Source organism: Gordionus sp. m RMFG-2023, chromosome 3 (assembly GCF_954871325.1).
Source record: "Gordionus sp. m RMFG-2023 chromosome 3, tfGorSpeb1-WG-v2, whole genome shotgun sequence".
Taxonomy (NCBI): Eukaryota; Metazoa; Nematomorpha; class Gordioida; order Chordodea; family Parachordodidae; genus Gordionus; species Gordionus sp. m RMFG-2023.
The window spans coordinates 45,919,944-46,064,122 of NC_088777.1; the positions used below are offsets into that span (position 1 = coordinate 45,919,944).

A 144,179-nucleotide genomic window follows, 5' to 3' on the forward strand; every position below is an offset into this window, starting at 1 on the left:
TGTTTGCCATTAATACAAGGTCATCTGCATATAATAGCTACTAGGAAAGTCCTTCACGCATTTCTCTAGCCATCATCCATTACTAAAAATAATAATGAGCACAGCATATATCCTTGTAATGAACTCAGCATGGATCTTTGATGAAGTTCTACCTTCACTTCAAAGCTTACACTATCCTTCATCCGTCTGTACCGCAGTTTGTGCTCCCACATACATTTCTATCACTACCATAACAATATAAGGTTATCTGCATAAAGTAGCTCCCATGGAAGTCCTTCACGCATAACCACCACATCCATTAATAAGATAAATAAAAATGGGCTCAGCATGGATCCTTGATGAAGTCCTACCTTCAATTCAAAGCTTTCATTATCTCCATCAGATGCTTTCTCCAAATAAACAAACGCATAATATAGTTCTTTTTATTTGCAAGATATCTGTAATTGTCTCACCGCAAAAATTGTATCTGTTGTTCCTTTCCCCGATGTAAAACCAAACTGAATTTCAACAATTATAATTTGTTCCCTTATCCGGTTCTCTAACACCCTCTCAAATACTTTCATTGCATATGAGTTTAATAGCTCTGTATGACCCTCAATTTAAAAGATAACCTTTCCCCTTGTATACTGGAATAATTATACACCAATTTTCGGGAATAATTCCTTCTGTCACAATTTGATTAGCTAAATTCATTAACCATTCAATCCCTAAATCATCAGAACCTTTAAATATCTCAGTTACCTCCTCGTTAAACCCGCTGCCTTTCCTCTTTTCACTGCTCTCTTAATTTCGACCTTCCCAAATTTACACCTGGACCTTCTACCTTTGCACAACTAACATCATTATCATATTTACCTCAGGATAACCACCATGTTTCCTTATGTTTAGGCGGCCCAGTTGTCCATCCACATACCTCCTCAGCTGTCCTCACACATGCTTTCTTCATGTCCCCCCACTTGTCATTTACCCCAGATGTTTGTGCCACCTCACTCTCTCAACGCCAATAGCATTTTGAATTGACGCTCCTCCTTCAAATTTCAAACTTTCAGCCTTGGTACAAACTTTCTTGTAGTGATCCTGACACCTTTAAAAGTGAGATCTTCTATAAGTAGTCGATGATGGTCAATACACTCCTCTCCTGGTATCACTCTCACATTTTTCTGTGCTTCTATCACATCTTCTTACTATCAATACACTCCTCTCCTGGTATCACTTTCACATTTTTTACTATGTTTCTATCACATCTCTTTACTAACAAATAATCCATTGCACATTTCGCACTACCCGACTTGTAAGTCACCAGGTTCTCCGATTTTTTCTTTAACATTATATTACAAACAATCATATCCATAGCATCACTAAAATCCTCTTCCCTTCCGGATTTCTCCTGCCGTAACTGAATCCTCCATGTACTCCTTCATAACCCTCAGTACTCGTTCCCACATGTCCATTCAGATCACCAGTCAGGATAATTTACTCTTCATTTGCCAGTTCTCGATTCACACACAATACTATCCCAAATAAGTGGCATATATATTGCATAGCTTTCTACCAAAAATTATCTTGATAATCATTATCTGGTTTCTAGTTCTTAATTCGATTACTTTGTCCACCCAGTTCTCTTCAAACAAAACCCCAACTTCAGCCTTACCTTCATTATTTGTTTGCTGGAAAAATTTGTACTTTTCATTCTGTCAATCGTTCTTGCGCCATTACACCAAAAATTATCTTGATAATCATTATCTGGTTTCTAGTTCTTAATTCGATTACTTTGTCCACCCAGTTCTCTTCAAACAAAACCCCAACTTCAGCCTTACCTTCATTATTTGTTTGCTGGAAAAATTTGTACTTTTCATTCCTGTCAATCGTTCTTGCGCCATTACCATTCCATCTGGTCTCTTGTATGCAACATCTATGTCTTCTACGCAATACGCACTCTTCCCCTCATGCTCCCAACATTCCATGTCGTAACCTTACTCTATTCCCCGTTAACTGGTTTTCTTCAATTATTAGATCGTTTATGGACGTCATGTTTCATTTAAACGAATCGTGTTTCGGCAAGTTTCCCTCATCCTTCTTTTTGTCGTAGGCGGATGAGGAGACTCACGGGGTATTTTGAACTGTACCGGGCCCATGCTTTGTTAATCATTAGGAAATTTTGTAGCAAGATTTTTATAATCGGATGCCCTTCTTGACAATAACCCCTTTTAGGTGGTTTTTACGCCCCATTGAGGAGACGGTTATCTAATTCTAGACTAAGACCACAGGGAACCTTTTAAATCTTCATTAGCCGCACTTCCCCACCACGATTAGGCTGAAGGTAGGATTTTTGGAGTTAATGCGATTAGCTTAAACGCAAAAATTTTGCGCTTGGCGTACTAACATTTAGGTAGCCATAGCTATCAGCAAAGTCAGTAGTGCAATAAAGCCCCGTTTAAACCAATAAATTTTGAGCTTGAAGTACCACATTTGGAGTAGCATACCTATCTGCAAAGCCAGTAATGCAAACCTCTAACTAGAAAAACCGCCTTCATGGCCACGGTCTCCTCTATGCCACGTAAGTAATATTATTTTTAAGTTATCAATTTAAATAAGTAAATATTTAAAATTAACAAATTATAATTTTATACCAATCGTTATCTCTTCCCTTGGACATATGTCAAGGAACTTTAAAATTTAAAAAAAATATAGGCGACAAAATAAGAACCCTTACATCAGAACCTAAAAGAATATTATTTTTTAAAACAAAATCTACAAATCACTATTTTAAAATATAATTATTCATGTTTTTTGGGAACTTGTAGTCCCACCTCCGTTTTTATAGAATAAGGTTTTATTTTATTTTATATTTGATATGTTAATTTTCTTATAATTTTATTTGATAGATTTTAATAAAGAAGTTCAAATGATTTTAAAAAAAAATTCATGAATGACTCAAAAATTTTTTATTTACATCCCATATAAAAAAAAAATCTTATCAGCTATATTTTATTTTAAACATTTGTATTTGTAATTTATTATCTACAAATATTAACCTTGAACAATAAAAAAATCGAAAATAATATATGAAACTATTTGCTTATTTTACAATGTCGATTTTTTTATTATTATCACAATTCATATTTATATAACATTCTACAACACATATATAACATTATGACATTAATAATTTCATACTTTGAATTAATACTTATCATTGCATTTGAGATCATTTTATGATTATCCAAAATTTGAAAATGAGATTTACCGCGTTATCAATATCGAAAATAAATCTTTAAATTAACTTAACATTATGATTTTAACATAAATAATATATTATTAAATATCATTTATAATTTTTTTAAATCAATCAATTCCAATTTCAAGTCTATATTTTCGGACAGGATAAAATCATAATTTTGTATTTTTTCCAATAACCTAGATGGAATCTTGTCACCATATGGTTCCCTTATTTATTTTATAAATGTAAAAATAAATATCATAGAGTGTGTTATTTAAATTAAATTATCATACTATACCTTGGTGGGTATTTTGTAAAATTTTGATGTATACTTTTCTCGTTCAATAATTTGTTGTTCATAAATAAATATTCACTTTGAAGACATTTTTCTCTATGGAGAGCTTCTTTCAGGGCTATTTTGGCGTTCAAAATAATTTTGCACTTTGCCTAAAATAAATAAATAATATTTATGAAAATAAAAATGAATAGTAAATTTTAAAACAGGTATATATATATATATATGTATATATCAGATACCTGCAGAGGTACTGCTTGCTTAGCCTGGCCCGAATTTTTTTTAATAAAAATTTTCGGCCCGGTCTGGGTTTTATATTTTCAGGCCCGCACAGATTTTTTCAAAATATATTTATTTTTAATTTTTATAGCTAATAATAGCGATTTAAAATATTTGGTTGTAAAATATACGGCTCGCCGAGTATTTTAAAAAAAATGTCCGGTTCGGGTATTTTATTAGACCCGTGTATTCAAAAGTTAAAATACGGCCTGTGCCGTGTACTCGGGTCGTCCGTGCCTGCAGGTCTCTAATACATATATATAGAAATATTATTCTATCATGTGGATTACCTTTAACGCTCGTTGCAACTCTTTGACAATCGATTCGTAATGCAATATCAAATCTTTGACCTTGTACGAATTATTCACATCATAATAAGGTTTATTAATCGCATCATGAGATGTTTCAGATTCGTATTTGATTCTTATATCATTCGTGGCAGGCGATTCATTGATAGTCACGTGGTAGTCTCCGTAACAATCGTCACTTTCGATGATGTCTATAGATAGGTTCCCCTTTTCTTGATCGTCGTGAGAAGGAGTCAAGTTTAATTTAGTTAGATCTTTAGACAATCTAAAATTTTGTATTTCCTGAGACAAACTCTCCACGTCTAAAACGTAATCGCAACATCGACGGTTAAGCCGATCATTCGTATCCTTTAGTAACTAATTTTATTTATTCATAATTATATATTCTGATAGTGTTTAAAAGATAAATAAATAAACCTCTCCAAAAATGAATCATACAATATTTTTTGAACTTTGTTATAAATTACTGGCACTTTTGTTAGAACCGGTTCCTGGAAATTTAAAAATGGGTTCAGATTTCTATTAATCAGAGATTCATCGATACAACCATTTTAGCCGATATAAAAACCGATATAAAAACCAAACATTATTTTTTCTTTTTTAAGTTCGACTAATTTGAGTTCGATCGATTAGATATGTCCGTAAATGTCCTTAATATAAAATATTAGGCCTACTCAAAAACGAATATGAGTCGAATATTTGATTATTCGTATTTGATTCTTTTGAATCAATCGAATAATTTGCTGTTTGTATTCGTATGAATAATAAAATATCTTAGATTAAGCTATAATTAAAAATAGATTATTCGATTCGTTTTTGAAGAGGCCTAAAATTTACCAGTGACCAGCAGGCCCGACCTTAAGTCCGGCCTGAATACACAGGCGGGCCGTATTTTAATTACTTTAAATATACCCGGGTCTAAAAATATAAAACACGGGCCGAAAAATTTTTTTAAAAAAAATCCGGGCCAGATAGTTGACGCAAACTATATACCTGCTGCTATATAAATTTTCCTCGAACTTTATCGAGTAATTTATTTGATATATTTATATAAAGTAATAATAAAGGAATATAGAAATGGAGGAAATATAAAAAATTAATTCATATTTGGTTTGGTTGGAATAATAGAATTTATTCCAAATAAATAACATTATTGAAATGGTTTATGTATTAATTATAGTTAAAGTAAAAAATTACCTAGATTAAATTAGCGAAACCCCGGTTAAATTTGATTTTGGGAAAACATTTCATGTTTCCAGTTAATAAAAGCCAATTGACCATATATTTCAGTCAAATATTAATTTTAAATATTATTATAATAAATCTTTGAATTCTTTCAATTCCGTTATAAATAACTTAATAAAAATTCTAGCAAATATTTACTTCAAAAAATTAGGTTTAAATAATAATAGGTTTGAGTAAAAACTTGCACTCCTAGTGTTATATTCAAATATATAAGGTATTATTACCTCTATTTTCTCAAGTAACTGGTTAATTGTATCCGAATCGCATGTTTGTACATGTGCGTCCTTTAAACTCGCTAAAACGCTATTAATTTGTGTCGATTTTGCCATTGGTAAATTACTCCTCGTAACATTTTCGGCCATTTTGGATTGATTAAAGTCAGGCGTATTCGTAGATCGAACGCGAGAATGAATATTTTCGCGATGATCGTCACCAAACGTCTGTGAATATTGATCAGATTTCTCGATAATTTTTTGATCCAATGAAGGGTTACATTTTTCGCTCAAAGTTTTGGCTAATTGATTCATATGATTTCTCATTTGATATATTATTTTTTTCAACAATGCGTTATCGTTGGGCAAGGTTTTAGTTGTTATGTTTGGTTGATCTATTCTCAATTCTTCGGTCTTAAATAAAATATTTTTTATATTTAAAATTATAAGGTTCTATGTTGAAATTGGATAAGGATTTTCTATCCTTATGAAGGTTAAAGACAGTATACCGAACCTGGAATTCCCCTCTACAACTTAACATTTTACAAAGTTTAATTTAATGTTTTTTTAAATATGTCAGTTAAGCCTATCTAATTTGGGCTATTGCTAATTTGTGCGACTCTTTAATTTGATTAAAATTTTGAGTCTCAATCAAGTTCCTACTAACTACTATTATAAAATGTTTTGATATATTGGACAACTGTCTACTTTAAAAAGTGGGCAGATTTTAATTTTTTTTTCTTATGCGTAAGTAAACCTCTATAAAGTAGGCATTTGTTAATTTTTTGTGTCATTCATTCATTTTGCATTATAAAATTTTATCATCTTTTAAAAAACTATTCATATCAACTAACAAAATTAATAAAGAAAACAAATATAACGAGCTATCGTTAATTTTAAAAATTTAGGTAATTAAAAATTTTAAATCATCATACCTAAAGAGAATGTGCTAAAAGTAGAGTTTGAAAACGAACCGCCAGACCGGAATGTACCGTTACGATTTTCTGCACCGTAACCATAACCGAACCGTTATAAAGAAAATATAAAAAAAGCGAACCGAACCGTTATAATTATCTTGAACCGGTTTTAAAAAATAATTAATTTTTAATTATTAACTTAAATTTGAAATCATAATTTTCCTTGGGGGTATTTTTTAAATTGGTGATTTTTTTTTCAAATTAAATATTTTTATATTATCAACATTATATATCAATTAATACCAAGTTTATTGGTTTTTTTCTTTAAATATTTAATTTATTAGAGATTAGGCAAATTATCTATTAATTAGATAAGATATCTTAAAATACACATAATTATTTTTGGCTAAATTAACAGGTTTTTATATAAGTTATTAATAAGCTTTTATAATAATACTTGCTAATAATTTAGGAAAAAATTATGTAATTCTTCTATTAATAACTAACATCTAATAGAAATCAAGTTTTACATTCATTTTTATATTATATGATTTATTTTTTTATCTCATAAAAACTTGTATCATAGAATTTAAATGAATAAATAAGGTCAGCAATATTTTAATGATATATAGTTTAACATCAAAATGTAATTTCTATTTTTAACTCAATGTAAGTCTATTTTATATAAAACCCATTAATAAATACAAGTATAAAAATAATTTAATGCAATGTTAGTTAACTTAATTAAACTAAAGATTTATAGTAAGATTTTAAACAGATTTAGAAGACTATTCATTACAAATGCCATTCTTTAATCATATTTTTTATTATGCACATATGGATAATGGTAAATGCTAACTATATTTTAATAAAAAAATAGTTTATAATTTCTTAAATGTATAACAGAATTCTGAATTTAAAAAAACTATATGATTATAAATAAAAAATTATACTGATCATTAAAATAAAATATTGCTGACCATTTTATTTATTGTCATTTAAATTCTATAATCCAAGTTATTTTAAAAAAATAAAAAAGAAGGTAAAATTGTTTCTATTAAGCTTTTTTATTTATTCTATTTATTATATAATAAAAGATTTTGATCTATTCATCATCATACAGCTTATTAGTATCTATATCTATTAAATGATTCGGGAAAAGTCAAATCCTGTGCGATCCTATTTTAAATTAGATATTATAAAAAATCAATCTATTTGCAAAATAGAAGATTATGGTAAAGTATTAACTGGGGACCATGCTGCAAATCTCGAACGACATATAGAAAGATTTCACAATAGGGAATTCAAATTATTAAGAAAAAAGAAAGAATATTTGACTATTAATAAACCTCAAATAACGAAAACTGCAAACCAGTATAATACAATCCAAAATGCTTTTAAGTCCAACACTACTACAATACAAATTAATATAAATAAAGAAACTTTAATCGGCTCCTGTACCGAGTTAATAACAGTTAATGGAAGACCAATAAAATCAATTGGCGACATAGCATTTCGGAATATTATAGATCCAATATTTATAGGATTAGGTGGAAATTTTACTATCAATTCGAAAATATACGCAATAATATTAAAAAAATGGCTTTTGATTTTTCGCAAAATATAAAAAAGGAAGTATACCAAAAACTTATTTCGATAAAATTAGATATAGCAACTAGATATGATAGGTCCATATTGGGGATCAATATTCAATTTATAAATAACGGAAAAATATAATTAAGGACTCTATGCATGAAAAAGAACGACACACATCAGAATATCTTAAATAAATTATTCTAGATGTTCTAAAAGAATATGAAATAAGAATTGAGCAGATTTACACAATAACCACAGATAATGCAGCAAATATGATTAAATTAATTAAGCTTTTAATACTACACGATGAAGAAGATGATAGCTTTAACCATTATTTAAATAATGATGATATAGATAATGATGATTTACATAATAATGATATAATTGATGATGAAAATAACGAACTTTTTAATATTGAAAATATTAATCTTTCACCAAATGCCAGATCCATATTAATGGGTATTAGATGTGCTTCACATGAATTTCAATTTGCAATTAATGTGCATTAAAAATTCAAATGAAATTCTCATTATAAATAAAGCTAGAAACATATGTAAAAAAATAAGAAATCAGATAATAACAGCTATTCTATCCAAATTAAATTTGAAAAAACCATTAATTGGTTGCAGAAGATGGAACTTTATCTATTTAATGTTGGAGAGATTACTAGAGTTAAAAAGCTTTTGCCAAGAAATATCGGTCCAAAGCGATCGCGAAAAATATTTATCAGAGAAGGAATGGAAAATAATTAGTGATATATTAAAAGCTTTATATCCTGCTTATATTTTGACAAAATGTATTCAAAGTGAACAATTAACAATGGGCGATTTTTATGCCGCATGGATCAAAAGTCTCATGTAAACGAATAAAGTCGACACTCCATTTGCCAGACTTTTAGTTTCTACGATAAAAGCACGAGAAATAAATTTCAAAAATGACGTTTTTTGCTCAGCTATTTATCTCGACCCAACATATAATGTTTTTTTAACATTTGAAGAAAGAGAGATCGCCAGAAAACATCTTTGTAAAACTTGGAACTTGATACAAAGTCTAAATAATCAGAATATTGAAATTCTAAATACTATGCCTACGTGTTCGCATTCGAAAGATAATTTATCTTATGATTTTGAAGATTTATTAAAGTTGCATGAAAGTTTTAATAAGAATAATTCTCAGGGCATAGAAAATTATAATAAATGTATAGAAATAGAATATATAATTCGGTCATTTGATAATATAGAGAGATTAGAAAAAGATACTAATCTTTTGAATTATTGGGAAAATATAATGAATAGTATGCCAGAACTTTATAAGTTAGCTGTAACTATGCTAGCAGTTCCAGCTACGCAGGTATCCGTAGAAAGAGCATTTTCTAGCCTTAAGTTTATACTCTCTGCGCATAGAACTAAATTAAATCTTGAAATATTAGAAAATATTTTAGTTATCCGTTCTAATTCTCTTTTGAGAAGATTAAATTTCTTTATTTATATTAATTTGTATTGTAGTAGTGTTGGACTTAATTTGGATTGTATTATACTGGTTTGCAGTTTTCGTTATTTGAGGTTTTTTAATAGTCAAATTTTCTTTCTTTTTTTTTAATAATTTGAATTCCCTATTGTGGAATCTTTCTATATGTCGCTCGAGATTTGCAGCATGGTCCCTAGTTAATACTTTACCACAATCTTCTATTTTGCAAATAGATTGATTTTTTATAATATCTAATTTAAAATAGGATCGCACAGGATTTGACTTTTCCCGAACCATTTAATAAATAGATATAGATACTAATAAGCTGTATGATGATGAATAGATGGTCAAAATCTTTTATTATATAATAAATAGAATAAATAAAAAAGCTTAATAGAAACAATTTAACCTTCTTTTTTATTTTTTTGAAATAACTTGGATTATAGAATTTAAATAACAATAAATAAAATGGTCAGCAATATTTTATTTTAATGATCAATACAATTTTTTATTTATAATCATATAGTTTTTTTAAATTCAGAATTCTGATATACATTTAAGTAATTAAAAAATTAATTTTTATTAAAATATAGTTAGCATTTACCATTATCCATATATACATAATAGAAAATATGATTAAAGAATGGCATTTGTAATGAATAGTCTTCTAAATATGTTTAAAATCTTACTATAAATCTTTAGTTTAATTAAGTTAACTAACATTGCATTAAATTATTTTTATACTTGTATTTATTTATAGGTTTTATATTAAATAGACGTTAAAAATTGAAATTACATTTTGATGTTAAACTAATAAAAATACTATAGTTTAACTTAAATTACCCATTCTGTCATATTCTATTAACATCTAATAGAAATAAAGTACTGACCAATTTTAATAAAATATTGTTTTGTAATTTCTTATTAATTAATATATTCAAAAAAAGTTTATCTTAATTTATATAGAATATGTCAGAGTGGGTAATTTAAGTTAAACTATACTATTTATATTTAGTTTAACATCAAAATTTTATTCCTATCACTGTAGGTTTATTAATATAAAACACATAAATAAATAAAATAAAAATAATTTAGTTAACTTATTTAAACTGAAGATTTATATTAAGATTTTTTATTATTTAAATATACAGATAGAAAAATATTCATTACAAAAGCCATTCTTTAATAATATTTTTTTTATTTTGCATATATGGATAATGGTAAATGCTAACTAACATTATTTTAATAATAAATAATTTATGACCTAAATGAATATCAGAATTCTGAATTTAAAAAACAATGATTATAAATAAAAAATTATTATATCATTAAAATATTGCTGACCATTTTATTTAGTGTCATTTAAATTCTATGATACAAGTTTTTGTGAGATAAAAAAATAAACCATATAATATAAAACTGAATGTAAAACTTGATTTCTATTAGATGTTAGTTATTAATAGTAGAATTATATAATTTTTTCCTAAATTATTAGCAAGTATTATTATAAAAGCCTATTAATAACTTATATATAAACCTTAATTTAGCCAAGAATAATTATGTATGATTTTAAGATATCTTATCAAATTAATAGATAATTTGCCTAATCTCTAATAAATTAAATATTTAAAGAAAAAAAACAATAAACTTGGTATTAATTGATATATAATGTAGATAATATAACCATATTTAATTTGAAAAAAAATCACCAATTTAAAAAATGCCCCCAAGGAAAATTATGATTTCAAATTTAGGTTAATAATTTATAATTAGTTATTTTTTAAAACCGTTTTGAACCGGTTTAAAATATTTATAACGATTCGGTTCGCTCTTTTTATATTTTCTTTATAAAGGTTCGGTTATGGTTACGGTTCAGAAAACCATAACGGTTCATTCTAATTTAGCGGTTCGGTTCAATTCGAAACCCTGTTTACATATATATAATTATAACTTTATTATCGTCGCTTTCGCTTAAACTTTTAGCTTATTGTAAAATCTTCGCTATAAGAAAATAAGTAAAAAGTTTTCAGGCTTTTAAAGTGATCTCCTGGTGGAGATTCTTTAAATTGAAATTTCAGATTTTTAAAAAAAAAATAACGATCAAAATACTTTACATTTAAAATTGCGGATAAAAAATTATCCGAATTATCGAATACAGTATTCAAAAATTTGGCAGATTTAAGGCTCTTCGATACAGGTTCGTCATCTTGGTCGTGCGACGTTAAAGATAAATTATTCGAAGATGATAGAACATATGGTTTTTCTGCCCGTAAAAACTTTCCGAGCGATTTTTCCTTTATATACCGTTTGTTAGTGGTAAAAGAATTCCGCTTTTTAAATGTTGGAGTTGTACCTTTCCCCTCGGCAATTTTATTGAGTTGTCTTTCTGGTCGAATGGTCGCTGATTTTGGGGGATTCGATTCTGTAGTTGGCATTGCACTAAATTAGTCAGATAATATGTTTTTTATAAGGGCAAATCGTAAAAATTAACTTTTGTAAAAAATAAATAAATATTTTAAAAATGGGTTATGAGTGGGAAATCTAAGTAACCTTTTAAAATGTTCCTTGGTAAAATGGTTAGAATTCTTTTGTTTTCGGTATCTGGCAATGATGGCGTTGAGTCTGATAATAGTAGATTCACGAGCCGCCAATTTATTCTTAAGGCCCACGCTTTCGTTGAACAGCTTTGTTTGATGTGAGCGAGTTCTGAGTAATTTGGATTGAGCCTGACACACTGATTTATCTAACAATTCGACGCGTTTTTGAAGCTTTTATCGAAACACATTTTATCAATATATAAATAAAAGGTTTTAAAAAAAAAATAATGTTGTAAACGAACGCGTTCAATCAAAAAAATGACTAATGACCTCACTTTTAATTCTGACCCTTTTTTTTACGTTCATTCAATTTTAGAAGATCTTCTTATTTTTAATTATTTAAAATAAAAAATAATAATTTTTTCGACTCAGACTCAAACATCGGGTCGTTTTTTGCAACTTCATCCTAAAATTGTGGTCGTTTTATTCGACCCGACCCAATATGAGTCGTTTTTTAAGACCAGTTGCTTTTTCCCACCTTGCCCATATCTAGATCATTTTTTTTCGACCAAAAGCCGATTAAGGTTGACTCCAATAAATATATAAATATAATAATAACATTTAGTAGATATTAATATTATGGGCGGGAAAGTTGCTTAATACTTCTTTTAAAATGATAATGCTCTGACTCACTACATAATCTTAACTTTTTTTAAATTTTTTTTGACACAAATTAGTAAAAATATAAATTGTAAACATGTTAAATTAAAATTTCAGTTAAGATGTACCATAGAAAAGTGACAATTGTCATAATCGTTATTTTTAAATTTTTTTCAAAGCAAATAATTAAAATTTCAGTGAATGTACCATAGAAAAGTGACAATTGTCATAATCGTTATTTTTAAACTTTTTTGAATTTTTTCAAAGCAAATAAGTAAAAATATAAATTTGTAAATGTTAAATTAAAATTTAAGTGAAGATGACTCATAGAAAAGTGATAATTGTAATAATAAATTTATTTGAAGCTAGGTATAAGTGTATATTGCAAACATTTAAGATCAAAATTTCAGGGAAGATGACCCATAGAAAAGTGACAATTGTAATAATCATTAATATTATACTTTTTTGAATGTATTTGAAGCAAGTAGGTAAAAATTTATACTGTAAACTTGTTACTTAAAATTATCAGTGATGAAGAACCAAGGAAAAGTGATAATAGCCTCTAAAATCTTTGATACATTTATTAAATATACTTTATATTTAACAATATATATACATATAAAAATCTTGTGTTCATAATATTGGTATTCCATGAATTTAAACACAAACATTTTCTAAGCGTTTCTGACATGCGATTTCTATTTTTCGTAATGGTGTCTACCTCTCTAGAGAAGACACGCTCGCTGTTGTGTATGAAAATGCTTAGCCATTATGGAAGGTAGGGAAAACGCACTGAATTACATCTCCACCAATTCAACACTTTCATCGAGGCTCAGACGACTGGATCAGCTAGGTATTCCGCGATCTCGTCAACCATCGGAACTAACGATGCTTTCCTAAAAATATATAATGAATTTTTTTTTAAAATTATATATATCTACTATATGGGAACATTAAAATAGTTGTAATATAATGAAAAAATATATATACTTTCTCAGACTATTTAAAATAAGTGACGATATCAAAATCAATTTTAAATTATCAATCTTCTCTGGTATTTTAGCCGCCTGATTATAACTGTATTTACGGCATAAGACGATTAACTTTTCATAGTAAGATACTTTATTAATCGATAACGGTATATAAGTTTTCTTGATAGGTGGAAATAAAAAACTACATAAATATTCGAAATTGTCCATAATATTTTTGGCATTAAGCCAACATAAGTTGTGCTACCTCAATAATTACACTATTAATGTTTATTTCAATATTTGATACCAAGAATGCTTGCAATTGTATCAAGATATAATCGATATTAACCTCTTGTTGATGAATTGACACTAATTTCACATGTAATTTTATAAAATGGGTATAAAAATTCTTCAATATCTTTTAACAATTTGACTCTTCGGTATTAACATAAAAATTGTCATTAATACACCGTTTGCCCAATTTTATAATGGCTTTTATATTTTATAGAATCAAACATTAAAAAAAAATATATATTATATGCTGTTTACTATTGATTTTGGTGAGCATAAGATATTTTGAATTCCATCTCATGGGCACATCTAGCGGAATTTTACAATTTCTGATATTGACAAAACCCTGCATCAAAGAAGGTCTTTTATGGACTTTTTTCACCAACAACTCAACCTTTTTCAATTCTATTGAGATAGTTGATAGTCCTACTTGTACGATTAGATTTATAATATGAGCCAGACATCGTATTATATTAAAATTTGCTTTATAGGTTACACGAATTAGCGGAATAATTTTGTCCCCGCCGAAACAATATTTGATCCATTATCATGGGTAATGGAGGATATTTTATCAAATATTTTATACTCCACCAGTTATTAATTCTTTAAAATTCTCACCCGTGTGATGGTGGGCAAATTCCGCAATTGATAATAAGGAGTTGGCTAAATCCCAGTTATCGTTGATATAATGGACCGTTATGGCGCAATAACTAATTAAATTGTTGCTGGTCCATATGTCCGTAGTTGTTGCCTTCTTGTTATTATAATTATCGAAGGCATTCATAATATTAGTTTTTGCCTAGTTAAATATGGTATTTAAATATTTCACAGCTGTTTGTCGGCACCATATTTTAGAGCTTTTATTTAAAAAAGTAAAGATGTCTTTAAAATCTTTACTGTCAAATGTTCGAAGTGAAATATTTTCGTTGATAACATATTTCAGTATTAATTTATTTAGGTGAAAATTATCCTCCGTTGCAAGTTTTCGTGTGCTAATCCATATGTACTGCTATCTTAGGTAACCGATTTAAAAATTAAAAATTTAAATTTATAATAGTTAGTGAATAATGCTACCGAGATACTAAATTTTAAAATAATCGAAAGGGAGTCGGGTTAAGAATCAAATTTCTTTTGGTTGATTTAATAATATATATAATATATTTTAGCCAATTTGCGCAAACATCTTGTAGCCAAACATTGAAGCAGTTAATGATTCACCACCTTTGCCAGATTCCATTATAGGGGCATGAAAACTTTCAACGGGGGATATTTTTCATCTAAATAAATTAATACTAAAATATGTCATCAACGAAAATATTTCCTTTAGAACATATGATAGTAAAGATTTTAAAGACATCTTTACCTTTTTAAATAAAAGTTCTAAAGTATGGTGCAGACAAACTGCTGTCAAATATTTAAACACCATATATATCGAGGCAAAAACTAATATTATGAATGCCTTCGATAATTATAAATACAAGATGGCCATAACTACGGTCGTATGGAGCAGTAACAATTTGATTAGTTATTGTGCCATAACGGTCCATTATATCAACGATAATTGGGATTTAGCCAACTCCTTATTATCAATGAGGAATTTGCCCACCCTCACACGGGTGAGGATGTTAAAGATTTAATAATAACAATACTGGCCGAGTATAAATTAATTGATAAAATATCCTCCATTACCCATGATAATGGATCAAATATTGTTTCCGCGGGGAAACAAATTATTCCTCTAATTCGTGAGACCTATAACACGAATTTTAACACAATACGATGTCTTGCTCATATTATCAATCTTATCGTACAAGAAGAACTTTCAACGATTTTAACAGAATTGGAAAAAGTTGAGTTGTTGGTCAAAAAAATGCATAAAAATCCATCTTTGATGCAAGATTTTGTTAATATTTGTAATTGTAAAATTTCGCTAGATGTGTCAACTAGATGGAATTCAAAATATCTCATGCTTAACAAAATCAATAAGGTATTAATAGCATATAATATTTAATTTTTTTAAATGTTTGATTCTATAGAATATAGATGCCATTATCAAATTGGGCAAACGATGTATGAATGATAATTTCCACATTAATACTGAAGTGGTCAAGTTGTTTAAAGATATTGAAGATTTTTTGCACATTTTTTATAAAATTACATATTGTGAAATCAGTGCAAATTCATCAACAATAGGCTTGTATCTATTATATTTAGATACAATGCAAACATTGTTGAATAGTGTCATTGCTGAAGCTGCAAGACTTATGTTGATTAAATGCCAAAAATATATTAACATTATGGATAATTTTGAATTATGCAGTTTTTTAGATCCTCGGATCAAGAAAACTTTTACACCCTTATATGGATGAATAAACGAAAAGTTAATCGTTTTATAAGGTACCGTTACAATCTGGTCCCCGAAAAATCAGAGAAAGATATGTAGTTTAGAATTGAAGTCGACAACTATTTTAAATAGTCTGAGAAGGTGTATGTATATTTTTCATTACAATAATTTTAAATGTTCTCATTGAGTTGATATATTTCATTTTAAAAAAATTTTTATTATATATTTTTAGGAAGGCATTCCTAGTTCCGATGGTTGACGAGATCGCGGATTACCTAGCTGATCCAGTCGCCTCAGCCTCGATTATACTGTTGGATTGGTGGCGAAGTAATTCCATGCGTTTTTCCTACCATTCCATAATGGCTAAGGATGTTTTATCGCAAAAGAGCACATCTGTTTCGAGCGAGCGTGTCTTCTCGAGAGGGGTGGACACCTATGAAAAAAAGAAATCGCATGGCGTCAGAAACGCTTAAACAATGTTTATGTTTAAATTCATGGAATAAGAATATTATGAATAATAATTTTGGACATAATTTTTGGGTTATTCCATGTCAAATGAGCAAAAAAATCAAGATTTTCGGCCGACCCCTTTCAATTCCGATAAAAAGTTGTAGACTGGTTATATATGTTCCCATTAGATTATAAACAAAATTTTAGAGCATTAGCAACTATATTAGCGGAGATAATCGGGGTTAAAGGTCCAAAAAACGTCTTTTTTTGCTTTTTACTGATGTCAAATAATTAGTTTTTAATTTAAAACTAAATATGATCAAATATTGAATCTAATATCAATAGCTAAGTTAATAATTGAGAATTATGGCTAAAACATCAAAATTAATTTTTGATAAAATATGGGTCATCTTATGGTCAGTTGAAAACTTGAAATTAATATTTAGAAATGTATATGATCTCCGATTTTTAATTTTTTTAAGAAATATTATCCGTTTACTATTTTTTTAATAATTTCTTCAACAATTAGCATGGCTGGATATTTATTTAAAAAATATTGCGATTTTTATACTTTAAAAAAATAGATGGCGCTATATATAATAGTTATAATATGTTAAAATTCATTTTTCTTATTGATTAAAAATATTTTAATGTATAATATATCATAAAATTCTATTATATAACTTTGTAAACCTTATTCCCCTGAGATATTCGGAGGATATAAAATTTTAATAATTTTTTTAATATTTCAATGTAAATTAAAAATAATTAAAAAATCCGACTAGCACACTAACAAAAAAGCAGGATTAAAGGTGTGCAGGAAAATTATTAAGGGAAAAATCGAAAATCACATTAATTACCAGGCCTACCCCCAACCCTCCACCCCCCAGACTAAGTCATACCCATCAAGATCAAGAATGTTATGAAATTGTCATTATCTTAAATTATTAAAATAACCAGAGATAAAGAAAATTTCGAAGATTTTGAAAAAAATTTTAAGCAATAAAAATAAACAAAATTATAGTTCTGATGAAATAAGCCGACTCATGCCTGGAATAAAAGATTGTGATCTGTTAAAGGCGAGAAAGAATCAGTCCAAAGACTTATATTAAATAAGCTTAAATAAATATTCAAGATGTTTAAGGAAGAATACCCAAATATATCAATTGGATTCTCTAAATTTGCCGAACTTAGACCAAAAAACTGTATTTTAGTTGGAGCTAGTGGCACACACACTGTTTGTGTTTGCGCCATTCATCAGAATGTGAAATTAATGACAAATGTAGAAAAATTTAAAAGATGGGGAATTTTTAACAATTCTAGATTATTCTGAGAATTATTCCTTCATTTTACAAGATGAAGTTCAGGGATTTCATTGGAACAACGTGCAGGCCACTATACATCCATTTGTAGCATATAAATCTGGAGAAGAATTAAAAAATATAAATTTTGTTATTTTATCCAAATTTAATTCTAAACCAGAAAAAATAATATATTTTTCAGATGAAGCCGCGTCTCAATACAAGAATCGCAAAATTTTTTTGAACATATGCCTTCATAAATACGATTTTAATATTCCTGCCGAATGGCATTTCTTTGCCACTGCTCACGGCAAAAATGCAAGTGACGGTATCGGAGGAACTATCAAAAGATTAGTTGCCAGAGCTAGTCTTCAAAGGCCAAATAAAAATCAAATCCTAACCTCATTAGAATTATATAATTATGCTAAAGAAAATATTAATGGAATTCAATTTGAATATGTATCCAATCAAGAATATATCGAAGAGGAATTAGCCCTTCGTAAAAGATTTAATGCACTGCTTATACATGGGACCCAAAAAAATCACGGGGTTATTCCCATTGATCAAAATAGACTAAAAACCAAAATATATTCCAATTCCAAAAAATATAATATAAAACAAGTTTAGTTTTTAAATGAGAAAATTAATTTTTAAAATATTAATGGATATATAACAGGTGTATATGGTGATAAATGGTGGTTAGGATATATAATCGATAAAAATGATATAAATGAAGAAGTAAAAATCCGATTTTTACAGCCTTGTGGACCTTCAGCCTCATTTAAATTTCCTCTGAAAGATGATATTTTTGTGTTGCCTAAATCTCATATTCTCTCGCTGGTCAATCCTTCTACTCCCACCAGTCAAACATATATATTATCTCCTGAAGAAATCTCACAAGCTAGCCGGGCTTTGTATTCCTTTAGATGAAGTAAGATTTAATTAATTTATAACTATCTTAATTAGGCTAAATTTGTGAAGATTTTAAAAATTTATGATCTGAATTACAAATAAATATATATAATGGACATTGTAATCGATTTAGTATGATATATATATACATTAAAATATTTTTAATCAATAAAAAAAATGAATTTTAACATATTAAAACTATTATATATAGCGCCATCTATTTTTTTAAAAGTATAAAAATCGCAATATTTTTTAAAATAAATATCCAGCCATGCTAATTGTTGAAGAAATTATTAAAAAAATAGTAAACGGATAATATTTCTTAAAAAAATTAAAAATCGGAGATTATATACATTTCGAAATATTAATTTCAAGTTTTCAACTGACCATAAGATGACCCATATTTTATCAAAAATTAATTTTGATGTTTTCGCCATAATCATCAATTATTAACTTAGCTATTGATATTATATTCAATATTTGATCATATTTAGTTTAAAATTAAAAACTAGTTATTTAACATCAGTAAAAAGCAAAAAAAGACGTTTTTTAGACCTTTAACCCCGAATATCTCCGCTAATATAGTTGCCAATCCGCTAAAATTTTGTTTATAATCTAATGGGAACATATATAACCAGCCTACGATTTTTCATCGAAATCGAAAGGGGTCGGCCGAAAAGTGATTGATTTGACATGGAATGACCTTTTTATATGATATATATATACTGTTAAATATAAATTTTTATAAATTAATAAGTATCATATATAATTTAAATAAAAATATTTAAAATATAAATGTATCCAAGATTTTTAGAGGCTATTATCACTTTTCCATGGTTCTCCATCACTGCAATATTTATTTAACATATTTGCAGTATATTTTTTTACCTATTTCCTTCAAATAAATTCAAAAAAGTTTTATAATTATTATGATTATTGTCACTTTTCTATGGGTCATCTTCACTGAAATTTTAATTTAAACATGTTTACAATATATATTTTTACCTATTTGCTTTGAAAAAATTTAAAAAAGTTCAAAAATAACTTTTGACAATTGTCGCTTTTCCATGGTACAACTTCACTGAAATATTTATAATATATATTTTTTACCTATTTGCTTTGAAAAAATTCAAAAAAGTTCAAAAATAGATTATGACAATTGTCACTTTTCCTTGATACATCTTTACTGAAATTTTAATTAAACATGTTTACAATTTATATTTTTACTAATTTGTGTCAAAAAAGTTTTAAAAAAACGATGACAAATTCCCACTCCATTAATAAGATTATAAAGTGAGTCAGAGCATTGGAATTAAAAGAAGCTTTAATTAACCTTCTCGCCCATAATATTAATGTTATTATTATATTCATATATTTATTGGAGTCAACCCTAGTCGGCTTTTAGTCAAAAAAAATGATCTAGATATTGGATCAGTTGAAAAAAAGCAACCCAAACCTTAGGTCGTCTTTTAAAAAAACGACTCATATTTTGGGTCGGGTCGAATAAAACGACCACAACTTTGGAATGAAGTCGTAAAAACCACCCGATGTTTGAATCTGAGTCGAAAAAAGACCTAAACATCGAGTTGGAGTCGAATAAACGATCCAAACTTTGAGTCGGAGTAAAATAACGATCCATATTTTGGGTCTAGGTCATTTTTCGGCTTGGTCTCGGGTCGGAATCGAAAAAACGACCCAAAATTTAGGTCAGCTCTGTTCGAGCCAACTCGGCTAAGCCGATTAACAACAATGGTTGAACAATAACGCGTTCAATTTCTTTGGAAATGTTTACAATATTAAAATTAACTGATTAAAAGTGTGATGATATTATATCCAGAAAATCTATAAAAATTTTAGAGTGCAGTAAAAACAACTAGAACTAAAATAAATAACAATACTGATACTGAATTTTATTTAATTCTTAAAAATGACCCTATTTATCTATGTATAAAACCATATATAAAAACCTTATAATTTTCACTCATAATTTTTCCTTCCTTAAATTTCTCGTTCCCGATTAATACGGTTTCTTGTTCCTTCACCAAGTTTTGCAAATCCATCAGCTTGTCGTCATGTTGCAGGTTAAGATTTTTGATATGCTCTTTAATTATCTTATATAATAAATATATTTTTAATTATCAACCATTTGTAAATTTGTTTTCTTTTACATCAAATAAGGCATGCCAGATTTTTAACCATTTGTATTTAGGTCGAAATTTAAGTATATATTTCAAAATATAACATTCGTTGAATTTTTTTGTTACTCCAGAAAATGATATGGATCCATAAAATCTAATATATCAATCGGCTAAGTCGAATTAGAAATTTAACCCTCAGACCTGCATGGCACCGCATTTAAAAATAAAATCATAACGTGTGGAGTCAAACAATTTGCATTGGGGTGCAAGAACTCCCTATGAGATTAATTGAAAAAAAAGAAGAAATCCTTATGTCATTCTAAATATTCCGTTTTAAAAGATAAGTATATTTATTTGTTACATTTTTTTTATATAATATAATATTAAATTTATATATAATTAAAAAACTAGGAAGGGATTTATAGTGCATTCCCCCTTGTTATTCTAATCTGGGTAACTAGGTTTCAGAACGTGGTGGAGACCATCGCAGTAAATAAATGACTTAAATGAATAGGCTTTAAAAAATAATACTCAGGCCGGGCCAAAAATATTATTTTTTAAAATCCGGAGTCTTGAAAATATAGTTTCCTTAAATTTAAGCAGTAAAATTTTAGCTTAAAAAATTAAATGATTTGTAAATAACATTGCGATGCAAGATTAGAGATCGCCCGCTATTGTTTTAAAATAAGCACGCCCATGGTTTATATAAAAGTTCACCCACCACCACCATTATTAAATAAAAAAATTAATATTTAAAAAATAGTAACCAGTCCAGCTTAATCCTAACCCCTTCCCCTCAAAAATCCAATATTATAAAATTCATGGTTCAGATTATTGACCCAGATCACCCATTTCTAAAAATTATGATTAGTCGATTTGGCTATATATTTAATATAGTACTTTAATATATTTTTACTCATAACTTATAAAAAATGCAATATCATTAAATAAAAAATTAATATTTTAAAAATATTAACCAGTCCAGCTCAATCTCCCCCCCCCTCCCCCACAAAAATCCAAAATTAGAAAATCTACCGTTTATACTATTGTTTGAAAATATTTCTAACCTGCCCGCTTAAAGTACATTTTTTTCTAACCCGCCCGTGTAGTTCTTTAGTGCAAATATCGTATTATTCAATATTTTTAAAGTTTATTTATAAGCTTTTAATTTATAATACCAAGATCTATAAAATAAAATTTCCTTACTACTTCTCCAATTTTTTAGGTTCTCTAAAAAAAATGGATAGGATCTTTGAAAATAATTATCGGATCAAATCGGACCTAAAAAATAGGTTTGAAGGCTCTCTAATATAGGGGTTTAATTTTTTTAGTATATATTTAATTTTATATGAAGTAATCAACAAAAGAAAACTATTTTTGAAATTAAATATAAACAAAACCTGAGTATTTAAATGAAAATCATTAAAAACGCCATCTACCGGAAATATATATAATTTTTTTTATTGATAATTAACCACCACGATCTATCGTGTCAACTAGGTGACCGTAAATTGTTGGCTCAGAATTATTTATCCAGTGTAAACATTTAGTAATGTTTTTTATTTAGTCTTAGGTTATTTGATCAATTTGGCAATTTAATATAAAGTTTCTTTATTAATATTTGGTTTTTTATCCCCCATTGTTATCGTAATGGGTAGTATTACACGGAATTATGACATTGCGATATTTTCGCATAGCCTCAAAAAATTCGATCCGTCGTTCGCGACACCAATTTTTTAATTGTAAAAGAAAAATGATAAGAAAATTTTTGTAGAATTGATCGGAGAGGGATAAATTTAGGAATATCGCCGCTGATGGCGATGTCCTTTTAATAATTTGCTATTATATTCATTTTTTTCTTCTTTTTATGCTTGTAAAAATAAATTAAAACATTAAAAAATCCATGAATATTAAACTAATAATCTTTACAATTTCTTTTTACAATCCGCTCTTTGGGAATTAATACATCTGTTAAAATAAATTATTTTAATATAAAAAATTGGAAACAGTAAGGTAACATAAAAAGAAAACAATTTGGCAATCCACAGATTATTTGTAATTCAATCATTTAAATGCATGACTGTATATATAACTCATAAATATGATACGGTTTCATCACCAATATCAGATACCATTAAATTTTAATTATAATTATGAAATTATTCTTCAATTAAAATTTAAACATTAACATTTAAATTTACTTCAAGTTCCTGACGAGATTCCATAGAGATTTTGGTTTTAATAGTCAATTCTTCTTTCAGAATTTCATTTTCATGTTTTATACCCAATAATCTTTCATAATCCCCACGTAATTTGGCCATTTCTTTAGCCACTCTTAATTCCTGGCTATTATATTATAGGAAATATATAAAATAAAATAGTTTTAATATAAAACTAATCACTAACTTTCTATGAAGAGATATCAATTCTTCCTTTTCTTTAGCAAAGTTCTCCAAATTCCTCATAACCTCGAGTTTCAACTCGGACGTTGTGTTGTTAAGTCTGCTAATTCTGTTTTCTAATTCTATTCTTTGGTTTGCGCCCTTTTAATTACAAAATATATATTATTTAATTATACCTGGAATAATGAGTTTTTTTAAAAAAAGAATTGAATTACCAAAAAACTTCCATTATGATTTTCTACGGGATTGTTTACGTGACTAGAAGGATCTGATACGGCACTATTATTGGCATCTATAGTTTCTTTACTGTGATTATAGGGGTTGTTCTGCGATTGAGGCTATATCAATATTTAAAATAATAATTAAATTGGGCCAGATTTAATTGATCAGGTGTCACCTTAAGAAGGATTGATATATCGACATTAACTAATCATTAATATTTTGGGTAATTGCTTAAAATCTGGAAAATTCGGCTATCCATAGGCATGTGCCGTATAAAATTTGTTAAACATTGGGATTCGAGTTAATATATATCTCTATATTCAAAATGGAGCTATATTTTTCAAAAAAAAAGGAAAGCTGATTGATCGAATAAAATTTGGCCAAAACCAAGAACCTCCACTATAAATCAAATAAAATGTAAAATAATGTAATATAATATTTATGATCTCGTCATTTATAACACATTACATCGCCCAATTTTAGATGGTTAATGTTTATTTACTATACGTATAAAAAAAATTAATAGAAAATTTTAAAAATAAAAAGAATTCAGAACTTAAAATAATATCAATGCGATATAACTGGTTAAAAATGAGTTAAATACCCATCTCTCTCCTTGATCCTGCATTCTTAGTTTTTCCCATATACTATTTATGGTTTAAAAGAAAATAACATGCTTTTGGAGATTTTTTAAAATATAATTACAAATTAAAGATGAAGAAAAATCTTAATCCTAATAAATTCTAGGCCTAATCATTTTTTTAGATATTGGGTCCAATGGGGCTCAAATCCAATGAAATACTTTTAGGCAAGTCGCGGGGTTTTCAGATCTCTAAAAGAAAGAGATACAAATCAATCAATCAAATTATTAATATAATACTTTATTTATAAGTAGATCGGAATTTTCGGAATTAATTATATCGTTAATATTCAAGAGCTTACGCAATCTAGCTAGCTCTTCGTCTTTTGTCTTGTTCATTTGGGTATAATAGAAAACGTTGTCCTAAAAAAACATTTAAATAATAAATAAAAATTTTGAATGAATAATGCTATATTACCTGTAAAAGAGTATTATTTTTTTTCAAATCTTCGATCGTTTCATTTCCTACCACATTCGGCAATGATTCGTTGATATAACTCTTTGTATAAAAAGATCATTTAATAATATTTTTTTGGCAACGGTTGGAAACCAATTATAAAAACTAAAAAAATGTTAGTTAATTACTTTTTGAATGTGCTTGCTCAAGGCGTCCCTAAAATGACACAAAACTTCGATTTGTTTTTTGAGTCCAGTTTCTCCTACAAGCAAGGCCGTATTAATTATGCTAGGATGTTTCAATTTTCGCAAAATTTCGTCCAAGTTCAGTTTAGTAGTAAAATCGGGATTTCGAGCACAGTATCCGCTTAGTTCCAACGTCTTTTGAAGCAATTTCAAGTCACTCATATGGATGCGGAGACGAGAATTCTCCGTTTTTACCCTGGTAAGATCATCTATTGTGTGTATATCATATTATCTACTAAGACTAATAAAATGGGTAAAAAAAGATAGAACAGATTATTATCATCATTTTCATAAGTCTGAAGTGGGCTAGGTTTAGTTTTAACTAATATCAGTTGTGTGAAAAAAATAGTAAAAAAGAAAGCTAGCTAAAATTAGAAAATAAAATCATTTACCTCCTTCACCATCTGTTCGCATTTCAGCACGCAATGTGTCAATTTCCTTACGCGCTAACTTAAGCTTTGTTCGCCAGTAATTGCATCGCAAACGGTCGCTACTGATTTTGGGACCTGCGGTTTTATCGTTCACGGTTGCATATAATAAAAAATAAGTGGTGTTAAAAATTATAAATATTAATAAAAAATAACACGCTTACTAAATTATTAATAAAGAAAATGGCTGTGAAGAATGGTTATCATTATTTATGTTTATATTAATTTAAAACAGAATTTGAAATGCTCTTCAAATTAATATTATCTCTGAATATATTTGTAAATGTTTCAAAGAGCCATTTTTGATATTTTTTTGTAAGTAAATCCTTTGTGATTTTTATGTATTTAAAACTATCATTACGTAATATTATATATATATATACCACGATTAATCTATTAAGCAAGAAAAAAATAGGTTTCAAAACCTTCATCGCATTCCCTCCGTAACGGTGAGAAAACGGTCATACTCATTTGTCCCTCAACCAAACGTTCCCACAAACCGGATATCAATGATGTTACACGGAGTTCCACATTCTTAGAGATGTCATCTTTATCTTCCATCAAGGCCCGCAACTCGTCGCATCGCAATTTAGAGGCCTCTAGCCGTGCCACGAGATGCGCCACTTTCCCCCCAGCTTCAAAGTCGCCTTGTTCAAGTCTACCCTCTTATCGGGTAAAATATAAATTACATAATTATCATATATAAAATAAAAAAGGGTGAAAACTTTTTTCTTCTCTAATTCTTCAAAATTTATTGTTGATCTAAAGCAGACCTGCAGGTAAGAATAATTTTAAAAAATCCGGGCCCGTTTAAAAAAACCGGGTTAGGCAAAAAATTCGAACTGACCTTAAAAATTAGAAGTAAAAAAAATTAAATTTGTATGCGCTTTTTGGATGTAAAGTGATTGTTCCATGAAATGAACGGGATATATTAATAAACAAATTTTCTTTAGTAGGAATATATGTGATTGATAGAGGTTTTAGCAAATTTTAAAAATTTCAATCATTTCTAACAGTTTGTAATGCTCTTCAAAATAAAAATTCTAAAGATATTTTTTTTGCTGACTTACCCAGCTGAGATCGAACAGATTTGAACAATCTTTCCCAACGATCTTTAGATTGCTTGACTAGAGCCAGTTCTTTCTTCAATTCCACCGCGTAGCCATTAGTATCAAAAAAACCCGTTTTGTGATAACTTTAAAAAATTAACGTTTGATATAAAGATGGAGACATTTTAAATAAAATGATAAAAATCCATCCATCTCCATTTAATATAAATGTGAAATAACTCAATAAATTTTGCGTATGGTTAAATTATCTAAATTTTGTTTGGGAAATTTCGCTGGCAATTTCGTATCCAGAATAACTAATGGCTATAATCAAGACTTCGAAAGGAATTCCCAAAGTGTCGATAACAAATACACTTTCTTACAGCCACTACATTAAGTATAGTATATTAGTTAATAGCTGTTGCAATATGGGCCTTTTAAGCTGAGGAATAATTTTATTCCCAAATGATTTGCTATAGAGAACAAGATATTATAAAAAACATCATCATTCATTTGTAGTTTCAAAATTACAAAATTTACAGGTTGTATAAATAATTTTCCGGGCTTATTTTAAAGGTATTTAAAAATTTTTTTTTAATTTCGTTAGATTATTCCTTCCTTTCCGAAAGGTAATTTATAATTTCCCGTAAGACTCCGTTATTTGTACCCCACTTACTTTTCAAAAATGGCGTTCACGATAGCAAGTGGTATGGAATTTTGTAGGCATTCCATCAGAAATTTGTTCAAACGACTAGCCTTTTCGATATTTATTCGTATTTCATCATCGAATCCATTATGCTGTAAGATATTTTTATTTTTTGTAAAAAATAAATTATTTTAAAATTTTATCGCTAGGATTATTATTAAACCATAAACTATTTTTATCATAAGTAAAACTCTGAATTAACATTTCTCTATTTAATGTTTTCCGGCTTTCAACCGTTTAAAAATCATGGTTGCATAAATTTTGCATAATTAAAAATATTCCTTAGTAGTTTTAATGTTTTTCTACACTTTGACGTTTTATTTGTGTTCACTTGAGAAATAATGTTAAATCGGAGCTTTACTATGTATAAAATATAATAGTTTAATTATTCCTATTTTAGGTAGAAATTGGGTTTGGGTCAGTTGTTAAATAGTGCAATTTATTAAAAACGGCTAACCCAATATTTTAGCCAAAAAAATATTACGCAAGCATAGAGATTTTTTTGCTCATAGATGGCAGAAAGGAAGACATCTATTAAAGAAATCTCGAGGCTCACTAATTTAAAATATTGGCTCCAAGAGATTTAACTAGATTATATGGTGCACACTAAAGCTGGGCGCGACGGACAAGTTGCGCAAAATATTTTTTTATAGGCCGGGCCATTATTTCGCAAATTTTTTTTTAAAGCTAAGAATAGGACTAATTCATGTCTTTTTCCTTCATAAAAAAATTATTAAGAGCTAGGCCAGATCAGATAACTAGTAAAAAAAAAACTATTTCGGCCGAGCCGGGCATAAACATTTACGGGCAGTACCGAATTTTTAAATTTTCAACGGTCTCCTCTCTCTAACTTTACATTCAATCTCACATATTAATTTTATAAACCATAAAAGCAATTATATTAGACTTTTTAACTCGATAAGCTCGACGTTTGTTTAATTTTCAAATTGGGCTCATGTAATGTATCGTCGAGCGACTAACTGCCTGCATCAGATAAAAATGCAAAAATGGGTGTAAAAAAAATATTTTACCTTAAATATTGCATCGATGGCCAGAATCTCGAGGAATTCGTTTTTCTTTTCAACTATTTCCAAAGTCGCAAAATCCTTTTGGGCAAAGCTTTCACCGTCACCTTGAAACTTGGCGTCATTAGAAGAAACGTCTTTGGTGAAGGTGCCGATCAAATTATATAGTTTTAATAAGGTGCGCTTCAGGTCTGAGATTTCGGTGGAAGCAAACTATTTATTTTTTTGGTGGTTGAAATATTCCGTAATATAGAAAATAAATTTAGAATATCTTACATCAAGGTGAATGCTAGATAAAATTTCAATGGAGTCTTTTAATCTCTGTAAACATTCGGTCAACTGAGGTGGAGTGATATTGATTTTTTCTTTGCCTTCTAAATTCGGTAATCTTGCATCTTCGTTGGTTGTAAATATAGTGATAAACTTTTCCAGCTCTGGACATATAATTTCCAAGCCAGATTTACTATCACCCGCTTCTAAAGAATTTATAAAAACCTTTATTAAAATGGCTAACTTCATATTATAAGCTGTATAAACTCTCGTCAGTGGCGAAATAAGGGGAGGGAGGAATCAACACCCTATCAAAATTATGGATCCCCATCTTAAATTTTTATTAGAATTGGCTCCAGGAAATTTTAAAAATGGGTTCGTTCTGGCTCTTATATTACTTAAAAAAAAGGATTTATGTTCTAGTCCCAAGCTCTTATTATAATAAATAAATATTAATTAAAGTTATTCACAAACTTTTTGCATTGATACAGAAAGGGTATACTATATTTTGTAATTGGTTTATTCTGGAGCCCTGTACGAAACCCCTATAAATCTGATAACACCAAGCTCAGATAGGTCGGACAGGTCTTCACTATTCACTCGATCTCAATCCGGCTGTGTCTTGATTTCAAACTGTAGGGTCAATTTAGATTAGGACAAAATTATATTGGACTCAAGCTGGATATTTTAAATTATTTTGTTTCCCTAAAAGCTTTCATGTATATTCTTTTTAGGAAAGAATAAAAACACATTATTTTTCTTTATTTTCTTCTAAGTACTCTTATAAATTTTAGCGTATTCACTGAAATAATCATAATTTTTCTTCAACAATTAATTTTTTTAAATGATTTTTTCATGTATGGGGTCAAATTATTTCTAAAATATGAGTTTGAATCAGATCTTCAAAGAAAAAATAAAAACTAGGATTGATTGGACAAAAAAAAATTAAATATTAACATTTTCATATCACAAATATTTGAATTGTATTTGTAAATATTCAAACTATTTTTTAACAAAAAAAATTAAATTAAAGATTAGGCAGACTAATATCAATAATAAAATATTTTTATTTCTAGTGCAGTCATAGTCATACAGGGTCACCCAATCAGCCTAGTAACTTCATTAATTGACCCTATCAAAAAAACTAATGTAGGTTTATTTGATTTTACAGAATGAATGTCAAGTGAATTTGATTGTTAATTTTTTAATTACTTATAATATATATATATATAAACATCAATTCTTCATATAATTTAAAAAATACATAAAAGTTCATGATGAAATTGCCATTCATATGATGGATATCACCCTAATCTTCTCTTATTTTATCTAGCACATTGGTCATAGACATGCCTAAAGTAATGATCCAAATTGAAAGATTTTGAAACCCCATGTGAAGATTGTGAAGTTAATCAAAAAACTTTGGAGATTTTAAAAAATTATATAAATTTTCAAAAGAAACTTGGGTCCATCCAAAGGAAAAATTTGATTTTTAATTTTTTTTATTCATTATTGAAATTTAAGAAATCAAGTTTGGAAGGATATATAATGTATAAATTCAATAATCATTTTTTAGAATTTTTTGGACTTAGGACATTCACCCTTGATATAATTAAATTGCTTTTTATTCTAAGTATATAAAAACTATTGATTGATTAATAATGTTTTAGTAGGGCTTAAACCAAAAAACCCAAAATATTTCAAAAACATTAAACAAAAAAACTGAATTCAAAATAAATGTTTTTGAGTGATTTAAAAATAATTTATGTTTAATGTTCTGATTTATACATTGTAATAGTGTCAATTTTAACTAAAAATCTAATAAAAAAATTTAGACTAAGCTTTAATTGTTGAGCTCAATATTAAATATTATTTAGAAATAAAAATAACTTAAACTTAGCCAACCCTGAATCATTACTTTATCATACAATTGAAATAATATTAATCTTATAAAAATCTTAATTATATTTACTAGTTTATAAAATTAATAACCTGAGTATTTTTTAAAATTAATTATGCAACTATGATATTTTAAGAATATCTACATATGTTTTATTATACCATTTGAAAATTCTTTTATAGATTTGTAAATTTGTTTTAAAGCCTTTAACAATATATTATTTGGATTAGTTTTTATATCTAATATATTTCCAGATGTGATAGTATTATTATCTATGGATATGATATCTTTAGTTCTTGCAGTTTCACCAATTAAATTAGGCCTTATATTGTTGTGGTAATATATAATTGAAGGAGTGGCAAGTATCGGAAACCTTTATTTAATATTTAAAATTAGCATATAAATATTATAACTCTATAGGAGATATTATTTGGCAGTCAGAATTAATATTAGTAGAGTTATATGATAAACTTGAAGCATCTTCAATTTTTTGAAATTCATTTGAACCATTAACAAATGATGTCAGGTCATTTTCCAATGGCTAAAAAAATAATTTGTCAAAAAATTCAGAAATTAATTATTAAATATACATTTGAGTTATGAGTTGATTTCGATGAGCTATAGGAAGAACAATTCTCACTTTTCTCATTCATGAAAATTTAAAAATGGATTGATTTGATAAATTTTTAACATCTGGCAAATGCTAAACCATTACCTGTCTCATATGAAAATATAATTTATTTATTATCATATCTTGTACTATAAAAGATCCTAGAAATTCGTACAATGTAATAGCAAAGGATATAATTAAAATAATTTATATAGGGTTAGAAATTAACTTGGAAGTGAATCATGAATGGGAAATACGATGTTTCAAGTATTCTATACCTAAGATAAAAATTTGGTGTCTAGATGATTTAGAAACGGTAAAAACTGTATATATTTTAAGACAGCGTATCCATTGTCGTCATCATTATTTATAATAATAGACTTAATGAAAAAATTGTCTATATAAATATGTATATATTAGTGATGCAACGTTAATTTATTAAAAAACAAAATTAATTATGGATCGGCCCCATATTTTACCCGGTCATTTCGATAGGGTCGCCTTATTCTTATTTCATATTTTTATCAGAATTTTGGTAATCTCCAGGTAATGTTGTTAAACGGCTCGTTTTGAGCCGATTTTTAAAAACGGCTAACTCAATATTTTCGTTAGAAAAATATTGACTAAGCCTCGAAATTTCGATACTATATGTTTAGACCTTTGCTCCTTCTATGAGCAAAATATTCAGGCTTGTATAATGTATTTCTGGATAAAAAACTGAGTTAGCCATTTTTAAAAATCGGCTCAAAACGAGCCGTTTAACAACACTATCTCCAGGACTCACTTTATCACTTCCCTAATGTTTTATATTATTCATATGGAAACTTACAGCCTTAAATTTTAAAAGTGTATCATTCATTTATTTTGCTTGTATTTATATAAATATGGTTTAAGTATGCTATGAATGATTATAATATACTATTATATATAATCATTGGATAAATCATTATTTAATAATTCTAATCTTATTTAATTTTATTTTTAATTTTTGTTTTTGGGATAATGTTTTATACGTAATTATAGCTATACGAAATTAAAATGAAGAATTTTGATTGATAGCGCCAGAAATGCAATATTTAGTCATAGGGTCAGTTATGAGTCTCTTATCAATCAAATCAGAATATTTTTAAAATAATATTTGAATGTTTTGTATGAATTTATAACGATAATAGGCGTAGCCAGAGGGGGGAGCAAGGAAAAATCCCCCCCCCCCTTCATAAATTTATCATTTTTTGTGAATATCATTTTAAGCTAATAAAAAATATCCTCCTTAGTCCTTTCTCCACTCCCTGACTCCCAAAAATGTATGCATATATCTTAAACAATAATTTGAAAGAAAGAATGTAAAAGTTGATATTTTTTTTATAAAACTATTCTTAATAATTTATACATTTTTGGCAAAAAACATTTATATATAAAAAAAGTGAACCAAAAATGTTTTTTAGGAAATGGAATATAAGCCAAAGCTTCTTAAGACTAATGTGAAATGTATTATAATACAAAATTACTAAATAATATAATATATCAAATATAGTTTTTTATAAAGTGAGTAATTTAAATTTATTTATTTTATAAAAGTAAAATATAATAATAAAAGTAAAATATAATAATAAAACTATTGATAAAATTAAATCATAAATTAAATCATCATAATTAAATATAAACAAAACTAAAGGACAATAACAGTGCAATATTATATGTCTTAGATTTACAGTATATCTAATTTTATCAATTGTCATATGACAATCAAATAATTTTACCAATATAGCGAGAAAACTATAAAATATTGATAAGTAAGGACATCAGAAAATATCTTTTAATGACATTGTAACTTGAATAGTATGAAGATTAATTTTTAATATTTTATTATTTATAATAATTAGATGACGTTAAATAGTTGAATGCAAATTGTTGCTATATATATTATCAAGAGCATTGATTAGTAAATGTCAAATATCTCTGTAAAAGTGGAATTTTACCTAGTATTTTGTAACTATATACCATACTTTTATATTAAAGTATATACAAATGATTTATAATATTTTATATCTAATAAAAATATATTACGTATTTGTTCTAGGCTTATTATCTTTATTAAAAATAACCTCCTATATAATGTAAAAATATTTTATGTCTATATATAGACTAAGGTAACCCAGCCGAAGGCCGGGCAAATGCGGGTCGAAGGCCCGCCCAAATGGGATCCTAGGGCTTTGCCCCCAGGAATTTTTTAATTCCCCCCCCCTCTTAGGAAAATCCTGGCTACGCCTATGATAACGATATAAAACAAAAATTAACATTTTCCAATGCATATTAATAGCAATGTGTATCCATCATACAATTATTAAGCGGTTGGATTTGAGTTATCGATCAGATCATATATTTTTAAAAATGAAGATTTTTCATGAGATAACGACAGCAATCAGTATTTAGTCATAGAGTCGGTTATCAGTCAAGTCACAATATTTTTTAAATATTTTTTGAGATAATACTTTATGCAAATATAAATATTGAAAACAAAAATGAAGATATTTTCGATAAATAACACCAGCAATGTATGCCTTACAAGTTTGCTTTTTCGAATATAAACCAACTTATAAAAATGTCAAATAAACCTATCATTTTTTTAAAGAGTTTTACACATTTATTCACACCCAAAGATTAAAAAAAGCGCTAACCAATAATCTTTCAATTTTCCTATAGTAATATTTTTATATTTATATATTTAACGCCCTCTTTTGGAAATATATTTATTAACTTTTAAAACTGAAATTTGCGATTAAAAAATCTATTATACATGAAACTAATAATGCAAAATCGATCCATTTGAGCCGATTTTTAAAAATGCCGATATTTTATTCAGAAAAGTTTTACGCAGGCCTGAAGATTTTGCTCATAGATGGCACAAAGGTTTGGACATCTATTAGCAAAATCTCAAGGCTTAGGCAATATTTTTCTGGGTAAGATAGTTAGTCGTTTTGCATCATTTCATCAAACTGTCTTTCTTCTCCCATTCATTATATTTGATCTTATGATTTTACGTACTTTATAAAAAAAATTTATTCTTTCTGCTTATTTAACAGATATGGAGATAAAAAATCTAAATATATTTTAATCAGGATAAATTTTTAACATTAAGAATGGATTTATGAAGGAAAGACCTTATTTTTTTTTTGAAAAAATTTTTTTTCTTAAATAAAATCGAATCTAGTATTTTATTGAATAACAAAATGCCCTTCATTTATTCGATACGTTATAATATACAAATACAATAATATAATTATCAATATAATAATTTGGTCTTTATTAATAATTTGGCATAATATTATGTTTTACTAAGTACCGTGATATTTAAAAACAATTTTTTTCGAGTCGATTATTTAGTACCGGTGGGCTTAAAGGAATATTTATAATGCCGTAGTCTATTCGGTTTATGGCTGAGTGAGGAAAACGAAGAGATGGTTGCTCGAATATTTGAATGTATTTGAAATTTGGGCGTTTTTTTGGTCTCCCTATTTTTGCAGGTCAACGAGTAATATATGTCCTTAAAGCCGTTTCGGAATTTCGAGTTCATCCAACAATATATGAAGGGATTACAACAACTATGAGACATGGCTAGCCAATGACAGAAAAACCAGACGTAATGAATTTTATCGTATAAAAATATGTCTGGTTTGTAATCCGATACAACTATCAAGGTGTTAAGTGGGAACCAGCATATTCCAAATATGATTACAACAGTGATCATCATTTTTATAACCTTGATCATAAAAAAATAAAATAATTTAAATTTGTATATGAATAATATAAAATGTTTAAATTAATATAATAGAGATATTTGATATATATATAATAATATATTTAAGCAAATTTTTTTATAAATGAAGATATCTAAAGGTCCATCAATTGTTGTAGAATTAAAAAATATATAGTAAATATGAAAGGCTTGTTATTATTTTTTCCGCTATTTTATTCGAAATTATCAGTAAGTATAGTTCTGAAATTACTATATTTTTAGCCGTTAAGATAATTTTTTAGCCGTTAAGACAATTTTTTAGCAGGCTATAAAATCGTCTAAAACAAGTTTTTAGCCGAAAACTATCTCTTTAGTCTCGGATTTTTTTTAAAAAAGATAGCAGCTCAAATATGGAAGAAACTAATATAAATTAAAACGCCTTAATATTAACGGATTTACTCCGGTAAGCGCCTGAAGATTGAGCCGAATTAGCCGACAATTTGTCATTACCCAACTATATCAGTAAGTTTTAAAAAAAAATTATTTTTCAGTATAATAAGAGAATTGTCGGTATTTTATTAATTTCACCAGTTATAAATAACAATATCATAGGATTCAGGCCATGTGTTTTTTCCTGTTATTTTTTTCAACTTTAAATTATATTTTAAACCCGTTTTTTTTTTAAATTTAAAAATCTGATTTGACTGGAAATGTATTCCACGATATTTAAAATACCTATTCTATGAATTTCTTACAATTTTGCCATAAAAATTTGAACTTAATTTAATTTATATTCGCTTTTTCATAGATATTTTATACAAATTATAAATTAACGGTAAAATTGTCTACAAGCTAACGAATCACTGACATAAATGTAGTAGACTAAAGGACCGTGAAAGTACCCCGGACAAAAAGACACTGGACAAAAATATGCAGGAAAAGACATCAGACAAAAATATTCCCGATTTTGGAAAAAAATTTAAATTTAAAAACTGGAAATTTTTTTAAATTACCCTTTTTAAATCATTTAAAGTTTTTTGTACAATTGGAGTATTTTGTCCAATGTCTTTTTTGCACAGGGTACATTTGACAGGGTTTTATTGACAGACATTTATGTCAGTGAATCGCAGCTAGAATATATTTTTTTCCGGTATTTTTAATAGATTTCCAAAATAATAATTTTTCAGGATTTTAAATGATTTCCCAGTAAACATATTTATTCTCCTATATTTTAATTATATTACCAATAAAATGCTCTATTTAAAATCAATTTACCGGTATTTCATTACTATAATTAGTTATGCTTAAACTTTGAGATTTTTGATATGAAATATAAATTATAATCATTATAAATTACATTAAAAATTACTTTAAAATTAACCCAAAATTTATTAGCCTAAGATTGTACATTAAAATATTAATGTAATGTGTATAACATTGAATGTTATTGATTTTTTAATGTTTTATTAAAATATTAAATAGGTAAATTATCCTTATATACAAAAAAACATTGATTTCATAGCTCTATAGCGATGACCGTTGATATTACCTATAATACAGTTCTGGGTTCAAATCCAAGAAGGTTCGGGTTTTTTCTCCTGAAACCTTTGCGGACTAAATATTAAGTCTTCCTATAATAATTATCATTAAAAAATTTAACCCATTTATATTTAAATAAAACGAAATTTAATTATTAATCAATATAATATTACTTTTACATAAAAAAGTGCTGACTTTTCAAAAAATTATCAGATATCTAACCTTATGACCATCTAGCGAGGACACTCAATAGTCTACATCACAAACTAATTTCATAATTAGTTGTAAAGAAACTTTTTACTGATCAAAAATAAAATACTGACTCATTTTGTATTTAACAACGATTCCATTAATAAATTAAACATTATAATTTTTACGGAATCTAAATTTGTGAATCAATTTTTATACACAAAAATATATGGCAAAAATTATCTGAAATTTACAGAGTAAATTGATATGCTGAAATGCATTCCAGGTTAAATTAATTTTTTTTTCAAATTCAAAAATATTCCCACATTAAATGATATAAAATTTAGAAATCCCGAGTCTAATGATCTCAATCTGAATATACAACATGACATTATATTATTAATATATTCCTCCTACAATGACCTTGATATTCGTCGGCCAATTATTCTAAGAAATAAACAGGGTATCTTAAAAAGGAATTTAAAGAAGATTATATTACTTAATATTTTCAATCGGTTATTCACGAATCAGTGGGAAAAAAAAAGGAAGAGATAAGATATGATTTTATATAAGTATATTTATTTTAAAATATTGAACTAATTTAGTAGTAACTTTTTTTAACCTCATGTATGGACACTTTTAAAATCCATTTAATGAATGAATCGCCAATCTAGTTGTATCAGTGCCCCCCCCCATGAAAAATTTAAAAAAAATTTTTAAATTTTATTTTCTTAATTTATTAATTTTAATTTAATAAATTCTTAATAAACGCTTGATTTTTATGTTTTAAATTTATTATAAATAATAATAGATATACATATTTGATTATTTTTATATTTATTGGTTTGCAGCTATTTCACACCACCCAAGAAAGGAAGTTATTTATTCAAACGTATCATGATATTGACTTAAAAATCAAAAAAAAAACTAAAAAGATTTTGTCCGACCAAATTCATCGAAAGACAAGAGTCGGTGAAACTCTTTTTTGAAATATATAATGTTGTCTTTGCAGCACTAGAATTTTATATATCAAGCAAGGAAAAAGATTCAGCAGATGCCGAAAATCTTTTGCAGGCTATTATTAAGCCAGTTTTTAATTTCAATTCAATATGTTTATTTTTTATTTAATTATACATATGATTTTAGCAACTACAAAAAATTGATTTGGATTTAAGGAGATTATGAATAGAGCAAAGGATATTGTTGAAATATTAACAAATATCAGAGAGAATGTGGATGAAAAATTTCATGAAATATATGAAAAAGTAAAGGAGATTGCTAATATGTTGGAATTGAAATTTTTAAACCTAGAGTAGTCTCTAGACAATCCAATCGATCAAATATTGATGCAACTACGATTGAGGATTTTCATAAAATAAACATTTTTATTCCCCTTATTGATACATTTTTATTTCAATTAAAAGAAAGATTTATTAGTCATAATTATATTTCAAAAAGCTTTTATTTTCTTTTGCCGGTTGAGTCTAAACTGTTGATTACACTTGAAACACGAGAGGATATTAAAAAAATCTCAGAGTTGTATGCTGATGATTTAGTAGGTCCATATGATAAGTTACTTTGTGATGTCAAATTTTGGTATAAAAATCTTGACAGAATAGGGTATTCTATGAGACCAAAAAATGCTCTGCAGGCCCTTTCCATGTGTAATTGCATTTTAGATTCCCTGCCTAATATCAAAACATTATTAATTATTTTAGCTACCTTGCCAATTAGTACCTGCATTAATGAAAGGTCTTTTTCAACTTTAAAAAGGTTCGAAACCTATTTAGGAAACACAACCGGTGAAAAACGTTTAAATGGATTAGCCCTATTGAATATAAACAAGGAGATTTTAGATAAAAATTTGATTCTAGATGAATTAGCAATATCTCTGAGAAAAGTTGATCTCTCTTTTTATATTCAAATCAAAAAATAGCAATAAAATTTTATTAGTTTTAATATATAATCAACTTTTTTTTGTAAAAAAAGTATTATTTATAAGATAATATCATCATATTTTTTTAAATACCATTATTTGCATAAGAATTACGCATATTTTATATAATTGTAAAAAATTACTTTTTTTAAAATAGAGTCTTTATACATAATAATTTTTAATATTAAAATCTGTATTATATAAAATATCAACATTTCGAATATATTTTAATTAATAAAAATATATACATGATTAAATAAAGGAATGTAAAATATATAATAAAATACCTTAAAATTTTGTTATATGAAAATATAAAACAATTTTAACAAATCCAAAAATATAAGCAATTAACGCCCCCCAAAAAAAATTTTAAACCCCCCCCCCCCCCCATGATAAAATCCTGGCTACGCCACTGAGTTGTATATATCATTGGTCCCAATACGACATTATATAAAAATATTTTATATTTTATAAATCAATTTGTATACTTGGCTTTAACAAAAACTAAAGTCACCTTTATGTATCTCATTAACAAAAAAAGAGAGCATCTTATTAAATATTCTATGATTGTTTGAGGAAAACGATCGACATTTAAAAATAACAACTTATTTAGTATATATATTTTTATTTTTAATCTTAAGCCTTTATATTTTTTTTTCTTGAAAATATTTGACTTTTAATTTATAGTGGTTTTGGTTTGGATTAAAAAAAAAATATTTAATATATAATAATATAAAATATTTTTTTTATTTCACAAATTACTATTATGCTCGACTCTCGTAGCATCTAAAATAAATTCTTTTAATCAAAAAGAAAAAAACAAACTCCAAATAATAAATCAAAAACCGGTTTTATATAATTTACTTATTTTTTTATTTTAAAAAATGATATTTATGTTCCATTAAAGGTAATTAAGTTTTTTTTTTCTTAAAAGACTAAGAAATGATAATAAATCAATAATTATGAAATAATTTTTTATAAAAAAAAAATTGTCACTTTAAAATTTCTTTTCATGTATTTATAATTTCTATTCTCATAAGTTTGAGATCTAAAACAAATGGCCTTACTTTTTAATTTGGAACAGAATCGACAAAAATCAAACATTAAATATTCGTAGAGTGCAAACAGGCTTTTTATGAGTTTGAAATTTTAAACTCTTCTCTCATAAAGATTTTCTGAATCACGAACAGAAATGTCCTGGACAAAAAGATACCGGATAAAAATGCCTCTGGATAATTTTTGTCCACGTGAGTTATTTTGTCCAGCGCTTTTTTGTCCGGATTACTTTGGTCATGGTCATTTTGTCCAGGGTATATCTGTCGGTGATTTATTAACACTAGGATATTTAATCAATATTTTCTTCTTTTTTTTAAAAAAAAAATCTCAGGGGACATATGATTTGATCATAAAAAATAATAAGAATATATATATATAGAAATATTTTCTTTAATTGAAGTTTTATTTTGTTAAATAACAACAAAAAAAATGCAACTTTATAGCTTTTCTTATTTAATTATTTTGAAAGATAAGGTATTTTAATTTTAAAAAAACATAAGTACCTTGACTACTGACTTTGTGTGATTAGCAAGCACTTCTACATCTCCCGTATCCAGTAACGATATTACCCACAAAATATTTTGAACACCCATCTGTTCACTTAAATATCAAAATTGCCAAAAATATTTCTCCTACCCCTTTAAACCCTTATTTTATTTTAATGGCAATCTTGCGTCATAACTCCCTCCCCCCTGTGTTAGAAGTGCCTAGTTATGATTAGACCTATATTTGATCTTGCATTTTTATAATTATTCCAATAACTAAGAGTTATGGAATAGAAAGTGAAAATTAAAAATCTTTCAATAGAGATTTTATCATATTATAGCGTTATTATATCCTACATTTGTATAATATTTATTTATAGGCTTATTTTATATTTGTAATATTTATTATAGGCTGAAAGTGTAAAGTTTGAAGTTTAAAACATTATTAAATAATATAAATGTATTCCCTCCTCCACTCTTCCAAAAAAAAGACATTATAAACGATAATAACTGAACTCAATGAATCGAGGATATTTTTTTATTAGATGTTATATATTTAAAAATAAATAAATATCTGAAGTAAGAAATATGATTAAAGGTCATAGAGATATGGGTCAGGGCGGTTTGAAAGATAAGAGATATGATTAAGATATTAAATAGTTTTCAATAGAATTTCTTCTTTTTTTTATACTAATCTGTCGAATCTAACCATGCGAATAAAAATAGAAGAATAGAAATTTAAATAAATCAAGTTTTGTAACGGCGATTTCCTTGGGTTATACTATAATCTTATAAAGGTTTAATCTATTAGCGTAATCTCGAGGCTAGTTCAATATTTTTCTGGCTAATATTAAGTTAGCCGTTTTTAAAATCTGCTCAAATCGAGCAGTTTAATAACACTAAATCTTATGATAATCTAAAAATACTGAGGAGAGACAGGGGATCTTACGAGCCTGGGTATGGAGTTGCCAGACCGGAGGCATTCTTCTAGAATACAATAAACTCCAATGGGCTAAAAAAAATTCCAAAATATACCTATAACTAATTAGTGATTATATATGCACATATGGCCATATTTTTTTTTCCAGATATAAGAACACGTGTAAAAATTTTATAACACGCTATTATATTTCACTTCAACGAGGAATTCTAACCCAATAAAATATTTATAATATATATATTAGAACCCTGTATAAAACTTTTTGAGTAATGAGCCCAGCCAGAGTCCATCCGAAGTCCGGCTTGAGGTCGAGCCTCTGGTTTTCGTTTCCTCATAATTTTTAAACTCTATTTTTCATAACAATAAAAATTATTATGAAGGAGCAATTTTTACCAAAAATCTTATTTAATATACTGCCATAGCTAATTACTTTGATATTTTTAAACAATTTAAAGTAAATTTTGAATTATCATATAAAAGCGATAATCCTATCATGTTTACAGTTAAGGGATTAGCATTTACAACTACAACGACAAAAGTAATTTTTAATCAATAAATTATAATTAATATCGAATAATAAAAAAAAATTAAATGAAGTCATCATTAAATATAAATTTTGAATCTAAAATAAAAATTGCTGCATAATAAAAAGCTCTAAAAAAAACCTTTTTTATAAGAAAATGCATAGGAAATCTTAAGAAGATTAAATGCATAGGAACACTTTACAAAATTATTTAAACATTTTTTTCATTCTAAACTGTAATTGTTGTGCGTGTCTTGGCTCAACATTAGAATAAAAAAAAGGTGCATATGGCACCCAAACCAAGTTTTGTGAAGACCAGGACAAGGTTCACTTATAAAAAATCAAGAAGTTATTACAACTTTTCGCTAGCAATTTCATAGTTAATATTAAATAAGTGTTATTGAAAATTTTTTAAGTTTTTATCAGGAACATGATAATGATAGTAAATATAAAAGTATATAATTGAAATCACAAAAAAATGTTTTTGCAATCTTTATGATAAGAAACTAATAGCCAAGTATATATTATATTTATATCCTACTTTTAATTTATAAATGTAAGTTTTAAAATAAATGGCTAAAATATAATATTTTTTTTCAAGAGATTATATACTATTTAATAGAAAATGATAAAACTATAATCCTACTCATTTTATTAGTTATTTTATTTAAGAAAAAACTGTAAATTATTGTCAAAAAAAGATATTTGATTTACACAAATCCAAATCTCGAATAATGTTATATAATTAGAAAATTATGCTAGTATTACATACCTAAACAAAATTTTATACGCTATATATTTGTATTATTATCTACTAATACGATATACCATAATAATGCGTTTATCTATAATCATGCCTTTGCAATTTGATTCAAAAAAAAAATGTAGATGAAATAAAATCAATTTCGGAGATCTGGCTTTATAAGTTGAAATAGTAGAAATAATCTTTAAGATAAGAAAAATCAAATTATTTTTATCCAGGATTCTTGGATCCTAAATTACAAAGGCGTATTTAAAAGGAACGATTTAGGGAATATAATGGATGCCGAAGTAAAAGAAAAATTGCAAACGTGTCAAAAAAAAATGTTATATGATTTTGAAGTTTTAAAGATTACCAAAACTTTTTCGCATTCATTTTATTTATTATTTTAAATTATGTTTAAACATAGTCCTTACTTAACTCCTTATTTTTAATACTCCATTAACATGTAAAACATTGATATGATTTCCTTCAGGATATAAAATAAATTCACATTACATTTACATGCTGGGTCACTCATTCATTTGTAAAACATTGGTATATGATTTCCTACAGGATATAAAATAAATTCACATTACATTTACATGCTGGGTGGGTCACTCATTCATTTAAACTCATGCATAAAAATAATTCAGAAGCCTAAAAGTACTATATGTTAAAATATTTAATACATCATAATGACCATCGTATTTTATCATGTGGCCTTGTTAGTTGGGTTACTGGGCCATATATTTTTACCGACTATATTAATAAGCAATAAACTAAGTAAATGAAATTTAATTTAAAGACTTGTAGAAATTTTGGCAAAAAAAAAAATTAAAAATTCATATAATATAATATAAAATAAAAAATTAATATTTTCGATCGATAAAAATTTATTTAAAATGATTGCATTTGTTTAATCATAATTATTAAAATATAGGGGTGCTATAATTTTACAAACAATGCCAAAGAATTTATATATAGGTCAAAAAAAATCAAATATAAATTTTTAGATATAATTATGGTTCCTAAGGAAATAATTTCATTTAACCCTAATTCTTATATTTTTTAAATAGGCAAAATATTTAGATCAGATTATTTTTTTTATAGAAATTTGATGCTCTGTTTAGGATTGTTAAACCTAGGCACCCAGGAATATGTCCTAGGAATTTATTGAATCCAATAACATGGTGGAAAGGGATCTATACACTAGTGTTGTTAAAGTAAGTTACTGATAACGTAAAAAATTGTAACTAGTTATATTTTTTTAAATTTAATTTCCAAATGTAACTATTAAAAAATATTCATATATATATTATTAAAAATATATTCAATGTTAAATTACAAAAAATTAATTTAAAATCAAATTTTTTAAAATTTTAATTAAACATCTAACCTGTATGCGGGCCTTTTTTATATAGTTATTATTGATCAGAGACCTGAAGGCCGGCACCAATCCTAGCCTGGGTACACGGGCTGGGCCGTATTTTAATTTTTATAAAAATACAAGAACATTGCCGGGTCTAAAAATATTTATAAAAATACCCAGGTCTGGCTGGGCCGTATATTTCAAAACCAAATATTTTAAATATCATAATTTTTATCTATAAAAATTAAAAATAAATATAATATATTTTTTAGAAATACCGATCGGGCCTGATACTTTTTCTGTAAAAAAATATCCAGACAGGGCGAGGCCTAATTTTGAATTGTAGTAATTATTTTAAAAAGAGGAGAGGGGGGTGTAGTAGGGAATTTTTTATTAGCTAAAAATGATATATATGAGAATAGACAAATTTCCGAAAGGGGGATTTCCCTTTGTCTCGCCCTGGATACGCCAGAATTTAATTTGAATTCTGACTCGTCATTTAATGCGGGTGACATTCAAATGATGAAATAGAAATTATACCATCCTAGGATTACCGAAACAACAGACTTAGATGTTAAAATACTTTAGCCTAACTTCAATAAGTATTTTGGATTTCATGTTGAGACTGGTAGTACAAACAATATTAGCGTTAAGTGTTTCCTATGTAGTATTGTTAAACGGCTCGATTTAGGTCCATTTTTAAAAAAGGTTTGATTAAGATTTTAGCCAAAATAATAACCTCCTGAAGATTTTGCTTATAGGTGGCAGAAGGGTTTGGATCACTAATTGGCAAATCTCGAGGCTTACATAATATTATTTTACTATAAACTTAATCGGGCCATTTTTAAAAGTCGACCCAAATCATGCCGTTTAACAACATTATTCCTATACTTCCCAAAAAGTGTATTATGGCATAGTCATCGAGAGCAAAGCTAAGGGAACACATCTTTGATTATTTTCAAATATATCTTAAATAATTGTACTATAATTAGATGTACATCTAACAAAATTTTTGTTTCTAAATATTATATAGAATTATCAATTAAATAAATCTAACTTAATAATTAAAATTACTTTGACTACCATCCCAAGGGAATGATGATTTTCATGTCATACATTATACTTAGTAGCAACATAAGATGCCAACAACTTTTTATATAATTATAATTATAAGAAAGCATAATAACATTACCGAAAATGCCAACCTTTGTGGAATTTGAAAAAATAAATCTGGGCCACCATCTGAACTAATTGAAAAGAAATAATTATTACTTCTTATATATATATATATATGGTATTCTGATGTTTTATTTCAGTGTAAATATATTTTATTTCTCCAGATTTTTTTTTTCAGTGTAATATTTTTATATAAATAGTATATTTTCTTTTAAATACTATTGATATTGATTGATTAAGATTTGTATATCGTAATTTTTTTTAATATTAAATAATAAAAAAAATAGATGAGTTATATAAATAATATAAAAGTAACTTATAATGTAACTAGTTACTTTTGAAATATAACTGTAACTAATTAAGTTTCAAGTAACTTTTAATAACATTACTGACACCCAATCATAATCCACAATTGCCCAAAGAATTATATCAATATCTCCTACTAGTAATTCATCAGAAAGTATATGGCTACCTTTGGGAAAAACAGACTCTAAACCAAGAATTAAGTTAGGAAATAAGGTAGAAATGTTTATATCAATTCGGCATAACTTAATAAATCAGAAATTATCCTCAAATACTCAATCTAGAAAACAAAAGAATTTTTGGGAAGAAAGTAGTTCAACAGAAATAGAAAAAGAATCGGATGATAATGGTGTTGAAAGGGGGTGATGATGTTTTGATAATGTTTTTGCTAAGCATTTAATGTATATTCTAATTATATTTATTATTTGAAATAATTAATCTATTGTTACTTTAATATAATAAAATATAGTATCAAAATTTAAAATTGTTGGTTTCAATTTAAACAAATTAATTCCCATAAATTCCCATTTATCCATAAAATATCCATGGCTAATTCAAGGGAATTTTTCATTCTAATGCTGGTATAAAATAAGATTATATTTTTAGAAAAATATTTACAAATCTCATAAGATTTATAAATTCATTGCCTAAAATTGATGTAAACGAAAAAGATTATGGAAAATTTATCAAAAGTAATAAATATTTTATTTTATTAAGAATACACTAACAGATTCACATCTTACAAAATTGTTATTTTGCCCTGATTTTATGAAGAAAATAATTTTTAAATGTTTACTAAATTTTTTTTCTAAATACGAAAAAGAAAGGAATAAAAATTAGTAAATATTTTTAACCTATAAATAATAAACTTCATTTTTAACCTAGTAGTGGGAGGGGGGGGGGAGTATTTGGGCCACCCAAAATTATTTTTTTATTAAAATCTACCATAATCGAATAATTTTTTTCCTGACAACCCTATGTATGGCAGCCCCAAGGAAAATATGATTTGTAAATATTTTGTATTTTCTCAATACTTTTTATATCGATATCGAGAAGAAACTTGGTAAAGCACTGGAATGAAATTTAGATATACGATACTTTTTTATTATATATAATTTGTTTCATAAGTTTGAAATATTTATCTTTAATTTTATTAGAATATAATTTTGATCTAGAAAAAATAGTATAAACAAATTACGGCAAATGTTTGCGCATTACAAGTTGTAAAATAAAAAGGAAAAATAATCAATAATTTCATAATTAAATAAACCTATAATTTTTAAGTAGTTAAGTAAAGATCTTTTTATGTGGCCCACAATACAGTATTTTTTAGAAAATTTAATATAAATAAATTTAACATTTCTCTGGAGGGAATGCAGATAAAATTTAAATTGAAACCAGAGTGTCGAGCCGAACCGAAGCCGTAATAAACCGTTATAATTTTCTGGACCAAAACCATAACCGAACTTTTATACCGGTCCACTATAGTCTTTAATATAATTTATTCATTTTAAAAGATTGAGATATGATAATTTAGAAAATTAAATAGTATAGATAATTAGTGTTGTTAAACGGCTCGATTTGAACCGATTTTTAAAAAACGACTAACTTAAATATTTTATCAAGGAAAAATATTACGTAGGCCTAAAGATTTTGCTCATAGATGACACAAAGGTTTGGATATCTATTAGCGAAATCTCGAGGCTTATTGCAATATTTTTCAGGCAAATATTGAGTTAGCCGTTTTTAAAAATCGGATTAATTCGAGCTGTTTAACAACACAACACTAATAGATATTGATTTATATATGTATAGTTTGTTATGTTATCTAATTTTTTATTTATTCAAGTGTTATAATTAGAATAATAAAATTCGAATTATTTACTTTAATTTTTTTGCGTGATCTTATATTTTTTAAAAAAATATTCTTTTATTAGATTTGTTTTGGATCAATTTTTAAAAAATATATATATATTAAATATTATGATTATGAATTAAAGCTTTAAAAAACCGGAAATAACCGAAAAACCGGTAATAATTTATAAATCGGAAAACAACATAATATCAGGAATGGAAACTTAAATTAAGAACCAGAATGGAACCTAAATTTATACAGAACGGTTCGACACCCTAATTCTAGTGTTGCTAAAAGGTTCATACCGAGAAAAATATTTTGGAAATCTATTAGGGAATTCTGGAGGCTTGGGCAATTTTTTTCTAGCTAAAATATTGAGTTATCCACTTTTAAAAATCGGCACAAATTGGGCCGTTTAACAACACTTCTTGATTGAAATTCGTAATGTGTTAATTGATTATTTTTAAAAAAAATTCTTTTTGAGAATATAAAGAATTGGCCATCCCCAAGATAGGCCTAAAATTTTTATTAAAAAAGAAGAATAAAGTTTACTATCCTTTTTCTTTTTCTTTTTTTTTAAAAAATGCAAAATCAAAATTGATTCGCTCAAAAATTAAAAGTGATTTTATTTTAAACTGATGTGCAATAATAATTTTATTGATAAAAATCCAAGGGAGAAAATCTTTACAAAAAAAATATATGTAATTTTCATAAAAATTATCTTCACAAGTAGTATACTAAATAAAGCATATTCTAATCTATAATTAAACTAGAAGTCTGGGTAGGAAGTAACATTAGTCCTACAAAAATTTGAAAACCGAATGATTCAATTATTCGTATTTAATCTGTAAAGTCAAATTTTTATTTTCTTCAAAGCTATTCACTATGCCCTTCAAATTTACATAAAATGATTTTTTCTCTATAAGATAATTATATATTAACAATTAATAAAATTTCGAATATATTTAATAATAAATTTTATTCGGCAAAAAAAAGGTTGTTCAAATAAATTATTAATTTTTAGTGTTAATGCAACAAAAATAAATAAAATAAATCGAAAATACGATAATTTTAAAGCAATCCGCTAATTTTTTTTGTTATCGCGCAAAGGTCTAGATAACATAATCAATAAAATATAGGCCCGACCAAGCCGATGGGTCCCATTAATATTAATGATATATTTCTTTCTTACAATGCAATTCATAGTTAGCGCAAATTCGCGGTGAAAAAATATAATAATTTTACATTGATTTTTGAATACTTGGCCGCCAATTCGCCCTAACTGTGAATGCAAGATTTCTTCTTCTTTTTGTAAGATTGACTAAAATAAGAAAAGTTTTTTAAAAAAATAACGGGTAGGGAAAATATTTACTATTCATTTTCATATATTTTATTTTTAACTAAATAGAATAAAATGGATAAACATCATTAAGTTATCATGATTATTGCTTAAATATTTAAATTTAATGCGCAACATCAAATTTAGAGAATAAAATACATATTTCCTTCTTTTTTTTGAAACCACAGGCAGCAAAAGGGGGAGCAATGGACCAGTCATAGCCTAGATCTAATAAAAATTGTAATCGAATGGCGGGCTGGCTCCAGCCGAAAAAATATTGATTTTAGTTTCTATAAAAAACATATGAATTATTTAAAAGACTAATGATTATTAGCAAAAAAAAAGACTCTTGGAATACATTTCATTATTTAGAGATCAAAATTTTCGCTCGTTAAATTAAAAATGATAAACTTTTTTCTATAGTACGGTTTCGATACTTAGAAAAAGTATTTAAGTCTCAATTTTAAATTGTCGTTTGATAATCAAATATAAATTTATTGTTATTTAGTAATCGCGATTGGCAGGTCGTATAATATTTTTCGATGATGTTACCGTCAGCCCGGCTTTCAGGTGGGACGTGCCGACCCTGTCGGACTTTACCATAAAGTACGTGACTTATGCTTTTCACCAATATTATCATTAGGTCTAAAACAATTTTAAATCTTTATATTCCTCATAATTATGGGAGTAAGAATAAAGGGACACTCTAATTAAGTCCATTAAATTTAAAAGGAAACTCTCCCAGTAGCGGATATCGGCTAAGTTCCAAATAATGTTCGGTTAATAATAAATAATAATATCAATTGGGTTTGAATCTCTAAAAACCGGTTCTAACCTTTTCGTATGCAAATTTATTAGAATTATGAAGTGTGGTTAAAAAGCCAGATTTGGGTCAATTTTTAAACACGGCCCGATTAAGATTTTAGCCAAAATAATATTATGCAAGCCTAAACATTTAGCTAACAGATTGCAGAAACGTTTGGACTTCTTCCATCTCGAGTCTTACATAATTTTAAGCTAAAATCTTAATCGGGCCGTTTTTAAAAATTGACGAATCTAGTTTTTTAACAACACTAAAATTGAGTTTTAAAAAAATTTCAATATCACTAAATCTTTCCTAAAAGATTATTGAATTCAAATATATTTTCAAGGTTCACTTATGTCAAATTAAATTGTTTGTAAGGAGAGAAAACGAAGTAACCAAAATCGATTATTAATATTTTCAATAGGAGTTAGGATATTAAAGGTTGAAACTGGTTCACACTTTTTAAGAAGGGCTCGGTTCAGGTTTGGGTGGTTTTGGGCCTTATAGTGCGTACAAATTGACCGTTTCAACGCAGCGTTTTAAAACGCATATCAATAATTTAAAATACAAAACGCAAACGTACTCAAATTAAACGAATGCAATTAAAATGCATTATTTGCGTTTTGAAACGCAGCTTTGAAATGTTCTGTTTATGCGCACTTTTAAGGTGTTCATATAAAAAACATATACAGGCTATTCTTATTAAAATTATTGGGTTTTGAACGAAACTAAAAAAGCTCTTTTTCACCGAAACCAACCTGGTATAATTCAATTTCTAATATTGAAAACATCGGGTCAATTGAACATTAGGTTTAATTTTACCGAAAATATTTATCTCGAGTTGATTACTGAAAAACTTTAATTTTTAATAATTAATTATATTCTTTTAAATTCCTATTGAATAAATACCTCATTTTTTTTAAATTAAATAAAATTATTTTATATATAAAAATATTACGGAAAGTAATTAAGGTTAATCTAATAGAAGAGCAATTATAATATCAGTATCATCGCATATTATAAAATATTTACTTATACGAATCAACTACAACTGTTGTTTTTTTGGGAAATTCTGATTTTCTCCTAATCGAACATTATATTATATTTAAAAATAATAATAATTGTATGAATTATCTATGACTATCAATTAATTATTTTTGTGTAATTTAAAATTAGTTAATGAAAGCATGATAAATTTATTTATATGTATACATTCAACAATATGTAGAAATTATGCTTGATCTATATTTTATAATAATTGCTATTATTATAAAAAGGATTTTAAAATTAAAAACAATTTTAAAAATAATAATAAATGGTATACATTCATTAAAGTGAGTTGAGCGTTTAAGTTTTGCCGTAATTTTTAAATAAAAAAACGTAACGCGTCCCTTGTTTAAATTGAGGTTGACTTTTTATTAATACCCGTCGTTTCAAAATTTTAAATAAGTTCTAAAAAAAAGGGTTTGTCTTTGAAAATTATATTATCGTCTGCTTTCTTATTTCTTTAATTTCGAAATATTCCTTTTTTTAGGGTAAAAGTAAGTTATTTATATTACATTTTATATAATATTACAAAGCGAAGATTAAAAGTAAAAGCAAACAAATTTCACGTTTTTTTAAAATGGTTGTTATCGCCAAACGGTAATATTACCAATTTGCACGATTTGAAATGCATTATTTGCGCTTGCAACGCAGCTTTTGAATTGCAACGCAGCTTTTGAAACGCTCAATTTGTGCGCCTATTAAAGAGCTTTAGGATTCTCATTAAAAAATAATAATTTTTATATCTCTATTATAAAAATTTTCTCTAAAAAGAAAAATCGGTTTAGACGTGGGCAGAATATTTCGTGAAAATCTTTTAACTAAAATTTTAAGATAAAATTTAAAGTCACCATAAAAGCCCCTTTTCCCACCCCCCCCCCCTAAGGTACATCCTTAGGAATATGACTGATGCTAGTAAAATATTAGCCACTGGAATATATTCGTAAATCCCATGAGTCTATTAAATTAAATTCTTCGATTGACATTTGCGCATTATAGCAATGATCTTATTCTTTTTAGAATTTAGATGTAAAAAATTCGAAAAAAAAATATCATTAACGATTTCTTATTAATCTACAATCTATACTCATAGAATTAAGGCGAATTTTATGGCCAATAAAATATCAGTAAAAATTTGATCAGAATGTGGTTATAAAAAAGGAAAAAAATATGCCCATTAAACGCCTGGTAATCACAAATGTTTCTTATTTTGGATAACAAGAATAAAAGATAGTAATCGATTTTTAGATTATATCTCTCTCAATTTTGTCCGATAACTAATTAATGAGATCAGTTCAGGTAATTTGTGGAGCCCTGGTTAAAACTATTTACTACTGGTTTTTTTCTTTATACAAGAGGATTTTTATAAGATTATTCTGCGAAAAAAAATTTGGAAAAATCTTTTTTACTTTTAAAGTTATGACCAATTAGATTAATCATAAATTTAATAATAAGTATATTAACGTAACTTTTTATCTAGTTAATTATTTAGGGTTGAATACAATCTCCGTAAACTATATATCTACCATGGGATTCTAAAAAAAACTTATTTATGTAATAAAAAACAATACCTGTTTTTTATTTTTTATAGATTATTTTTACAATCCTTAAGGAAACTATAATCCAATATATTATTGCTCATCTTAAATATTAATCAACCAATATTTTGTTGCAAATTAAACAATATCACAATTAATTTATAATTTCCTCATTTTGATTAAATAGGATTTTTTTAAAAAAAAATTCGTAAAAATAATATTTAAGCTTTTTTATTAAAAAAAAATTGATTAAAGACCCAATTTAGAAAAGAATATTTATTAATAATATAAAATATAATTAATATTTTGGAAAATAAGTTATTTACAGGGGCGGACTGGCCATAAGATCCAGTGGGCATTTTGCCCACGAGGCCGCGAGAAAATGTCGATTTTGAGGCCGATGAGAGGAAAATATCAAAAAAGAGGCCGGTAGGAAAAAAATTATTTTGTTCACATTATTTTCTCTTATCATTTATTTATTTTTAATGATATCTATTATTTGAATATAACATTCCCTGAGAAGAATTATCATGTCGTTTACTATATTTGAATGCATAAAATATCAATTACTATGTGTTCAATGAATATGATTTTGGATGTGCAATTTTTTAAAATAAAATATATGATTATCGTGTTATTATTCTTTTCTTTTTTAAAATGTAAATTGTTTGAACCTAAAAATAACAAGTAATAAAAATATATAATTTAAAGAAGCCATTTAAGGGAACCCGGGCCTCAAAATAGAGGGTATGGGGGCGAAGCCCCCATAAAAATGAGGCTGCTATAAAAAAATGCCCACGAGGCCGTAACGTCGCCAGTCCGCCCCTGGTTATTTAAATGGTTCACCATATTAAATAAATCATTCTTCAAAACTATTATGGAAATATGGAAATTAATAAGCCAAAATTTATAAAAATTAATTTAAAAAATAAATATATATTGGAAAAAAAAAATATGTTCTTTATTTTATTAAGTATTCGGTTATGCTGGCATAATGTATTAACACACTAGGGGTTTCGTATTATTTTAAAACACCAAGGGAAAATGAAGCTCATATATAAAAATTAATCGGTTGGAACTTATTTTCATTTCGCAGTAATAATGAAAAATGAATGTTATATAAATAAATATTATTTAAATAAAGAAGGCAAAAGTTTAATATATAGGGGTGGGGTTGGTTTTGGTTAGGTCTCTTTAAAAAATACAAAATGAATACAATTATTATAAATCATATATTAAAATCAATGTTTTGGGCAGTATTCATAAAATATTGAATGAATATAGGTTGTAAAGAGTAAATAAGAAATTGTCCACCTAGTTTTTATTTAAAAAGTTATCACATTATAAACTAAAAGAGAGACCATATAATTATTTTTGTTTAAATTCCAATATCGATTGTGAATTTGACATAGGTTAGGAAATGCTAAGTAAATCACATATACATTACTTATATATACTATTAATTGATCAGATTGCATTTTTTACTAGTGGATATATAGATATTTAGTAATTATCATATATAATCCAGTTATGGTTAGAGGACATCTGCAAACCTAGATGTCTGAAACAGGCGGAAATTTATTTTTTAAAAAATCCAGGGCTAATAAAAAATAAAGAATGCAGATAACTATTTTTACAAAACACGGGCCCTAATTTATTTCAAGTAATTGTAATATGATCGATATGTAAAAAACAAACAAAAAGAATGATTAAAATTGACAAAAAAAGAGAATAAAGAAATTTAAAAAGAAAAGAAAAGAAAATTAAAGATTATAGGGATAAGAAGACGAAAAAGATATATCAAAAATGAAAAAATAAATTAAGAAAAGATGACAAAAATAAATTACAAATTGAATTGACATAAAATAAAATAAAGAAAGATTTCAAAAAAGTTAGAAAAAAAAAAACTAAGAAATAAAATAAAGAATAATTAAAAATGAAATTTTAGGATTATTAAAACGACAATTATGAAAATATTTTAAATAAAGATTTCCCCTTCCTCAATGGGATTTTCCTTTACTTTGTGGGATTTTTCCTTTTTAATCAAACCGTTTATTATTTGATCCGACTTTTCTAATTTGATTGAACCTTTTGCATGTGAGACTTTTTATATTGTAAGAAAATAAATTAGAAATTCTTCCTAACTTAAAAAAAAATAAAAAGTTTCCCAAAAGTCAATAAAAAAAACTTCAAATATAATTAATAACCTTCCAAATCTATTAAATGCCTACCAAATGCTTTTTATACTGCTCATTTAAATTAAATACTGCCCAAAACAATTAATATTAATGTTATATTTTATAAAAAGGTCAATTTATATTATATTAAAGGGTATTGTATTTTATATTTAATGTATACAATGGCCTCTATATTCAGACATAACAGATGCAATGCTCTCATAAAACGGGCCTTCCGCTGGCCTTCCTGTCACTTTAGAACCCCCAGGTCTTTTTACTGATGGGAGACAACCCGATAAAATTACACCAATTCCTTGAGAGAATGGCAGATTTCTAGCGTGGGATTTCTTCTTGACCCACTCTCACCCTCCAACATCAATATGGACATTTTAAAAGGTACAAAAGATTTTAAAACAAACAAATATGTGGATATTCCTGATGAATATAAATTCTTACCAGTTATCACAACCTTAACATCCTTTGGAAGCCAAGATCTTAAACTAATTTTAAAAAAACTTGGCAGAGCCTTAAGAAATCAGGAGACCCAAAAGAAGACGCCTACTTACGTCAACGCATATATGTTTCATAGGTTCATTCCCCGAGCAGCCAGAATTAGATCTTTTTCATATTCCCTTAATTATTTAGAATTTTTTTCTTCTTCCTAAAATTAAGAAATATATAACTTATTTTTTCCTCATTTATATTCGCGATTCTGATATATAAAAAAAATAATTTTTTTCCTTTCTCAATTACAAATTTCTGTATAAATTAAATTTCCTGTATATTTAAAATTAATAATAATTTTTTCTGTTAATTTTTTAATTTATATATTTTGATATATAGTTCTTTTTGTAATAATTTTTTATTTATTTTTAACAATTGATTTTCATTATTTCGTAATTATATGGTATTAAATAAAGTTAAATAAAAAAAAATTAAGGCTATCAATATAATATTATTTGAAATATAGCATTTAATATTATATAATATTATATCATCGCAAATTGATTAAATAGAGGTCATTTTATATTAACAACTTACTATATATTACGTTTATATAATAATATATAGAGAGAGAACTAATTAATAATAAATGGTTAGATTGATTTAAAAATGTTTATATAACAACCTTGACCATAGATCGTGGTAGAAACATAGACCATAAAAATTACTACCAATTTAGTTATTAAAAAACGATAGTGGAGTCCGAAAAGTCCCCAAACATTCTCTCAAACAAAAGAATACCCGATACCGCAGAAAAAGTACCTAAATTTTAATAATTTTTTTGAATGCTAGATGAAAGTTTTTTTAAAAAAATATTAATTTCTTCCATATATATGTGTCAATCTTTACCCCCAAAAAAAACATTTACTAGATTTTTACAGCTGACCAATAGCCAAAAAAAAATATTGCGCAATCCTGTAGTTTTCGCTCATATATGACAGAAAAGGTTTGGGCATCTATTAACAAAATCTCAAGGCTTGAGTAATATTATTTTTGCTAAACTCTTAATTTAAAATCGGGTAAATCGAGCCGCTTAACCTTGCATTTTAACAGTTAGCGCGAATTCGTGGTGAAGTATACAAAAATAAATGTAAATCATATTTTTATACTTCGCCGCCCCGTTAACTATAAATGCAGGGTATAACAGTAATAATGTGCAACAGTTGTATGTAATTTTTACACAGATTTTTATGAAAACCTTAACACAAACGTGAAGTAAAGGGAGTAACGCTATTTACTGCGTAGACTATAAAAGAAAACTTATTTTAATGAAAGTTAGTTGTTTTGGTAGATAATTAATATATAAAATTGTTTTTATGACAGCTTGTGGGTCAGTTGATTGAGATATATCAAGTTAAGGCTCAGGTTCGATTCATAAAAAAACTATTTTTTAAGACCCCTTTATTTTAAAGCTAGCTAGCATGAGCAGAGCTAGATAAATTTAAGAGTAATGGTAGCTAGACAGTGTGGATACGGGGTTAGGGTTAATATATTATATATATTTTGAAAAATGGTTTGATAAAAATTTGTGCTTGAATTTTAACAATAAATACTCCATTATTAATATGGATAAGAGGAATGCATCTTGACTATCCCATGTTTATGCGTTCAATTTCCAGATGACGGAAACGATTGTAAGGTTAATATATATTTTTCAAAAAAAAGGGAGTTTAATAAAATTTGGTAGCTAAATTTTAAATAAAATTGTTCATCGATATTTTATAGCATCTTAGTGGCATAATGAGCAAACTGCTAGGGTTTTGCAAAGCCATATACGTTTTATTCTCTGCGGGACCCATTTTTCAGGAACCCTTATTTCTGAAACAAGCCAGCACCAACAGTTAGTTGAGGGTTAAAGAAATGGCTATTAACCAGCAACCAGCAAGGATCTGGATTTGTACCAGATTATCATAAATCATATCAAATATTTTATTCTATTTTTTTACTTATGAGACCTAAGATTAAAATAAATATATATTAAATTTATTTTCTAAAAAAAATCCCTTTTCTGAGCATATAATTTTTTTAAATTAAAATTAATATATTTCTATCCGAGAGTATTTTTATCCATTTTCTTTTTTCCCACTTTTTTATTTAATTAATTTTAAGATGTATTTTTTTAAAAAAAATTATGAATTGATTTTTAAATGTAGGTTCTACACAACGTTTAGATTTTTAATATAAAAATGCTTGAGGCTTTAAATATAGTTTAACCATAAAAAAAAGGTGGATAGGGGAGACTGGGGAGAAGTGGTCATGTTTTTTCGTGAGTCGTGACATATAAAAAGTTTAAAGATTGTTTATAATTAACTATAAAAGTAAAAAAAAATTACTTAAAATTCTTTTCTAAACATTTTTTAAAAAAACAAACAAATGTGCGCTTAATTAGCGTGATATTTCAAAAAACGTTTAAAAATTAGTTAAATTAAAACAACGAAATTATAATTTTATATTGTATTGTAAAAATTTTAAATAATAAAATATAAGGAATATTTTAATAAATTTAATAATCGAATGATTCAAAAAGTTAGTTAGTTTGAATTTACTTTGATTTTTGACTTTACAATTTTTTCGTCCCTGATGACATGGGCCTCACCAGGAGTTTCATTACCCCAAATTTTTTTACAAATACTGAAATACGTGAATGTCAATATCATCAAAGGAAACGCGTATTGAAGTAAAAGTAAGGATACGCTAAATATTTTCTTGCTAACGTGGGATGACCATGATTCAACGCATTTGTAATAAACACGATTTTGAGAGTGATTATATTTGTTAAGAGAAATGTTAGGGGTCTGCAGTTCCACGGGTACTATGGGCGCCTCTTCCAAGGCCAAACGGGATAAAATGGCGATAGGCAGCGGTATCAATAACGCAAAAATGTAAATACAAGCTATAGCCCAATTGGCTTGCCTGTGGGTCATTTTCGGTCTCAATGGAAACATGATAACGTTATAACGGTCTATACTTATCAGGACCATTATGTAGGCGCTTATCATGACACTCACGGCTTGCGCGTAGCTCACGACTGGACACATAATCGGGCCGAAAGGCCAATACCCTAAAATTTGATCGGCCACAAACGAAAATGGAATGCAGAGAAGAGCCATCAAAATATCGGCACAAGATAAATAAAAAATGAAGAGGTTAGTTATCGCAGGTTTTTGATGCATTGCTAACTTCAAATTAGCATTCCCATTTTTATAAGTTTTTCTTGGTATTTCGCACTCCAATTTGTTTTTAGGAGTGATTAATGGACTGGACCGCAGTGAATTATTGGTGGTACCACCATTATCTATGTTGTAAACGCTTTTTTCGGTAAGTAAGGATTTTTTATTTTCATTATTTTCTCCGTTAGTTATAAATTTATTATTTTCACGGTTTGCATGTTTCACTCTGATCGTTTGAAAAACTGTTCTTTGATTTTTAACCACGAAACACACTCCGATATTACCTATGAATGCCAAAATCGCGATTATTGAATACATCACGATCATCGTTAATTTCATGGGAAAAGTCAATATGTGAGTTGCAGAATCATCTACGAATGTAATATTTAATTCCATTTTTTAATAAAATCGGTAAATCTTTAAATTTTTATATTTTTTTTAAATTATATATTTTTTGTATGGGCCTGAGCATTATTATTATTAAACGTTAGCTAAAAATTAATTAATAATCTTTTATTTTATAAAATAATATTTTTTTTTCTTATTATCAATATAAAAAAAAAAACTTAATAACTGAGTAAAAAAAATTAGTATTTGAAATATTATTAAATAATAATAAAATAATCATTTTTATTTTTTTTTTAATCAAAAGATAATCTTCTAAAATAAAGTGTTATATAAATAATAAATATTTTAAAATATTTTTGTTATTATTCAATTTTGTTTTAATAAAGATTTTCAATCATTTCCTTCAATTTTATTTTTAATAAAAATTGTCTTGAAATGCACACGAAAGAAAAATTACATCCTAATTAAACATTTAAAATAAAATACTATCGGAACTAATCTCTATCATTTAAATTGAGTGCCATAGAGTAATTGTTTCATTCAGAAAAAGTAAATAACGGCGTTACTGTTTAAAATAAGTAACGAATTTTGGTAATAATAGTGTTGTTAAAAAGCTTGATTTAGGTTCATTTTTCAAAACGGCCTCGTTAAGATTTTAACGAAAATAATATTATGCAAGCATCGATATTTGACAAATAGATATCCAACCATTTCTGCCAGCTATGAGCAAAATCTTTAAATGTTATTTTGGGCCGTTTTTTAAAATCGGGCTTTTTAACAACATTAGGTGATATGTATAATTCGTAACTTTATATTCTTATTGTTTGATGTTTAGGAAAATGTATATTAAAAAATATATAAAAACAACATTTTTTTAAAACAAATTATATGTGTTGTGTATCTCATTTCATACTTTGCAGCTGTTATATTTTTTATTAGCCTATCGGATGTCAACAATTATATTAAATTAAAATACTGCGCTATCTTTAACTTGGTCTGAAATATGACAAATTTTTCGGGTTTCTAAAAAAATAAAAAGAAATATAATGTGAAATGCAATATTTTTCTAATAAAACAAAGTTGTCTATTTTAAAGAGAAATTGTTCCAACCTTAAATAAAAAAATATATAAGAGTGACTTTTCATAGTAGAGAGTTGTTAAATGATACTTTTCAAATAGATCTGGATACAGAACATCGTAAAAAGTATCAATATATTTTATAAATAGTTACAATTTTTATTATACTTATGTAAGTTATGCAGAATGCTTAATTTTGGATTCTATTATTAAAATTCAAATTTTGAAGTGAACTGTATCTTGATACCGATACAATTTTTATTATATTTATATAAGTTAAGTATAATGATTAATTTAATTTCAAAGTGAGCTGGCAATGCTTTTTAGTTATATATTTCTTGTATATTAGAATCCAGAGACCTGCAGGAATTTTTTTATATACCCGTGCAGGGCCTAAAAAATTTTTATTTTACCCGGGCTGGGCCGAATATTTTAAAACCATATTTCAAATCACCATTATTTCCTATAAAAATTTTAAAAATATAATATATTTGAAAAAAATCAGGGCCGGGCCTGACTATATGAAACTCGGGCCGGGCCAAAAAAAATTTTAAAAAAAATCCGGACCTTGGACAGTTTTTTTAAATCCGTGCCCGGTGGTGTAAATGTTTTCCCTGCAGGTTTTTGTTAGAAACAAATAAAACAAATTGAAGAATTTAAATTTTCTAAAGAATTCTAAGATTTTGAAATCACTAATTAAGTAGTGTCGCTAATATCTAATGTTCAAAGATTTTTAAATAATTTTTATATTTGCAGTACTCTAATTAAAAACTCATATGGCCAAGTTTTTTACATATTTTCTTTTAGAAAAATGATATCTGGTCTATCATATTCATTGATTTGTATGTTTGGTTCAATTTCACTGCCAAATAATAAACCTAAATTAATTTTTGAACCCTTTTGACCCATTTGTTAGTGAAAAGTTTTAAAGATTATTAGAGAGAGAGTTGTTTTGTATAAAGGTTGGTTTAAACCCTGTAGGTGAAGGTCCTTTAGAATAACGATGAAAATAATAATATATAATATGGAGTGTATGAATAACTTATTGTAAATGATATGTAGGATACCTATTTTATTAATTTCGATATTCAAATTTAAAAAATAAGAATTTATAATATAAACATAATTAAAAAACATTTTAAAAAATTTTACACGCTGCGCCGCCACGATAAAATCTCAATCGGCATCATTTCAAGCGTGGAGAAATTTCCGGCTGCCACGATGTTATCCGGCGATGTACCCGTCTATGTAATATCGTATTGAGATATGAAATTCATGGGAATTCGGAATCTCAATTTTATATCATTTATTCTTTCTTTCTTTCTTTCTTTCTTTCTTTCTTTCTTTCTTTCTTTCTTTCTTTCTTTCTTTCTTTCTTTCTTTCTTTCTTTCTTTCTTTCTTCCTTTAACAGGACTTATTATTTAAATAGTTTTTTATTTCCGGCACCAAAAAAAACGTATTGATGATTTTTTCTTTTCATTATAGTAAAAAGTTTTATCTTTATCTATATATACATAAAACATACTTTAAATCTTTCAAAAATATTTAAAAAAATATAAGTGGTATCATATGGATACTACTTACCCCAGCCAGCAGGTATCGAAGTTTTTAAATAAGTTTAGTAGAAGGGAAGCATTGCATTGATCGCACTTCCATTTTATTGAATGTTTTAATCACCAAAATTAATAATTTTATAGCTTTAAAAACATAAAATCTTATTTTATTAAATTTTAACAGCGGTAATTTAAAAATAATAAATGTCATATTTGATTAAGTTTCAAATATAAATATTATATAACTTGTGTAGTAATCTGGAATGCTTAAAAATATATTTAATTTTAATATTTTAATAATGATGATATATGGATTAAGTTTAAATTTAATATTTTTAGAGGTGGTTTAAATTATATTATCCTGCCTGAAAGTGAAAGGGTTAAATCACTCTCACTAGAGAGGTATTTCTTATTCATTTTATTCATTAGATCAAAGCTAATTTATAGTAAATAAGTATTGCAACCTAATTCACTAATGGTAACCATAGAAATATTTTATAGCTTACAAACAATTTGTTCGGAAAATTAATTTGAAATTGATATTTTTATATATATAATATATCAAATTTCGTTAAATTATTCATTGAATTTGAAAATTAACTTTCATGATTATTATGCAAATAAATAAGTGTTTAGGAGTGCTAAAGCGAAGCATGTATATTACATAATCTAGTTCAACTTTTTCTTATTCATTTTTTTTTAATAATAACTATCATAATTATAAAATAGTATATGTTTTTGGATAGGCCAATTTAAGAATTTTACTATGAGAGTAAAAGAATTAGAATATTTGTGGTGCTGTTATCAAGATATTTGCTTAACTTACCATTATTGTGGAATGATCTTTAAAATTAATTTTGGCGTTTGTTATTAAAATTAGTGAAGACTTATCATTTATACAGAGGCACTTTTTACTGGATAATAAAATAGATTTTATGCATATGGATTGTTTTGTCTCGTTTATATCACAATATAAACAAAATTAAAATATTAGTAATAACGAGAATGATCAAAACAACCGATAACCAATCTTTTAAAATTAAACCAATCAAATAATTGATTAATTAATTTGATTAACGAAAGAATTGAAATTATACAATCATAAATTGGTAACATTTTTACAAAAAAATTCACCTATAAAGTATTAAAATTGTTTCTAGGATACTTATTCATTTTGTAAATTACCGAGATATCACAAAAGTTTAAAAAATCTACCAATTGATGTATTTACATTAAAAAATAAATATATAAATTGCTGTGGTTTTAGTTAATATTTTTGTTGACAATAAAAACCAAATTAAATTTAAGTGTTTTAATACAAAGGAAAGTTATTAAAATATGCTTAAAAAAGATTGTTTTTAAATGTTTTAGATTATGAATAAATTAAGGAAATAAAATCGATTTCAGGTAAAGATTGATGAATATAATAAACTATACTAAAAAAAGGCACATTTAGGCAATCTTTATAAAGTTAAGGGTGTCGAATGTAAACTAGAGAAATAAAAAGATTTCAGTTAAAAATTGAATAGTAATTATATTCTATATTTTGTAAATGCATATTTAGACAATTTTTATAAAGGGTGTCGGATAGAGCTTCCAAAAGGACCTAAAATAATTTAAAATTTTTTTAAAAATCCAATTTGCTAAAAGAATAATTCTAAATATGATTAATTATATTGTTATAAAAAAATTATTATAATACAATATCTAGATATAATACCACAGCAAATATTTACAAATTGGTTCCGTAAAATTTATTTTAAATAAGGGGCAAAGGTTTGGCATTCCTGAAAATATTTATCTTGGTTTACTATGTGAGAAAATAACTTTCGTTGAGCTTGGAAAATGAACTTTTTTGCGGACTGATTATGATATTATAGAAATTAGATAACCGACCCAACATTTATTCTCATTTATGGTTTTCACGGCCGTAACCAAAACTTTTTAATAATGGGGGGGGGGTGAGACCTCTAGCATTGGGTACATATCAATCGCGCCAATAAAATTTCAGGATAGAGTACCAATCACCAATTGGCTTTAAGGGTTTAGAGTGCTATGGGAGCACTAAGGGCATATTGTTTTAAAAATTTCTTATTTTCAAACATATTCTTTCTGTTGTCTTTCTCTCGTACGCAAATAATACTAAGTTTATTATTTTTAGAATGGGATTCAATAATCACTGAATTAGGCAGGATCTGGCAAAAGCGTTACACAATCCTGTAATTTTAGTCTTTTTTGAGTAAAACGTATGTTTTTCGTTATTTTTAAAATTATTAATTAATTCATTTACACCCCAAATTGATAGGATTTGGAATATGAATTATGATTCCTTTAAGGCGAAATTTTAACATCAACTTATTATAGGCTAACTAAGCATTCCTGCCCATAATTTCCAATACATTAAATAGATTACGCTGGGGATTATTACCCTTTGTTAAAAACTACAAGACCTTTTGGTGGCAACTGAATTAATCTTAGAGATAAGATTTCATGCGTTTATTTCTAAGCCCAGCTCCCGAGACGCGACCACATCTACAAATAGTTTTTTTATATCCAAAATTGGAGTTGAATACTACAAAGAACAAATGATGTCGAGGTTGAAATAATTATATATCTACAAGATACATCACTTGAAATTAATACACTGCATAAATATCCGATAATCAAAGATTGGTTATAATACAAATTTACCATCCCTCCACTCCATCGAAAGCTTTTTTCTGTTCCTTATTTAATATTTTCATATAAAAAAAAATACATAACCATAAAATTAAGAAGTGATAGGAATTAATAAATAAATTATGAGTTCACATTTTAATTATGGTAATTTGTGACAACAACCAAAAGGTTCAAGAAGTAAATACAAAAATTTATTTATTATATAACGGTAATTGTAAAATTTGGGAAGGATTTGTAACAAAATTCTATGATCTTTTTCAATTAAATTATAGTAATTAATTAATAGTAAAATTATAAAATTACTAATATAAAATAAAATGTATATCTATATATATATTTAAATTTATAAAATTTATTGAAAAGATTTAAGCTAATAAATGATTATTTTATGTTTATGAATATATTTTATTCAATAATTTGTAACAAATTAATTATTTATATTATATATTTTAACAAGGACGGTGATTTACAATTTTTCTATGTATATAATTAGAACTCTAATGTTTATTATTAATGATGTCATGAGCTCATATAATTATTTTAATTAAATGAAGTGTTTATGGTTGTAAGTTGTAACGTCTTAAATATGATAATTAAAATTATTATTCAATAAGAATAATCTTTCCTTTAGTCTAATTATAAATAATATGTTATGTCAATGATTTAAAAAGAAACAAGACTTCAAGAATTTTAAAAAATTTATGTTTATCAATGCGTTTCCGAAGCTGCTAGCAAATAAAATTATATGCTTAATAATTCCTTTATAACAAAAAATGGGTGACTTTGCAATAATATTTAATCTAATTATCTATCGTTATTATTTGGCTAGAGCAAACATCTTTTCTACTTGAGAATACACCATAGATAGGTGATAATTATAGCATTATATTAGTGTTCATTACAAATGATATGCATGAATTGCCAATTTGGAAATTTGTAATTTAGTTATAAATATTTAGTTTATATCATAACTATAAGAATACTTTTCATAATATAACATTCAATTTCTATATATACGCGAATCACCAAAATAGTTTCAATTCTATATTTATGAATAACTTTTAACTATATCATAACTATCAATGATTTTATTAATAAAACATTACATTCTATAATACATAAATTGATCATCAAAATAGTCTCAATTCTTTGAATTAAATGAAATAAACCGCAAATAATTTTAAAAAATGGAATTGAATGATCAAGCTTATATTTATCACTAATAGCATCGATTAATTAGTTTATGATGTCCAACGGTAGTAAATCAATATAAAAGCTCTTCTTTTCATATAAATATTAATATAGAAAATGATAAATTTTTCTTAATGTAATTTAAAATTGATTTGAAGTTAACATAATATAATATCGTTGTTATATCTATTAAAATTTATCCTAGATATAATGTTTATCTATTCTTAGATTGATGAAAATTTATTGGTAAAATGGCCATGATATAAATATCGGCATCATATAGTGTCCTCTATGGTGTATAACAAAAAAAATTTAAAAATATTTGATGAACCGGTTATCAACTTTCGCTAATAATTTTTATTGTAAAATTTACTATCAGTGATAAAAATCAAGAACGCACCAAGAATTAGAATTAATTTGTTAAATTAAATTTTTTTTTCCTTTTCTTTTTCATATATTTTCATTTTTTTTTAAAAAAAAAAAGAAAGAAAGATTTAATATAAAAACGGTAATATAAAATAAATTGTAAAATAATTAAAAAGTCATACAACTAGTTATTAAATAAAATACTATAATTAATTATATATTAAATTAGCAATTAGTTGAACAAGATATATTTTGCATCAATCGGATCGATAAGATAAATATAAATTCGTTCATTAGATTATTATGTCAGTCATAATTATAAAAAATTTAAATATCATCTCCGGGATATATAAAACGTGTTATTTTTGTAACATTTTACTATCACCACTCTAAAATTTCCTTATCTTAGTTTCACTAACTGACAAATTTTGATCCTTCATTTCCGATTCCTTCCCAGCAACACAACCATGAGACCAGTTCCATGGAGTTTCAAAAATGCAGATTAAAAACTATTTTTTTTTCCTCTTTAGGTTTCAGCTTTTTTGATGGTAAGCTCCTTCATTATCTCTCTCCACTTTATGTTATTCATACTATCTCTTTTATCTAATTTATCTTCTTCATATTGGCTCTAACTTTATGATTGAAGTTTTGTCCTTCCTCTTTTAAGTTTACCCATCACTTCCAAACTCTCAACCTTATTTCCTATGTAGTTCATAGGCCTTCTCATTATATGCCCATACCACCTATTTCTGTTTACCATTATCTTAGTCTTAATGGGCACTACCTTTAAACTTCCTAGTATTCTTGTACTTCGCACCTTATCCTTTCTTGTTACCCCCGCAATCATCCTCGGCATTCTCATCTCCATAGCTTGTAGACTTCTTCTCTTGTCTGACTTTGGTTGGCCATGTTTCCGAACTATACAGAATAGTTGGCTATACTATGGAAATGTTATTCCCTCCAGTTTGTGTGGGATTCTTTTGTCAAAGAGCACTCCAGATAAAGATCTCCACTTTAACCACCCTTGATTAATTTTACTCTTTATCTCTTTCTCTATTGTTCCGTTTGTTTGTATAGTTAAACCCAAATATTTGCAGCTTTCAATTGCCGATATCTGCCATTCATTTATATCAATGCTCTCTGTCTCATCTCCTCCTATCACCATATACTCCGTCTTTTCTCTATTTACTTTTAGTCCGTGCTTTTCTAGAATATTTATCCAGCTCACTAATCTTTCTTTGATTTCATCCTTGGATTCGGCAAGTATCACAATATCATCTACAAAAATCATATTCCATAGGAATGTATGTATAGACTGTGCATACATCTATTATTGTTATGAAGAGAAGTGGGCTGAGAGCCGACCCTTGATGAACTCCCTCGGCTATTGTGAATCTAGTTGAACTACCAGTACGGCCCATTGCTGTATGGCTCTTATACATATCCTGTATTATTCTTATACATTTTTCAGGAATCTTTTTGTGGCGTAGCGCCCACCAAATAAGTTTTCTTGGGATTCTATCGAAGGCTTTTCTAGAACGAGTAAGACCATGAGGTGCTTTTTGTTCTTTAGCCTGTATTTTTCACTCATTTGCCTAATTGCGTGGATTGCATTAGTTGTTGATCTTCCAGGCATAAAGCCAAACTGAGTCTCTCCTATTACGATTATGTCTCTTAATCATTTTTCTATTATTTTTTCGTAGAGTTTAAGAGAGTGTGACATTAATTAAGCCCCTGTAATTTTGACAATTGTATGGATCCCCTTTATTTTTGAAGATAGGAACTAGATAGCTCTGCCTCCATTTTTAAGGGATCTTTTCATTTCCCAGTATTATATTTGTACAGACTTGTGAGGAGATGTATTACATCATCTCCAAGGCTTTCTATTGGAATATCATCTGGACCCCTAGCGAGGCATATGATAATTACAAGGTTTTGACTTGGGGAGTGTTCATCTAGATGTAGTATGTAGGGATTAAAGTTGAGTTTATTATCAATTTCCAATCTTTATTTTTGAATACTTTCGGAGCTCCGTTTATATCCGTAGAATTCTTTTCTCGTTGTTTGGCTAATCTGTATATTTTAGTTTGCCCTTCTTTAATATGTAGTTCTTCATACATGTCATCGTATGCCATAGCTTTGGCCCTAGCCACCGCCTTTGTATCTATTCTCTTGGATTTTTTGTTATTTGTCTTTTCATCTGGGTTTTTAGATTTGTACCATATTTTATATAAGGTTTTTTTCTCCTGCATAGTGGTTTGTACCTCTTCATTCCGCCACAGGGTTGCCAGGTCAAAATTTTCAAATTGCGGGAGAAATATAAAAATTGCGGTAGAAATATAAAAATTGCTAAAAAAAATTCTATCCGCCTATTATTTTTTATTTAGTTTATACAAATACAAAGTCGATAACTATTTTTCAAAATAAAATAATCATGTAAAATATATTAATTTATAAAAAAAACCAATGATCTTTTTTAAATATAAAAGAATGTAAACAAGATAAAATTTTATAAAAAAAACGATTTTAATTTTACAATTAAAAATATATTTTATGCGAATGTCCCGCAAAACGACCGCAATTGGAAATCTACCGTGTGTGTGTATATCATTATAGGGATAGGCGCTTAATTATCACGTATCACTTTAAATACATAATAAGGTACTCCAAAGATAAGAAATAATACAGATGAAACTACAATTGCGGCAATTGTAATCACGTATCTTGTGGTACAACATTCACAGAGATACTTATCATCACAATGTTGGTAGAATCTTTTTCCCATAATATTTAACGACTCTAATATAAATGAAAACTATATTTGTAGAACAAAAATGAGCAAGGCTATCATCAATGTTTTAAGACCTAAATCCAGGAGGTCAATTCTTGACGATTTGGAAAATGGGTATATACATATGCAATTCTAACAGATGATCTAATAAGGGACCCTTGATCCTCCGCTATTTCATCAAAATTAAGGTCGTTTCAATAAATTAAATTTTTTCCCCTCAAATAGTGTTAAATCCAAAGACATAGCTAACCATATAATGGTAAATATAGCAGATTCGAGATTAACAATAAATTGCATGTCAGCTTTCTGATCTGATAATGCCTCAGTGAATTTGGTAAAAACAGAGTGTAATTACAGAATTGAGTCAGCAATGTTGGTTGCGAATTAGAGGTATGCGCGGGCCGTGAAATTACGCATGACCCATCGTGTCACAGTGGGTCACGGCGTGAGTGTGAATAAATTTTAAATTCCAAGGCGTGACTGGGCGTGACGGGCCTTCCCAAAATTTTTCCCGGACGTGATCGGGCGTGAACATAAATTTCCCGTGAATCACGGAAATTTTAAATTTTATAATTGTTTTTTTATAAATATAAATTTGCAATTTTATGATTATATTATATATATTATATATTTTCTTATTTAATTTAGTTCTTTTTTAAAAAAGAATAATTTATGAAAACTAAAAATCTTCCGCATTTTATAAACAACATCCGGTAACATTTCGTTAGTTCTATTTTCTTTTTATGTTTAGGTGTTTTTTATCGCGAGACTTTATGCTAAATTTTGCTTAAATTTTTTACAGAAAAGTCAGTTATATTTTATTTGAAAAGATCTACGATCTTTAAATGTATCAGAAAGTGAAGGATTTTACAAGCTAGGCCAAAAGATAAATGTTGGTGTTACTATAGATAACAAAATATAAAAGTTGTGAACCGGAAAACTCTCATGAATACTGTCCAAAAATATACCATGAAATAAAATTTAAGATTAAAAGCATGATCAATAATAAATACTTTTCCAAATCACTGATATTTGGACGGATGGCTATAAAAATATAAGTTTTTTAACCATTACAGTACATATTATCATTAAGGGTTTTTAATTAAAAACATTTGTTTTGGCCACAAGGACAATGGATGAAAAAAAAAGTCAATATTAAAAGTGTAGTCAATTCAATTTTAGGTGAATATACAGCAGTAGAAAATTACTTAAATAAATGTATAGTTGTGAGTGATAACGAAGCAAATCTTATAAGTGCATTCAAAGGACGAAACGCTAGCATGTATATGCCATATACTAAATAATATTATGCATTATATTTTTGACAATTGTTTAACTGAAATAGCCTTAAATATAAATGGTGTAAAAAAATAATACAATATTTCAAAAAATCTACAGTTAATAGCAAACTAAGCCACACCCTTAAACAAGATATAATAACGAGAATAACGAGATGGAACTCTGTATATATCATGATATAGAGTTTTTAAAATCATATTCTGAAATACAGGTGTACTTGTTTAGCAAGCAAGAATTAAATATATTAGGCACAATTGATATCAGCATCATACGCGAGTTAGATAAATTTTTATCAATATTTAAAGAATGCTCGGATAATCTGAGAGCAGATTCTCGTCCCACAATAAATGAAGTTTATCTATGGAAACAAAAATTAGTAAAATTTTGTAAACCTTCTGAACGTGATACAATAATAATCAAAATCTTAAAATACAGAACGAGATTTCGTTTAAAAACAATTGAAATAAAAAAAGGATGGGCATTCTTCTTTTTCTTGATAATTTCGATTTATAGATTTTTTTTGTTTGTTTAGAGAAATAAATAGAATGAATTCAAAAAAGTGTAAAATTATAGCAATAGTTTTGAAAAATTTAAAAACACCGTGAATATTCGGGCGTGACGGGCGTGAATCAAAATATTGCTTTTCGTGAGCGGGCGGGTCGGGTCGAAAATTTTTTAGTGGTAAGCGTGAATATTTTTTATTGCCACCGTGAGCGGGCGGGCCGTGAATGAAAAATTAAGCCCGCGACCACGTTGCGATATGTTCCTACCCGCCATCGGAATTTTAAAATTTTATAAACCTTTAAAAAAATATTTCTTAAATAAAGATGATAAAAGCTGTCCTAATATTTTGAAAATTTTTTTCAATAATACAGAGGTATATTTAGGAATGATTTCACATGTAGGAAATCTACTACATGCTGTTAATGTGTAGTTGCAATCAGAAGAATCTTAACAAAGATTCACAAAATTATGCTGCATATGTGTTCATCTTTACAGTTAAAAATTGACAATAAATTTTATGGCGTGCTAAAACTTAATTATTATATTTTATTTCAGATTTAAATAATAGAACTAAATATTTACCGTCGATATTGAGATATTTATAAAATTCCTGGCATGACATATTATATATTTGTTTAATCATTAGCTCGGCCTCTAATGTTGTTAAAGCAATCCGATTTCTCTCCTTTTTCCAGGCAATCCTCATCAGGCTAAAAATGCGCTCGGATGAGGCATTAGAATGAGGTAAGGAGAAGACATACTCACATATTTTTTCCAAGCATGGGGATTTATCGTTAAAAAATTCTACATTTCTCCTCTACTTTTAGACCGTCTAACTTTAAGTATTTTGGCAAATCATAAAAAATAGAGAGAATTACAATCTCCTCAAACAAGAAATCAATGTCTTTCGGTTTTTTTAATATATTTATTAATTATAAAAACCATCAATTGATGGTTTCTGTTCTAAGGTCATAATATTTATACATTTGTAAATAGAGTTCTCAAAATCAAATTTAGATTGTAAATATTCTAAAATTGTCTTAATAAAAATAACTGCTTCATTTAAAAATATATTAATTAGAGTATTATTTGAACATTTAATATAATATTTTTAGCAATAGCGCCATTTAATATCAATTTTTAACTATAGAGATGAACAGATGTGTAGCATGATTTTGTGAATCTTTTTTATAAAGAATATTCTGATTGCAACTGAATATTAACTGCATGAAGTAGATTTCCTACATGTGAAACGAATCCCAAATATGCTTCTGCCATTTCATACTTGAAAAAATTTTTCAAAATTTTAGGACAGCTTTTAAAATCTTTATTTAAGAAAAGTATTTTTTTTAAGGGTTTGTAAAATTTTAAAATTCTATCGATAGCAGGTATTAATGACAACCACCTGATAGGTATATATCGCAACAACTCACAACATTCCAAGTCAGACCACTTCACCAACTCTTTTAATTCATTAACTCTTTTAGTTGATGACTAAATTCGTTAAAACATTTCATCACAATTATTTAGGCATCCACATATAGTACATTTATTGCCTTCTTGCGAGAATTATGTAGTATATGGCATATACAGCCAATTGGTATATTCAATATGTGCTGCCTCAATTCGGTAACTTTAGTTTTTGCCAAAATTTACAGCATTATCAGCGCAGAAAGCTGACATGATCATTGATAACCCTGAATCAGCTATTTTACCATTATGGGGCTAGCTACATCGTTGGATTTTTCACTATCCGAGGAAAAAATTTTAACAGTATTATGGAAATGTTCTTATTCTTGTTGAAATAGCGAAGGATCAAGGGAAATGTTTTAATATTTCCCTTATTAGATGCATCTGTTAGAATTGAATATGGATGCTCATCTTTTAAATCTTCTAGAATTGACCTCTAGGATTCAGGTACTAAAACACTTGTGATAGCCTTGCTCATTTTTGTTCTGCCACACGTTTTGCACTTATATTGGAGTCGTTAAATATCATGAGAAAAAGATATGACCAACATTGTTGCTTCGACGAAATAGCCTATAAAGTAAGAAAGAAAAAAATAACAACAACAAAAAAAATACGAAAAATAAAATAAAAATGCCACCAAAACAAACCAAAATAAGTTATTTTAGTTCAAAATCTGTTTATCAAAAAGAAATCTAACCAGGACATGGCCTATGAACTTAGCGTTAAACCCGATTGGGAAATATTTAAGTTTGGTTTGTTCCTTTTTGAGATTTGGTTCAACTCATTACGGTTTCGCGGTTCGTTTGACAGCCATTAAAATTTGATTCTCGTTGATTTTATATCTGTTTATTTTAAATATTTTCATACATTATAATACCTGATTAAAATTGATAATTAATTATTAAATGTAACTCGTTGAAGAGGTTTCAAATGAATTATTTTTTCTTCTTCAAATCTCAAATAAGGAAATTAATTTTTTTAAGTTAAAAACAAAGATTTTAAAAAATTTGACTTTTTTTTTACAAATATATATTTATAATCCTATGTAAGTGCATTATTACAATTTTTTGCAATTAATTTTTAAAAAAATGACCAGATATATTTTTTTAGAAATTTTTAATTATTAATGATATTAATATAAATTTTTTAATTTATTGTCTATTACTTTCATAATAAATTAGTTTTATTTCCTATGGTAAATAATAATTTAGTTAATGGCGATTTAATTTTTGTATATAAGATGATGCTCATTTCCTTTATAACTATTTTCTATTGGCTAACCTACACGCGCAAAATTTACCGCACTAGATTTTATTTCAAATTTTACAATATTATGTGGCTTCACAATTTTAAATAAATTCGGGTTTTAGGCCGAAAATGAAATTTCGCAAAGCGATTTAAAAATTTTCGCTTTGTAGGGTAGATGTATTGAAAAATATCTTAAATTTTATTTTATATATATATATATATAGCTTTTATTTTTTCTTATAATACCCACATTAAGACTTTTTTTTATTAAGAACTTAACATCTTCACAACGTTATATTTATGTGTTTGAAATAGGTTTAAATGGCAAAGCTAAAAATTACATGATAAATTGATTTAAAAATAGAATTTCGGGATGATCCCATTTTGCAGGGTCTGAAAGCGGTTCGGGTTAGACCGCTTTACAATAAAAGGTAGTTAACCTAACTAGATTCCGATTTCTAAACTAGATCTGAATGCAGCCGATCACCTTTCTTTAAAAAAAATCAGATTGTAGATGAGTCATAACCGGTTTTGGCTGACTTTCTCTCTCATGCACCGAATGGCCGTATTAATTATTGGGTAATTGTATAGGCATCCTCCCAGTACATTTCGAAAGCCATTTTTGTGAAATGATTATTTTTGCATATGGTTCTATTTAAAGTAATTTCAGACCAGACCTGATATTTTTTAATTTTTTCAAAATTCGCATCGTATTTAAATAAAAACATAGTATTGTATGAAAACTTATTTTATCATACTTAATTTTTTTTATTAAGAATTGTCATGCATATCAAAAATATAAGCCAAATGCTTTAGGAATTACCATAATAGCCCCCCCCCCTTCTCTAATATTTCCATTTCATATAATTATTATTAGTGATATTTAAAGTTATTTTTGAGAAGTTACCTATTACATTATTTCAAAAGTAACTAGTTACTAATTACATTGAAATTTCATAAGTAACTAGTTGCAAGTTACTTTGTAAATAATTTACACAACCTATAATTTTTAATATATTTTATTATCCAAAATTTTTACAAAATTTATTCAAATGAATTTAAATGGAAATATGATATAATTAAAGAAATAATTGGACTAAAAATATTCCACACATATTTTGTGGAAAAATTATATAATATATATGAGCACCAAAAAAATATATAAAAATAATATAAAAAAATTAAATATATTTTTCATAAAAAATTGAGCTTAATGTTTTTTTTATCTGATTTTAACAATAAACTATTTTCAAAATTTATGTCCAAAGGGTTGCAATAAACTTCCCTTGACTAAACCTACTTTCAGATGCTTTATGTAATTTATATTTAATAAAAAATAATTTCAAATTTGGGAAATCATCATATAGAGATAACAAATGAATAAATATTATTTCAACACATTTAAGAAATAACTCAAAAAGTAACTAGTTACTATATAGGTATTCTAAAAGAAAATGTAAGTGTCAGTTATTTTTTCAGCATAAATGCAGTACGAATTACACCCATCATTATCATACGTATTTTTATATTCAGAGAAATATTATAAATTTAATTATGAGATAATTTTATATTCCTGTTGAGAATTAATTATTTACCAGCAAATCACCTTACGCTCTAAAAATTAATCTTCAGGTTTGTAGTATATTAAAGTGGAATGAAGAATCAAGCTAGGTACAATTTTAATAAACATGTTTAAGGTTGTTTAAAGGTTGGGGTGCGCTTTGTCTATAAACATTTCGACTAAGACTACAGCTTTTTCGCCTGAGGAGCACTAATGAACGCCAATAATTAACCATTTTACTTATAGCTTCCCCTATAACTTTTTTGTCTAAGACTTTTCGCCTATATCATTTTCGCCTCAGGAGCGCCAATAAACGCCAATAAATAACAATTTCGACTAAAACTTTTTCACATAAGGAGTGCCAATAAGCGCCAATGAATAATTATAAACGCCAATGAATAATTATAAACGCCAATGAATAATTATAAACGCCAATGAGTAATAATAAGTTCCAATACGTACTAATAAATGCCAATGATTGCCAATACTAATAAGTGGTGCCAATAAGTACTAAGCGTTAATGAATACTAATAAGTACAAATGCCAATTAGTCCTAATAAGGGCTAATAAGTGCAATTACTTTAAGTACTAGACGCCAATAAATACTAATAAGCGCTTAAATGCCCATTGGAGTAGGCAGGATTTTTTGCCCATTGGAGTAGGCAGGATTTTTCCATAGGGGGAGGGGGTTAAAAAAATTTGGGGCTTCGCCCCCTAATCCCGTTTTCTATATTTATAATTTTTTAGTAGTTATCGTTATATCATCTTTGTTAAAGTTGGCTGAACAATTGGAAATACTAATTCTAAAATTTGCCAAAATTTTGTGCTTTATTGGTGTCTAACGACTATAGTAGCCAGCATAAATTGAAAAAAATATTACTAAGAAAATTTTGGCCAAATTTATGATTAATAAGCGACTGAAAATCTGAAAATTCTATCAATGTTTGGTGTTCAATTGTAAATTAATTCAATCCATTCGGTGTAGAAAGAAAGACCCCCCCCCTCCCAACCTCCCATTTTTTATGATCACTCAATATATCTTATTCTATGTTAAAAATAGTAATTTTAATTAAATTTTTTCATATAACAAAATTTTACAGAAGATTTCATATAGATTTTATTTATTATAAATAACATCCCTTTATTTAACTATGTATTTATTTTAATGATAATATATACAATAAAATAAGTTTCAAAATATAGAAATTTTATACAGATATATATTAAAAACCTTATTGTAAATAATTGTTTTTAAAAATATATTTATAATAAAATAAAAGTAATTCTTGTTGCAAATAACGGTATTTAAAAAAAATATTATTTAACATTAAAATTATTACAAACGACCAGGCGCATAACCAATGAGGGGGGGGGATCCCCCCATCGCAATTGACTGTTTTTATAAATATCATTTTAGGCTAATAAAAATTTTACCCCCATCCTCCCCCCCCCCCAATCAAAATTTAACAAATATTTGAATATCAATTTTCCAACTTATTATTCAAAAATATTAATAAAATGGAAAAATATTTAGTCAAAGAGATTGAAATCAAACGATAATTTATTTTATTATTATATATATTTATTCTATTAAATTCAAAATTATTAATGAGTTAGAATTAATAAGTAGTTTTAAAAATATTTTAATTATTAATATTAATTTTTTAAATATTTTTCATTTTTACTTCCATTTTGTAGAACAGAAGAAATAGAAATATAAAAGTTAAATAAGGCTGAGCATGAAAAAAAGTAATGTGTCGTTAGAAGCGATATCATTATTGAATTCAATTGAACAATCAGAGTTTATCATTGCTGGTTGTTGCATCAATAAATTATTTTTAGCTCACTACTTTGTAGAAATTTACAAAAACCAAATTTATTGCTTCAGGTTATTCATTTGGCGGAAAATATATATGAACAGGTAGGTACAATAAGAATTAATGTAGATAAATATTTTCATAATATTTATCTAGACGTTGAAACGAAGGCTAAATTTATGATATAACACTAATTAAACCTGATCTAGCACCTAGGTCATTATTGAGATGTAAAATAAATATTGGCTCAACTGAAGAATATTATAAAATATCCATTTTCATCCCATTCTTAGATACTTTTTTATCGCAAATAAAAGGTTTTTAGATAAAAAACAAGTCTTTAGCGATCTTCAAGTTTTATTACCCAAAGATCCTTCTTCGTTTTCTAATGCCACTATTGGTAAAATTAAATATTTAGCAAAATTTTATTCCTATGAGATTGATACTGAAATAAATTTAATCAGTGAATTCGAATTGTATAAATATTTACTACGTTTAGCTATTTTACGTGAGCATGCTATTGATGAGCTCAATCGGTGTAAAGAAACCTTGGCTCAATTTCCTAATATTTTGAAGTTGTTTTATATTCTTCATGTTTGCCTATTACAACATGTACGAATGAAAGGACTTTTTGAGAAAATTGAAAACATATTTACGAAGTACTGAATCTCGGCTAAATGGGTTAGCTCTGTTAAATATCCACAGAGATTTGATTCCATCGACAAACGAAATTCTTGATAAATTGGCAACATTCCCAAGAAAATTAAAAATCACATTATAATTATAGAAAATATTTTGTATAATATTGTATTTGATAAGAAGTTAAAAAAATTTTGTTAATTTAATTATTTTCTAGTCAATATTTTATACACACTACTATTAGTATTTTCAATAAAAAAATTATATTTTACTTATATTGTATGAGAATTTAAGCTGAGGCTAGTTTTTTAAAGCAAATTTTATAAAAAAAATGACATTACACTTTATTTCAACTTTACATTTAAAAAAACTTTATTAAATATAATATACCTAACTTGAAATAATAAAAAATAGGCTCGTAACATCCATAAGCACGATTAGTTAATAATATTTAAAAATAAGAATATAATAAATATTAAATTATGAATAATTTAATAGAATAGCTAAAACATAAGACCCGGCCGAAGGCCGGGGAAAAGCTGTCCGAAGGCCAGGTAAAAGGGGTTTGGGGGGGGAGCCCCCAAAAAAATTTTTCCCCCACCCTATAAGAAAATCCTGGATACGCCACTGCAAACGACTCTATTATCAAAATATAATTCTTATTGCAAATGCATTACTTCTATTAAAAATAGTTTAATATTAAAAATATACAAATATTATGTCTAAGAATTTATTATAATTAAGTTTTGCATATATACTCATATTGCAATCGTAGATGCATCAATATTCAATCTATTGGATTGTCTAGAAACTACTATAAATCTCAAACAGGATTCAACCCCAAACCCCCCCCCCCCTTTTTGTCTATGCGATTCTGAATGCCAAAGAGCGACAATGAGTGCCAATAAGTTCTAATAAGCGCTAATATCGCCAAACCGTGGATCATATGAGCCCAAGGTTCTTGTGAGCCTTGAGGTTTTCTCCCAGACTACTCAACTCTTATAGTTAATTCTTTAACCAATATAATTTTTCAATATCAAATTGCATATAAAATTTTTATAACACAATATATGATTTATACACTCGAAAGCAACTTTTTTAAATTCTGCAATATATCAAAAATAAAATAATAAAGGTTATAATTATCCAATAACTAACTTATATAAAAGATTAAACCCTATTCTATATAAAATTATACTTAATTTAAACAAAAAATATGTTTAAACTACCATAAAATTAAATTTTAAAGATATTTATGGTCTGAGGCTACTTTTCAGACATTCACATGAGATTTTTGAGCGTTATTTTTTAAATTTATTTTTACTTATTGAAATTTGAATATGGTAAGAAATCATATTCGAAAGAAGAAACAACTAATAAGTTATGAGATTATTAATAAATTTAATGAAAATCCGTCCTTGCTAGCCCTTACCGAGAAAACAAACTTTATGCTACAGTAAAAATATGTAAATCAAAATTAATAAAACAAGTTTTAAAATTGTCACCAAAACAAATATTCAAGAAAGTGAAAGAAACTATATCAATTATCTAATAAATGCATCTAAAATGTTTATGGGTATTTGTTCAACGTAAATGCGTCTTTTTCGCATAAATCCTATTGCAATTTTGATCAATTCTTTATTTGTTTAAATTGTCAATAAATTTCACTGATTTTTTATAATTATTTTCCAAATAATATATATCATTTTTATATTTAAAAATATTGTATATTAGCAGCTTAAAGGCACCTCATGGGGAAAGCTCATCCTTTCCCTGGTATAGCTCATCCTTTCCTTGGTATAGCTCATCCTTTCCTAAATATTTTTATAGGAAAAATTACTATTTTATGTATAGCATAAACGTAAACTGCTCTCTTTTATCTTTGCTGCCAAACGACCTGCACCCATCTTCTTTCTTAAGCTAACATGGGCCATATCATCCAGCCTGATGTAAACTCAATCGAATCATTCGCATATCGGTTACATCCAACATCTTCTTCTCGGCAGCTCGCAATGCCCAAGTTTCATTCCTACAACATGACTGGTCCGACGATGGTTCGATAGGCTTTACTTTTAAGCAGTAGCATCTTCCTGTCCTAAAGCACTACTTATACATCTCCATTTCATCTTATTCTTCTGTACTCTGGCATTAACCTCATCATGCTAACCTTAATCTTAATGTAATTTATACCCAAGATAAGATACCTAAAATTTCCGATTATGGATCAACTTGCATAGTTCCTTGACCCTGACCTGCAGCATTTTTGCCAGATACACTATCTTAGAAGAACTGACGCGGATCCCATATTTCTTTAACCTATTAATCCGAAATCATGGTTAGACCACGTATAACTCAAGGAACGTTTGTGGGAAATAGACCACCTCTTGACACCGCTAACCTACCGCTAGGGCAGCCTCCGAACTTAGACGGCACTAATCTCGTTCTTACGCCGGATAATTCAATGGATACTGTCCCCGTCGATCCTAGCACCCGCGCCATCATTGCGGCTATGAATGCCATATCCGACCGCATGGCAGCTCTATCCACGCAAGTAAATCAGGACCGATAGCGACAACGTACCCCGTCACCCAGACATACATTTACCCCCAGGAAAAGGGGCCTACAGGTGACCGGTACACAAACCATGGAAGCGCCGCCACCACCAGCGATACCTGGGCCACCGCCAACGTTGCCCCCGGTACAACTCGAACCACCAGCTACATCCGCCGAGGCCTATGACAGATTGATGAAAGTATGGGCAGGCCTCCAGCAAGATCTCCTCGAGCCTAGATGCAAGGCAAATGACAGAGACCGCCATGAGATCAAACACATTGCTGAAGTGTTGGAAATTCTGTCGCCGGAATCCGACATTAGGATGCTGAAGATTCAAGCAAAAAGAATTCGAGTTCTGGCCCTGGCCATCCATTGGAACTGGAAAACCGCAAGGAACAATGATGCTTCATACCAAGAGAAATTTTTATGCGGAGAGAACATCACCGTTTACCAAGACTCTGCGCCATTTCGAGACAGGGGCCGAACAGGCCCCTCCACTTCCAGCTACCGTAAACGCCCCGAAAGGAAGGACGCGGCCCCCGCCAGGGGCAAGAAAAGGAAGTAACGAGCCCATCGTACCTCCGATCCCTTTACTATCATCTCCCTCCTCTTCTCTTCCACTATCTCTTCTACCTTCTTCAACTAACAACCCACCGGTACAATCAGGGGTTACCGGTCCGAGCAACGGCCCACCGGCTCGAAGGACGGGAACATCGCAGCCCCCTAGCTGGCTAACTACAGTGAATAAATTTCTTAGGGAGCTGAGGCATCAGATGTTTTTGCCAAAAGACACTGACGGGGACAGTGACGCACCGGATTCAGCAGTAGATAACAATCATACCCCTGCGTGCAATAACCCCGAAGTTAGCCCACAGTCAGTATCGGATATTCCATCTATCCTGTCGGAGGACTCTGGCATACCCGAATGGTGGACACCAAGTCCCCTTTCTGACTCACTACCGTCGAGTAGTTCCGCGGATAATAGCGAAGCTCAGTCGATCATTACGGAACTGCAAGACTCTGTCTACAGCACCGACGATGAACCTGGTATGCCCCAGGTGGGAGCCTCTAACACACCCAACATACCCGGTATCCTTAATGGTATCGTTGTCGGGGGTCCTAGAAGCACCTTCTCGGACGAACAGCTCGCCGCCCGCCCTAGCCTCAACATCAGCAACGCGAGACTCACCGTTGGACCACTTATGTCGCCCTTCACCAAAAGAGTCGCTGAAAGAGGATTCCGCCCGCGCATTGACCACCTAAAAATAAACAACAACATATACTTCAAACACAATACTCGCGCGGGTGTGCACAACAAATACCACGACATTGTCAGACAACTAATCGTCGCCGATGTCATCGAGCCAGCTGACGAGGACCAAATATGCTCACCACTGTTCGTAATTCCAAAAGGGAATGGCGCGCCTAGGGTCATTAGCGACTTCTCCGAAGTATCTAAAAACTTCTTGCACTATCCCTTCCGTCTCAAGTCAATTCCACTTATGTCAGCCAAGCTCGACCAGGCATCTTACGCCTGTAAAATCGATATCAGGTCAGCCTTCTTTTCCATCCCCCTTTCAAGTGGTGTAAGGAAATTCTTCGGCTTCAAGTTCAACAACAGCAACTTCCGATATAAAGTGCTACCTATGGGGGCTTCGTTTAGCCCCTACTGTCTCCAGTCTATCATCCTGGACGCATGCGCCAAAACCGTCAAAAAGGCCAGTTATAACGTTTATCTCGACGACATCTTGATCTACGGGCCTAACGAAAATGACGTCAAATGGTCCCCCCGATCATTGCGCTGCACCCTCGAAGGGTGGGGGCTGCAGATAGCACCGGAGAAATCGGTGATGGACCCCACACCGCAAATCACTTACCTGGGAGTGTCCATCGCTATGTTGCCATCACTTGGGTTTCTTTGCATATAACAATGTCATCTTCACATAGCATTGACCATGGAGCTGGCCTATAAAAGTTCTTGGTTATAATATTGAGGATGATAGGAATAAGGGGCTTAGCTATGACCATTGATGTATCCCGACTTATGTAGAGGGGCGATCTTGAGTCTTCTGCAACAGTTCTGATCATTTAAGCGGAATCCTCGTGCATACTTCTAATGAGTTTCATATTAAAATTTCCGGATACCTGCACTTCACTTCACTTTATAATCTCATGACAAAGATATTTTCTAAAATCTTCAAAGTGTGGCTTATCATCTTTATCATAATTCGAGTTTTGAGGATCACTTTTACCTTTGTAGACGGGTATGATTATTCTCTTCCTCCAATCAATCAGCTTAAAACTTGCCTTCCATCAGGATTTTGTTAAACAATCGCGTCAAGGCTTCTACCCCTCTGTCTCTGCATTCAACCATGCTTCAACAGATAGCCCATCTGGTCCCATAGTCTTTCTCTTCTCCATCTTTTGGATTCCCTTTACATGCTAGGGAACCTTGAGATTAGAACTAACTAATCCCTCTTAGTTTCAAAGTCTAGAAGACATTGAAGCAGGGACCTGTACAGTTTTCTTCATATACCCGCTTATATGGTTGATATTATTAAAAGAACTACTTTCTATTTAATATTTATTTACTTCTATTATATGACATGCATCACAAACATCATTAAGTAGTGGACATTAGTGTTGTTAAACGGCTCGATTTGAGCCGATTTTTAAAAAAAGTTAATGTTTTAGCCAGAAAATTATTGCCTAAACCTCGAGTTTTTCCTAAATGACATCCAAACCCACTTATAGTAGGTTTTAAGCTACATTCGATTTTTATAAAAATAATTTTGGGCTTTCATTGTTTTTTGATAAAAATATTTTGTTCTAAACATTTTGAGTTATAGATTTTAAACATAACTCCTACTAATTTAAAATTCTTTATAGTTTTGATATATTGTGTACATTTTAAAATAGGGAGGGGGAGGGTGGGTGTAGATAGGGAATAGGGGGGGGGGGGGATTTTTTATTAGCATAAATGATATTTAAGATAGGAAATTTTCTAGGGGGGGGGGGGGGGGGTGATTCCTTGCCACCCCTTTCCCCTCCCTCACCGCTACGCCAAAATAAATTCATTTTATTTGTGATATTTATTTTACAATATCAAAATATTCATATGACCAATGTAATATATTTAGGTAATCTCACGGGACTAGAACACGAAAGCCACGTATGCGCATTCGAGTTTAAAATAAGCTGGGTTTCATCCTTTTTTAAATCAACATTAGTCTTGTCTGAATCGGTTGATAAGTAATCTCAAGCGAGTTCATCCTCAGATGATTATAGATAACGATGTATTAGATCTCTTATAGATGATATTCAAACATTTTACTAATACTTTTATGCACCCACATAGTGATATTTTAATATCATAGGGGTGGCCTACTGGGTTATGATGTAGACTTGGAAACAGAAGGTCCCAGGTTCGATCCTGGTAAGGAACGTAAAATTTTTCCGGTTTTTCTTTGATGACTGATGTGTAAAGACATATGGTAGGATGAATTTAGGAGCTTAGAGATGACACCTCGGTCACCGGGCTTGGACGGGTAGGATACTTGACAATAAACAAAAATGAAGGACACAAACGAAAATATGAATATGAAAATGAAAACTAGAACGTTCTCTCCAAGCAACGCGCAGGGTGTAGACCTAAAATTAAAATGGTTAGTAACAAAAAATGCCCTTACTCTTAACCCTTCTTATAATCTTGCTATTTGTACATAAAATATCAGACTTATATCTTTCAAATTCTTTATTTGCCATAAACGTTCATAATATAAATATTAACATTCATATGAAAACAAGTTAACGATAATTATCTAAATTACATTGTGAAATCTTCAAGATCAATCCAAGTCATCCAATATATTCCGTGCATTCTTGATCTCTTTGTCCTCCCACACTGTCATCCCATGATTTCCACATCACACTGTCCTCCCCAAGAAAAATTAATTGTTAATCAGAAAAATTGACTGACATTTAGTATATTATATTAAATATATTTCTTCTTTTTTCTAACTGCTACAACAGATCACTCTTTACAGGCCCAGCGTCCCTCTCTCTCTCTCTGGTGGTATTGTATCGAATCGTCATTTGAATTGTATAAACTTTCGGTACGCCTTGAAAACGTTCAGGAAATTTATCGAATCGTCTTCTTATATGATGGTTTATAGTATAATATTCCCGATACATTTCAATATATAATCGCTGAAAAAAAATGTTAACAATAATGACATTTACATCGTGGTATCCATATTTGTAATCTATGGAACATTAATATTGACAATATAATATATAAGCAAAACATACTAAACAGAAAAATTGACTGACCATTTAGTATATTATATTATTTCTTCTTTTTTCTAACTGCTACAACAGTTAGAAAGTTTGAATATTGGGACACTTAAAGGTACGACAGAGAATTGGTATCAAGAGAAAAGTTAATATAGCGTGCATACAAGAGACGAAATGGAAAGGTCAGAAGACTTTAATGATTGAGATGGGTATAAATTATACTATAATGAAATTGTTAGCAATAGGAACGGTGTCGGCATAATCTTCAGTCAAGATCTAACCTCCTCAATAGTAGAAGTCAACAGGATCTCTGATATTTTAATGAAGTTAAAACTTTGCATTGGTCAATCAATACTACACATCCTTTCAGTATATGCTCCTCAAACGGGTTGCAAAAAGAGGAGAAAGATGACTTTAGAGCTATCCTTGATGAAGCTATAATGGAAATTCCAAAGGATGACCTAGTCATAATAGGTGGTGACTTAAATGCGCATGTGGGAAAAGCAAGAGATAGCTACAAAAGGCATACTTGCCTTAACCAACAACAGTCATTTAATAACATATGAAAGTGGTACAAGGAAAACATAGATAGATTACATGCTAATCTCTTGCAGAAGATTAAAAGATGTCATAGACTGCAAAGTCATCCCAGGAGAAGATATAGCCGCGCAACACAAGCTACTAGCCATGGATATACACATCTCAAATAAATACACTCAAAATAAGATAAAACATGAACCATGCATAAATTAAAAACAATGACATTGGCCTTTGCAATCAATGCAAACATTGAAACAATAGATTCCTCATAAGTCAGTGAAAAAATATGGACAGACCTTACATCCAGATTAATAGACACTGCCAAATCGACACTAGGCTAGGGGAGGCAACAAATCATACAAAGAACTATGGTGGTGGAATGAAGAGGTACAAACCACTATAGCGAGAAAAAAAGCCCTATATAAAATATGGTACTCCACTCAAAATAAGATAAAACTTGAACCATGCATCAAATGGGGTAAATTAAAAACAATGACAGGGGCCTTTGCAATCAATGCAAACATTGAAACAATAGATTCCTCACAAGTAGTGCAAAACTGTGGACAGACCTTTCATCCAGATTAATAGACACTGCCAAATCGACACTAGACTTAAGGGGAGAATCATACAAAGAACTATGGTGGCGGAACAGGGTTGCCATGTTCCCCCCCCATCAGCGGGAGACTCCTGCAATTTTTTAGTTTGCACGCAGACATCTCTCTCCCGCAAAACTACCGCAATTGGAAATCTCCCGCAAAAATCTACCGCAATTTTTTAATTTCTCCCGTAATTTTTTTTAAAGTATTTTAAACATTTTTAATATATAAATAATAATTTTGAGAGACATTAATTGATGATTTTTATATTTTTAAAATAATTTTAAATATTTATTCGAAAAACATGTCTAATTTGTAAATTTCTTTCTATCCTGTTTTATTTTTATCCAATAATAAATCAACATCATTTCATTCATATAAGTCAGTACAGGGGAGTATATCAACATCGATTGCAATACAAAAATATTCTCAAATAATAAATAATACAGATGCAACTACATTTGCGGAAATTCGCCATAACACTTATATTTATTTATTTTAAATGATTTAAAATATTTAAACAATAAATAGTATTTATATGTATATGGTGGGCTTGTTAAAGTTTTTTTTCGCGTTTTTATAATAACCAAACCCCAAACATGTTCAGGGTGTAGTTCAGCCGTTTTGGGTAAAGGAAGACAGAGCTTCCATTACCGTTCATGCAAAGGTCGTATCGTTAGACATAATTTATGCAATTCAATACTCCTTAGAGTTTTGAGATCTGCTCAATTTCCCTCTATTCTTGAACCTTCTGGTCTTTTCAGATCCGATGGGAAACGTTCTGATGGGATTTCTCAAATTCCTTGGAAGCGTGGTCAATTCTTAGTCTGGGATTAAGTGTACTGATTCTCTGACATCATCCAATCAAACCCTTAACGTTCTTGAGAAAAAGGAGTTACTTAAAATAGCTAAATATTCTGAATTTTCTCAAAAATACATATTCATTCCCATCATTTCCACAACCCTTACAACTTTTGGGAAATGTGCTTTATTTTTTTTCAAGAAACTTGGCTCTCACATACGCAAACTTACCGAAGAACCTCGCGAAGGCTTCTTCTTAAGGCAAAGACTCGCCACGATTCACAAGGCTAATTACATTAGTTTCATAGGCAGCCTCATCCCACAAGATGATTAGATTTAACTTCAATACTTTCTGTGCCTGTTTACCCCCCCCCTTCTCCTTTTTTTTGTTTCTTTTATAACTAATTAATGTATAATTAAAAAATATATTTATTTTTTTATTAATATAATTACTAAATTTGTATTAATTTATTATAAATGATTAAAATTTATATTATGAATTAGCAAAATAAAAACATCTTATACATATATATAATATAATATAAAAAATTAAAATAAAGAAATTGTTTTCTGGTCTATATTTTTATTACGTTAATATTCAATTTAAAAAAAAATTAAATATATATATTAATTTAATTTATTTAAAAATCAAAACATATTTTTTAAAAAAATCGGAGGAAAGAAACCGAAAATAATTTAAATTTATAAAAAGAAATTAATCGATATAAGAACCGTTTTCATTTTAAACTAAGAACATGAATGTAGATGAATCATTTTAAGTAACAGTGCTATAAGGGAAGTATAGGCTGCCTGAGCCGAAACTTATAATGATAGAAAATCGAAAGGAAAAACAATACATCAGTATGAAATTGTATTATCATAATTAAAAAAAATATTGCACAATGATAGATACTACACTCCGGCCTAAAAAAAATAGTAAGAATAGTTTTGCTAACCCAATATTTTAGCCGCTAATAGATGTCCAAATCATTGTCCCATATCTATAATTAAAATCTTCAGACTTGCGGAATAATTTCTGGATAAAATATTGAGTTAGCCGTTTTTAAAAATTGGCTCAAATCGAGCTGTTCAACAACACTAGGTAAGATTATCGACTGTTAGCCATGATTACCATTGAGTATCTTTTATTTATTTATCTGTCATATGATTAGTTATATTTTATTTTTTTTTCAATATTTATTTGTTGATTGTTATTTTTATTATCGAAAACCATTGGTTGTTAATTTTGGCACTTATTTTCTTTAAAAAATATTTTTTTTGTTGAAATGATATTTTTATTATAGAAAATTTAAAAAAATTTAAAATATTTTAAAAAAAAATAAATAAATATCAACCAATCATATGACAGATATATAAATAAGATAGCCAATGGTAATTATGGCTCACAAACCATAATCTTACCAAAAAAAATATATATGTTAGCGTTAGCGGCAATCTTTTTTTTATGGCAATGTATAATTGAGCGCGTTTTTTTAAATTTAAAAGTTACAGAAAATGAAGTTAGATATCGAGTAAAGTATTGGGATAACTCCAAAATAAAATTATTTTTGAATTAATTTATACACATTTCGATTAGATAAAAAAAAGTCCCACGTTATGCAAATTTATTCTGGCATTGATCTCCAAACAACTGCAAACGCGACGCGAGTATTTTAATTTTTACAGAAAGAATATAAAACCTATTGTAAAAATAGAATAAGTTAGAAACGATGATCCAACAACAATTAATCATTAATTCCATTTTTCTACACTTAATGCTTTGTCACCAGCGTAACCATGATTTTGCTGGGGAGGAAGGGAGAAGGAGGTGGTACTATTAATTGGGTTCTCTCCTAATAAACTTTATTGAAGGTCCTTAGGTAGTCTACTAATGGTAATCATATATGTTTTATAACAAGGATAGAATATTTTCATATAGGGGAGACCAGAAATGGTTAAAAGTTGGGACACTTTTCATTCAAAACCTGATTTAATTCAATAGTATTTAATTAATCTGAATTAATAAATATTAAGAATCCTAAAAGTATAGGCTCCATGCCATACTTTAGGTAAGTTGGAACATCAATATATGATAATTGATCCACAAATTAAATAGGGTTCTAAATATAAAATTAAATTTTCTTTATATATTTAATTTATCATAATACGCAATAATTAAATAAATTTAATAATAATTTGGAGATTTAAAGAAATTTTAGAAATTTTTGTAAAACAAAAATTAAATATTAAATAAAGTTTATTTATTAAAAATTAATATTTTAAATTGATAAATACTCATTTGCATTTGTTTTAATCAAAAAAAAACCTAGCTCACTCACTTTATAAATATCATTCAGATCAGAATCATATAAATTCATGTTTTATAATTCTAAAAATTGTCAGATTAAACTTTAACTTTCCTAAAACGCATTTATTAAGAGATTTTAAAAGAATTATTTTTGAATCTAAGCGATAATGTTTGAAATAATTTTTTGTTATTTTTGGTATGATATAAAACACGTTTTCCTCTGTAAAAATTAAAATACTAAATATTTTCAAATTTTTTTTTTAGCCAATCTTGTAGTAATTATCTTTATTAGGCTTAAATTTTCAGTCTTATAAATTAATAGCTTAAATTATAATTGGAGTGAACTAACGCTCCCTTAACTCAATGTGCCCCGGTATCCCCTACTCTATATATTTATATCACAGAAACAGTCTTATTTAATATAAATAAGTTAATGATCTTTGCTTGCAAAATGATAAAGAAGAGAGATGGGAATGAAAAAAAAATTAATCCATTTATTTAAATTAAATCAAAATTAAAAATATGCGATGTTAATTTAAAAATTTTTTTAGAAAGATTTTTTTCTTGTGTTATTTTTTTTTTGTTCCAAATATCATAAAATATTATAAATAATGTGATAAATAGAATAATAATGATTTACCAAGTTTTAAAAATTAATATATATTATACTTTTATTCGTGATTTTTGTACTTTCTCATAATGACCGTCGAATTCTGTAGATAAGTTAGAAGAATTCAATTTTTTACCAATATTTATATAGGCGAATAAAAGGGTACCAAATGGAACCACGTAGTGAAAAAACATCCATACAGCGCTAAATATAATCTTGTTTCTATTTTTAAACCAGTCTTCTCTACAAAAGGTGTAAGATTTGGGATTTGGTTGGTGCGCATCCATTAAAAAATTTTTAGAATGGGAATCGTTTCCAACACGATAAATATTATTTAGATTTGCATTCTTTACAAAAGATGATTCTCTGCTCTCGTAAGATCGATCAATTATAACATGATTAAGCAAAATCTTGCTGAGAATCGTGGTATTATTAACAAGAGGTTTCTGTTGGATATTTTTCGTTAAACTCGGAAAAAACTCTAAACGAGACACCAATGGTATGGGAAGTGATATGAAAGAAGACATGAACCATATTAAAATGATGATAAATTTTGCTCTCGAGATAGTTATTCGTCTTTTAGAATTTATCGGACTCATGATCGTCATATACCTATCCACAGTTAAAACAGTCATAGTTAAAACGCTCGCCATGATTGATGTGGCTTGTAAGAAAGATATGATTTTACATAAATTTGAACCGTATGGCCAATAGCCTAGTATATAATCGCTTATCATATTAAATGGGACGCACACTACTACCATGCAGAGGTCAGCGATGGCCAAATTGAGGATGAAATAATTTGTGGGAGCGCATAGAACGATTTTCAAGCTGCTCCGCCTATTATCAATTTTTTTAGATATGCGAATTCCTGAGCTTTCGCGTTTCGAGGAAATTAGCTCGTGAAACTGGATTCGACTATTGGCGATTTTTTTATTGATTAGCTTCGTCAGAAATGAATCGAATGAAACGTGGAGAACCTTTACCAAAACGTAACATAGACAAATATTACCAACGAAGCCTAATACTATTATTAACACGTACATAGAAATGATGATAAATTTGTTGGTAAATGAGGCCGTGATCGGCTCATCCATTATCACAAAGAATTATATATTTATTTCAAAAAGAATTATTTCTTTAAAATTTACATTTTTCTATTCAAAATTGAGAGCATTATTAAAAAAAATGTTTTAAAATATCTAGATTAATTTGCAAATAATAAGAACAGCTTTGACAAATCTATAAAATGTTATTTATTTTTTTCCCCAATCCAATAATTAATTAATATTTAATATTACATATCTATCTATCATATTAAAAAAAAAATTATAATATGTATTTCTAATATAGGTATTGGTATTACATACAGATAAACTTACAAATATTAAATAAATATAGTATTACTTTTTATGTTATATTATAAAAGCTACTATAATTATTAAAAATCTCAAAATATTGAATGATAATTTTATGAAAAAAATTTAATATAATTATTAATTAATAATAATTTTTCCGGTGCTCGAATATTTTTAAGTCCAAAATAATAATTAATAAATAATTAATCATAAATAATCATAAATATGTCAAAATTAGACATTTTCATATGTCGAATTAATAATAAGAAGTAGATTAGGTTCCATATTTATTATTTATTAAAAATAAGTGACTTACTTATGATTTTAATAAAACATCATATATTATAATAAATTAGCGGTCTTCAAAAGATACGAGGAAAAGTTCAATTTTTGAATACACCCCCCCCCCCTTCCCGCAATTTTAACTCACAATTTTGACATATTTTTGAAGGTTAATTAACTTAAATAATTTCAAAATTAATTAATTTTTAATTTTAAAATAAGGGAAATCTAATATTTTAATCGATTGATTAACATATATCATGTGTATTATTATAATTATATATATTAAAAATTTTTTTAAGAGTTAAAACACGATGTTTATTTTTTATAAGAATTTTATTAAAAATTAACTCTATTTCTCTCTCCTCTTCGAATATTTTAATATTTATGAGTATGGAGTCAAGTCCTGTTGGAGGTTGGAGGCAAGGATGCTCTAAGAATTTTGCATAAGTTTACCTATAAATTTTATATCATTTACCAATCGAAATACTACTATATATTTTTTTGACTTCGTCTTTTGGTTTATTGCCATAAGAGCAATAGAGTCGCTGTCTGCGTGCTTTGGGTGCTATAACATTCTCTTTTTAAGATTAAAACTAATTTTGAAAAATGGATTAGAACCCTCTATTTTTTTAAAAAATAATTAACACCTATTAAACAAATATTAAAATAGCGTTTTTCTGGAATAAATATTATTTTCCTTATGGCATTAAAACATTTTATTTTTATAATTTTCTAATTTTCTAATTTTTTTGTTTCAAGCAAAAACAAAATGGAAAAAATTTTAATATATTATATTATAAAATTTTATATACATTCATTTTCGCACTGATTTTTGAATATTCAAAAGGTTGTGCCTATTATCCGATTAATTTAATGTTCGTTTTTTCGCATTTTAATTCTGAAAAAAATATTGAAAATCAAGGGACAAACATAATAAAAATATTCTTCTATTTTTTTTGATAAGAAAATGATAAAAGCTTTTAGATTGGAGTTATCCAAAAGATTTCTATAAGTTAGGATTTGGGATTCTACTGCTAGATATTATTTTGATTAGCGAATACTTGTATATTATTAAAGTAGAAAATTTAAATTTAGGCCATAGACCGGTCTAAGGCTGGGCAGAAGCGGACGAATCGTTATAAGGAGTATTGAGGGTGAAGCCCCCCATAAATGATATATAAATAGAGTAAAAAAAATTGTAGACACATTTTAAAAAATAAATTGGCACATTTTTAACACTCCATTTGCAAAAAGGCTAGCAAAACTCCTGCGTAAGACTCAACTAAGGGATCGTTATGCAATTCTTCGAGCGTTTCATATATATATATATATAGTGAGCTTTACCTATGGGCTTTTAATAATTAAACTTGTAATTTTTTTTTCAAAAAAATATTGATCAATTTAGGACTAGATGAAAAAAATATATATCGCTTTTTAAACAATACCACCCCCCCCCCCTGCTTAAATTAACATTGATATTTTATTCTTTCGTTCAATGACTTGGACATGACAAAAAACGTATAGGTGGATTTGTAACTGTTATAAACTCTTGCGCCCTTTTTTCATATTATAGGGTGTTATTAGAGTTTTGAGTCATAGTATTAGGTAATTTATCTGATGAAAGCGCATAAATTTGTAATACACACTTTTGAGAAGAGAGAAAATTTTGTTAGCCCTGCTTGGGCAAATATCCATAGAGCCTATTCCTTGAACTAGCTGAATGATTTTTTATACTTTGAACAAAATTATGGAATAAAAGAACACGAAGTAAGTTATGGGGTTTGTTTTTCCAAACCATCTGACGTAGTCATAATTTTCCTCCGAAACATAACGACGAATAAAATATATATAGTAATTTAGCCTATAATTCTAATCCCCTTGATAAATCAAAGGAAATTAAAATACATTGTGATGATTATAATAAGTCAATTGTAAAAAATTTCTCCAATTAGTAAAGAAGCAATTCAAAGAGAAGGTTTAAGCATTTAGTAGGGAAAAGTTTCTTCACAATTATATTTGCCCTATCTTTTCGATGATGATGATCTCTATTAATTTAGAGTTGATCAATATTTTTATGTAAATTAAATGAAATTGTAATATTTAAATGATAAACAGATTTATGAGTATCACGATTTTGCCCAAGAGCATAGACATAGCTAGAATTTCTTGTAGGGATCGCTATTAAGCAGGGTTTTCCGCCATAAATTTAATTGGAAGTCTTTAGGTCTACTTATTGGACCTTTGACTATGTTATTTATATAAAATATCATTTTCGGTTTTCACTTTGCACATTTCTTCTAAAAGTTTTGAATTTTATTTCAAATAATTATTTATAATAATATATTGTATAATATTTGCTAGAACAGGCTAATTTCTTATGGGTTAAGAAAGATCCCACTTTCCCACCTTTGATAAGGCCTATACACTGGAACGAACTTATCCATTTCACTAATTCGAAAAAACTTGTTTCATACAAAATATAACGCATGAAATATATTAACTTTAATTTAGATCTTCTGCAAGCTTTATAAAGGAAAAGAAGATTTACCGCTGGGGTAAACTTGGTAAATTATTCTAAATTCTAATGTTGTAATCCAATTCGCTTTAAATTGTTTATTTTAAAAATTATCAGCAAAAAAGTATTAGCATTCAAAAGGCCAAAATTTTATTAATATTTTATGATTTTGATACATTAGTTAAAGCAGAGGTCAACACAGCCCGGCCTAAATCACACGGCCGGTGGATCGGCAAAGGTTTTTGGGCCTTGCCTTATAAATTGTTGAAAAAGGCCGGGCAGGGCCTGGTCTGTTCAAAGTTTTGAAAATGTTTTTTTAAGCTGATAATTAGGCTCTGTCGTATTCCTTCATATTACATGTCGGGTCAGATAGCACCCTGCAAATTTCTAGGTTAATACCATATCATATAAGTTGTAGCAGTTAGAAAAAAGAAGAAATAAATTTAATATAATATACTAAATGTCAGTCATTTTTCTGACATGAAGAATCAATTTTCCTTGGGGAGAGAAGGGTGATGTGGATCACGTGATGACAGTATGGGAGGACAAAGAGATCAAGAATGCACGGAATATATTGGATGATTTGGACTGATCTTGAAAATTTCACAATGTTTTGGATTATATTGTTTCCTTGTTTTCAAATTAATGTTAAAATTGTATTATGAATGTAAGTGTATAAGTCTGATATTTTTGTTATGTTCTGGCAGCAAGATTACAGGAAGGGTTGAGAGTAAGTGTATTCATTACAATATATAGTATAGCTTGCAACCTGGATACCTGTTAAGATATTGGGCCGTATTTTCAAAATATCTGAGCACAGGAAATGAGCCACTATTATTAGGTTGGAGTTGAATATATTATCTTAACTCAATCGTTGCACGCAAAAGATATTTTACATTATTTTGATACATACTGTGTTTTTAGTACTTTCAAAAATAGAAGTATATCAAATCTTAATATTCATTCGAAGCATAAAATGTATCGATGTCTGGATAATAAAGCATTTGAAGACTAGAATGTTCGCATATTTATAGGCTATTGCTGTCTAAGCAATTGAAATAGTTAAGCTAGTTTTCTATTTTTAAATCGGAATTTTTTTCCAGTTTCTTTACCAGTGCTTCTTTCTCGAAGTGTTCTTTAAAGGGGGGGAAGGGGGTGTTATAATCTCATTTTACAATCAATCACAGCGTTTATTCCACTTTAGTTTTATTGCCAATATTATTTATATATCATCTGTTTTTAAACATATATTTTTGTTCATTTATAATTGAACTTAATAATGAAGACAGATTTACAATTTACTAAATATTCATTGTCAGTTTATCACCAAGATAAAATATTATAAGATACTTATATTTATATATATACACTATGATTAATATAGATAAATTTTGAAGACATTTTGTATGAGGTAATATACATTAATATGGTATATATTTTATATTGCTTATTAATTTTTGGAGATTTATGTATATTTTTATCTTCTCAATAAAAGTTCTTTCATTTCGAGCAAGCTGGAAATTAGGTTTTCTCTAAATTTATTTATATCGGTTGTCGTACAATCGTTGAAGGTCGTAATCACGAATGTTATGGTATCTTTATGAGGATTGTAGGAACATCCATATCCATCTAGAACAACTGGACCATACCCCATGAAAAATAATTCTTGTGTGGGAATCTTTATTAGTTTAATGATAAATAAACAATTATGATATATCAAAAAATAAATCACATTCAACTAGACTTTTTTTTGATAACAAAGAAAAATACTTTCCCGTGTTTTACCCATGTTACATAAGGATATTTGGCAAACGACCCGAGAAAAAAACTAAAAGATAGTTCTGATTAAAATTTTACACTATGATATCTGTGGGAGGTTACACGAAGGTTTAAAAAAGCTCAATCCGTGGCACAAAAAATGTTAGCATTTTTATTTTCATAATTAATTGAAGCATTTTTTTTGAAGGAAATATTTATGTGTAAATTTATGCATAATTTGAAATGTTAAATTTTCCAACTTTTAAATGAAGTTACTTGAAGTGAAAAATAATAAATAATAAGTCATTTTTTCAAAAAAAAAAATGGCTATAATTTTTTATAAGGCAAGTAAAATTAATACAAAATGGGCAATGTTTTCATTATCAAGAAATAATAATAAATTGGGAAGTATTTATAAGATATTAAATGGTAGAAGAAATAAAAAAAATGTTGATTTACAAACTAAAATTTTTCAATATTTATTTGAAAGTTGTTTAATATTTATACAAATATATCTTTTATATGAAAATTACCATATCTAATAGTGTTGTTATTTTTAAGAACTGCCCAATTAAGATTTTAGCCAAAATAATATTATATAAGCCTGGAAATTTCGTTTATAGGTTACAGAAAAGTTTGTACCTCTATTTGCTAAATATAGAGGTTTACAAAATCTTATTTTAAAATCAACCCAAATCGGGCATGTTTAACAAGATTAATATCAAATATTAAAAAAAATTGCTAAATTAACAAATAAAATATCAAAAAATGAGATCAATTATGGAAATTGAACGTTTCATTAATCAAATCTAAATGGAAATAATTTAAAAATGTCATGTTATTACATATAAGTAATTTAAATATGATAAATTCCTACCCTAAATCATTTATGCTTTTGGCAGTTTTACCAACCAAATTTAATTTTTAACAAATTTATTTCTTATTGATTAATTGCCTTCAACTTATGCGCAAGTTCTTGCTTTTAAATAAATTGGATTTGCCATAAATTATTTTATTTTTGCATAGACCATTTTTCTACTAATTATTTAGCAATAATTTTAATATAAAACAACTATAAATATTGCTATTTTTCATCATTAATTACCATATTTCTTGCTTCTAATGCATTATTAGTGCTAGATATTTAAACACTTTGTATTATGTGTTGTTTTTTATAGTCATTTAGTTTTAAAATAAACAGTTAGGAACAACTATTTCTCGGAGAGACTTTTTTAAAAAATAGATTGGTTTTGAGCTATTTAATTGATTTGTCAAAACAAGGAATAATACTAATATAACAGCATGTGTATTTTTTTAAATTTAATTCAGATAACAATACCAGGTTCATAGTAATTAGATAAATCTGGATTTCATCACACTTTCAACAATGTTCAAAAAAAAAAATTTAACCAAGTTAATAAAAAACTTGAAAATTAATTATAAGCTGGCCAAAAATTTTAAATACCTACCAAATTATTTTAAAACTCGCCTATTTAATTTAAATATTACCCAAATCAATAAAAAAAACTTGAAAATTAATTATTAACTGACCAAAAATTTTAAATAGTTACTTAATGTTTTTTATATTACCCAATTAATTTAAATACTGTCCATTTTTTCTTATTAAAAAAACAGCCCGAATGTCGAAAAAAAAATCAATTAAACTTAATTCGACTAATGCCGCCCATTTGTTTTATTTATTAGTTCATAAATTATTAACACTTGAAATGAGAGGTAAGATGGATAAAAAATAATGCGAGGGGTTGTGTGGGATATAGCTCCCCCCTTTCCCCATTTTAAAGTTGCTCTATGTCATTCAAATTTCTATATTAAGTATATTGATATTTTAGATATTTATTATTGATATATAACCTTAATTAATTATAAATAAAGAAATTCATTTTTTTTACTATAAAATACTATTTAAAACTTGCAATAATTAAAAATTTTATTTTGAATTAATTTATATATTAATGTAAATTGTTTTCAAATTATTATACGTATATTTTTTTTTTAAAAAAACTATAAGTGTTAAAATTTATATATGTTTTGCTTCCTAAAAATGTATATATCCTAAAATATAATAGAAATGCATGAAACGCACGAAACTCCACAAAAGCATAGTTCAAAGTAAAATAGAATATTGAAAGGAAAGGTTTATATGAATTGTTGCTATGCTCCAGTATATCCCTCAAGAGTTAGAAGACTTTTTCATCGAATATCCACTATATCTGAAGGTGGATGCAATGTGAAAAAAGGCTACTGCCCAAAATAATCTCAACCAAAAAAACGGAGAAAAAAAACTTTGAGAAATCTCAAAAAAACTTTGGGCCTAAACTGTATAGGAATGAGGAAAATAAATCTGTTATAGATATTTAAAAATAGAATATAAAACAAAAATTACTTTTATCTTTTTAAATTATGTATGGATAAGTATGATTTAAAAGAGGGGGGGGGGAGGTAGTGGTAGAGAATAAGTCATCTCGGTTGAGACCCTCAAGTCGACTTGAATTATAGAGAACTTAAATCGGACTTAAAATTTTTAATGGCAGGGTGGGCTGAGGTTATTATATATTTCTTTTTTAAATCGGGCCAGGCATTATATTTAAAGAAAAAAATTTAAGATGATGTTTTCGCTCCTTTTGTTAATATAAAATGATAATTTCTTTAGAATTATGGCAAAGCAATTGGTCTATTTATTTTTATTTAACAATATGATTAATTTATATTTTGTTAGTAAAAAAAAAATATGATTAATTTATATATTATTAGCAAAAAAAAATAATTGCAAGAATTAGAATTTAAAAAAAAAATCTTATTAATTTTGTAATTGTATAAAATAAATATCATTCAATAAAAACATAATCTCCACATATGATTCCTGTCAATTCCTACTAAAAAAATTGTTATAATGAATAACGCATTGACAATTCACTAAAACTTCTTAGAGAAAGACATTAAAACCTCACTTTTGGAAGGTAAAGAATTGTTATGAACTTTAATTAATTTCGTCAAATATGATATCGGTGGAGAAAATAGGCGTCTGAGATCTGTACAGCTCGGTTCACTCGAAGGCCTGGTCAGCAGGTGGAGCTATAAAATCGGAGCACCGAGCTCTTAGCGCAAACTATTTTTTAATCTGGGCAATTTGTGAGAAAATATATTTCCGGGTCGACCCCCAAAACTTTTCTACATAATTTAAACCTCGAATAAATGCAAATTTATGATTTCTCCTTCACATAAAATTATTACGTACCTCCGGCCGATAAATTTGAACCAATTTCTTTTTACGGGCCAGGCCAAAACACCTTTTTTAAAAAATTCTTGACGGGCCTATGAAAATATATGAACACAGAGAGGGGTATAATTAAAAAAATATATAAGTATAAATTCTTGACCTTTAATATTTGTTTGATTTTTAAATATTGATTTGTTTTCGACAAACTTTTATTCCTATAGATTATTTTTTTTCCGTAGTTTTTTAATCTCAGGATTTTTTGATCCCTTTTTTTCTTCAGCTGCTGCATTGTGAAATCATTATTATTTAAAAAACACTATGGTAGAGATTCTAAAATAGATTCGGTCTATTGTGTCACTATCGTAGTGATTAATATTACCAAACCTAAACTTTTACGAATAATCACAAAATTTTTAATTTATAATTAATGATTTTAAAATTATAGATATCTACACAAACTATAAAAGGTCTGATTGAAAAATATATTTGAAGCGATGAAATCTATTGCAAACAAATTTTTTTTACAAATCTAAAATATCCGCCATTATAATTGAATGGAATGAAATCTATAATGAATAATTTTTTACAAATTAAATTTGTGCCAATATATACGACGATATGAATAGAATTCTAGGGATATAAACGGAGCTCCGAAAAAATAAAGATGGGAAATTGATAATAAAAGAAAAAGAAATAATGAATAGATGGAAAGAATATTTTCAGGAGCTTATCAACTTTAATCCCCACATACTACATCGAACAAGAAATAATCACATGCCTCAAGCATATGAAAAATAACAAAGCAGATGATATTCCAATAGAAAGCCTTAAAGCCCTAGGAGATGATGGAATACATCTCCTCACAAATCTGTACAATAAAATACTGGGAAATGAAGACATTCCTCAAAAATGAAGGCAGATATTAGTTCCTGTCTTCAAAAATAAAGGGGATCCACACAATTGTCAAAATTACAGGGGCATAAAACTAATGTCACACTGTCTTAAACTCTACGAAAAAATAATAAAAAAAAAGTTAAGAGACAGCTTGGCTTTATGCCTGGAAGATCAACAACTGATGCAATCCACGCAATTAGGCAAATGAGCGGCGAAAAATACAGGGAAATGAACAAAAAGCTATACATGGTCTTCTTCCAAGAAAACTTATCTGGTGGGCGCTACGCCACAAAAAGGATCCCGAAAAATATATAAGAATAATACAGGATATGTATATGGACCATATAACAATGGTCCAGTGCGCAGTACAAGAATACTAAGTAGTTTAAAGGTAGTGCCCTTAAGACTAAGTTAATGTTAAACAGACTAAGGTGGTATGGGCACACAATGAGAAGGCCTATGAACTACATAGGAAATAAGGTTGAGAGTTTGGAAGTGATGGACAAACGTAAAGAGGAAAGTCAAAACTTCAATGGGGCAATAAGTTAGAGCCAATATAAAGAAGTAAATTAGATAAAAGAGATTTGTATGAATAACATAAAGTGGAGAGAGATGTTGAAGGAGCTTACCACCAGAAATGGTGAAAGCTAAAGAGAAAAAAAAATTATGGGGTTAATTTATTTAATTTTATTATATATATATAAAATTAAAAGTTTAAAAAACATATTATTAGAGAAAATTTAAGAAAATAAGATAAAAGAATTGTGATACAAAGTATATATATTGTAAACTAAGAAAATATTAATAATATAGCATGAAATAGACTTTCATTCTTTCTTTCCATTATAGAAATTATATAAAAAATAATTCTAATAATCGCATCTCTTAAAAATAACTGATAGTGATTCTATAATAGCAAAATATCATTCCAGTAGTGATTCTACGATAAGTACTGATTTCACAATTTTACACAGACAGTTTTTTTTCCCTTAAATATATTTTTCGAAGAAAATTAAAATGATGGCTGAGATAATCTTTTCTTATGATTTTTATAACAAATTATCAAATACTTTGAATAATTATTTTTTTCGAGTAATAAAATATTTTGAATTTCGTTTAACTTGGCTTGTTGAAAGTCGAAAATAGTTCCAATCTTCGTACGTCTTATCATCGAATAAAGGAAATTTTAAATCTGTTTCTTCCCCAATCGTTTTCATTAAAAGCATATGATTGTCAATGCCATATCCATTGATTGTCTTAATATTAAATATTTTACCATGTATTTATCTCATATCTATATTATTTATTATTAGCCTCTTTTGTGATATTTAAGAATATTTTGATTCATCAATAAACTATTTAATAGGTGTTTCATGCAATTATGTAAAATTATGGAATTTTTTATTTTTTCAATTTTAAATAATATTATTTAAAATATTTTATTTACTAGATATAAATATTCAATTCTTAATATTGCACAATAACACTATATTACAATCACGTGACCAATATATGATATCGTTTTTAAATGCCATTTGTTGATATTCAAATATAGATATTACAGTCAAAATTCTTTCGTTAATCTTAAACCTTTTCTTATTAACTTGATTTTAGTAGATTTCCACAAAAATATTATATACAGTTTCAACATATTTTTAGTAACATAATATTACATTATTGAAATCATAAAAAGGAAAAAGAGTTACTGAGAGAGAGAAAGAGAGCTAGAAAAGAAAATGAAATAAAAATTGAATCATATATTCGGCTTCCTAAGAAATTACTACAAACGCGATATATTAAAGACATTCGTTAATACTAAAAATTAATATATATTATAGATATGCGAATGTCGGATACTGATTTTATTTAAATAAATACTGTCGCAATTCTAAAGTTTAATCAGGGAATCAATAGATAAAACTTTTCCTAATTGACAATTGTAATTGGTATTCAAACACTATATTTTCAATAACCAAGTAACAAACAACTTCATGATAATATAAAAACACATCTTCATAAATATATAAGTAATTATAATGATCAATTGCGAAACATATAAAGGGAATTTGCAGGGTTCAAGCATGTAGCCAGGGAACAAAATATTTTGAAAAAATATAAAAAGGCTTAGGCGCGTAGTAACAAGAATTTTTTAAAAAACATAAAAGAGCTTCATGAATTGTGAATTGCAAAGTGTTCTTTTACAAATAGGTTATATTCCATTTTAAATATTAGCAAAAAGTTAAAATTAATTTAAATATCTATTTCTTATGTATTAATATTTTATCTCACGAAAATCTGAAGTAAACCTTAAACACTAATGGATAAGAAAATTTTATCACCCAAAAACAAATCTAATTAATTTATGTCTTATTAATAACTATGATTAGGAAATTTCTAGAGTGTATCAATGTTCAGATATTTAAATAGACAGAATTTACTGATTATAATTATTTCTAAGACCTCTTGTGCTACAGGGAAAAAACTGCAAAAAGCCTGCACGACAAAATGGAATATTAGACATCAAGCTGTTATAGCACTTTTTGGATCTAGAAGAGCCTATTTTGTATACCCTTGAAGAAATAAAATTAACTGAAACAGATATTTTATCTGAAGATACATTGTTAGATTTAATATGACCGCCTATTTTTTTCATTGAAATGTATTAATAAGTTATTTATTAATTGCACAACAATTTATGCAATATTTTTCAAAAAAATGGACTTGGCTGAAGTTATGAGAATCGCAAATTTTATTATATTACAACTTTGAAGACTAAGAGATCATAATGACCAGGAGTTTCTCGAGATCTATGTGAATATTGAGATGAAAGCGAAATTATATGATATTGAGATTTACAAGCCTCGACCTTCACTGACAACCAAATAGTTCTAGACTCAATTGAGGAATACTATTTAACTATTTTTATTTCATTTTTAGATTTAATTTTGGTTCGAATCAATGAACTATATAATTTACAAATACTATCTTATAACTCCCTCTCATCTGAGCATATATCAAATCTTGATATTGAAAAATTAAATATTTAACTAAATTTATTCTTAGATACAGAATTTAAATGGTATGACGGATTCGTTTTTTTAGATAAAGAAATACGGTGGAATCATTGACTTTAAAATATATTTTATAAGTTTTCCAAATATGTTAAAATTATTGTATCAATTAGTACAATCACAAATACAGAGAATAAAAGCCTATATCAAAAGTCCACCTTAAAATTGATTTGAATTTACTAGCTTTACTCATCGAGATCCAATCCAGAACACAGAACAATTTATTAAACAATTAGCGTAATAGGATTAAATTTTTATTTATGAATGATATTTTGATTGACTTTTTAAATCATTATAAAATGTTTATTTTATTGTGATTTACATACCGGTTTATATAGCTATAATATTTTTTAACCGTATATTATATATTCGCTCTTAATATTTTGAATTTTCTAATATTTTATTATTTGTGTTGGAAATTATCATATTTTCAAATATGATCGGTTCTAATAAATTTTATATTATGATTAGAGTTCTAATAAATTTTTAATGCTCCAAAAAATACCATTTCAAATATAAAAATCCCTCCCCTCCTCCTGTAAAAAATTCCTGGCTACGCGCCTGGCAAGGAAATATTAATATAACGAGTATGAGTTTATGAAAAATATACAATATATGCGACAAATTTGCAAGCACGAATAACAGATTCTAATATTATCCATGCACTAAATTTACTTGATTTATAATATTAGATTGCTTTTCGATAGCCTTTTGGAAATAATCGATTTTATTCTGAATCTTTAATTTTTAACATTTACAATTATTGTTTATTATGAACAAATAAGCGTTATTTATGCTTAATTATTATTTTTTAATAGACTAAGAATAAGTACATCATAAACATATATATATCCTTTTTCTATGTCATAAATCGATTAAGAAATCCTATGTTAGAAAAATATTCTTTTTAAATTAAAAATTTTAATGTATTACCTCCTCATTATCTTGCACCATTACTTTAACCCACTCCAATGCTTCTTCGTGTGCAGCTCTAATATTGTCAACTCGTCCTTTGATAAACCTTCTTAAAGAAGCACTTTCATAAGTATGAGTTATTCTTTTATGTATTCTAAACGATGTCATAAATATTCAATGTTTATCAAATTGTTTTAAATTTTACTTATAATAAGTTAACTGTAGGGCCAATTGAATGAAACCATCAGGACTACAGTTCTGGGATTTAGGAAATTCCCTGCCAAAATTATCAAAATGAAGTATTGAGGCGTTGAGTCGGTTAATTTGGCTTTCAAATTAATTTCAATACATATACTGTATAATTTTATATTAATTTACATTTGAAACAATTCAACTGCTCGTATGATTGAATCTTGCAATTCCACATTAAGGTTCCATAACAGTTTATTAGCCATTGCAGGATCAGAATTTATAATCATATCTTTGTTACTTTCATCATCCCTTCTAATGATAATTATAACAAATAATATAGTAAATATCAAAAGGATAAAAACAAGCATATTATCCATTAGATTTTAAAAGTAATATAATGATGAATGGAAAATATGCAATTTAATTTATAGCCAATATCATTAAATATAAATTGAATAAAATGGATTGTATGAATAATGTAAAATGTAAAATGGAAAGAGATATTGAAAGAGCTTACCACCAGAAAAGGTGAAAGCTAAAGGAAAAAGTGGAAAAGATTATTGAATATTATTGAATTTAGTATATATATATATATGTGTGTTTGTGTCAATGAGTTTTTTTCAACAATATTGTTATTTTTTCAATTTTAAATTAATTTTTGAGTATGTTTTTATTTTAAATTTAAAAATCGGATTCTACCGGAAATATATTCATCATGTTTGGAATACCTTTATTATGAATTATAGACAATTTTTCTGTTAATCTTTGAGTCATCTAAAATTTATATTAAAAATATGTGGAAAATCTAATATAAATTATACTAAATTTTAAAGTTCATGCGAAAATTATCTACAATTCATAAGATAGGTATTCCAGACATGGTGGAATACATTTCCAATAAAATCAGATTTTTAAATTTAAAAAACGCACTCCAAAAATGATTTAAAGTTGAAAATAATGATCGGATAAAACACATTGCCACTAACATATATATTTGTCGTATTGGCATATGGAATCTAGAGGATCGGAATCTCACAAGGCCATTTTTAAATCTAAAAAATCTAATCTGACCGGAAATGCATCCCTTCAAACAATTTTTACCATGAACTTTTGTATAATTTAATTTATACGAAAAAAAAATCTATATAAAAATGGGTATAAATTAAGATTAATTCAAACCTAGGCAAAATTATATAAGAAAATCACAATGTGGGTATACTTCTTGTACATGTTAAAATGCATTTCTGGTTAAATCAGCTTTTTTTTAGGTCTAAAGATCGTTCTAATGTTCTTGTTACCAATAAATTCCAACCTAATATGACATAATATATTTGATAATTTGATTGTAAACACAAAAAGTAGTGCAAAATATTGGGGCCAATGCCAACTATGTTATTAACCGGGGGCTCAGAGATATCAGCGATTTCATCGATTTGAATTTTTAATGGGTAGACCAACCCCTTAGCATTTTTTATTATTGCTCCAATAAAAAATACTTTTATTAATTAGGTATTTGTGAATCCATTACTTACAACTTAATCGTTTATTAAAATTAATAATTATAGATGCTTCAATTTGAACCTGGGTTAAAAAAAATAAAATATAAAATTGGATGGCTTTAAAATTTATTTAAAATATGGAATAGTGGATGTGATCAATAGTATTGATAAATGGGATTGGATTCAACAATTTTTTTTAGAGACCTAGAACCTACCAGTGTATAGAATATCTGCAATATTTATTTTTGTTGAGATAACTTACATATTTTTCAGAACGAATTCAAAAAGTCTAATTATGACTAAAGCTTCGCAAACAGAATGTTCATACGATAAACCATAGAATCCATCTTTCCCAATAATTACCTACATTTAAAAAAAAATATTTTCACTATTATTAACATTGTATTTGATTTTACTTGAATCGTTTTATCGAACCAACGATTTCCGGAATTGTTCGTGACTCCACCTCCATGAATAGCTTGAAAGAATAGGGATTCATCGTTGCGCGCAACGTTTTTTTTAAACGCGAAAGTATCTAAGATAAATTTAAATATGTTAACAATATTCCATACCACAATACAGTTATTTTTACTTTCGTCAATCTCTTCATCCAAACAGAGACAAAATAGGCAAGTTTCTATGGCGTTTAAAGAGGTGCGATTTTTATTATCTAATATTTATTTATTTTAAAAAAAACACATAATTAAAACCCTGCATGAAATCTTAAGAAGGAATACATAATAAATAATTAAACCAGGCTAGACCAGGGTCTGAAAACTGTTTTTCTAAATTTTAAACTCTTTTTTTTAATTATTAGAAGAAGAAAAACAAATAAATCATCATTATAATATTCCGAGGAATTAAGGCAAAGAGAAAGTAATTTGTAAATACCCTTGTAAATATGATATAATTTATATTTTTCAATTAAAATTTCTGGCCGAGCTAATTTTGGCCCTAAAAAATTTCCAAAAAAAATAGAACATTTAGAATATTGTATGGCGCCATAAATATAAAAAATAAATAAATTCAGCAACCATTTTTATTTATTTTTACTGGCTATTTATTCTTAGTTTTTAAATTTTTTGGCTAGCAAATTATTATTGTTTGTGAAAGTAATATAGTTAACATATTTTCTAAAAAATAGTTAACAGTTTAATTATAATATCAAAAAAAGTATAGGGAATTATTCCCATGTTTGAAATGTCAGAATAGCCCAAAGATATAGTGATGATAAAAATTACAATGTTATCAATTGATCTTTATATTAGCTTTATAAAATACTAATATCGAAATACTATGTTAGAATTTTTTTGGCTTCTTCACCCCACGAATAATTTATAATTTTCATATATTCAATTGATCCATTCAAAATATTACCACACTCACCCTGAAGACGTAGAGTGATATTAATCAATTTAGCCAATTAATCTCCTTAGCTTTCATTTGATATATTATACCAGGATATTTTTAACCCCAACCCTACCAAATACCCACATTGAAGAGATGAATATCAATATAATCAATTGATCTTTATTGGCTTTTACTTGATACCCATATTGAAATATTATACTAAAAAACATTCAACCCCCCCCCCCCAAATCCTGGTGAAATTAAGTGTTGAATATCAATGTAACAATTGAATTTTTTATCCATGTTGATATAGCAATCAGGTTTAAATAATGAATTATTTTAAAAAATGCAACGAAAACGAAAACAAGTATTTATTGTATGTCCTCAATTTATTTAAAAGATCATAAAAATGTTTTAATTTTGATATATATTTTGACCAAATTTTTTAATAAATAAAATTTAAGCAATAAAATATTAAATTATTATATAAATATCAATCTTAAGGAATAAAAATAACATTTTTGTTTATTATAAATGCAGGGAATCTAATGGTTTATTCAAATGAAATGATAATATATTATTAAATTGTGACAGTATTCCTATACAGTGTTTAGTTATTAGTATCTATAGATATTAAATGATTTTTGAATAATCTGCTATAACTCTTGTATATTTTTAGATATTATAAGGAACAATTTATGAATTGATACCTATAACTAGACTCTATAAAGGTGCTTTATAAATATATTTAAAAAAAATAATCATATATTTGAAATTTTATTTTTTGCGAAAGTTAAAATCTTGCCCAGCAAGCCTCAATAGCGGGGTTAGGTAAATTGCTGCAAGGGGCTTCCTAACCCATTAGTTTTCTTAGTCTATAGTTATTTATTAATAATGACAAGTATAGAATAATTTTATTATTTTATTGTTCAAAATATCATAATACTTTTAAATTAAGCTAATTATATATAAAAATAACTTAATTTTTGTTAATTTAATAAATATTTTGGACATATAAAAATAAGGATCTAGGAGACATTATGATTTCTTAGCTTAAATTAAATACCAATCATACAGGTTTGCCCCCCCCCTAGTTTTCCTAACCCCAGTCTCCCCTACTTCCCAGAATATCAAATGGTACGAAAGTTAAGAACCATTAATATTGGTTTGCTTTGACTCGGTTACATACATAACATATTAAATCATACATTAATATATAACAATTTCCAGGTTGGGTTTGGATTCATTAAATAGATTTATATGTCGGTTATGATTCCAAGAATAATTAATAAAATTATGACAAACGGGAAATTTAGTATTTTCTTGGGTATAAAATATTCTAAATTTTACATTCAATTTTCATATCTTTCAAAATAGGTTTTAGGGAAAGTTATAAATATAATATACTGAATTTTTAATTTACCCCATTACAAATCAAAAGATTCATTATTTAATGTTAGCCCGCTTAACCATTAATTTGTAGTTAGAGGAACCGGCAATGACTAAGACAACGGGGGAGGGGCATAACATAATATTATAATTGAAATTAGAAAAAAATATTTTGGAACAATTAAGTGAATAGTTTTGAGTGTTTCATATATCTTTCTAACCGGTTCGGGTTTAATTCTGAACGTTTCTTTTTTATATCTGATTAGTTAGTATTTTTCTGGGTAATTAAGTTTTTTATCTGAGCTTTAAGAGATAATTCTGAGCATTTAGTATTTTTTATGTGCATTTAAGGAGTTTCTTTTCTGAAAATTTCATTAAATAGAGTGATTAAATAGGAGCCCAATTTAAATATCCTACCATCATTAATTTAAAAATTGGATCAAACTGTTTATCACGCTCAACGGTTCAACAAGTTCCAGTCTCCACTACCTGCTATTTTACTTAATAAATAATTTGTTTAATTCCATTGAGGTGCTAGTGAGGAGAGGAAATGTTGTCCAGAATTACTAAATATTATTTGGACAGCACCATAACATTTGAAACGGTTTTGGAAGAATAATTATTCTCCAATCCCTGAAAATTCTAAGTTCTCGATTTAAACGTTAATTAAAAGAGGCATTATCTCAATCAAATAAATTTATTTACAACCGTTTCCCACTTTTAAATAATAAAAAACACTGATATAACTGATATATATGGAAGGGGGAAAAAAATTAGAAATAGATTAAATTTTTGTATAATAAAATCTTGAATAAAATTATAGAACGTGAAAACTACCATTGGCAATTTATGTAATTAGTCATGTGAACCAGAAGGGGTCAATATTTTTTTTAATAGTATACAAATTCTTAAAATCAATAGTAGTAAGAAAAAAATATTTTGGAACAATTAAGTGAATAGTTTTGAGTGTTTCATATATCTTTCTAACCGGTTCGGGTTTAATTCTGAACGTTTCTTTTTTATATCTGATTAGTTAGTATTTTTCTGGGTAATTAAGTTTTTTATCTGAGCTTTAAGAGATAATTCTGAGCATTTAGTATTTTTTATGTGCATTTAAGGAGTTTCTTTTCTGAAAATTTCATTAAATAGAGTGATTAAATAGGAGCCCAATTTAAATATCCTACCATCATTAATTTAAAAATTGGATCAAACTGTTTATCACGCTCAACGGTTCAACAAGTTCCAGTCTCCACTACCTGCTATTTTACTTAATAAATAATTTGTTTAATTCCATTGAGGTGCTAGTGAGGAGAGGAAATGTTGTCCAGAATTACTAAATATTATTTGGACAGCACCATAACATTTGAAACGGTTTTGGAAGAATAATTATTCTCCAATCCCTGAAAATTCTAAGTTCTCGATTTAAACGTTAATTAAAAGAGGCATTATCTCAATCAAATAAATTTATTTACAACCGTTTCCCACTTTTAAATAATAAAAAACACTGATATAACTGATATATATGGAAGGGGGAAAAAAATTAGAAATAGATTAAATTTTTGTATAATAAAATCTTGAATAAAATTATAGAACGTGAAAACTACCATTGGCAATTTATGTAATTTAATTTTTTTTATTTATATGATTAACTTAGTAATAGCTTATCTCTGATAAGAGCCCAGTCACTTCGAGGTAGAGTTGTTAAATAAGATACGGAGTTTGATATGTTAAAATCGTTATCGTTATCTATATCAGTAATTAATTTTTCTAGGACTCTTTTCAATGAGGGGATATTTATCATTTCCATATCATCCATTATCTCCACTTTGTAAATCTATATATATATATATTCAAATGTAAGGATATTTCATATTAAGTAATAAAGAGGAAATCAGCATATTAACTAGGCATAAATATTTTTTTTTCTATATAGTTAAAATTACTTGTACCCAACTGGCCTTAATTTTTATTCTTAATTATGAATTCTTATTTAGAAGCGTATTCTGTTAAAAAACATTATAATGATTTTGACAATGAACTCTTTAAAATGTGCTTAAAAATACTTATTTCCTTTATTTGAGTCTAAAAATCACTATTCAAACGGCTATTTAAAATTTAAAAAAAAAAATAAGGCAAGAGAGCATTGTAAAGATTTAATAATATTATCACATTAATTTTTACAAGATTTTATTGAAATATATATATTTATATATATATATATAAAGGTAGGGGATTGGTAGATAAAATAAGATCGCACCAAAAATTTTTTAAAGTATAACAGAATTGCTTTAAAATAAATTATAGCTAGTAATAACTATACGCTGCTTATAAAAAAAGGTAGCTAAACTATAAGCTCAAGAATACTTACTAATTCTTGGAAGACACAGCTACAAAACTAGTTGCTTTGGTCAAGCTACTTTTTATAGATTTCCAATCCCCGTTATTTATTTTATATCTTAAAAAAATAGGATAGTATTTCAAAAATAACCTGATTTTTATACATGACAATTATATGTTTGGATTTATTTTTGCTAAATAGCCATACATCTTGCACTAAACGAGGACACCGATAGCAATCGAATAGATGTTGATATTGTTGCATACATAAATGTTGATGATATCTCTCACTCACGAGATCTGTATTTAATTTATTTCTTTGAACAATATAAAATACAGCTCCTTCATATTGAAACTATAGAATTATTAAATTTATTTATCAGATAGTATAGCTAGACTATACAGTGGCACAGAGAAAGATTTTGTGGCTAAACTCCCCCCCATAACACCTAATTTATTTTATAATTAATTAAAATTTAATTTATAGCCATTATTTATTAAGAATTGATATTACTAATATTCTAATTATAAACTATGACTTCTAGGGCATGCCGTTTTATTTGGCTTATAACTGGTTTTTACTTATTTACTGGAAAAACTGATTGATATATATATTGTTAATGTTTCTATAATTTTTCTGGCATGATATTCATTTTAATTATTTATTTTGCTAATAATATTTTTCTTTATATTATCTACCATATGGGTCTAAAAATAGTATAAAATACGCACAACATAAATATCAGACATAAATATCTTTGGCTGACTCAGTAGCGTAGCCAGGATTGATCTATGGAAGTTGGAGGGGGGGTTGGGGGAAAAATTTGCCAATATTTTGTGCTTTATTAGTGTCTAACCACTATAGTAGCCAGCATAAATGAAAAAAATATTACTAAGTTGGGTAAATTTATGATTAATACACTACTGAAAACATTATTCTTAAAAAATTATCAATGTTTAGACAATTGTAAATTAATTCAATCCATTCGATGTAGAAAGAAAGAAAAATAACCCACCCCCCCCCCCCAAAAAAAAAAAACCTCCCATTTTATGATCACGTTAAAAATAATATGCATATAATAAAATTTTGCAGAGAATATAGGTTTTATTTATACACCCCTTTATTTAACTATGTATTTATTTTAATGATAATATAAAATAAAATACAAAATGTAGAAATTTTATATAGATTATATAAAAATTTATTCTAAATAACTATATTTTAAAAAAATAAAATTACAATAAAATATGAGTAATTTTTGTGCGGTATTTAAAAAAAATAAAATTACAATAAAATATGAGTAATTCTTGTGCGGTATTTAAAAAAAATTCTAATTTAACAATTATAATTTATTCAAATGAGTATATTAATAAAACATAAATAATTCTTAATAGAGATCTGCAAAAGTAGGAAAATCGGGATTGGGCTGGGTCGGGCCTAATATTTTTTAAAAAAATTCGGGCCGGATTGGTAGGGCCTTGGAAATTTTTTAAAATATATCAATTTTATGTTAAATTTTTTATGTATTAATTTTATTCATTATTATAATTACTCAAAATAAAAGATATATTATATATGGCACATCTAGTTTTTATAGGGCCGGCCGACAAAAATTTTTTCGGGACGGCAAAACTTTTTAAAAATAATTTCGGGCCGGGCTTGAAAAATTAGGCCCGATGTAGATCACTAATTCTTATTGCAAATGCAAAATATTTTTAGTATAATATATAAATATTATGACTTATAAAAATTTTCATCAATTTGAATTTATAAAGAGAGGTCTACTTTTCACTGAGATTTGACTAATTCACCTAAAATCAAATTTTTATCTAGAATAATATCCTTATAAATATTTAATATTGCGAATCCATTTAAACCGCTTTCACCGGTGCTGTTTCTTAAATAGGTTTTTAACCTTTTCAAAGTTGAAAAAGACTTTTCATTGGTGCAGGTGCTACTCGGTAAGGTAGCTAAAATAAAAGGCAATGTTTTGTTATAGGCAGGGAATCTAAAGTGCAATTACACATGAAAAGGGCCTGCAAAGCATTTTTTGGTCTCAAAGAGTACTCTATTCTGCCAAAAAATTTTATTTTTTACCAATAATCTTTTTTCCCTAGAAATCATCTACTGTATAAAACAATACAATGTACTAATATAGCCATACCTAATGGATTAGTATAAGTTTGAGAATGATGTCATAGCTTTCATTGTGTTTATAACTCAGTTTCTTTTTGTGGTCCTCATATTTTCATCAGTTAATAAATATTACTAACCACAGATATAGTTTTTTTATATATTTTTCTTTCTATTATGATGCCAATTTTCTTTTTCTTTCGACTGTTTACCAAACGGATTAAATTAATTAACAATTAAGCAGTAAACATTGGTAAGTTGGCCAAAATTTTGTTATCACTAATTTTTTTTCCCTGACTAAACTGGCTAAAATCAGAAACCAATAAGGCACAAAACATTGGAATATTTTAGAATTAGTGCTTCCAGTATCTTTAAGATGATAAAGATAACGGAAAAAATAATAATTGTTTATAGGGGGAAACCGGTCGAAAACTGACAAAAGGTTTGGAGTGGAGCCTCTCCTTCCCCCCCCCCATCCAATAAAATTTAAACCCCCCCCTTCTGATGGAAAAATGCTGTCTACGCCACTGATAGCATAGTATAAATGGATTGAATTTTTTTTTAAAATATATAAATATTACTTTTCGATCATAGCTTTGAAAATCAGGATGCCGTTTATTACTTTAGCTGCAAACCTAATCGTATCAATAAATTTATAATTTTTTTTTGAAATAGTTTAATTTTTCACAATTTAAATGATAACTTTATCAATATAACAAAACTTTAAAAAGGAGATGATGGATGACATATGATTATCAAAGAAAAAAATAATTAATGAACATTGATCGTAGTACTATAATAATTAATTCTTTATCATTTTAAAGAAAGGGTGCAGAATTTTAGCTTAAAATCATAGAAAAAATATATTATTAAAATTTATTTTTAGTCAATAAGACGAAGAAGAAGAAATAAATTTCTGATTAATTAAATGAACATTGTCTTCAGTCTTCACTAGTTCTAACTTTCTTATAAATCCTTGACTGTCATCTATATAAAATCTTTTCAAATGTAAGCAGTCCCATAATCATGAATTTATATTTGTTTGAAAAAACGGAAGGGGGTGGAATAAAATTTTGAAAATTTATACACACATTTTATCTATTAACTAGATTGTTCTAAATGATTATGCTGGATTCCATGACAAATCACCAAAAAATACATGATTTTCAACCCGACCCCTTCAGAATTTTTTAAAAATTTTGCATGAGTTTTTATATATTATAACTAAGAAAAGGAAAGAGCGGCTGAGCTATGGGCCTCTAAATTTTGGCAAAATACACTCTATTTAGTTTCAGATATATCTTTCTAGAAGCTTTATTTAATATTCTTTATATAGCATAATAGTAGGCCTTTAAAGTAAAATAATGTTAAATATTCTTAAAAATTTTTAGATGTCAAAAACCTGAAATAGAAATCCGGAAAGGAATATCAATTAGGCATTTTTCTTTCAAATTTTTTTTTATGTGTGAATATTAGATTAATTAATAAATGTGCAAATTTTCAAGTTGGGCTGAGCTCAAGTTTAAGATATAAATTTTAATCATAAGAATTTGCAAATATTCTTTAGAAATATTTGATATTAATTATAATATAATTGTAATATAAATCAAAAGATATACAATATTTTATGTTTATTATTTAAATAATAGTTACTAAAGATCTGGGGAAAAAAAATATTTTTGAAGGGGGAGGGTGCATTGGCTAATTTATTTTAAGAATTGAATTTTTTTCCTCTCATAATTACACAAAATTTTCCCTAAGCATAAACGCATGAAACTTTTATAAGCTAGGAATGGATGCAGCCTTTAGAACAAGATATTTTTCCATATTCATAATCCATATGCGAATTAATTCCAGCAATATTTGCTTGACAATAATTAAATAAATCCAAGATGTATAACTCATATGGATCCTCAAGGTTGACTCTTGCTGCAATCCTGTTTAACATGACCTATTACAAAAAAAATTCATGCCACTTTGATTCCTAAATCAAGTTCATGATGGCTTAGATTATTGCTTTTTTAAAATTATTGTATTGAGCTACTGCACCCAGGAATATCTTTGATAAATTTTAAATTAAAAAATTTGGTCTTGTATTTGCAAATATATTAAGCCTACCTTTATATCATTAGGAGTATCCTAATTATAATATAATTCCATGAGATTGCATAAAATTAATCTTTTCTTCAATTGGAACTTTCCTTTAATCTATATTAATAATGGTTTTTATCTATATGACTGTTTTAGTCGGAATTATAAAATTTTTTAAATTACCTATAATATAATATCGAAAAAAAACTAATCAACCTTATAATATTTGGGTAGGATAAAGCACCCTTTCCATGAATTCAATTGTAAAATAGTCTTCTCGTTACTAGGGTCCATGAATTTGGTAACCATCAATAACTTAATCATTAATAAAATCCTCGTGAAATATGGATGTTGAAGGAAATGAGCATCTAATTTTTTACAGCAGTATCTGCAAATTTTTACGATAATTGTTAATGATTTATTCTGGCTAATCATTCATTGAGAGAAAGAAAGAAAAATCAGATTTTATTTTGATCATATGCGTTTCCGCTTTTTGACCTTATTTTTTTTTATATAGTTAATTATCTTTAAAAGCTTAATGGTAGGCTATGTAAAGAAATTTAAATAACACTTCTAATCTAGCTCAATGATACCCAAATATATCTAAAACTAAAGGCAGAGTATTTTGCCCAAAATACCCCATTTTTCTACCTAAATAGGTCTGTATCTCAGACTCTATTTGGAGTTAGAGACTTAAATTTTATTTTTTAGTTATTAAATTCTAGCAAAGAAAAATTACAAAGAGGTATAGGTTTAAATTCATGATCGCCATTATATAATTTTTAGTAAAATTTCCTTGGTGTTATGGCATTAATTTATTTTAGGGTGCAGGACCCCTAAAAACTACTACTCCCAATATAGGCTCGGGCTTATAGATAATCCTATGTGGTTTCATTGTAAACAAATATATTCGTTAATAAGGAATTAATATACCAACAAAAGGAATCTAATGTTTCAAAAGTTTGTCTTGGCATCACCATTCCAGGATTGAAATTTATGGGTAAAGGTAATCTTTGATTTAAATACATTTCACGCAACCAAGGTTCATAAGCCTAGATTTTATTTTTTTAAAAATGCACATTTTTAATATAATTTATATAGAAGACTCAATTTATTTTTAGAAAGAAACAGAAAATCTTATCAAAACTGACGGAAAATATCATTAATTTTTTTATTAATTAAAATTATTATACTTATTATCTCTTATATATTTACCTATCTTTCACGATTTCGCATGAAAATTTGATTTTAATGATAATTTTGAATTTATTATCCTACCCAGCAAGCGCCAAATTAGGAATCGAGATGCAAAGCAAGGTAAATTAGAAGAAAAAGTAGGAATATTTAATTCAATTAAAGATAATAATTAGTAAAATTATTATTTACCCAATTAATGTGCTCGTTAGAGTATCTATTTAATTCCTCCTTCAATTTTTGTCCAATCCCATCTGGCGTGCCAATTTCAAGCTTTACAAAATCTTCCAATTTTTTCGTATATTTTTTGTCGACGAAAGGTTTGATGCTCTCAATATACTTGTATAAAGTTTCTCCCATTTCAGGCAGAGGTAGTGTTAGTAAACATGATATCTAACATGAAACGGGTTGAAAGGTAATAAATTATAAATCGTTTTCTGAATTTGATATTTGAAAAAACCCCTGGTAAAAAAAATCACCCGGAAAAAAATATTGGCCAACTAAATTTATTATAAAAATTCAAAATACTATTTAAACTCCCATTAATTATATAAAATACATAAAAATTATATAATAAAATAATCTCTAGCTCCTTCAAAAAGTGCATCAATGAAATGCCTAGGTATGTAATGTATTAAATTTTTTTTTTAAATTACCTATTAATGCACTATTTTAATAAAGGGGGATGGGCTGGGCTTCAATAAATGGGTGCTAAATTCCCTTTTCTTTGTATAATATATTTTTTCTTCTTCACTTAAACTATGAATAGTCTATATAAAGGCCATATGTGAATTAAAGATATTACGTAAGAGATAGTCTATATAAAGGCTAGATGTGAGTTAAGAATATTACATAGGAGATAGGTATGAGTAGTGTTGTTAAACGGCTCGTTTTGAGCCGATTTTTAAAAATGGCTAACTCAATATTTCTACCAGAAAAATATTACGTAAGCCTAAAGGATTTGCTCATAGGAGGAACAAAGTTCCAGACATATATTATAGAAATCTCGAGGCTTAAACAATATTTTTCTGGCTAAAATATTGAGTTAGCTTTTTTTAAAAATCGGCTCAAAATGAGCCGTTTAACAACACTAGGTATGAGTCAATAGTTATACACTCCAAGAGATAAAATATAACCAAAATTAGGTCTGTACGGTTGAGTAGATACGATATGGCTTGGTTAAATAATTTTGACCGAAACTAAGGATGTAAGGATATAAAATTATAAGTGCACAAGATCAAACTACAAATAAAAACCTAAATTTGCAAAATTAATTTTTTTAATGGCCAATTAAATTGGTTATTAAATAATTATTTAAGAAATTTTATTGCTAATAATTTTATTATAAATAGTATTATATTCTAAATATTTTTATAATATAATCATATACAGACACTCATTTAACCCCCCCCCCTTAATCCAATAACAATATTACCTTATCCTCCTCCTTTCACTTTGTAACTACCTCTCACCCCTCTCCCTCAAACAAATAAAAATACAAATTCGAATCAAAAAGTTGCAAAAAAGGAAATAAAAATAAAAATTACCAAGAAAAGAAATTATTCTATATTAGCTAAAGAATCCATAAAAATTTAGCAAGAATGCCTTTATCATTACCCCCCCCCCCTCTCCCATTTTTGTTTGTAATCTACCCCCCCCTCTTGCTCCCATGTGATACGAGTACCTGTTCATAAAAGTTTTATAAATAAACTAAATGTTTATAGATAGAGGTACAATAGTTGTATTAATTATATCTATGATTTATACCTAGCCGAATATTACTATTGTTGTATAAATCTTAAATTTGTTTTAATAATTCCATTTTAGCTAATATTTTTATTCACATAATGATCTTGAATTTAAATTTTAGGTGTGCTCGTTTCCATTCTCCCACTCCATAAAAACCATTATATAAAGAAGTAAGCCGCTTCGATCCCCAAAGTTAAATATCTCCTTGTCATGTAATTATTTTATTCTTAAATCAGGCAAACCGGGTGTATGTAAATATTATTTTATATTTTTTGAACTAGGCTGATATATTACATTTCTCAATTTGGTATAAAACTATTTATAAAAAATAACTGGGAAAAATCTACGAATGATGTAAACGTATTATATTACGTTTATTAATGGGTTATACATAGTTTTGCATTCATTTAATACATTTAGATATAACCAGAAATAATATATTTTAGATTTTACTTGTCTGTATAGCATTGGAGAAGTGTATCGTTTTGTTTCCATTATTAACCTAAAAATAATTTTTATCATATAATACCAATCTTTAATATAAATGTTGTGGAGGAAAAAAGTTTTTTTTAAAGTTTCAGTGCAATGCATATGATCAATAATTGGTTACGGATGGAGTTAGATTATGTTCAACCATTTTTGAAATAACTTTCTTTTATTAATTTAGCGATATCATGGACTAAATTAAGAATATACAAAATAAGGATAAAAATATATATAAATTTATGAAATAAAATAAAATGTTATTTTTTTTGAACAATATGTTTTATTTGCATTCGTTTGATAATGTCTTCTTTGGATTTATTAGAAATATTAAATCTTATAGTAAATTCTCTTTGAATATAATAATTTAAAAATAACCTAATTTTTTTTAATTAACGATAGCCCGATATATTTGTTTTCTTTATTAATTTTGTTATTTGACATGAATAGTTTTAAACAGAGCTGTTAAAGTAGCGAGCTACTTGTAGATCTATCTTTAATGGTAGCTATAGCTAATAGCGGCTACTTTTTTTTGTAATTATTTAATTTTTTAGCGCGCTAGTTTTTTTGCGCTACTTAGCTACTTTTAAAAAATATAATGAAGGTAAGTATAAACATGAAAATTTAAATATAAAATCATAATTAATTATAATTTTTATGATTTATTAGTTGAAATTGAAATATATTTTCATTTGTATTATGAACCTAAATCCGAGTTAATAATTTAAAATGTCATCACTTATGGATATCCAAATCGTTGAAAGTGATTCAGACAATGATATTAATGAAATGGAAGATACCAGAGAAGAAAATGTTCTTATTAGCTATAATACAAATTTCCCATTCCCTAGATTTATAAAATATTTTAAATAAATATAAAAACCAAAACTATCTTCAAATTTGCTAGTTTAAAATGTAAAAAAATATTTTCTCAAATCAATCCAGTTATAACCTCAAGAAACACCTAAAGGTAAATTGTCATTTTTACATTCTAATAGTATTTATTTTATAAGATTGTTCATGCCAATAGTTTTAAGAATATGGAGAAACATCTAAATAATTTTGGTATAGGCGACACTACATCCAAAAAGACTACTTCATTTCAAACCAAATTAATTAATAATACAAATGCCAATTTCTCAGAATTTGGCTGATAAAGTTATTGTTGATTTTATAATATAATACAGTTCAGCCAGTGGCCTTGGTTGATAATCCATCATTTACCATGATGATTAAAACTATCCCCTGGTACAACAATTTTATGTCGCCAGACACTAATGAATAAAATAGCAGATAACTTTAAAGTGATGAAAGATGCTCTAATAGTAGAGTTATCAGAGATATCATATATATGTACCACGGCAGAGAGTTGGACACGTAACACAAAGTAAAAACTTATAAAATGAACAAATTACTATTTTTATTACAAAAATTTTTTTATAATCAAAACTAACTTTATTTTAATATTTATAAATGTTGATTTTTATATAATTAATATACATTAACATTATAAGCAAAAAAATAAAACTAATTTGTTTCTAAATTTTTTAAAAAAAAGTAGCTTAAAAAGTAGCTTTAGCTACTATTAGTAGCTAATAGCGCGCTACTTTTTTTGATAAATAGCGATAGCGGTAGCGCACTACTTTTAAAAGTAGTGAATAACAACTCTGGTTTTAAAAAGGTTTTATATGAGTGAATGAATAAACGAATAAATGTTAATTAATTAATCAATAAATGAATGAATTAATTAATTATTCAATAAATGAATGAATAATTATTAAATTAATAATTATTAATAAATGAATGAATGGTAGTTAATAACTTCTTAAAATAATTAAAATACTATAATTACAGAAAAAAATGTGTAATAAAGTTTATATAATTAATATAATGTAAAAAATTTGAAAAAAATAAGTGAAGCCCATCTAAAAGGTATAAATTATAAACATTTTTAAAATATAAGTATTTATATAATACATTTTTTAACTTTTAAAAATAATTAACAATTATATACTATAATTTGAATTTTTTCAGAAAATAAAGCCTAATTATATTAAATTAACTACATTATTGAAAAATAAATATTATGTAAAAGATAATCATAACCCAACTAAAACGATTATAAAAAAAATACAAGTCAAAATTTTTTTTTTATAAATTGCTAAAGTATTCGGAAAAATTAAATCGTTTAATAACCAGAGCAGTGCCTTTTAAATAATAAAATTTTAAATAAATTTTGAGATATTAAGGATATTCGCAGTATTTTCTGGAATAAGGATTTACATCTGGAATTAGACGCATCTTTGCCTAATTCAGAAAATTTAGCCATTGTGTATTTTTTTAAAAAAAATTTATAAGAAAAATCGGTATAAATATTTTCATCTTGGTGAGAATCCAAGTTAGATTATATATTTATATATTTGTTAATAATTTCATGGATTGAATGAATCCATAAATTTTCAGTGTATTAATACTAGAATCATTCAATATGTCATTTTTATCGATTTTTGACTTCTTAATTTTTATTTTCAATAAGTCTGTGGAGGGTGGAAATTATACTCTTAAACTTTAATAATAAATTTGTAAAAAAATATGAATAAAAATATGTAAATGTTAAATATAACTAGTTCATAAGGTATAACCAAGGGAGTAGGCGTGTGGAAAATTATTCAATTTAACGTTAATAAATATTATTTCCTTTCCATACCACATAAATGGGAATTTTGCCCACTAGGCGGCTAAAAAAATGTTTTTTTTGAGGCTCGCTGATAGATCAGAAAAAAAATATTTTAATTTAGAATATCATATCATTACTTCTTCAGGGTTATCATAGATATTTCTATTTTAGTTGTTGCAAACGACCTAAAGTTTGCATTTATCTCAATAGGGTTATTATGATTTTTAGATAATCTAATAAATTCATCATGATCATAATTATTGTTGTCCTTATCGATGATGATTATCCTCGTGGGTCCCATCTTTATTCATTCTCGCCTTAGACACGATAACTATTTCAGAAAAGGTGGGCATATGTTCAATGCATATCATATAGATGTTGGATCAAGCTTAATACATCGACAACTTATAAATAAGAAGGGGTAGCAGTGGTAAATAAAATAGGCAAGAATAGATTGAAATGAGATTATGCCGAGACTAGGAGGGTCCTGAACTTGCAACTCTCTGGAAGATGAGAATGGAATACTTTAATTTAAAAGGAAAGACCAAATGCAAAAGTGAATATGTTGGAAGTAGACATGTCTCAAATTGCGTTAACTATATAGGACTAAGTTAAGAGATAAAAGCTGCAAAATTTTTGGATAATTAATTAATTATCAACTATTTAAAAATATTCCTAAATTTATGTTTTAATTTGAATATTACTTTCATATTTAACTTGCATTAGGATCATATGTAATAAATATTTCAAAAAAAAGAAGAATAGATTAATTTAGTATAAAATGATCACAACAAAACTAATAATATACAGAGTCATAACCAATAATTTTCAGCTGGGGGGATGTTGGGCGGGGCTGTTTACTTATGGGAGGGGACAATATTTTTTGTGAAATAAAACAAATAGTTAGGCACTCATATGAATATTTTGCTATTTTTATTAAAAATTTATAAATGTAAATGTATACAAAATAACACGATAATGCTAATATGATAAAATACGACGATTTTTACTTTTAAATTTTAACATAAATGAATTAAAAGCTAAATTCTGAATTATTTTTTCTCCATAAGCCATAGTTACTAAATTGTGTTTACGACTCTTTCATCGATTCTCTAGAACTCTTTATGTAGAGATGACGCTTCACAAGCAAATGATACCTCAATGATGATGGCGGCTGATTATTAATACAAATCTTTAAATGCAGGAATTTTTTTTATATATAATATTTAGGATATTTTTAATGATGTGGTTTTAACTTCTGCAGTTAATAATTCCTTTGCTATTTCCATTTCATGAAGTAACATTTCCATTGATAATGATTCTAATGGAGCCAATTTATTTGATATAATCAGGGTCAATGGGGGACATTGTATTAAAATATTATAGAAAATTATAATCATCTTGTGCAATTCTATCCAAAAAATTATCTACAAAGTAATCAATCATTTCACAATAATTCTTATTTAAGGAACTCTAATTGTCACAATTAAATTGCAATTTAGTATCGACTAAAAAATCTTGAAGATTCGTAGGGGTTTTACGTACCATCGATGATTTTTTGAGGATGAGATTAAATTTTGATATTAGTTTCTCGGCCTTTAATTATTATCAAATCAAAAGAATTATTACTTCTTTTATATTTTAATATAATTATTGTGGAATCTATACAATTTTTAATACCTATATTAGTACTCCTACTGACTATTTATTTAATGAAATCTATTGTTATTAATATCTCATAATTATAATGGCCAATATAATATAATTTATATTAACGCATTGAGATAAAAATCCAGAGACTTCGACTGAATCATTAGTGGAAACCTCTAAGTTAAGAGTTCTATTAGATAAGTAAAATAATACTTCAGAATTAAATAATACGAGTTGTTTCTAAATGACCATTTCACCTCTGGTCTAAAAGTCTTTTAAGAGTATGGTCTGTATATTTAAAGGAAACGCCTAAAAAAATTATTCAATGCATTAGTGAAATGAAAAAATTTGGAAATGATAACAATATTATTATATCAATTTTGAACCAACAAGATGAAACTGTAGTTGTAGTCATGCATATAAGTCACTTTTTATTAATTTGAAACAGGGTTTGTACTCATCCATTTTGGCTCATCATGACGTTTGCATTATCATATACCTGGCTTATTATATTCGATGAATTATACTTTGCTTTATAATTATAATACAATTAGCAATTGTTCCAGTGTAATCAGAACGCCAACGAAAAGTTTAAACAAGAAGCTGCAATTAACATTGACCCAGCATCTTTTAATGGTAAAATAATGAAACTGGCTTTCTAAAGAATAAAACAATTTGTATATATAATATATATCAAACAATGAAAAACCTCTATAACAAGAGCAGTGGGTTTATTAAGACGTCATAAGGTTGAGAAAGTAAAGGCATTCATACATTACATGAGAATCAACTATATATAAAATCAGGAGAAACGTTAAGAAAATAATAAATAAACATTTTCGATGCTGCTGCTAATGCCAGAGCCTAATTGGGGGGAGGGAGGTGGTAGAAAAGAGAAAAGAAAATCTTAATCGATGCACGAGAAAAATATTTTTTGAATCCGGTTTTCGGAAAGAAGGAACTTGCGGGAAAAGGAGTGAATACAACCACACTTTCCTTTTTTTAATTATTAGGAGAGCGTTTAAGAGAATAAGAATTATGGGGTAAGAAAAATAAAAATAAAAAATTCGGCATTTTTTTTATTGGTAAAAGAAATTTCTGAGGAATAAATATACGGAAGGAGAAATTGAATATATACATATTATTGTTGTTAAACGACTCGATTTGAGCCGATTTTTAAAAACGGCTAACTCAATATTTTATCCAGAAAAATATTATTCAAGCCTGAAAATTTTGCTCATAGATGGCACAAAGGTCTAGACACCTATTAGCGAAATCTGGATCCTTAGGCAATATTTCTTTGGCTAGAAATCGGCTCAAAATGAGCCGTTTAACAACACTAATCCATATCCAAATATGTTTCTTTCATAGGCGTATCTAGGATTTTTCTAAGGGGGAGAGGGAGAGAGAAGCACTATTAGTTAAATTTTTTCCTCAATAAATATCATATCTTTAGGTTTATTTATTATCGACCTTTGGCTAAATTCGATTTTTATAATAATAATTTTCGGTCCTCATTTCTTTTTTATTAATTTTTGATGTCTCTTATAACGTAATATCCATATAAAATAAAGGGAATTTTGCGATTTTCAAGTAGTATAGAGAGATAGGAGTTGACTGATCACATTATAAGGGGTGGGGGGGGGGGGGGGAATAGTAGTTAATCTTGAAAAGGGCTTTAAATTGAATAATTTGTATGGGAGATATCAACAAGACTTTTAAATATTTAATCTTTTATGGTGCAACGAGAGTATTGACTAAAACAACAAATTATATATGAAATCCTTCACGATAGTCATATTATAAGAAAAATAGAATACCTTTAAGTAAAACATACATTTGAAATATGAAAGCTTTTAACATTTGATGTATTTTCATTGTTGTGAGTCAGAAGAACTTAATATTAATTAAATTTATTTATGAAGTGATAAATGAATGGTTACACCTAATATTCTTGTTGTCACTTTTTTGTACTCAATAACTAACAATACTTTATTTAATTATTTATTTATAGTTTTAAAAATATTGTTAAATAAAATATCATTAATTTTATTGCGTAAAGATTAAAATACATATCTTTTTTAATTTGTGAATCATATAATACACTTTTTTAATTGATTTATAAGTTCAGTATATAGTAAATATTGGCATCGGAATTTTAAAATGCGCACTAATCTGTTAATACTTCTGTAGGCTAGTTTAAAGAATTAGAATCCTCAAAATCTTCATATTTATTTCTATTAATGTTGTTTAAGTTATTGTAATGCGTATAAGGTTTATTAGTTAAAGTATCGCTTTCTTCATCCATGTAGCTAGGTTGTAAGGGATGTTGATCGTATTCGTTGTCTTCATATTCGTCTATCGGACGATATTTGTAAATATTTTTAAGGAGTATCAATAAGGGCGCATACATTATATTGCTCAAAGCTATTCCTATGTTCATGTTTAAAAACCCCATATCATTTACCATTCTGCCAGCTAATATAGGTCCAAATGCATAAGCCAGGCAATACGATATATCAGCGATCGCGTACACGCTACCGTATATGGAAACATAAAATAAGTCTACTATGTAGCCTAAAGTAGGTAGAAGAGCTGTATCGACTAATGCTATGCCAAAACACATTCCACTGATTGGTATAATAAGGGCCCAATATGTTCTTGCTAAAGGAACTAAAAAGGAACTAACGCCTTCAATTGCTAATCCTATGGCTGCTATAAACCATTGATATTTCGGATAGTTTTTCGCTAGTTTGACAGTTAAATATACACCTATGATATGGGGAGGAAATCCGAATAACCAAACTACACCGATTTGCCACTCTGAGGAATTCATTGTTTCCTTCATCCAAACTGCTATAGTAGGTTCTAAGAAGGCAAGGCAAACATTAGACATGCTTAAGGCTCCTGCTACAATAACTATATAAGGGTCCATTAAAAGTTTATATATAGGCGTAGGCTTAATAGGAGGTATATTGGACAAGTCGCCATTATTCATCCATGTATTCTCTATATTCTTAATACTATGTTTTCTTTCATTCAGAGAATAATCACTAGTTTGATCAAAATTCTTTCTAGAGCTCTTTCTTCTTAAACTGTTCCCTCGACTTATGCTCAAACTTTTGCGATATTCTTGATGTTTTTTATTAATATCTTTCATTATAAAAATTAATAACATACCATCAATCAAACATATAACTGATAATACAAGAAAAGGAACTTTTTTTCCTACAAATTGATATAGAATTCCTCCAAATGGTGGAGCAATTAAGGATCCAAGAGATATACACGCCAAGGCCCAACCTAGTGCTTTGGTCCTTTCTGCTTCTATTGGAAATTGATCCGCAATCATGGCTAAGCCGGATGTATCTGCAAACGCGCTTCCTAAGCCTTGTAAACTTCTAGCAAAAAATAGACCCCCATAAGTTTTGGCGAATGCGAAAAATACTGTCGATAAAAACATTATTAATAAGCCGAATAGTAAAGGTCTGTCATAGCCTAATCGATCAATGATAGCACCCGAAAATGGATTAACAAACAGTTGAAAAATAGCTTTGGAAGCAAATAATACGCCTATTAGCATAGCCTCATTACTAGTATCAAGCGGTGGTAACGGAATTATTTTGAGTTTATCGGCTAACTTTATTTGAGTTTGATTCCACATGGTAGTTATATTATTTCTTAATGTCTTGATGATCGATTTCGATTTAGTGTTCAATATTGTAGTTATATTATTTTTTATTGTCTCGATGATTGATTTCGATTTTGTGTTCAAGGTACTTTCCTCGTCAGTTACATTTTCGTAATCGTAATAATATTCATATTCGGGTGTAGTAGAAAACTCCTGGTTTAATGCACCTTTTTTAAAATCAGTTTCGTCAATGATAGAGGCATTGGGATTGGTTATAAAAGAAGATTTTTTGTCGATATCCTTTTTTATTCCTTTAGCCAAAATCAAATGGTGTAAATAATCTGGTATTATAGGTACAATGACCATATACAACATGTTATCGAGAAATAAAGCTAAGCACACTATAAGTAAAATGTATAATTTCCTTGTATTGGGATTGGATATCTTATTCTCAAAAAAGAAACGAGTTTGGTAGAATTTATCGATAATGATGGCTAGTATTTTGTCCATAATTAATCAAATGTGTGTGGTGTATACAATAAATGAATGAATAAAGGGATAAATTTAGATAGGATGGTTGGATGGATTTCAAAACCTTAAAGGATATATATAAAAAAAATTAAAGTTAAACTTAACAATATAAGCAATAGATGTTAAAATATTTTATTTATATACAAAAGTATCATCTCTATCATTGACGAATTGGTTAACTGATGCATTTAAAAAGGATCATATTTATAAACCATAAACTTTTTTGCACCTTTTAATTATAATAAATAAGGATATTACCTAGTATTTATACCAATACATTTTATTTTTACTTTTTTTAAATTTTTTAAAAAAATAATTAGACATTAAAAAAAAATTTCTAAATTAAATGATATAAAATAGATAGTTAAAAAAAATAATTTATTCTTTATTCTTAAATTATCAAGATTTTCTAGGAAAAATATGAAGATAAACTTATTAAATATTTTCAATTATTTTTAATGAGACTTACAGTTACATGTAATGTATATAATAAAAATTAACTCATTTATCTCAAATGTATTATAATACCTATTTCTATATAATACTATAATAATAATAGAAAAGATTGTGTCTACATTTGGAATATAGAAATTTTTTGAAAAATTGAATACTTTTTTTTATTAATATAACAGACTTTTTTTAAAAAAATATAAAATAAATAAATATGGTCTTTTTATTATATTCGATATTTTTAATCAATCAAAAATATTATTTTTATTATTATTATCATTATACAAGTCATAATTTATCTTTTGATAGTATCCAAATTAGCATAATATATCAATATTCAATATAAAAATAAATTTATTTTTTTTATAAAAATTCTCTTTTAGTTTTTTTTATCATTTATCAATCAAATAAAATAAAAATCATTCCATATACTTTTCACACATTTCTATCATATTTTGAAAATAATCTTCAAAAAATCTTTTAAGGATCTTTATTTTTTTAAATTTTCGATTTCATCTTGAAAGATATTTATGCGCGAATTATAAAAGATTTTAACATTCTTAGGTAAAATAAGATGAAAAATATCTTTTAGAAAAAAATTTTCCAAATATTTTTGATTTTTTTTGTCTAACAATTTAGGTTAATCAGAATTTAATAGCAAAACACTTTTATGTATTATATGTATATCTAATGTTATAAAAAAAACCTCAATTTATCTGTAATTTATAATCTTAAAAATTTATTCTTGATAGTTAAGGGTTTTGTGGGCAATATTAAAATAATGAATTATGTAAAATTCTCATCTATAGCAGCAAGAATATATTTTCTTAGGTTATATAGATTACAAATATAAATGAATAAACACATTTCGTTGAAAAGATTTTTTTTATTGTTCACATATAATTAAAGGTAGGTAACTAAATATATTTCATTAACTTATTTTTTAAAAAATAAGGGAAAAGTTTAGAATAACCCCTCATCAAAATAAAAATAAATTTCTGAATCGCACCTTATGAGATAGGAAAATTTCTGATTCACCCATCATCAAATAAAGGTAAAATTTATTATTCCATCATCGAATAAAGGAAAAAATTATGATTCCCCGATATTCTTGGCAGGCTATCAACTTGTGATATTTACAATGACTCATTAAAAAATGATTATTTTTTCTCTTTAATTCCAGTTTGCTTCTAATAATAATAAGTGTTAAAATCTCTTTTCTTTTAAATCAAATTTAAAATAATTTTAACTTTAATATTACAATAATGTAAGTATTAAATTTCAATTGTTCTAAGTTGAGATGTTTTCTGATACTCAAATTTTATATTAACACCACCACATATATGCGTGATAATCTTTAGAGAGTCTCTTTTGATAAATGATGAACGCAAAAATGCCTTGTTAAGAATATTGTTATGAAAATGAAATTGGAATCAAAGAGAAAGACGAATATTTAAGAATGAGATTATATGTGTACATATGTAATAATTTTTTTTAAAAAACATGTCGGAACGTATCAGAACTGTTCTGAGAACGTTTCTAGAATCGCCATTCTCCCTCCTTTGTTTTACATATGTTCAATTCCTGGAAAGGGTCCAAAACGTTCCGTTTTATGTTCTCGCTAAAATATTTATTTAGTCGTTTTTTAAAAATCAGCTAAATCGGAGTTTTTAACAATAGTAATTATCAGAGTTGTTAAAACAAAAATGTCGTAATTTTATAAAAAAAAATATCTGTTCTTGTATCTAATTTTAGATGTATCATCTGTATCTATTTTTAGATACTTTTTGAAATAAATTCATATAATAATATGTCCTAGCTTATTTTATTTTAAAAAAACCAGATAAATGTTATTTTAGGCAATGGTAGACCACAACATGGTAAATTTTATATTATAATTTATTTTATTTATATTAATTTAAAAAAATATATCACCATTTTTAAATCAATATTTTTAGACAATCTCTGAAATGAAACCAAATAATTTAATATTCGATTTTTGGGGAATCTCTTAGATGATATAAATATTGATAAAAGTTTGATACAGATGATTACGGTTTATACATATTCATGCCTGTTATAAAATAATTTTTCTATTATGTTGAAAATCCTTATTTTAAAATAGATGTTTATATGATATCGGCAATTTTTTCCCGGCAATGTGTTATTAAATCATTTTCGTTCTTTTTAATTTAAGAATCTGATTTTACCGAAAATGTTTATCAAGTGGAATACCTACTCTATGAATTTCAGACAGATTTACCCTTGAACTTTTGAATTTAATATTAATTATATTAACTTTTCCATGGATTTTTATATAAATAATAAATGACTTTAAGGTTATTACCGGAGAAACTGACTCATGATGGAATATATTTCCGATAAAATCAGATTATAAAAAACGCGCTCAAAATAAATTATCTAAAAAATACCATATTGCCGGTAAAATCTCGTTGCCTCTAACATATATAATGAGTAGGAATAAGATTGGATCACTTTACAACATTCTAACATTCTTAAGTATATATATTAATGGCAATGTGTTATTTTTTCAACTTTCAATCATTCTTTAAGAGCGTTTTTTTAAATTTAAAAATCTGATTATACCAGAAATATATTTCATTATGTTTGGAATACCTATCCCATGAATTTCAGACAATTTTGCAATGAATTTTTCAACTCAATATAATTTATATTAGATTTCCATAAATTTTTCACATAAATAATATATGACTAGAAATTTAATGTTAAAATTATTTACAATTCTTTATATAGGTGTTCTAAATATGCTGAAAAACATTTTCGGTAAAATTATATTTTCGCTCAAAAAATGATTTATAGTTGAAAAAATAACACATTGTCGGAAAAACCACATTGTCGCTAACATATATAATATATTCACACAATACAGGGATATTGGCTAAGAAAAAACTTATCGTTAAATGTTATATATTCTCTATAAAAAGTAAATTTAAAAAATTTATTTTCATTTTTGAAAAAAGAAAAAGATAATTAAATAATATAATATACAATCAAATGTTTATGAGCATTTATTCATTAGTAAAAATGTACACAATTAAGGCCTTATTAACGAATTCTTTAACTATTATTATTGTGTAATATTAATTATATATTTTTTAAATTGAATTTTTTTAATAAAAAAAAAATTTATAATTTTAATATTAAATATCGATTTTGATATTCATGTTATTATTGTTAAATAAACATTGTTTGATTCTAAGTTTAGTATTAGTTTTAAAAAAAAATAATTAGATTATAATTTGTCTAACTTTATCTATCAAAATAAATCTGAGCCAGTGCTTAAGCGAATTTTTTTATTACCAGTTGTAAACAATCCTTTATGATGAAAAATCGTTTGTACCTTAAAATTAATATGACTGGTCATGGTCACTCTGTAGGGATGGTTTTTATTTTGTTTTTATATGTTTTCAATATTTATAAATTAAGGTGATTATAATATTTAAAAATTAAAATAATTTCAAGCTCAATAGATTTTTAACTTCTAAAATAATATTATTGGTTATGCTATAAAATTTAAAAAATCTTATGCTTAATACTATTAATCATACACGTATATATTAGATTATTATAAAAATAATTATGGTGTAATAAATAAAAAATGAATCTTATAATTAGTTCTTAGAAAACAGCCTGTCTTACTGCCCGTATCTCTCCTAATAGAGAAAATTTAGAGTTAATCACAACCGCCCTTAAGAAAGAAATTTACTCTTAGAGGTCTGCATTGGGCCAGTTTTTGGACCAAAAGCCCGCCCATAATTTTCAAAAAAATATATACCCGCCCGACCCGCCTATTTGTCTAAAATTCCTTACCCGCTCGCCCGCTCATTAGTCTAAAAATTTTTTTAACTTGCCCGTCTGTCTTCCCGTTCTCGAAAATTTTTTTGAATTTTCTTTTAATTTATATAAATTATTTTTTATTTTTTTTAGATATATTTTCTTTATTCATAATAAAATTTTAAAATAAAAATTAAATTAAAATATATTTTTTTTTATTAAAAAAATTATGTTATAAAAAATAAAATTTATATATTATATAATAAAATAAAAATGAAATGAAAAGGGCAATTTTAAAGATAAAAAACAATTATTAATAAAATAAAATAATACAATGCAGATTGCAAACCCAAAAAAAAGGAAATTTTAAGAGAACAGTTTTATTACATTCCCATAAAAGGAAATTTTTAATAGACAAAAAATGTTTATTTATTTTAAGAAAAAAGTTTTATTGTTGTGTTTATTACATAATATAGTTAGGTAAATGTTCTTCACTTAAAAAAAAACGATTTGTACAATAAAAAAAGAAATATTGTTATAGATCATTTAAACAATTTTTTTTTAGTTTGTTTTTTGAACAAAAATTTTAAATTTCCTTAACCCGCCCGCCCATTGCTTAAATTTCTTAACCCGCCGGCCCAACCCACCCATAGTTTTAAATTTTTCTTAACCTGCCAGCCTGCCCATTACTTCTAGTTACTCTCACTCCCATTATCATTATAAATACTAATATAGGATAATCATTTATTAGAGCGAAAGTCCTTGGGCCAGCACCTCGAAAAGGACCATATAAAGTTTTAGTGATAGAACTGGTGGGCCAAATTTTGAATTACTTTTTTAAAATTAATTTTGCTAATTTTTCTTTCAAATTCTTCTTGTATACATTTTTGGGGGAGGATAGGAGGAGAGGGTAGGGATTGTATAAGGGAAAATTTTTTCATTAGCTTCAAATGACATTTACAAGAACAAAGGCAAATTTTAGAAGGAAGGATTTCTCCTTGCCCACCCTCTTCCCACCTGAATGCCTATGCTAAAAATTAATAATTGCATGTGATTGGATCTCTGTGCAACAGTAAAAAGAGCATTATTTAAAAAATTAGTACACGACTATGATGAGTTATTTAAATATATAAAGTGATTTTTTAAAAAAATTAGCTTTAAAATTGCTAGATATAAATAGTATATAAAAGTATTAAAGCTGTGTGTTCTGGCCGGGTATTTAGCTTCGACAAAACAACCTAAAAAAGAAAACCAAACCTAAACAAAAACTAAACAAAAAAACGATAAAAAAATATGAAATATGGCGATGCTACCAAAACACTTAAAACAACCCAAAATATGGCGTCCTAGTTCAAAAGCTGTTTAGAATTCAGACTAAACCGTATTAAGTAAATTAAGTCGAGCCAGTGACACAACCTAAGAGACCTGATACGTCATAACGCCTTTAAATTTGTAAAATAAGTGTTAATCTTGAGAAATAAATTGAGCAAAACCGGGGCTAAATGGCAAGTGAGAATTTAAATCCCTAGGACTAAATATCTTAAATTATTCAAAGTCCATTGGAGGTTCATTAAGAGATAGATATTGGCCAAAAACGATATTTTACTATTTATCACAAAATAAAATTTGTAATTTTATGTTTGTTTTAAAGAGAATCAAATTTTCAAAAATATATAAGATTGATTTATTTATCTATGCTATAAAATGATTCTTGAGTTTCTTCCTCGCTTAAAATAACAGGAGGTCAAACAATAAAATAAGGTCAAATGGTAATTTATTAATTTTATTATTTAATCATTTAGGCGTTATAAATGAAATAAAAATGAAAACTGAGAGAAATATTTTTAAAAGCTATTAACAATTAAGAAACAAATCTTTAAATAACTATATCAACAATAGATATATTTAAAAATTTTGGAAAGTAATTTTCGTTTGATGAACAAATTAATAAACTATACTAATATAGATTTCATCAAAAAATTCTTTATTCCAAGAATACTTTATTCAAAAAATTCAACATTTCAAATAATATTATCAAATAATTCATAAATTATCGCACTCAGAAATTTACTATACTCCATGAGAATTTATATTTATTTATAATTTTATTATAAAAACCAAAAATTATATAAGGAAATTTGTGCTAATATTAATTATATAGTAAAATTTGATTTTTAGATTTAGATGATTCTTGAATATTAATACTCATACATAAAATAATTTTATTGGATATTTTATGAATTGGATATCAAATTTTAGTTAGATTTAGTTTTAAGTTTAATTGATAACTGATATCTTGTAAATATGTCATGGCAGCGGCCTCCATACCCTCCTAGGCTTCTGGAACAAATACTCCCTTGCAAAATATACCCCTAAAGCAGCGACAGTTGTAAAATTTGTGTATCGTCCACTTTACTACTGAATTTCCATTGTTGTTAAAGGCTATTTTTTGAAAGTAGCAGGTTACCGCTAAGATTAATTGACACAAAAAATAGCACGTTATCGCTCTTTTGTCAAAAATGTAACCTATTAGCTACCTTTAAAAAATATTTTAGGCTACTATATTTTAAAAATAATTTATAATTTTTATATCTCTAATCTATGCCCATAAGATTAACATATCAAATTCAAAAATATTGATACATAAAAATATGACTAAAAAAATGTAAAATATATATGCAACATTTATTTTACTCCGTTTTAATAATAAAATAATCTCTATATATTATCATCTCCAAGTCTAGAGCCTGGTAAGAAAGCATAAATCTTGCCTTATTAAATATTCGCTTAAGGGTAGTAGCACTTTTGTGGGGTATTTTTATAAACTTTTAAGAAAAAAATTATCAAAAATCATTTGAGTATTTTTGCCTTATTTATTTTCGTTAGTATTAGATTAGTCAACGTTACCAATAGCCTATTTTTCTTTTCTTTGGGTCCAAATAAGTTAGTATTAGATCGGGACATAAATAATTTATATTTTCTTCATGAATGCCTACTATCTTTTATTGTGCAGATGTAAGAGAATAGATATAATATTAGACTCTTTCATTTCTTGAGAATTATCCAAAATTCTTGTTATTACTTCTGCCTGCAGGATATCTTGGTACCAAATAAAAATTTAATCAGATTAGAAATTTTGCTGAACTGTATCTATAAACAATTAATATCACTTTATGAGATAATTTCTTGAGATACACCTGATTCTGGTGTAGTAGAATTGATCAAGTTAGTTTGAATTAAATTTGATCTATATGATGTAGCCTCTTCTACTTCACAAAATTATTAAGAAATTTTAATAATTTCTCCGAAATTTTAGGTGTGCACATTCTATAAAACACAAGATATAATAATTTTATTAAAATTATGAATAATATCTTTAGATGTTTTTTTAGTTAAAACTGCTTAATTTATTGAACAACTTCGATCTTTTATGCATCTAAATTTGAGGGGAGAAGGTCTAGATAAATTACATGGTTATCATCTGTCTCAAATTTTTTTCCCATATCTATCTCTATTGGCTGTATTTTATAATTTAAGTTTTCTTGATAAATTAAATTTATAATTTATAAAACAGTTTTTGATATATAAACTTTGAAATTAAATGTAAGAAACTATAATATTAAAAATTAATTATTTATTAGCAGAGATAAAGCATCAACTTACATTTACTAAGTAGGATTTGCTATTTTAAAAGTTAGCTGGAGTGACTCTTTATAAAAAAAAAATAAGGTGTAATAACACTTTTTAGTATTGTTGTTAACTAGCTCAATTTTTAGAAAATGGTTAACTCAATATTTTAACCAAAACTATCACACATTCCTAGAGATTTTGCACATAGAAAGGTTTGGACATCTATTAACGAAATCTTTACATAATATTTTTTTTGGCTAAAATATTGAGTTGGCCGTTTAACAACGCTACTTTTAGAAACTTTCTCGGGTATCAATATTTTTCCTTATTTGATAGCCTTTTCCTTTTAAAATTTATATTTTTTTATAAACCATATTTTCTCGGTTTATGACGCTTTCCGCTTAATAAAATTCTAAATTCCTTATTTTAAAAATTTCTGGTCTCTCGTGAGAAACATCAGAGTTATAACTGTATCAAAGTTAAAAAAAAAAAATAATTATGAATATAATAAATAAATGAATATCTATTTTTTTTACCTTTCCTTGTATTTGTTTCTTTCCAATTTCTCACATCGGAAACACTCCTATAAATTTTAACACGTTTGAGTAAATCATGTGTATAGTATTTATTTTTTAAATTAATTTTTTTTTAGTTATTTAACTTTTAAACAAAATTTTTAAACGTATATATAAAATTTTATTATAATTTTAAATTTGGTTGGCCCTTTTTTTTTAAATTATTACAAAGGAATATTTATCGATTTAAAAAATTAAAATTCAATGATTATAAAAAGATTTTTTTTTTTTAAAAAAAACATAATTTTTGTTTGAATAATTTGTTTTAATTTTGAAGATATTTTTAAAAAAAAAATTTTTTAAATAAATTGACAAGAAAATGATTAATATTTAAATTAAAAAAAAAATTTTTTTTTTATTAAATGAAATAAGTTATATCAATTTTGAGATAATTATTTTTCATTCCCCGCTAATGATCATCTTCAAAAGAAATAAGAAAAAAAAAAATATTTCTTATATATAATAAAGGAAAAAAATAATAATAATATGCCAATAATATTTATTGGTTTTCCATTATATTTTTTTTTGAAAAAAAATCAAGTTTAATGCTTATGAGCTTTTTGATTTTTAATATTTTTGGAAATAGTGATTGGCATTTTTTAAAAAAAATGCAGTTGTTTTTTATTCGGTGCATAGGCGTAGCCGGGGGAAGGCAAGGGAAAATTCTCCCCGCATATTTGCTTGTTCTCGTAAATATCATTAAAAAATCTACCCCTTAAATCACCCCCCCCCTCTCTCTTCAATATAATAGCAATATAAACAAAAATTTTAAAGAAAAATTAGTAAAAGTTAACAATTTTTTAAAATAATAACTTGAATTCAAAATTTTTAGAATTTTATTTTAAAAAATGAGCAAAATTTATTTTTAAACCAAGTATAGTCAAGGACCCAAAGAAGACTTTTAATAGTATTTAAGATGGAAAACCATATTTAATAATGCTTTCTCCCGTGTTAGCAAAATCCTGATAGGATGACTTTAATAATAAACTATAAGAAAAGTGTTTTCTACCCCTCCCCCTACTCCCCATTTCCATTTAAAGACTAGGCCTATGAAGCGCCAATATCAAAATGTTAACCAGAATTGTATCGCAGCTTAATTTCTTACAAGCCCTCATTATAATATTGGTTCTTTCTTTATTATTTATTGTTTTATTTCTGGATTGGCCAATTTTCATATATGTTATTTTTATATCCAGATATTTAACTGATAATACAATTATATTACCCATGAGGGAGGCGTAGGAAATTATTTTGGGGGCTTTGCCCTCCAAACCCAGATTTCCCGGCCTTCTGTCGGGCCCCTCCTATAAAAATATTATATATGTTATCTTTATATCATCTCCGTCAAAATTGGCTTAACAATTAAAAGTAGGGGAGACCGGGGATATAATGAACCCGCGCTTATAGCGAGTCGTGGCTTTATTTTCCAGATTATTAATCTCTAAGGGATATTTTTTTTTTACCATAACTATATAATTATTTAATGTGTATGCGCGGCTATGATTTTTATTTCTATCGGACAGCTTGAAGAATATATATAATGCATTTTATGATTCGTATCTGCAAAAGTAATTTTGTAGACCTTTACTATTTTTCAAATAAAGATTAATTTACATTTTTATCACCCTAAAATTTATCTAATATAAATGAAAAAAAAGTCATATTTTATATAATATTAACTTACCCGAACAAAATTGATATTAAAAATACTTCAAAATACGATCTTAATGAAAGTGTTGACATTGTGGCTATATTTATGAGGTTAGGTCGAGCCTTTTACGAATTTTTTTTTAAAAATTTTAACATGGAAAAATAAAGCCATGGAGAGAGCAAATAAAAGTGAAAAAAAAATCGAAAAATGTTTATTAATATGAAAATCAATTGTTTTCATGACAATCAAGACTGGTTTCATTGTCGTAAATGTAGTTATTGGTCACATGGAAGCTGTTGTAATTTTAATCCTTTTTTTTTTATTTGCAAAGATTGTAAATAATATTCTCATTTTTTTTTGTTTATAAAATGATTTTATATATTACTTTTATGCTTTAAATCATTAAATGTGTTCTAATAAAAAAAAAATATATAATTTTCATTTGGAAAATTAAGCAGAGCTTATAATAGTCCCGATCAAAGGCGTTCGTCTCCGAGTAGGGTTTCACTTCGTTCCCAAAAAAAATTCCAGGAAAAATAAAATTTCGAAAAAAAGAATTAATTATGGTATTCTGGAAATTTAAACCCTACCATAAAACTAGTAGAGCTGAATAAAATTAGATATTTTTTCTTAAAAATGATAAAGTATAGGGTTCGACATAACCCCGGTCTTTACAAACTCTAAAATATGCCAATGTTTTGTGCTTTCTTAGCATTTGACTTTAATCAGTATATAGTAGTCAGCATAAATGAAAAAATTATTAATAACAAAATTTTGGTCGACCATAAGATTAAAAAGCGACTAAAAGGATTATTCTGAAAATTTTATCATTATATAGTGCTTGATTGCAAATTAATTTTATCCGTTTGGTAAACAGTAGAAAGAAAAAAATTGACATTTAGGCTAGAGTAGAAAATATTTTAAAAAAAACTATATATCAGGCATACGCTAATATTTATTGCCTGGCTAAATAATTAATTCCTCAATCAAATATCGAAATGAAATTGAAAACAAAATGAAAACTATCACACTTTAAGCATCAAATCAAGTTAGCCAAATTTTTGGAAAAATATGAAACTTATATCAAAGTATTATGTATGGCTTCTTTAAGTTTTATTTTGTTTCGTATTAAAGAGGAAAACAATTATTGGTAAAAAAATTAAAAAAATTGTAAAAATCATCATGCTAGAACGGAAAATATAGAAGTTATAACTATCTGGTTTGCATTAATATTTAGTGCCTAACTTATTATTTCTTTGAGTAATTACGCCAGACAAAAAAAGCAACCGAATTACATATAAAATCAAACTATGATATCACGTCTTGAGAGCTAAATGGAAGCATCATCTCTAATATTCATGGCAATAATTAGTGCCTATTTTATACCTTACTTCTACCCGTTTGATAGATAGTATAAAGAAAAACATAGATAAAATTAAAGCAAATTGTCAAGATTAATCTTATTATTAGAATAATCATAGAAGTAATAGACAGTATGCAAGGCATGGTTAGTCCTAATAATTCATCAATCAGTTTATCCAACCAATAAATTAATACCAGTTATAAGCAAAATAAAAACTAAGGCACGCCTAAGGCTGAGTTTTAAATTTTGAATTAATTACGATTCAAAAATCAATCAAGTCTAAATACATTAAAGTTTTTCACTTATTGAAAATATTTTTGGATCTTATGCTTCTATGATCTTTATACTGATGTTGCTTGTTCTTTTCAGTTTATTTAATAGATATCTCTAACAATATAAATTATGTTATTAAATTTATAAATATCTAATTTGTTTATGTTTTTATAAAAAAAATCGGGGATTATTGGTGGGATTAACCCCTCCCCCTTCTCTACGCCACTAAGTTAGTGTTGTTAAACACTCGTTTTGAGCCGATTTTTAAAAACGGCTAATTTAATATTTTAACCAGAAAAATATTTCCTAAGCCTAGAGATTTCGCTAATTTATGTCTAGACCTTTGTCCCATCTGTGAACAAAATCTTCAGGCTTGCGTAATATTATTCTAGATAAAATATTGAGTTGGCCGTTTTAAATAGGCTCAAATCGAACCGTTTAACAACACTACACTAAGTAGGTATATTATATTCTATCGAAAATCAATGTTTTATTATTTTTCTGCTTTAATTTTAGAAATGATTTTTCTATAGTGATAATTTCGCCTTTTAATAATCAATGTATATTATAACTAATTAAAAATCTATAAAAGAAAATTCTTCATTTATTTTTGTAGTAAAATGTAAAAATCTTTTTTTTTTTAACATGAAAAAAACCTTATAATGAAATGCATATAACAAACATATAGGCATATCCAAGCGTTTGCAATAGGGTAAGGAGGATAAAAGATTCCAATATGGGATGCATCTAGTCATATCATACTTTATAAGACTTTTATTCCTTCTTTGCACAGATTTAGACAGTTGGGTTGCGACATTAGTTCGGTTCTCAGTAAAGGCTCATGAGCTGGTTATAAGTTATGGTTTTATTGTCGTAAAATAAAATAAATCCACTTTTTTTCTAAGTTTTAAAATCAGTTCACAAGGTCGTCTTATGTCTCTTCTGGGCGAAAATGAATTAGAAAGTCCTGTATGAAACCACTAATTTACTTAACTTTTATTTTAAAAAAATTACAAAATAACTTCAGCATTTTTAAAATAATATTCATGAATAAGGAATTTAAATTATAAATTAGATTTTAAAATGCATAAGAAAAAAATAATTAACGAATTTTGGCGGGATTATAGAAGGAACGGTTAAGGTTCGGGAAATTATAAAAGGTTTTGCCCCGGTGACTAGTTATTGTTCTGTTATCTTTGGGTCCCTCTATCTATCTGCTCCATTTTTACTTAAATACTCTATTTCAAAAATTAGAGGACTAAGTAGAATGCTCAATAATTCGCATTTAAAATATTTTAAGAACGGGGACCTTTGTCCAGTCACGTTTTTAATAAAAAATTATATAATTTTAAAGGACTCAGTTTATTATGTATTTTGGTCGCAAGAAAGAAAGATAAATAAGTTTCCATATGTGAAAATGTTGAAACGATCTCATATTAATGATTTTCGAAACAGTTTATTTTAAATACATTTTTTTTTGCTACTTTTTTTTGAAACTCATAAAACTAAGATTGCTTATCTAAATTGGAAGCTGCATAAGAATAGATGCTTCTTTGTTTATAGAAACAATGATATTCGAGGGTTTCAATTTTCAAGAAAATCAACTTTGAAATTTAAAACCATAAATAATAAATATTCGATTTTTTTTTTAAATATAATGTTAGGCAAGCCCTAACGACTAACTTTAGTTTCTCAAATCCGCATGGACATGTTGAATATAAAAATTATAATTGTTATGGGACAAAGCCGAGCCATGTGGAAGGATAGGACCCGTTTTTAAGAGCCCAACTAGTTTTGGGATTAGCACGATAAAGAAGAAGAATGTACCACTCCACTCACAAGTAATCGGCCAATATTTGATTTAATCAAGTCATGTAAATCTTACAAAACTGATTGCAATTTATAGGATAAGTATTATGCACATGCGGAGCCCATTTCTTGAGGCAAGAAAAAAATTAGATCAATAAACTTTAAAAAAAAATCGTAAATAGCAAAATAAAACAAAAATACATTGTAGGGTAAAATATCATATAAATTAGAGATCATCAGGTCCTGGCACGTGACCTGTCTATTAAGAATTTTTGTAATGGTTTTTTTTTCCAACAGAGGCCTAAATTATTTTGTGGGAGTTGTCAGAACCGGCCTGAAATTTTTTTTATATGCAAATTCGCGAAAAACAAAAATATTTTGCGCGATATGTCAGGACAGCAATTTTTTTCTTAACTTGAACCTAGACCAAAAGACTTTCGGACTTCGGTCTCTAAAAGAAATTATATTAATCTATCAGGCATGTGAAAGGATATTCTTACCCTCATTCATAGACTCCATATACAAAATAAGCCATGATTTTGTATACATAGCCACGTACTATGCACGGCGTTACAGATACCAGAACCGCTATTTATGAAAGTTACTGCTTACTCCGGTTACGGTTTGGCCAAATACTATGAAGGTTAAAAATTGTTTGCGGTTTATAAGGGATTAAAATAAATGCTAAAAAAGATTTGTTCGATAGCGATTTGCGGGAAAATAATAATAAAAATATTGCAATTAAATTCCAAATAACTCAAAAGAAAAGTAAAACGCCTTTCAAAAAAAAATTGTCTCCAATTGCGATATGATATTTAAAATAAAACAAAGCTGTTTTAAGCCAGTTCAGTAAAAAAAACTTATTTATCTCATTTTAAGAAGAATTTGATCAACTAATTTACTCAATACGTTCCAAATAGTTGATTTTTAAAAAATCTTTGTGCAGTGGTTCTTTAAAACATTGTTGCTTACGAAAAGTAAATAAATTTCATTGGACTTAAAAGAGTTAATAAACTTCTTTGGACTTATAAAAAGTAAATAAACTTATTTAGACTTATAAAAGTAATTAAACTTTCTTTAGATATAAAAATAAAAAGTAAAAACATCTTTAAACTTATAAAAAGTAAATAAACTTCTTTAGAATTATAAAATGTAAATAAACATTTTTAGTCTTATAAATAGTAAATAAAATTCTCTAAGGACCTATAAAAAGAACGTCTTTGGGCTTATAAAAAATTCATCAATAAATTTTTTTTTTTAATTTTTGTAAAATCTAATTTTACAATTTGCTTTATTATTAAAAAAAATTAATAAATCGTAATTATATTAAATTATTTGTCTGATCCATTTTTTGGTTCAAATTTACTCCGAAAGCTGTGAATAATTTTGACTTCAAAGATGAAATTAAATAAAAAGGTTTTTTTTAAAAAAAAAAATACCTTTTATATAAATTAAAATTGTTTAATTTTTTTTGGTTTTGGGTTTTAACCGCGCGGCAATCTAATTAGAGAATAAAGTAGAAAATGAGTGCTAACAAAGTACAGAATACAATTTAAAAAGAATAATTTTTTTTTTACTTTTTTATAATTTAAAAACGATTAAAAAGATGTTTTATTTTATTTTTGGATTTATTTAATTATTATATAACATAATTTTATAACAGAGACCATATGAGCCAGGTCCCAATAAACGTGATTATAAATCTTAAAAATCGGGTTAAAATTAGCAAAAATTATTTTATTAGAAAAGCCGAGTCGAGGCTAGATTTATGATATATATACCTATAATTTTATCGATTAGATGATATAATTCCAGGACAAGTGATATAATAATTTGAAAATTTAAAATATAACCAATAGCCATTTCCATTTTATTTATAACATTTAATATTACATAAAAATTATAAATTATGTTATCAGATATTTTTTTTATCTATTTCATAATAATTTCATTTTTTTTTATATTAATAATAAAAATTATAATATGCAGTAGATATCCAATTTCGTATATAATTTTTTTTTTATATATAAAACACCAAATAAATGGACAATATCATACGATTAATACTTATGGTAAATTAATATGGTGATGATTTTTTTAAAAAAATTTGAATGGTTTGATCTTTTGCATATGATTCTGGAAATAATATTCCTTAAAACCTTATGCCATGATCGGGCTTTCGAAAAGTGAATAGACGTGCTATGTGGCTACCTATTATTTACTATCAAGTTGTTAAAATCTGTTATTGTTTGTGATAACATATTTGTAGGCATTGTCTTTGTCTATTAGAAATAGGTCGTATAACCAGTAAGACCTCCAGCAGTTAAATTTTTGTTCGATTTAAATATCTATTTGTATTTGCTGAACAGACAGTATTTGGATGAGTTTACCGCAATCTTTCGATAATTATACCATTAGTTATAATAACGCCTAGTCTGGTAGCAATTTTTTGCTGAAATTCGTCACTTGTTTAAAAGAGATTGGTTTAATTTACTAGCATAAGCTTCTAACCATGCGTGATTAGTTTTATTACAACACTCAAGAACAAAGGCAAGTGATCTGCTGGATTGTCAAGTTTTTATAGTAGTTTTTTAAGGAAAATGCAAGGGCAATGTAATTATCTAAATTCAAATCACCAAGGATTTAATTCGGGTTCCCAAGAAATACTTTGAATCCAGGTTCAAAATTCCTGGTTCGGGTTTGGTTCAGAAACGTAATTTTGAAATATTCTTCCTTTCTTTCAAGAAAGAGAAAATAAAAAATAACAACATCTGATATAAATAATATACCTTATATAAAAAAAGTAGTGACTTGTTATTAAATATCTTCTTCATTGTTTTGAACATAGAAGTTTATAAGAAGGTGGCACATAATAAGCCCACCTTCATCCCATTTTTCATTTTAGCCTTACTAGCCTTACAGCACATCACTGTAACACAAACGTTTGTGATGTTTTTAAAAGTTTTTATTTTTTCATTATTGATTTTTCTATATCTAGTTTCAAATATTCCAAAAATAAAATAAAAATGTAAAAGAAAAAAGGACTAATTTATTCGAATTAATAATAAAATATTATATTTATAAATTGCAATTTTTAACTAATTTTTTTATTTAATTTTATTTTTCGTCAAATTATCCTTCCTCATTTTTTTTTACTTCTATGTTTCTAATTGTATTGGGATTACTTCCTTTCTTTCTGAAAAAATTTCTATTTTAAAAATAAAACAAAAAAAAAAAATTTTACGAATAAAAACTAGATAATTCAAAATAGTTAAAAAATATATGTATTTTACTATATAAAGATGTAGGAAAAAAAACTAAGATTAATATAACACAAACACTCGAAAGATACAAAAAAAATAATAATAATATATTTGTTTTAATGAAATATTAATTTGAAAAGCATACATATATAACTTAAGTGGGAAGACATGATCTGAATTTTAAAAAAAATATTATGTGTAATGTTTGGTTTGAGTTTTTTTTAAAAAAATAAGTTGGGGGTGATTAACGTTAATTTGGTGATCTCGCTTTTCTTTTATTAATTATCTAATAATTCACAATATAATTGATATTTAAAAAATATAGCTTTAAAATAGATCAATAAGGTTTTATTTTTAAAACAATTTTTTTTTTATTCTTAAGAATTTTAAAAAGTAAGGTAGGTCAATAGATGATAAATTATCAAAAATAATTTTTATATTTGAGGAAATTCTATGGCACTTATCGTAGAACGAAAGTATTCACAACTCTAAATTGTCACTAGACTAGATATTTGAACCAATATCTGTATTAGATCAAAGCTAGTATTGTTAAAACGAGACGAAACAGGTAAATAGTTACATTTTTGAGGGAAAATTGTAATTAGCTACTTTTGAGAATCTAACGGCAATAACTATTTTTTTCAAGATAAAATAATTCTAAATAGTTCTTATTTAAAAATACCGATTATTATATACTGGGCTCTTAAATTGTAATTTCATTTTAATTTCCTTGATTTAAAATAACCAATCAAAAAATTATTTTGTATAATAATAATAAAAAATATTCGAAATGAATTATTTTAATAGTTCGAAGTAACTTGGGAAATAGATAGTTACTTAAAATATAACTATAACTAATGCAATTTGTAACTCTCAAAGGAAATTATTTGCAAGACTAGTCAAGTCATTATCTTAAAGAGGGAGCAAGAGCAATTCGTCTCCCTGTCCCCATGTATCTTATAGGGGGTAGGGGTAGCATTCTAAAGAGATAAGGTAAAAAAAATATTTGAGGGAAGAGGGTTCAAGTTGACTTCAATTTAGTTTGTCTCGTATATAGATGTTTCATACGCAAATCGAGATGTTCAAGTTTGCCAATATTTTAGATCTTTATTTATAAACATCTTTCTTGATAACACCTAACTTAGCAAAACATTGTAATTCTTGAAGAAATAGTCCGTAAATTTCCTTATTTTTAAAGACACAGGAAACTCCTTTCTACATAGGATTAGGATGGATCTTAGGATAGAATGAAAATGATGACGTCCTCCTGTTAAGACTCCAACCTTCTTACTCCCTAACTTGACCACAAATTACTAGTTCTCTTTTTAAACAATTAAAGTGCTCGAGTTCGTCATATATTTATCATCTTGAAACAGTTATATTATATAAGGTTATAATATCATAATCAAGTAAGTATAAAATAAAATCCTTTTTTTTTCTCAATACAAAATATATTTTTTTAAATATTGCAACATTTTTGTTTTTTAAACAATATCTGTTTTATGTCAAAAAAAAATTTTTTTTCCATTACATCTCCTAAAAACTAATATATATTATATAATTGTTCATGTTTTCGAGGATGATATGATAACTTTATATAGGATTGATTAAAACAGAGATAGGTAAAACCTCTATAAAGTGATCAGTTTATTCTAGTTCCTTTATGTTTTATTAACGTGTAAAAATAGTCAATATATAGGAAGATATCAGATTGTATAACTTATTTATGGAGTTTAAGAATCGACTTTTATCACCAATTAGAATGCTGAGATATCAAATTTGGTAAGATTTCAAGGCAATTCTATTTGAATATTGATTTCGCGAATTTTATACTCTTTTTTTATAATGACAACTATTTTGGAAAAGAAAATTTTTTTTAAACATTATTATTATGAAGAAATGTTTGCACATATCTTATTAATAGATATTTTGCATTATAATACAAATATTTGATGCATAAATTATTTATACATTATACTATATAAATAATTGTAAATCCAAATAATTTCTGGTTAATGGGAAATAAAGTTAATTAATCGAAATATATTATTTTATCATAATTACCTATTGGCAAAGGCGGAGTATTAGATCAGAGTTTATAATGATTTAAAATAGAAAGATAGTAAAAAATAGAAAACGAGGTGTAAATTCATATATTGCTGATGATATTTAGCAGATATATTTTAAAAATTCAATTGGTTCCCATCCGAGGTTAGGTACTCACTAACAAAACCCTATAATAAAATAATGATTTTAATTTAAGGATTTGAAACTGTTTATATATTTTATTATAAAATTGAAAATATGATCCCAGTTGAGTAACAATAACAACCAGGAGACATTCCAGCAGCTTGCCACATGCTTTGGAATAGGCGTATTTTTAAAAAAATGTGAGTACACACTTAAAGTTAGGTCTCATTCTTTAATTTAACCATTTATAGTTTTAATTAAAGGGCTAAATGGGATAGACTTCCAAAAATTAACATGGACTAGATTGACAGGCAGCGGGTGAAACAACAAATTTTATTATTGAATAAAATAAATATAAGAATTGAATAATTACAAATATCAAAGATACTAATGCTTTTTAATATTCCAAATAGAAAATGTAGTTATATTTATTATTGTTTTTTGTCCTCTAACATATTGAGTCCTCATATTACACGTTATGATATAAACTATTTAATTATTTTCCAA

General features: G+C 27.1%; 4 protein-coding genes across 4 annotated transcripts; all 4 read right to left on the reverse strand.

Moving 5' to 3' along the window:
* Positions 1–3,246: 3,246 nt before the first annotated feature.
* On the reverse strand, positions 3,247–31,080 carry LOC135926454 (uncharacterized). The gene is made up of 22 exons (XM_065462340.1): positions 31,018–31,080; positions 30,841–30,968; positions 30,589–30,800; positions 28,534–28,733; positions 28,264–28,470; positions 27,203–27,324; positions 26,548–26,672; positions 25,903–26,142; positions 25,442–25,555; positions 24,993–25,258; positions 24,826–24,906; positions 24,648–24,770; positions 23,761–23,883; positions 23,550–23,686; positions 23,345–23,489; positions 20,973–21,116; positions 12,090–12,307; positions 11,654–11,978; positions 5,572–5,973; positions 4,085–4,459; positions 3,519–3,667; positions 3,247–3,447 (listed from the first exon to the last, which is right to left on the reverse strand). Exons 1-22 carry the CDS (start codon positions 31,078–31,080, stop codon positions 3,330–3,332), a joined length of 4,017 nt encoding a protein of 1,338 aa, XP_065318412.1. The 3' UTR covers positions 3,247–3,329.
* A 3,333-nt stretch (positions 31,081–34,413) lies between these two features.
* On the reverse strand, positions 34,414–57,859 carry LOC135927040 (RYamide receptor-like). The gene is made up of 2 exons (XM_065462977.1): positions 56,840–57,859; positions 34,414–34,797 (listed from the first exon to the last, which is right to left on the reverse strand). Exons 1-2 carry the CDS (start codon positions 57,857–57,859, stop codon positions 34,414–34,416), a joined length of 1,404 nt encoding a protein of 467 aa, XP_065319049.1.
* A 29,905-nt stretch (positions 57,860–87,764) lies between these two features.
* Positions 87,765–88,808, reverse strand: LOC135927042 (alpha-2 adrenergic receptor-like). Its single transcript, XM_065462978.1, has one exon. The coding sequence runs from the start codon at positions 88,806–88,808 to the stop codon at positions 87,765–87,767; it is 1,044 nt and encodes a 347-aa protein (XP_065319050.1).
* A 4,477-nt stretch (positions 88,809–93,285) lies between these two features.
* Positions 93,286–133,126, reverse strand: LOC135927043 (choline O-acetyltransferase-like). Its single transcript, XM_065462979.1, has 17 exons — positions 133,085–133,126; positions 116,134–116,182; positions 114,124–114,324; positions 113,671–113,789; positions 111,228–111,281; positions 110,391–110,521; positions 108,664–108,812; positions 107,826–108,009; positions 104,029–104,106; positions 103,853–103,971; positions 103,699–103,799; positions 102,124–102,249; positions 101,951–102,073; positions 101,764–101,899; positions 101,506–101,568; positions 98,881–99,015; positions 93,286–93,547 (listed from the first exon to the last, which is right to left on the reverse strand). The coding sequence occupies exons 2-17, from the start codon at positions 116,173–116,175 to the stop codon at positions 93,347–93,349; spliced, it is 1,962 nt and encodes a 653-aa protein (XP_065319051.1). The 5' UTR covers positions 116,176–116,182; positions 133,085–133,126; the 3' UTR covers positions 93,286–93,346.
* Positions 133,127–144,179: the final 11,053 nt, after the last annotated feature.

What these genes read in the sequence shown, in the direction of transcription:
- LOC135927043 (XM_065462979.1), bottom strand. Translation starts at nt 116,175, where the DNA reads ATGGAAACAAAACGATACACTTCTCCAATGCTATACAGACAA. An exon ending in TTGTCATGTATAAAAATCAG is followed by an intron (nt 108,010 to 108,663) that starts GTTATTTTTGAA and finishes ATATATATATAG; the next exon opens with ATTTACAAAGTGGAGATAAT. An exon ending in GAATTCGTTCTGAAAAATAT is followed by an intron (nt 102,250 to 103,698) that starts GTAAGTTATCTC and finishes AATTATCATTAG; the next exon opens with AAGGGATGATGAAAGTAACA.
- LOC135927042 (XM_065462978.1), bottom strand. Translation starts at nt 88,808, where the DNA reads ATGGATGAGCCGATCACGGCCTCATTTACCAACAAATTTATCATCATT.
- LOC135927040 (XM_065462977.1), bottom strand. Translation starts at nt 57,859, where the DNA reads ATGGAATTAAATATTACATTCGTAGATGATTCTGCAACTCACATATTG. An exon ending in TTGTAAAGTCAAAAATCAAA is followed by an intron (nt 34,798 to 56,839) that starts GTAAATTCAAAC and finishes TTTATGATCAAG; the next exon opens with GTTATAAAAATGATGATCAC.
- LOC135926454 (XM_065462340.1), bottom strand. Translation starts at nt 31,080, where the DNA reads ATGAATGAGAAAAGTGAGAATTGTTCTTCCTATAGCTCATCGAAATCA. An exon ending in TGAGCAAGCACATTCAAAAA is followed by an intron (nt 24,907 to 24,992) that starts GTAATTAACTAA and finishes TTTTATACAAAG; the next exon opens with AGTTATATCAACGAATCATT. An exon ending in AATCTCGTCAGGAACTTGAA is followed by an intron (nt 21,117 to 23,344) that starts GTAAATTTAAAT and finishes TTATTATATAAG; the next exon opens with ATAATTAAAGAGCATATCAA.